Source organism: Elaeis guineensis, chromosome 2 (assembly GCF_000442705.2).
Source record: "Elaeis guineensis isolate ETL-2024a chromosome 2, EG11, whole genome shotgun sequence".
In the NCBI taxonomy this organism is placed as follows: Eukaryota; Viridiplantae; Streptophyta; class Magnoliopsida; order Arecales; family Arecaceae; genus Elaeis; species Elaeis guineensis.
In genome coordinates this window covers 112,674,871-112,818,180 of record NC_025994.2, presented here as the reverse complement: position 1 = coordinate 112,818,180, position 143,310 = coordinate 112,674,871, and the positions used below count along the sequence as shown (strand labels likewise).

Here is a 143,310-nt window from a genome sequence, read left to right as displayed (position 1 = left end):
AATGAAACTTCTTCTATCCAAATAAATGAAATGAGAATCACTTAATCCATATCCATCCCAAAGTTCAACCAGACATGCTCCTAACAGAAACAAAAGCTTCATTGCCATGCATCACGCAAGGATCGGTGCTATGAATCTGAGACTTGTGTTCCGCGACAACCCTGTGAATTGACCAACCAGCTCATTCCATGTCTCGTTCGGTACCATGGTTGGGCACCAAGGCACAGGGCCAGAGACAATGGGTGGAACTGGAAATTGATGCAAAGATTAATTGCCCGCCTTCCCTTCAACATAGACAATGGGATTTAGTAATAATTCTGTGCTCGTCACCAAGTCGACCCAACATGCACCGCACCACTCGCAATGTTACATGCCCATCATGGAGCCTACACATGATGCATGCCACCGTACCTTGACGTGAAAATGTATGCCTTGGTGGAACCAATCACATGGCATGCAAGGTCATGTCAATCTCTGCCCTTGTCTCAGAATTTCATGCTGGAGCAAACACGCCATGAGGCTTTTATAAAAGAGTTTCTACCAGGTCACCTATCTCGATCGGTGTTCGGTCCGCTGGGTTTATGTGCTAACAAAATTAAATAATATTAGTAAAGATTTGAAGTATTATTCGATCAAATTAAATAGTATTACTGCCTCCTTTACCAGACACTCTGCAGTCAAAATTCTCCGTAAAAAAAGGACTAATTCTAAGCGCATGAGGGTTCAAAAGTCTGACGTTATTATTCGGGAAAGAAAGAACTAACGCAGTCAAACACGTGGCTCAAGGCGCCGTTGCCACCAGAAGCTTTTCTTTTCGCTCCCCCGAACTCCCAGACCTCACGAATCAATGCTCTATGGGACCCATACGGGTAGGAAGGTGGGGCCCGTGTGGTAAAAGAAATCCTTTCCTTATTATCCATTCGGGTACCCGTTTTGGCCCCCGGTGTAAAACGGGCGGCTGTCTGATCATTGTAAAATTTAATTTATGAAAAGATATCTTAACTAATAAATTTTTATTTATTTATTTTAATTTTAATTTCAGCAAGTCAGGTGGAACACAACTTGTTTAAATCAAACTCAAATCAAAGTCCAGCCAACTATAAGTCATCCGTGAATATGTCATTCTTTTGACACCTTATTCATGTTAAAAAGAGATTGGAAAACACTAATTTCTTTCAATCTTCTCAAGTCAGGTCCAACGCTATTTATTTACACCAAACTCAAATCAAAATCTAACCAACTACCGGTCACTTTTGAATATACCGTTGACACCTTATTCACATTAAAAAAAGATCGGAAGACAATAATTTCTTCCACTTTTCCGAGCCAAGTCCGACACAACTAATTTAAATCAAACTCAAATCAAGATCTAACCAACTATAAGTCACTCGTGAACATGTCGTTCTTTTGACACCTTATTCATGTTAAAGAGGATTGGAAAACAATAATTTCTTTCCATCTTCCTGGATTAAAGTCTCACAAATCTAATTTAATCCAGCCAAATTAAAGATTTCAGCTGTTTCAAGATATTACTTTCGGTTGGCATCATATATTAACTATTAAAATAATATAAAACATTGGGCCAATAATATGTCAGTATCTTGGTGACGACATATCAGCCGAATCCCGAGATATCTGGGTCCTATTGGGTTTCTCCAAATCTTCATCTTTGCTGAGAGGAGCCAGTACCCTAGTTTATCCCCATAATAGCCACCCACCAAGGTGGTTAAGATATAAATACATCAGGTCATATTTAATAAGCTAAAGTCCATACATAAGATGAAGATCTAATTGGGCATCCTGCGCTGCATACAGTAATGAAAATTAAGTTTCTCTATTAATAACTTGAAGATAAGAGGTCACATAAAATTTATGGGGGCTGAGTTATGCCAATAACATATTTGTAATGTGTCAATGATCAGTTATGAAGACAAAAGGTTTGCTGCAGTAGATGCTGTCGGGCCCATCATGGGTTCCATGGTTTTATAGCGGGTTGGATTGGGGTAGTGTAGCCCATCACAGGTATCACGTCGAGAACTGGCATGACTCATGATGTGGCTCGTGCAATCATACCGAGCCGACATGCAAAAGGTGAACCAAGGCCAAATGAGTTGAACACCGTAAGAAATGGGTGGATGATGATCACCATAATGATGGCAATGAATCCATGTCTTTTTTGAAATGTTTATCGATGGTAGGTACGTCTGTCCGTACCCTGGCCATTGACTCCGGATTAGAAGAATTTAATGAGAGAATGAGTGCCTCCAACTCCCAAATAAAACATGGAAATGAGGCCAAGGTCCTGCCAGATCTTCACGTGAGGCACCGGGATAATAATTGCTAGGTTGGGATGTCTCTTTTCGAATCTGGCTTTGGGTGATGAACTCGAACAGGCTTGTCTTGGTCGCTACTTTTGACCAACTGCCACCCATGACTAGATTTTTGTCATTCACATTGCAGGTTGGTATGAAAACTATATGGGAGTTGTTCTTAACAACCGAGAGAACAGGTCAAATTACGATGCTGTTTTATTTCACATGCTTCGTTCTAATTTATTCGATTAGCTGTTGTCTGATGGCAGTATTTCTTGAAAAGGAAAAAAAATTGACAGAAGAAGCTTGTTTGGCCAAGGAATAATGACTTCCTCCCCATAGGTTCTTCAAAACAACCACTACCTTGGCCACGGATTACAGTTTATATAAATCCTTTACTTGATTTATGCGAGTACAGTTCAAGACTACATGATTAATAAATCACAACATTTAAAAATGAACACCTGTCATCTGACGTTTGCGGAAATTTTATTAAAACGATTAATTAGGTTGTGCACATAGTTTTAAAACTTTCAACACCATCTGCATCATCCTGCTGCAGCAATGACTAACATGGGCAACTATGGTGACAGATGATGCAATTTTGCAGCAACTTTCAGAGTTACACTACTCAAGTTTCTGGCGAGGATAAAGAAAAGTCTAGCATCACAATCGTTGGTCAATGGATCTTGGTAATAATCGAGTTAGCAAGGGGGAAATAATAATCCAGGACAACCTTGTCATATGAGGCTTATCTACCACCTAACTAAAATTTGTATCAAAAATTGATTGACCACTGATCAACTATAATAAATAATAAATATAAGATAATCGATAAGTTTTTGGTTGATTATTTATACTGATACTGGGAAGCCTCATATTTGGCTACCTGTTACTTGTGTAAGAGGTAATGTTTGTATGGCGGTTAACTGCTGAAATTAATGTTTTAAAGAAAGTTATGAAAATGTAGGGTGTAATTTGCAAAATTAAGCATCCAAAAGGGAGATATTTATATAAGAAACAGCTACTAACCACCAAAGAAAGAGTTATTAAGACAAGAAACTATCTTCTAGAGAAAGTTATTGCTGAAAATAACTTCCAGTATATTTGGTAAATAGAGAGAAACAACATTTACATTTATCAAACAACATTTCGTATGAGTCAATTGTCTTTTATCTTACAACACTACGAAGTTGTTGATTTAACTTTCCAAATATAAGTTTCTAGAATCTGAAGCCTTTTTGGGCAATGAATAAGTATGGTTCTAGTTTTGCTGAAGAAGCAAAGGTTCAATCCACTCTCACAGGACATTGAGTTGCCATAGCAAAGATTCTACATACTACATAGATGTCTGGAAATCCACAGAATAGAGGTTCAACCTATTCATATACAAAGATCGAGGATCCCATAAAATGAATAGTCAAGCTTCCCATACATATAATTAGAGTGACTTGCTGGAATCTCACTCACAAGCAAAGGAATTAATTTTGCACCACCTTTCATGTGAGATTCGAATGATAGAATGCATCAAGATTAAAGCAGCGGAGATGACTTCCTCCTCCCACTCATATCATGTGCAATTTTTTTATCACATTATGTCACAATCATTCTCAATCAAATCTATTTGCTATTTTCCTATTTCCTTTTTATTTTTTCCATATTAATCACTCAATTAATGTTTAAATCCTCTCACATCAGGCACAAAAAAGAACCCGGCACCTGTGATCGATCCAAACCAGGATAGATCAGAGAAGATATTTACAAATGTGAAAACTACTAATAAATACTTTAGGCAGTTAATTTTCCAATAGGATAACACAGCTTAAGATCACAGTTTAATTAGTCCATGGTTAATCATAAGGCTGCCAAGAGGCCAGCACTGAAAAGCTTCCATGTCTACAACAACATATCTCTCTCTCCTTTCTTAACAGTACAGCAAATATATTATGGCCAGCTTCACCGGAGGTCGAGCTCCAAAATTGTCAAAATTTGATGCTGATATAAACGTCACAGAGAGAGATCATTGGGATTGACTTGAGGATCTTGTGCCCACATGGATCTTCTAAACTAACAAAGCGCAGAAAGCCAGTTGGTGGAGAACTTCAGGATGCAGTAGCCATTTTACCACATTCCGGCACTGCTGGAGACCTGGGGGACTGAAAATTGGAGCAACTGCCTACTTTTGCAGTGGACTTGTGCTTCACAAGAGGGACCAGCGACTGGACAACGTCCGCCATCAGGGGCCGGTAATCAGCCTCCGGTTGCACGCACATGGCAGCAATAGCAGCTACCTGAATAACATCCTTCATAGAGTACTGTCCTTCCATTGCTGGATCTATAATCTGAACAACCTTGTCTCTGTCGGTGAGCCGAGGCAGAGCCTTTATAATTACCGGCAGAAGAATGAAATCCAACAATTAGAATACAAGGGAAAAATAGTTGAAAGTAATAGGAGGGGTTTTATATGAAATAGCAAAGAAGGTAATGATATCGTAGAACATGCAACCGATATAACCAAATATTAAGCACAGGTTTAAAGAAATAGATGGCTTCAGGAAATACCGCCTCAAAACAAGAGCTACAACACTCACATGTTGAGAAGATTTCATTGGTAATTATATTATTCAACTTAGATAAGTTCCCACTAGCATGCAGATAAGAGAGTCTTTTGTTGCTTAAAAGACATGCCTAGTTTGGCAAGCAGCAAGGAAAAAAGTGCTAACTACATTGTGACCACCAAACAGCATTGACTGTAGATTACCCACCCAAGACACAAGAACACCTTCCCCGGGGGGCCTGTTCATGTCAACCGGAACCCGGCCTGTAAGCAGCTCCAGAAGCACAACCCCATAGCTATACACATCTGATTTCGTTGTCAAATGCCCAGTTAAAGCATATCTGCATGCCAGAAAATAAGGAACACAAGTCAAAATACATGATGCTTTTCTTCATCACTTCACTTTTTGAAGCTGCAAAGTTAGAAATATTATTAAAACATCATTTACAATAAGAAAAAGATGGAAAGTGTCAGTATTTACTCTGGAGCAACATATCCTTGGGTGCCTAAAACTCGGGTGGAAACATGGCCTCCAGCTTTATCAGATCCCAGTTTGGCCAAGCCAAAATCTGAAACTTTGGCATGAAAGTTTTTGTCCAAGAGGATGTTGCTACTCTTAAAATCCCTGTGAATGACAGGTGGAGAGACATGCTCATGCAGGTACTCCAGGCCTTTTGCAGCTTCAAGAGCTATTTTCATTCTTGTTTCCCACTCTAGCTTTGAAACACCACCACAAGAACCTGAATATCTCAATCATGTCAGTAAATTCAAACAGAAAGAATATACCTACCATACCTCTAGTAACATTAGTTTAACATGCATAACACAAGCCATTGTTCCATGGACAGAGCAATTCTTTACAGAATGGTTGGCTACCAATCCATGGGCCAATATAGGAGCTTATATGCATATATTGCTCATAGAACAGACTCAAATAGGGTGTTCACGTTGATGTAGAGTCCCCTAGCTTTTTGATGAGTTGGTTACCAAAAACTAAGATCGATTGGTTAATGAAGGTTTCGAGGTCAACAATCATAGAAAGCGCATCCTGATCATTTCAGCAAACTCCTGGAATCCAAATTTAGTAAGGATAAATGCATCTCAGTGCTGGGCAGTTTTTCCATTTCAAATGCATCATAAGTCAAATATTTTAGCTCGTTTACCACAATAACAACTTTGTATACTGCATTCATATATTATATTACTGTTGACATCACGATTTTAAAAGAAACCTGCACGTTGGCTTTCTGTAGTGTGATCCTCCCTTAGTACCATCTTAACTCAATGGTTATCCTATATCATAAACATGACATGTTGACAAGGGGCAGCTTCTGTTCATGTCATATATGCTTCATGGTGCCCAAGGACATAGCATTTAAGCACATCATTTGGATCCCAGACCATAAACATCCCCTACCATATTTCCCTCATTCGTATTAATTACCCTCTGTTACCACAGTTCTTTCTCCTCTTCTTGGACAAGACAGCTCACATAGATGGAGTAAAAGGAAAAATTTGGAAAAAGATGGGTAATGGAGATGTTGTAACATATACAAGAGGGCCCCAATCTCTTTAAGAAAAATACTATAATAGCATATGGCCCTCATAAATAGCCCTGAAAAAGCTGGATTAGCCCACTTAAATATTCTGCCATCAGTGGGCCGCCATGTAACCTTTCCTCCTACTGCAATTGCTTGGGGCCTGTATGTGTTTTCAGCATTCTTTCAATCATATCCTTAAATGCCAGTGGAATGGTCAGCCATATGGATAAATGAGACGATGAAAGAATGAAACAGAAAAATAGCAAGGATTTAGATTTGCAAAGCTACAAAGTTCAAAGATGGTTGCTTTTTAGATCATACAGAATTCCTCAGGAATTTACATGGATCATTAGATATGATTATATCATTTATATATACAAATGAAAGACTCTGATAGCTTCTATGTTGAAAGGGCTGGAGAGGTTATAAACCATTCATCTCCTGGTCACATCTGATCAAATTTCAGCCACTATTCAAGGATCTTTCACTTCAGGGCTAAAAGGGGCATCATGTGGGTCCTTTTTATTATTTTTTTGCCTAAAGGTCACAAGCACTTGGTCCTGCCAATGAGATCATCAAACCTAAGATCTAAATTCCCCACAAAGACATTCAATTAAGGCACCAAGTAGTATTGAGTTATGACTCCCTTCCCTCCACCAATTTACGAAGAAAACAAACAAAGATCAGAACGCCAACATACCGCTGGTAGGGTACAGATGTTCCTGAAGTCCACCATTTGCCATGTACTCGTATACCAACAGCCGATGGCCGCCATCAGAACAATACCCGACCAACGCCAGCAGATACGGCGACCGAAGCCGTGTAAGCAACTCCACCTGCATCGCATTCATTTCAAAATAACAGAAATAATGACACAATAAATAGAATCCAAGATGATCATCGGATTTCAAAGAAGGAAAGAACCTCCATTTTGAACTCCTCCTCCCCCTGCTTCCCGGCCCGATCCATCAACTTCACGGCGATCTTTCTCCCGTCGGGAAGGACTCCCCTGTACACCGACCCGAAACTCCCGTGGCCGACCACATTCACCTTCCCGAACCCACCCGTCGCCGCGTGGAGCTGCTTGAAGCTGAACACCTGCACCCCTCTCTCCCCCACCACCACCTCTACCTCTCCGCCGCCAGCGCCGCCGGTCGCTTTCTTCTCCGCACTCCCTTCCTCTGAAACAAGAACGGATCAAGACGAATAGCAGAGGAGAGGAGAGAAAAAGGATGAGACTTACTCTTGAGGGCCTTGCGATGCTTGGAGACCTTGGCGCGGATGTAGCAGTAGTAGCTGAAGGCGGCGACAACGGAGGCAAGGGCAAGGACGGCGAAGACGACGATCACCACCAAGGCCACGCGCTCCTTCCTCGTCTCGTCGCCGTCCATCTCGTCTTGGCGCTCCCGGAGAATGGGGCAAAACCGCTAACCCTAACCCTAACCCTAGAAGACCTCACTGGGAGCTGGGTCTGTGAGTGATGGAGAGAAAGAGAGAGAGAGAGAGAGAGAGAGAAGGATGAGACTGTACGAACTACGGGGGCAGTGATCGATGGGACGGAACGTGTAAAGCCCGAGGGGCGAAGGGTCAAATTATTATATTTTTCTGTACTAATAAGTAAAACGAAAGGGACGGACGAGTGATGCTATCACCAGGCCAAATCGACATACCAAACTAGTTCTCTGTCCAGGTGGCATGATATATTTGGTAGAACATCTTGGTGTTTGTCATGACCAACCATTTTCTACATGGCACGTGGAATGGACCTTCTTGGTACCGAATTGGGGCAGAACCACTTCCAGTAAGAATGGAGCCAAAAAATTTGAACATGAAAAGGCTTTTGGGTTGTACCAAAAAGAAAAAAAAAAAAAAAAGCTTCTGGGATTGTACAAACAGGGGAATCTTCGGATCTCTGAAAGAAATCGAGTGTCTCTCTTAAATCACAAAACAGCAAATACTACCAATAAATATGCGACAGGTAAGCAAAAGAGCGTTCTACGCGAGGCAACCTTCTTTTTCTAAGTATCCTGTCTTTATGGATGGATAGAATGGGTGTGAGGTGTTTGGCATAGGACAGGATGATGCTGACCTCCGTGCCCAGGCTGGGAGCTTTGTGCGTGGACGGTTTGCTGATAATGATACGATATTCGCGGAATATTTCGTCGTCTCCGGAGAGGGGTAAATATTCCGGTAATTTCGCGTAGTCGTGTACCTTTTAAGTAAAAAAATTTGACTGATGTTTTAGAGAGTTAATAATCCCCTGACCTCTAAACTCTATATTCTCTGGTCTCTAATTTTATAATGCGATGCTGATGTCCTTCTCTGAATCATCATATGTTCCTTGCAAGCGTGGAGGTCGACACCAGTCTCTCTTTGTATATAATATAAATTATTAGAATCTATTCATGATTCAGCATTCTATGGGGTTGTACAAATGGTTGATATGACATGCTTAAACTCTTAAAAAAATACTTAAATTTAAGTACGATCATACCGGCACGGGCTAGAGCCCATCCGAAAGAATATTTACATTTTATTTTTTAATATTGAGATAATATTTATTGCTTAAAAAAATATATATGACACGTCAAAACCTGCTCGATAAAATCATCTTCCTAATTTTTGCCGAATTCCTGCAGATGGGATTCTTGCGCCTGTCTCCTCCGGTATAAATCATACGTGCCGGACATTAGCTAGGTTTGGTTGTGAAAACTAATGAAAAAAATTAAATCGAATAATCCATTGGTTAATGTACCAAAAAAAATTAATTTACAGACTAAAAAAGTTTTAAACCTATTTGGCTGCTACTTATAATTTTCTATAATCAAAAATACTCGTAGGCTAGGAATTGATAATCTCATCCTTTGTATATAGCGGTGATGGTATTGCTATATTTTTTCTCATGAACCATACGTAATAATTATGTTTATTTTTATCACCATCAAAATTTATCGTATTGATATTAGAACTCGAATTGATCGACTGATAGTATGATATGGTATGCTCTTGTATCATTTCATGTTAGGCCTAAATCAATATGATAGAGAGAGCATGAGAGGAAGAGGGAAGAAGGGAAATAGAGGATGATGAAGCCCAACAAAGATCAGTAAAACGTGGTCCGATAAGGCAACAAAGATGAAACAGCGAAAGAACATGATAGAAAACATGTAAGGAAGCGAGAGGGAAGGAAGTGCTACAGAATTATCATTGAAGGTTATCAGAGGATCATCGAAAATGTCGGAGAACTGCAGAACCCACCAGCAAGTCAGAGGAGAAAAGGCTCCGCCTTCTTTTAAACCTTCGATAATTTCCGTAGCCCTTCGGCAGCCTCAGTTTCTCCCTCTCTTTTCTTTTTTTTTTTTTTCTTTTCATTTCCAATATGGAAACTATCTCAGTTCACCTCCGACATGGCTCAATCTATCCCAAATCAAACGGTTCAGATTGGCTCCACAATCCTTAGCCACTGCTTTAGTGCTTATTCTCACGATAATTCATGCCGTTTTTGTATTTTTGATTTATGCCTACCTGAATTATTTCCAAACTGTTACAACGTTCTTACGGTATTTCCAACTAGCTACATCATCTCCAATGACCATGACAATAGTCCAATTTGTTGACAGATATCTCACAGTAGGTGTTCAAATTGAATCCTCCTAGTCCACTTGGATGAAGCTTCCAGCGAGACAGGACCGCCACCAGAAGTTTATCTCGATGCATCGATTTTATAGCTTTCCTCCCATGGAATTAAAACACACATAACAAAGGAAACCAATGTCAACTGATAAAAAAATAAGCAGTTTTATTGCTCAACCGAATTTAAAATATACATACAATGACTAGACACCCATGCAAATATACCACACTAGCACCTACCCACATTGTATGTATCCTCCCGCTCAACAATCCGAGTCACCCCTTCTCCTCTCCTTCTCTAACACCTCATTTAATTTCATCCCTTGCAAGGCATGGTCTAAGATGGAGGAAAGAAACGGTTAAGGTTGAAGGGGAGAGTATAGAACTCCTCATTCCTGCTATCTCCCTTGAAAGTTCGGAACCTGATCCACCATGGCATCCCTCGATCTTTAGCTGTGTCCTTGAAGTCGAGCGTGTTGTCGAGAAACACAGCCACGATCAATGCAACAGTTGGTGGAGATGAGAAGATTGTGTTGATATAGTCATTAAACTGCAATGCAAGGCACAATATTATTATATAAAAATCTAATCCTGCCAACCTACAGAAAATGTCAAGTTATCCCTAGGAGAAATGAGAGAGATGAATACGAACCCATACAGCCCTAGTGTGGGCAGGACCATGCTGAGCACTTGTGGTGTAGCGGAAGAAGTACTGGGGGATGGATAGGCCAAGGAAGACAGAGACGCCAGTGATGAAGAGGTTTCGCATGGAGTTCATGTTGGTGAACTGCAAGAAGGATAGCCCTATTGCCGCTGAGAACACATAACAATCGCATGAGATTACAGACATGTTACGTTATAGCAAAGAAGCGCAAGGAAAATTCTTAAACGTGTGATGAAGACAACAGGGAGGGAGGACATACCAACAAGACCAAAGAGAACACAGTATACAGCAGCAAAGATTGTGAAGGGAATAGAAGCAAACAATGCTCCAAATTTCCCTGCGACAAAACAATTGCCGAAATGGTTTAAACTGTATCATTTCATTTTGCATGAAGTTCTGTGGAAGCATTGCTCACCCAACATGGAGAAAAATATCATGAAACCAGCTGATATTTGAATGACCCTGCGGCTTCCAACTCTTGTCGACCCAAGAAGCCCAACATTCTCCCTGCGTTATTCTCGAATTACATTGTAATAGTTGGTACAATCCTACAAGCAGTCTCTCATAAGTGGTGAAGATGATGCCACTTACACAGAAACACTGGAGCCAGTGCCAGTGCCAAAAAGCCCATCTAGTAGGATACCGATACCCTGTTCGTCGAGATAGCATAGAGGCAACACCATCCATGTAAATAAATCCAAACTCTATCATCTCAACAATAAGACTTAGAGAACAATTGAACCTGGTCAATGATTACTCACCTGCCATCCAATGCCTCGGCTCAGGACATAAGCAGGAGGTGGTGTTGCACTTGCTAGCCGAGCTGCAGCTTTGTAAGCCCCAGTTGACTACACAAAACAGAAGCATATCAACTTAATAGTACTAAGCATGGGTCCAACAATTTAATCATGAAATGCCTGAATTGCTTCTGCTGTTTTACAAAGGTGAACTTCATAAGCTCTTCTTTTCCCTATGTTAGGCTCTGTGAAAGAAAACTAAAAAGTACTCTTTAGTGAGGAAGGGGAGAAAGAGGGTGAAATAAAACTAGGTAGTTATTACATGCTGATCCATTTTGGTTTAGTCTGGTAGAAACTAGATGTGATCTAAATAAATGGAACAAGAATTTAGGATTCCAACATCACTTACCTCAATCAAGGACACTAAAACAGCAGCAATCATCCCAAAACAATGACCAGCATCAAAGGTCGGCGGACCCCATTGCAATGGATATGGGATCTTTATCCTGTAATACAGTGATACTTGAATTTTTGTATATAGAAGAGATGAAGGATGATGGTCGGTAGAGATGAACGTATTGCGAGTGGATGACTTACCAAGGAGCGGAGGAGATGAGGTTGGCACGGTCGGTGCGGCAATTGATCTGGGTGAGCAAGGGGCGGTGCCTGTATGCACCACTCACTGTGAGGATGTGAGCATAGACCCATATGATGGTGATGGAGATCAGGAGTGCAAATCTTTCCAGTATTGGCACACGCCTTGCATGTAGATGCTTCAGGTACTAAAAAGCGAGGAGGAGAAGTGGGATGGATAAGTGCTAATGTGGTAATGCAAATGCAGAATGGAAGCAGAAAATGGCTTCAAGTTTCTTAACAAGGAGGTGGTGATGGACTGATAGTAACTGTAGTACCTGGGAGAATGCAATGAACAGGATAAGCATGGGAACACCAATCTCCACACATCTCCCAACCTGATGCCATCAAAAGAACGTACCAAGTTAAAGGAACTTTTGCAGAAACATGCAAAGAACTTATCTTTCAGAGGTTTATATCATTATTTTGGCTGTTTTAGTGGAACACAAGGTCTGAAAGTTACATTTCCACAGCAGGAAGAAATGGAAATGTTTTAATGCATTCAATAGAATCCTAGATGCGTTGAAACATGTATAGGAATAGATATCCATAATTTCTGATGGCAAAGATGGCCATCAAGTGTGCTCTTTAAAAAACAAAGTTATCAAATTACAACCAAAAAAAAAAAAAGAGTCAAAGATGCAGAGAATAATACATTAATTTATAAAGTGCAGTTTTAAGGAGTAATATTTTAAAATTTTTGTAGGATACGTTAAGCATTAATGAAATTCTTACTAGCAATGCACTTGAATGGAAAGCATTAAAAATGATGTGATCGACAAATCAGAAGCAATTGTCGCATGAGTAAGCAAATTCTGGGGATTTGTTTATCTTAGATATGACACTCATTTATCTTGAGCCCGCATGCCAACAAATATAATCTACCAAAATAAATAAAAAATACATTCTTATATGAAAATATTTTCATTAACTTAGACATGGTAAAATAACTGAATTATATTAATGTTACCAAAAGAATAACAAAGGGGGGAGAATTTTTAGCTCTGTTTCTTTATGATTTACGGTACAATAAACCTATCAAGCTGAAGGGTGATGCCATGGCTTCTCTTACAGCAGACGCAATTGTTTTACTTAGTAAGAACATGATATCTACATGCGTATGTGAGTGAAAACCATCTAAATATAATATTACCAGAGTAGAAACGTAGCAAACTAAATGCTAATACTGTGCCTTCTATGGCACTAGACATGGTTGTTTGATTTAGTAAGAACATAAGATCTAGATATGCCCTTTGCTCATCATCAATGCTCATAAGAGGCTGGTGTTTAGCCTATAGTGGTACCACAATGTCCCTCAAATTTCAGAACTTGCATGCCTAGATCTAACGTTTCTTTAGTTAATTAGTTTGCATTAATTGTTATTTTATAAATATATTTCAATTTACAGGGAGTACATGCAACCAAACAGGACAAGTCAATATAACTAAGGGCAATGGCAGTCATACCACGGGGAATCCTCTGTCAAAAAGCCCGAAGCCCACCAGCGAGACCACCGAAACCATTCCCAACGGGCTAAAAAACCTGAGCCACCCATAAACCCATCAATGGAACCACATCAAACTATATATAAATTAACTTAAAGTTTCAATCATGCATCATCAATCTTGGATTGCTACCACACCAAAAGATTCCAAACCATCCATTTGGTGGACCCTTTCAAATAGAATACTACCAAAGTTCTCATTCGGATGGCATGTAGGATTAGCTGGTCCAAGTAATGATTGACCTGACCATGACTCATATTAACATGGACCATGTTGTGGACCAGCACAAAAATAGAACCAAAACTACATCTAATAGCAAAGAAACAGAAAAAGTAGAAACTGCACCTGGAGAAAATACCCCACAACTGGCTGTAGCCAAGAATGATCTGAATGCTAGAAGAGACTATCAAGGCTCCTTGTATGGCCCTCATGGTCTGAAGAAACCTCTGCACACATGCAAACAAAGCAGCATTCAAAACCATCAGTTCAAACCAAATAGTTTCTTCTAGGACTGGAACAAGAGGAGGGCATATTGAGATTTAAAAGAGTACAATTTGGTACAGTTGAGAGCTAGGTAGCTAGTTCCCTGACCTCATGATCATCAGATATCCGCGTCAGGGATGAGTCATGAATTATGGAGATGATCGGGACCACGAATGCATAAGAACCACCAACCACAGTTGGAAGGCGAGTGCCGAATAGGGTTTGCAGCAATGTGTTTATGCCAGTCACAAATAGCAATGTCTGAACCACCCTAACCTTATCGCCCTGCATTACCAATGGACCTTGTGACAAATTAGAACTGATTGCATGTGGTACTTCTTGAGTCTTTTGGTAAAATGATATTGATCATGACAAAAAGATGTTGTCCAATACGATGAGCATAGAGGCTAACAAATTATTATTATGAAAATAATCATCACGACTTTCCTGGTTTATCTTCATGCTAAAAGTTCTGAAAACTCCATTGATACAGTGACAATCGTATGCTTCATGCGATTTTTCATTGTTTTGTGATCCAAAGAATGACTGAGGTTTTATACAGGTGATGAACATTTCTACCATGCATCATCACGTTTTGATCTTTAGATATCTGATCACAAAATGTTCAGTTCTTAGAAATGCAAACTCTATCATACTCTAGACAGCATCCATTACCATGCATTCATATAAATACCAATTGCTCAAACAATGGCACTCCTTTTCTCGGTATAAGAAATGACGACGTGAAACATATTGGTGTCATATTAAATGATAACAGAACAATCCTTCCAATGACAATTGGTTTTTGACACGATCAAACTCCCACATGTTCCGCAAACTTGCCAAGGAAACAACTTCTGGCTTAAAAGTATCCATAATCACATCCTTGTCTTTTAAGGATTCTCCAAGTTTTTCCTTCCGAAAGATCCTCGATTAAATAAAAACCAAATGGATCGATCCAAAAATTCTTATCTAATATAAAATGATCAATATCTTAGTGAATGGGTAACTACTGATAAAATTCAGTGCTAGTCCATCTCATATGAAAAAAGATAGGAAACATAGGAAAAGAAATCTCACATCGGTTCCACCCATCAAAGGAACCAACAGAGTGGGGATCATCACTGCCGTTCCCAAAGCCAGTATGTAGTGCTGAAAGCCCAAAGCAATCGCTTCTCCTACAGCCCAAAACACAACCAACAAATAATAATATACTCAAACTTGGTTTCATATCCAAGAGGGAGAAGAACTCAAATAGAAAAATCTAGACTTGGAGTTAATCTGACAGACCCCAAGATGGATTGGAATCGATGCAGTACTCGAAGCCCTGGAGTTGATCCATGGGCGGATGGGTGATCTCCTCCGGTTTGAAATCCGTCATCTTCTCCTAAACCACCAAAACCCCCAGAACCCAAGCCGGAAGAAATCAATGAAAACGAGAGAAAAATCGAAACTTTTTTGGTTCTCTCCGGATATCCACCCTGGAAGCCTCGTATCTCGAAACCAAGAAGGAATTCTGGCGAGGGATATGCGAAGAAGGAATCAATCGCCAAAAGAGAAAAGAGAGAACTGGGAGAAAAGCTGTGGAAGTATCGCGAAAAGCTGAAGGGATTGGGATGAGGAGGAGAAGAAAAGCGAGTGGGAGGAGGAAAGAGGTGTCGCTGGCTCGCTTAAAGGAGGGCTGGCTCGAGACAAAGAAAACTTGCGACCCACTCTCCTTGTTCTCCTTTTATGCTTTCTTTCTCGTCTCTAGCGTTCTCTTTCTCCTCTGTGCGGAGTCTGGGATTTGGCCCGTTGGTATTTTTCGGACGGAAATGCCCTTGGGGACCGAAGCATTTGAGAGGATATAGAGGGGAAAGGAAGGGATAGGAAAAGTTACCGTTGGGTGTTTCGTTTGTTTCGGGTGGTGAAACAATCTCTGCAATTGTGGCATTTATGTAATCTTATGTGTAGTGGATTTAGTGTTTATTCTTATTAAATTCAAAAATGTTGGAGGAGAGAGGGAATTAGTTTTTCATTCAAAAGGATTAGTTTTTGGCTGTACTTTGGTCCATTCACGTGGGACACACCTTCAAGGTGTGGATGTTATCATTCTAGGTCTGGTGATGATGGAAATTATTAGAAAAGGACATAAAAATAAAAGCAGTAGGATGATAGGGTTTGGGTTGTACCTTTGGTAAAAAAGAATGATTGATGTTTTTTTTGCCATATCGGATGGTGTTTTGCATAATATACAGAGCTTGGTCCCAGCTTCATAATCTATACTTTAAATGGAATAAATGAAAGAAAAGATTAGAGTGCTTGAAAACCATACATAATGTGATCCAGCAACTGCTATCATGAATGAAGATCAATTATCCTTTTGTGCGAAAGATACTATTAGAGTCCGATGATAGGAGTGATAAAAAATTTTGACCTATTTAATTAAAAATTTTTATTTGAAAATTCATACTTAAATTTATAGAAAAGATCCCTTGATCTAGCAAAAAATGAGGTTTAGTTGCAAAATTGGTGGCAATATGAGTTGCATCTAGATCTCTTCTATCAACTTATGTTGTTGGCATGTACATTTTAAAATGTAAAGATTGGATATTGGAGTGTCAGAGTTTACACATTGATAATCAGGCAAGCCAAAAAATATCTAGCTATGTTCATGGATGAGCAATAGTAATTTGCTACTATCCACTTTTTTGTAGAGTTATTTTTTATTATGAATCTACGTTCGAATATTTTTAGATTAAATGGAATTCACTCCACTTTGCATGTTAAGTATAACTTTATCCGATTCAAAAGTAGGCCAATTCCAAGATACATGAGGTAGGTCATTACGAGCTTTTTATTAATTTGAGATATTGCTTGCTAAAGTGTCACATATCAAGATAAGATAAAAAAAAGTTGCCCAGCAATTGGTTGCTGTTTTTATTGATTGTGCTTTAGAAGGTTCACACAACGTATGCTTACAAAAGATGTAAACCAATTTAAGTCAAATCATCTTCATTCATCTACTTATCTTGTATAGTTTGAATGCAAGAAATATAGCTCTATCTGTAGTCTGTTTCTTAAAAAAAAAAAAAAAAATCAATTGGAACAAATTTAGTACATCATTATGTCAAATATAGATCAGGCTAATGATATGCTTTTATTTCAAATATAACTTAATCATATAAAAGTACTAGCGGGTTAAGCAAAGAAGGGATAGGACTTAGGAAAAGCGGAAAAGAAGTTAAAGAAAGGAGATAAAAAGTGAAATCCACCACAAACTTCCGACAGAGATAACTCGAATAATCCAAGTCTTTTATTCTGTACTGCTCTCTATCATATGACCTCATGTAGATAACACATTGCTCTCCATGACCCCCACTTTACTAACACCGTAACTTTTTAAAACACATAAATAAATACTTCTACAGTCTCTAAACGGCACCACCTCTTAACTATATTTAATAAATCCTATAATAATAAATGACACATGGAAAATTAACAATGTATAATTGAAGCCAACAACACCAACAATTATAACCAATAAATAGTTGACTAGATTTGACCAAAACTAAGTATAGCTACTCCAAAATAGCTGAACCAAAAAATGGACTGACCCAACATAATCTATTCCTCCTGCATCATTTCAACCTATATTTGTTTCAACAAAACCGTGATCTAAATTACCACTTTCTAATAAATTTGAATAGGTAACGGCTATTAAAATTAGTAATGTATGGAATACATTTATATGGACTAGAAAATTTACTTATGCGAGAAACACATATGTTGAAGATGCTTGTTGAGTATGGCAATTACTCTTGTCTTTTTTTTTCTTTCTTTTAAACCATGACAGGTCCTCCATGTAATCCTGTATCCGAGACACTTAAATTTAGAGTTATTGCTGTCCATTAGATGATCATACTTTATCATATACATTTGATCTCATCTATTACTTCAGACAAGCATGATATGAAAACTACTTTTATGATACTTAATTATGTAACAACTAATGTGGCATCATCTTTTCACAATAATGCTGCAGGAAGGACCCATGTAAAATATCATTTAAAGACATGGAGGAGATTAAAATATTGCCCAATTCATGAGGCCCCATCAATTAGGGCCCTTGTCTTCATGCCAACACCTTACCAGAGTCAATAAGAGTCCCAAGGCCACTTTATGCTCTTCTGATTTTTAAAAGCAGCAGCTTTTTGTTGGCAGTTCTACGAAGAAATAAAAAGAAAATAGAAAGAGGTGAGTCAGCCTGGTAAATAAAACCGGACAGCGGTCGGTGGTTTGAGTCAGCGTCCACGTGCGAAGCAGCCGCGAATCTCCTAACGTCTACCTTCATCTTAGAAAAATGTTAAGCTCACCCAAGTACTCAAGAACCCAGTTCGCACCCTGCCATGGTCGAGGAGCCATAGTTTTGTGTGGGCCCCCATCTGAGAAAGGGACTTCGGGGGATTGTTGTCCGATTTCTCGAGTTGCGGACCTGTCGACTTCTCCTGAATTTTTCCTCTTTTCTCCCACTCTTTTTACTTGGTTTCTTTCTGTTTTCTCTTCGGTTTTGTATTTGAAATTAAAAATGATAAGAAACTTGCCTACGTTTTACTTCAGCACAAAGAAAGTCTCTGAGCTTCTTCCATGGAGACTTGACATGGCGATGGCACACATCCAAGTCATGTTGTCACGTTTCTTAGGCAGCTGTGCTTGCACCGAGAACGCGTACGAACCCTTTACAACCACTTTAGAAGATTGCTTCAGGCCATGAATCTCATTGCAGGCATATCAAAGTTCCACTATTAATTTTTGCTGACTAATTATAAGAAGTAGTTTAAAGAACAAAAAGAAAAAACTTTTAGATTTGAAGTTTTCAAATATATTTGTTTGTTGAAGTTTTCATCCACAAATCTGCCAAATCCTACTAAGCTTGATATAATCTAGCTGATCATAGTACCTCTTGATCGCATCTTGTGCATCGAGACAAATCACTTTTTAGTGTTTCCACCCGATAAAAATATAGAAAAGGTAGAAAAGATGTGCATGAAACAAACATTTCCTTTAGATGTGCCACTTTGATAAGGAGAAGTGATGCAGACTGATTCATAAGTAAGTTTCTTCTTCGGAGAGCTATCTTTCTCATATAGGAGAAATATACAAGAAATCTCAAGATTTGAGACAATAGGAGGAGCTAGATTCCCAGAAGACCTGAAACTCCTTTAACAGACGCCATGATAAGCATATCATAAATAGTAACAATTCTGGGTGTCTTGAATCACAATGTATACTAGGAAGGCAAAGTCGTGACTAATCATACCATTATGCTCGTGACTTGAGATAGCTTCCAAGGTGTTCACATAGATTTTACTTATACATGTGATTCATGCTTGGAAACTTCTCCTGTTGAAGATCAACCTCATTAAATTATTCTAGGCTGGTTTCTATAAAGATTAGTTCCATGAAGATCGAAAGATTATTTGATCTATTTGTTGGGAACTTCTCGCTTTTTTTAAAAAGACATTTTATTTTCCCCTTTAGTAAGTAACATATATAGGGTTTTTGGTTTGTTGTTTATAACTTGAACCTATCTTTAGTGTTAACCCATTCCCCAACAACTGAATCTTTTGAAATTAATTAATATTCAAATTGTTAGAGGCCATGATTTCAAGTTCCCTCTAGATACTTATTTGCAACTTGATTCTCATCCCGATCTGTTTTTGATTGTTGCTGACTTAGAGATTTGGAGTATAAACCTTTCGAGATCAGTTATTTATTTGATCCATTCAATTTTCATCATGAGTTCGTTTTAGGAGACATAATATGCCATCTACCAAATCTATTGTTTGAATCAAATAGCCCAAGCAAGAAAGTTGCAGCTCGAAGTATTACATTGTTATGTGAGCCAAGGCGTAATCCAATTGCTTGCATTCCTCCCTGCGAAGGAAATCAGCAGTCTAAGGCCTGGGAGGAACAAATATGCAACAAAGAAAGCTTCATCCAATTTGGAAGACAACTCAGGCTCTGCAGGGGCTGAGATGGCGTTGGTCTGAATTCATTGTACCAGACGAACTAGAGATAATAACAGTTAGCAAGTTACATAAGTAGCAAAGAACAACACCTTAAAAAAATAATAATAATAATAATAAAAGGTGTATAAGTGAGGCTTTCTCTCCCTTTACCTCAAACCCCTCAAAAGTCAGTCTAATGAAGGTAGGACCTGAAATGAAGTTTTAAACGCTAAGGACATGTTGGGGAAATTCCAACGAAGACAAACTCACAAACAGGCCCGCAAAAAAGAGAGGCTCATAATTTCTACCATGTTGTTACTTCTATTTAATCGTGAGAATCATTAGCATCATCACAAAGTAGGTAGATTAGCATCCTCTTAGACAAAAGCTGGAGAAGGCAAAAGCACTTGGACGGTTTTGCCTTTTGATTTAACTTTGACCTAATGATGTTTGTGATGAAGGAAAAGGTCTACTTGGGGGAATTAAAGCATTAGAAATGATAAGGCTATGATCCAGTGCCAACAAAAGCGGATTCTAGGAAGAGAAGCATGGAAGAAATTTCCGATCAAGATCAGGTTGGAGTGGGACCTCTTATTTTTTTAACTATTTGAAAGATTCCTCGACCGAAAGAGTTAAGCGTATCTTGATGCAGTTGAGCAAAGAAGATTTAGAAGCCTGAGCAATCTATATTTTACCTAACAACCACGAAGATCAATAGTTCCTGTGGTGCTGGGCTAGGCGTTTTGATCTGGGATCGCCTATTTGCCTTACAAAGACTGCATTAAGGCCTTACCTTATCAATGGTGGCACTGTCAATATCACCATCTTCAAAGGAGTCAGCCACCTGCACCCAAAAAAAGGAGTCAGCCACCAATTGCATGAATTCAGGCCAGGCTTGCACAAATGGCATAAAACTATAGCATCTTCTATCTTGAATCGACCAATCACAGTTCTGTCAAGGAGCAACAACTATCGGAAACAAAAGATAAGAATGAGGGAAAAAAAGAAGCTTCCCCAGGCTCCCTTCCTAGAGGCACAAAACATGATAAATTATTAAAGTAACATGTAATGGATTTCTGACGGTTTGCTCCTGTTCCTTATATTTTAAACAGCATTTGAACCTTTCTCCCACTGGTTCCCCTGCATTCTCACTCTCTGCCAATTAACCTGTAACGGGTTCCTGCTGGCCTTCTTTATTATTATTATTATTATTATTATTATTATTATTATTGCCGCCGCTCCCACTTCTCTTTCCCACTGGTTCCCCTTCATGGTCATGGGCTGCTGATTAACCTGTGTAATGCTTTCCTCCTGGACTGCAGACTTTTGAGCAGTGAGAACCCTTTTTCCCACCACCAACCTTGCACTGCCATCGTTCTTTCCAGCATGTTTCCCCATTGGTAAGTAACCACATTGAACTGGCCTTCACAATGCATTCCGGGGCTGCTGAACTATCATGCTTTCACTTTGTGCCAACCGGATGTCTTGACAAGCTGAGAGTGTTCATTTAGGATCAAGAAAATAAAGGAAAGAAAAGCTTCATAGCTTGTGCGGACATCATATGCTGCAACGGCCATAATTAGATGTGCAACTCAAACTAAATGTTAAAATTTATCAGCTTACAAGAATTATTATTATACTGGTTGACAGATATAGTTCGTGTAACTTGCCAACAGCTTAGTTCATATGCCTATATCCTCCCAGCCCAACTTTATCAACAATGTGCCTGGGACAGATGCAAAACAAGATGAAACATCTAAGCATGTAAAGAATTTCCGAGTACATTCCAAAGCCAACTACCATGATCCAGCCGAAGGTTCTCTACCGTAAAAGGGTTTTGGCACCGCCTCAATAGGCTTAAGTAATACTCTCATATCTTTTAGAAGTGAAGAATATTGAAACTGGAGAGAGCATCTGAGCTGTAAAAGATGACTTCATTAGCAAGGTATCAAAAAGACACACTTCTATAATGATACAGATCTATGGGAATTAACAAAACATGGCTGAAGATCTCCATGAAATTTAATCAGGTCATGATCTTTTGTCAAACTTTCTCTCACTCGATCTTTTCTCTTCAGCTTCTCTTCTCTTTTGTTGCCTGCAATTTATGATATGATAGCATTCTTTTAGAGAGAGAAAATGATCAGGAAAAGCAACATTCCCAATTGCAATATTAAAACAACATGATGATTATAATTGCTCACGGCAAATTACCCATGGTATTAGATCGTATGCAGAAAAAGGTCCTTCAGTCCTATCAGAACCTACAATCTTTTCTTTTTCAATATATATAATCTAATCCATTTTGGGGTTAACAGCCTGATATTACCTTTTATTAACAGGTGTAGATGGTTATTGTGATCAACGCACCAGAAGCCCATGACCCTAGTCAGAGCCTAAAGTATAACTACAATCTAAATGGTGAAACATTAGAAATGTTTCATCAACTCATTGAGTGCTTTACATTTGCTGAGTGCAACAAAGATCCAAGGAGGGATGCTAATGCACATTAAGTATATCAGGTATATGTAAAATGTAATAGCTGTAGTTACTGAGTACTGTTACTAATAAAGGTAAAGAAGTTCTCCATGGACACGTCTTCTAATTCCCACATTAAGCATTGAAAAATGTTCCATCCTACTAGATCACCCTTGCATGGCTGTGCATCCTATTTACAATCTAAAGCAACTAAATTAGTGTTGTTTTCTTCATTCATGTAGCAGTGTTGTTTGTCTCCACACCGCTTTTTCGACAGGAGCTCAAACTTACATTTTACTTTGCTAAATGTTGGTCCCATCCTCTTCCAATAGACATTTAGAGAAGCAAACTCCAGAACAATCCTCAGCCAGCCATACCACCTTTTGTGATCCTCATCAAGTTTAAATTCCCATAGAAGTCTCTGGCCACCAAATTCCCTCACATCATACTTGCCCCATCACTTATTATCCAAAAATTCTCCAATATGCCCTCATAAAGGAACCACATACCGTACATTTGAAAAGGCATATGTAAAAATCAAACCTCAAACAGGTAAGGAGAATCGCATATCTGCCATGGTTTAGAAGAGGTTTTTCCAACACCCTTGCAAAAGCTAATTACCACTAAATAATGTATAGTACATAGAAACAATAAATCAATCATAAATGCATCGGATCTTCATGGGTAATAGAACATACCATAACTAGCAAGAAGGAAGAAGCCCAGCAAATGCGTTCTAGAAAATCACTTAGCATACTCATCTCAATTACAAGACACAGTCTCCGCTCAAAAAAAAAGTAGAAAACCCCCTCAGATAAAACAATGATCATGTCACTTAATTTGCATGCTATTTAATTTCAAACATTATTCTTTCAGTATCAGTTGAAGGGGATAAGCGTAACATGGGAAAGAGCTTCATTCAGTCACCACATCAAAGTTCTTAGCATTCTTTGAGTGCCTCATCCCCCCTCCCCCAACCTCTTTGCCGGAACCTAAATGAAACCACAACAGCTAGCCTCTTGCTACAACACCATATCTGGTCTAACATGATCAATTATCACCTTCATCGCCAATATTCTTATCCCCCTCAAAAGCAAAAGTAGGAGGAGAAGATTAGCATCCAATGCGACCTGGGAAAGCATCCAAAAGTCCAGGACTTAGTATAACATCATAAATCATAACCATCAGATGCCAGTAGTGATCACATCACATTTTAAGTCCACTCTGCATCACCCAACCACAGATTTCTTCAGTTTTGCATTTTTTATCTCTTGGCTTGCTCATATCCTTCTTGGATTCCTAACTCCCTGTACAAATCCTAGGAGTGGCAACTGTCAAGTGGCTTTAGAGGCCTAGATATACCATGCACCTCCTCTCTTTTCAAAAACCAAAGCATTGTATATCCATGCAACTCCTCTCTTTGCACAAATAAAAGTATTATATATCAATGCATCTCCTCTCTTTTCTTAAGGGCTGCAATTCTCAAGCATCTTTTGTGTGACGCAACACCATAGAACTCCCTGGTGTGGCACTATGAATTTTCATAAACCTTGGTCTGACACCTCCAGTGACTCACTAGGAGCCTTGTAAAGCCCTTGATGTGATGCCATGCGGTGAATCAGGGTGAGGAAGTGCAACAAGTCCTTGGACTCCTCCCTTTTGAACATCAACCTTCACCTTTAGCCTTCCAATGTCTCTTCTTCATTTCCACTTTAATTTTCTCCTCTCTTTTGCTGATCACTTGCTCTAGAACCCTATTGGAATGTGTATAACCCAATTAACACATAAATCAATAGGTAGCACGAGGCTACCTATGGATTCTCATATAACCTCAAAGTTTCATTTTTTAGCCTCATTACCCCCTATCTCTTTTCTTCCACTTCATTCTTTGGACTCTTTCACTTATGACTGCTACTCTCAAACATAGTTAAGCATATGAACCTGACATATACCATCCCTTTTACCAGTGACCGCTTAGACATCTCTCCACCTAGAAACCACCTATTCCCTCCTTGCAACTGCTAACTCCACTTCCACCAAGCCAAAATTGATTTGGTAAATCTTGACCTAGTAAATAGTGATATTGGCTCCACAAAAGAAAAGGTGATTTTGGAAGGAAAAGCTGTCATGGTTCTCCAAAGAAAAACTAGAAACCATGCAATGAGAGAAATTATTAACCATAGTTTGCTTTCATCATTTCCCAAAAAATGTTGACTGGAATGCTAAAAACAAGTTCACTTCAAAACCCTGAGAGTAGTTAAAAGTACGATGATTTAATTCTTAAAGCACAAAAGGATGTCAAAAATCATTTTCCAATACTAATTGAGTTTGTATCACTTGGGTAATATCATGGGAATCATAAGGGGAATTGAAGCATAAAATAGCAAGAATATGAATACATATAATTGAGAGTAGAAAAGGTCAGCCTAGCGCACGAGGTTCCTGCTACTGCCAGGTATGTGGAGGGTCAGATGTACGCATGCTTACCCCTGCAAACAAAGAGGCTATTTCCATGTTTCAAACCTATGACCTGCAGGACACAATGGAGCAACCTTACCATTGCGCAAAGGCTCCCCTCTATATGATTGAGAGCAATACCTTGAAATTAACTGATTTGAGTATAAAAGTGAAATAGGAATACACAATTAAATCATGACATAAAAACCCAATAGACGTCAGCTCTGATCTATTTCAAGCTTTAGATAAAAAAACATACAGAATTTAATGTAAAGAAGTGCTCAGACACTTGATTTTCATTAGTAATTTAATGGAATGATTGTTGCCAGTTATGTGTAAAGCACGATTTAGACATTTGGTAGAAGGCTTGATGGTTACAATACGGAAGACATTAGGAATCTGTTTCTTGTATTAAGGTTTGAGAAGTGTAGGAGATAGAAAGGATAATACACACTCAAAATCCTAACTATCATGATTTCATCAATTCATTAATATTCTAGAAGTTAATCAAATGCTATGTCATGTTTAAATACATCCCTACTCAATTCACTGAATCCACATAATTTTTGAATACTGAAATATCAATGACACATTATATAAATTCAATGGTGGTAATCAATGGACCACAATAAACTACATGTGGGATAATACCCAGTTCATGACTCAACCACAAGTTACCCCACATGCAACAAACTAAAAAAATCACATATATTAGCGAATTAATTTCATAGTCAAACCATTTTATATCAGTTTATGAGCATAATTAAACTTTCTATAACATCATCCACAAAGAGGAGAGTTGCATCTGGCACTAGTAAAACTTACGCAAATGCAGTATATCCAGCACCAGCATTAGCAGTTGACAAATGTGCTGCATGCACACCAACTGTAGAAAGATTATCATGCCCTCCAGTATGCATTGGATTTTTTACATCGCCATCAATCTGAAAGCAATAAAAGAAAAAAAAGGTAAACTCAATGTGATATCCAAAATTTCATCTCCAAACCAGAATATATACATGGCATCATGAATGTGAGCCAAATAAAACCTTATCCCACTTTGTTTTCTTGTTTTGTCTAATATCTTTTGTTATGGCATCTACGGCTGTTGGAACTGGCTGCACAACCCCTGCCGCAGCACCTGAAACACCTGCAACTGACATTGAAGAGGAGATAAACAATAAAGGAATTGACAAATATGACTAGAATCAGCTTGATGTTAAAGCATGCTATGACATGCAGAGTCGCACCAATTCCCCAAGAAGCAAAATTTGTCCATCATTCATGCAAAAGAAAAACAAAAAGAAAGTTGGTACCTGGGATCTGCATGCTCATCTTCAATGCCGGAGCAACTGTTCCAGGTTGTGTGCCTCCTGCAACAAACTCAACTTTCTGACTTTTTTTCCTTTCCTGCTCCTTTCTTTCCATTTCGCGCTTCATATCAGCCTCTTCAAGCAATACAAGTTTGCTGTGAGAGATCATAATTTACAAGCAAGAGAACCAACATTTCTAGTAATTCATGCATGCACATCTCTTAACCATGATTACAAATAGAGCAAGAGACACAAACAGTGATGGAAAAGAAAAAGTAGCAAAATACCATGAAAAGCTATATTGTAGATTGCAGCAAAACACATTTTCCAGCATAAAGGAATTTTCCAGTAAACAAGAAGATATTTTCCACTTACTTGATATCCCAAAGAAGGAAAATGGTCCAGAGAAGTTTCCCAAAACTTATAAGCCTCTGGAAATTATTTTAAATTGTTTTGGTCAAAGTGGAGGAAGAAAAAAGCCTTCTAAACAGGTCTGCTATGTCCCCTCATAGATTAGACTCTAATCACCATTGTTCATTCCTCCAAATGAAGCACTAATGTATCATTTATTCCAATTTTTTTGCATAAAACTTCAACACCTATTTCTTAAACTGGCATTTTTCAAGAAAGTAGACCTTGCAAGAAGGCCTAGAGAGATGTTGCTGACATGCTTGAGAAACATTTAGGTGGTGCTTATCAGCTCATAGGTTCGCTCAGTGTCGGTTTTTAAACTGTGGGGATAACTCATGAAAAGTAATAAGAGTAGAATCAAGTCTCTGTTCAGGAGTGCTCTTAGTTTATCAAATGATAAGCTTCACTGGCTTATCAGATACAGCCAACAATAATTCACTTAATTTATCAAATGGTAAGCTCCATATTGTGTCTGAAAGAGGGGACAAAAGAGAGGCATGTCAAATTGAAGAGAAAGAAAATAGTTTCTCCCCAGACATTGATTAATGTCACATTCCCTCTTGCTAGGGGCTTCATGACACAATATGACTCAAGCTCAATGTAGTGAGTCAGTGGAGCAACTTCCATGGCCAAGCAAATCCTACTAGGCCTCTTTTATTTCTCCAAGCTTAACAAAAGAACAGTCAGGCTTGAATCCACTCTTTGGGTGGGTTTGGATATCCTTGACCTGAGGCATTGAAAACCTTTCCCCAATTCTTTTCTGTAACAATGACAGAACAGACAGAAATGAGTATGTCAATGTAGCAAGTCAGTGGAGCTACTTATATAGCCAACCAAATCCTCCTCGGCCTCTTTTCTTTATGCAAATTTGATCCAAGAAGGGTGAGGCCTGAATACTCTAGTCCGCTTTGGATAACCATTTTCCTGACCTAAGGAATAAAAAGCCACTTTGCAGATTGTCTCGTCCCTTCCCATTGTTGTCATCCCAGACTCTCCACCATGACTTAGGCCACTTCTTTCTCAGCCGTTTATGCCAACAGATTGATCTCACTGAATAATTCAATGGAAACAAAAGAAGACCTTTTTCTCTTGTTGAACATTTTGTCCTTATTGAGCTGATATTGCAGTTTGCACTTCAGCAAGCTATCACAAGTGATTAACATATGACAAATTTCTAAAGAATCACCCATCAACCAAGTGTTCCCATGTGTTTCCGTTGACTTTTATTACTTCTGAAATTTTATAATTCTTCCCAGTATGTTTCTACTCTCATTTTTCACATTTCCTTTGAAGACCATATCTATTCAAGTAGTTAAGTGCATATGTCCTAACTCCTAACCCTCTAGAATAAAGTCATCACCCAACGCCACATTCATAAAATAGATTAAAATCATCAAGGAGGATATTTTATATATATATATATATATATATATATATATATATATATATATATATATATATATATATATATATATATATATATATATAAGTAGGAAATATGCAAATCAGTAGCCTGCTTAAAAATAATCTCAAATCCTATATCTGACACCATAGTTATCTGTTCTAGTTATCAACGTTTCCAAATTATAACCAAGAAAAAATTTAAGAATGTAATGACTACATTTGACAGCCTAGGAATAGAAGTTTGTTTGGTCAGATACCAAATACTTGCAAATACTATATACACATCAAAAAACAATAAGAACAAGATAAAATACTCAATCACAGGTTTGAGAAAATGTGTAAGAACTTCATCTTAAATCAAAGGGATAGACAAAGGAATTGTCATTGACCTATTTCATCATGGTAGTCGCTTTTGTCGTACCCATGAGGGTCAAACACATCTTTACTGAAGCAAGTCCCTATCTGATCTATATCTTGATATCTCACAGCATGCTGCAAGAAGTCAGGATTTCGGTAATCCTTTCTATTACGCAAATCAGCATTGAAACTCTTCCCAGCCCTCTTATATGCAAGAAACTTGTTTATCTTTTCCTGAAATAAACACAGATAAAAAAAGAGCAACAATGAGAGATACAGGATGAAACTAAAAATGTTATCAGCAAAAGGTTACAGACAAGGAGAAAATTCTGTAATTAAATGCATAAAGTATGGTAGTATTGTGTTTACTTTATCCTTCAACCTTGATCCACAGAAAGGTTTTTTGTGAAAGATCCTTCCAAAACAAAGGGAATAAAATTGCAGTCATTTCAAGAACTTCCAAGAAAACATGAAAATTAGCACTATGTGGATGTCTACAACAGCATATACACAGACATTCATAAATGATAACATGAGAAGATTATCAATTTCAAAGATATGCTCCTGGCAATTGCCTTTTCCACCACTTCCATTTTACTACAATTTGTTTTTGGCATGTAGAGCTAGAATGAACAGCATATCATGTTCCTGTAAAGTGAAAAATTTGCCTAAGACCACCAAAAATTAAAGAGAAATTCTTGTAAATATTGCTACAAATCACATCATGTTATAAATTCCCTTTGCATTCAAAAAAATGACAAGCTACCAGCGAACAAAGAAGGGTGACTCAAAAGTAATTTCTTTCAAGTAGTTGGTGAGTCCAGGTTGAAAAATGATTAGTCCATGTTGTGAACAATAGGGAAAATGAAGATTTTGAAACATACGCTCACCAGGTCCCAAATATCCAATTTCTAATAACCACTCCTCCCCAAGTCTGCCAACTCTGCCCGATAGGCATGGCGATGAGAGTAACCAGTTATGAAGGGCCTTTGTGCAGATATGGTGTCAGGAAGGAGTGGTGGCAAGTTGGAGGGCGAGATGGCAACTTGACAGGCAGGAATGGATGGTGTCATAGTCTTTGGAAAGTATCATCACTTGCAAGTAGAAAATCATAATATTAAGATGTTAAGAATGCACATATGTGAAAAGATAGAATATTAAGCAACATGGGAAAAAAAAAATGGAGCACATCTTAGAAGCAGCTATACAAATGAAAAGTTGCATGATGTAATATTGATACAACAAGAAAGTATCACCTATTTGACAACTTTTTTATTATCGATTTTATAAGAGATCACCGAAAAAAGACATCACCACGATACATAACAAAATCAAAGAAACTGTAAAATACTACACCCATATAAAACAGGTCATAAAGTATAGAATGTTTTATGATATTAAACTATTTTAGAACATATAGTTTCAAAAATCAAACTGCCTTAGACTACTTGTCTTGTATATGTAACTGCACAATAAATGCTAAATAAAAGCAATCTGAAGAAATTAAGAGATTATTGCCAGAAAAAGAAAAGGACCTGCAACTCTTCAGGGCATTTTATTGTCACGGGTGGAGGAAGGAACTTATTCAACGGGTCATCTTTTTGCATTTCTATAGAATCTGCAGCAGCTTCCTCAACCGGAGCTACTTCAGGCTCTGTAACAGCAAAATCCATTGCAACACTGATTTCATTTTTGGATTGCTCGGGTAAATCAGAAGACTGAGGAGGTTCTTGTTGGGTGTTTGGTGTTAAAATATGAACAGTTCCTGGTGGGGTCCTCTCCTCAAGGTTCCCTACAAAAACCAATAAACCCGAGCACTAAAAATGAGGACTGAACAATGAGCATCCACTGTCAAGATCCACAAAAAGTACATCGAGATGACAACTACTGCAATGACATATTTCTCCAAAGCCTTTAAGGCAGGATCATGGTTATTAATGTAAAATACAAGAAAGATGTGACAGATTACAATGACAATTAGTAAACATTTTCTTCAAAAAATATAGATGATTGGAACACAAAAAAATGTTTATTTTAAAAGAATTGTATATAGTAGACAAATTGGACCTTTTGCTTCATAGTGATCCTCAGAGCTTAAGGTAGCATTTGGTTGTGGTATAAATTTTGAGGGAACAAGAAGTAGCTATCCGAATAACGTAGAAGGCATAGGACTTATTCTGCAGGATAAGAAATTTGTGGCATTTTGTTGGTGGAATAAGTGGAAGAGGATATCCTACCATTATGTTATTTGGTTGGCAGGACAGGTTGAGGAAATAAGGGGATTTTCATGTTATATGGACAAAATTAACCATCTGTCGGTTGTTGGAAAATGGCTTAGAGGCTCCACCTTGGGGAAATATGAAACCCTTCAAATCATGAACCCCCACATCCAATCCCCCTGACATGGTGGGTGTGTTTCTTTACACAAAATTGCCATTCACAAAACGTGAAAAAATTGCTATCTATGGAAAATGATTAATGTTTGGCTCATATTAAAATGTGCACCATCATCGGGTCTACTACACGACACACGCCATGCCATATGTCAACAAGGAAAGAATAGCAATGCTGGCTGCATGTCAAGCCTAGCAAAAACAGTCAAAGGCTGGTTTTTTGCCATATGGCTATCAAATTGCATCCTTATACAATAACCACGTCAGAATCGAAATTTGTTCATCGACACACAAGCATCCAAAACTTTTTTGCTTCCAAAATTCCACCATCAAACTCACAAGCATCCAAAATTTGGTGGTCGAACACCAAAAATGGCAAGAAATAAAACCAAGAGACAAAAATAAACCAGGAAACAAATCCGAGAACTACTTAGAAAAATCATGCGATCAAGCAACCACTTTTGGGGGAACATAACATCAAGATAGGTTGACAGAGAATGATTGTCCAGGCCTTATCAAAGACAAGCACCGTGATGGTAACATCATCGAGGGAGGTGCTGGATTATAAGGAAGCATGGGAAGTCGTGTAAGTGGAGGTCGAGAAGCGAGTGGAGACGGTGCTGAGGTGGGGCTAACAAAACATGGGAGGCCATTGCCAAGGTAATGAACAGCCAGAGGAAAGCCAATCAATCTCAAGGTCAACCCAAACACCACATTCGGGTACAGTAGAGTAGCTCACCGGCCATGATCAATGCCTCAGTATGGATATCAAGAGGGGAGGGGTAGATGGAGGAGAGATGGGAGGAGATGGGGAGGAGAAAAGGGGAAAGTGATGGAGGCTACCGGAGTTATTACTTGCCTGGGCGATTCCTAGTAAGGGCAAAATAAAATAACATAAAATAACATAAAACCCAATTCCATGAAACAATCCAACCACCCACCCGAATGGCATTATGACACAAATTGGAGGGAAATCTCCTCCCACAACAAATAACAATGAATAACTCTGTTCCCCCAACTAGAAAGGCCCTTTGGCAGAATAGAGAAGGGAGTAGTTGATCATCCCCACTATTCCCATCCAACACTGCCTAAGAGCCTCCACAAAAAAGTATTATGTCACACTAAAGTAGTGAAGAAAAATCATAAGATTGTGATTCAATTGAATGGTGTATCAGAAATCAATACCTCTTCCTATCCATTTACCACAATTACATTATTTGAAGACTAGTGTGATAAATTTTATGATGAGAAAATACATGTTGGAATATATGGAACATAAACAAAGAACTTACTGCGAGGGGAATCACAAGTAATCTGAAAAATCAAGCTTTCCAAAAGGCTCTCAGAAGAATTAAATGTCAAGGTTAAGCAGAAAGGTTTGTTAATTAAGTCTGATGGAGAATAAAGATGGGGTGATAAATCTAGGTAACAAAATCTTTTGGTTAAAGGAGTTAAATTTTCATAAAATGTTCTAAGCAAATCAAAAAGAAGAAAAAAAAAATTGAAATTACCATTACTGTGGATGCCTTTCCAGATACCATACAGTCAAATGGACCAAATTATAGGAACATTGGGAGGTATTATGAACCTTTGAAATATCAAATATTGGCACTAATAAAAAGACTTCCCATCAGTAAGGACCAAGCATGGAAGATTTCCAGCAATGGATTAAATCATCACCTGATCAAACAATTGCCAGAATCTAATGAGATGAACCTTAGTCATTAATGGAAAGATATTCAAGTCTAAAACTTCTTGTAGTTTTCTATGTTATCAAGTAAACATCTCAAGAAGGTACTTTTCAACTGTTCTTAACTTCTTCAAGTGGCCTCATATGATCCTGTGAGATGTGAATGAAATTAAATCAATTAGTATGATCGCACTCATAAACCCATTCTGCAAGATGCACCTTGAAAACAACCTTTCTTCCTTCTCTGATATGTTCTCCAAGCCCTTTGCTTGGACTTACTAGTTTCATTGGAAAAAAACTCCAAAAACCATAAGACTCCACCTTAAACCCTTCCAATCCTAGTAAATACCTTCTCTTTATTTCTTAACTTCAATGTCAACTTTTATTGGATTTCAGGTAGTTTCCTCGGTGATAATTTAGCCACCATTGCCAATGTCAAGGACTAACCGTAACATCCCGACAAACCCTCCTTCCTCCCCATCACACATCCACCATTGCCAAGCCCCTCCACCACTATCTGTCCCACTGACGACCCATCCCTGTTTCCACGATCCATCCTCTCGAGCAACCACTCACAGATCAAGAGCATCTCAAGTCCTAGTTATATCCACCTAGCATGGAAGCAGATGTCCTTGATCAAGCCCATTTGGGTTTTGGATCAAACTAGGTTCCGAGCTTAGGATAGAGCTTTCATAAAATTTTCAAGTTTGGGCCCAGCCTAGAGTTCAAAAAGAAAATTTCAGCCAAGTTTAGGCAAGAGGTGGTCGGGCTTGAGCCCAACCTATTTCCAACCATAAGTCTATCTTAGAGAAAGATAATATACAAATGCATGAAGTCATGAACCATGGCATGAGGCTCACCAAAAATTATGCCTTCCCCTTCCCCATGAGGTGCGACTAATGCAAGCACTTGTATTCATGTGATACTAGAAAGATATAGTACAGTACCTCTAGGACTTGACCTTGATGCTTTACATCCTATTGCAAAACATGAATCCTCCTTGCTTTACAAACCATTTTCCATTTTACCAGACTGCAACCCTCATAACCACCATTGAACCCATGGTATATCAGAATGATATGGCACAATAATTCCAACACTTTACCCCAAGTCTTACATCCCATTCCAAAATCCACATCTTCCTTCACTTCCTTGTTTTGATAGATAGTGACCTCCACAAGCCATAACCACCAAGATAACCTTCTCACTTTTTCATATCATTTCAACTCTAGCCTTCACACCCATTAGCAGGGCATAGAAAGGCAGAGTATGTGCAAAAATAGGAGAGCATCTCCTTAATGAGCAAATTCTTCCAAAAATATAAAATAATTCTTTCCTTGGACACATGCAACCCATACTTCCTTCCACTCTTGACAACTAGCTCTACCAACACAAAAGGAAGGACAAACATAACAACTCATTTGTGGCATCCAAAACTTTCATCACTGGAAAACCATAAACTTTTTCAATATTTTTCAATTGGATCAAATATCTTTGCAATAAGTTTTGGTAACTTGACATAAGAATCTTGTCCTCGTGGACATATATATTATCCATTAATTCATGCATGATGAAGATATTAGTAAAGATTTCTGAAACCTCGCCGATTACAGTTTCACTTAAGGTTTGCAATCAGTTCTGTGTTTTATAGTCCAAATTCAAACACTTGCATCAAATAACACTAAAGAAACCTTATATAAAACAGCATCATAATTCCTTGTAGTAAAATTCACTTGTTGATGATAACTTTTAACTTCTAGGAGAGCAATAAAGATAAATTTTGCAGTTCCACCAGAACAACAGATACAGACTCAATGATTTTATAGTACATTTATGATGTGATGATATTCAACTGAATGCTCGTATATCTAATTTCAGTTGTGCAAAACTCATCAAGTGCAGAAAATTTATCCAAATCATCTCTTTAAAAAATGGTTTTTAATAATTTATAAACAAAAAGGCACATTTATGTGGGGAAAAGATAAAGCAAGGGCTCACCATTGGAAACCTGGAGCTCTGCGCCCATCACAACACGGCCACTGCTCAGTATCTCTCCTTCCTGCCACATCCCACAAGTTTCAATGATCAGGAAGCTGCAATAGACAATATAATGAATCCACTCCAACTAAAAAATTCCAAAGAAGAAATCAAATCCATCAGAAGAAAGAAAAAACCAACCACTTCTGCCAAGTCCCTCAGGCGACCGCAAAAAAGATTGTCACAAGAACCTCAATCCCCCCAAAAAATTTCAAAATCTTGGCTTACAAACAAACAAATCAAGAACCAAACCAAGATTACCTCAGGTTCGGGAGACATGGCGTTTTCATCGTGGGCGTAATCCACTATGACCAACGACCCTCTCCTCATCCTCTGCGCACCCACAGGATCGGAAAAAGAAGTCGGCGGCAGCGCCGGCACCGGCGCCGGCGGAGGCGGAGAAGGAGAGGTCAAGGGAAAGGGCGAAGACTGCTGGTATAGACGAAACGGCGGCGGCGTAGGGCTCCGGGCGACGGGGCTTTTTAGGGTTTTGTAATCCGAGCCTTCGTCGGGAAAGAGAGGAGATCGAGCGCCTAGGAAGGGAGAAGAGCCCTCTAGGGCAGGATACGGCGGTGGGGCAACGCCGTTGTTCTTCGATCCGCCGTCGGCGTCGGCGCCGCCGCCGACTCCGGCGTCGGCCTCGATCTCTTGTTCGTCGTCGTCCTCCTCCTCGTCGTTGTACATGGAGAGAAGAGCGATGCCTCCGGCCTCCGCCTCCATGATCGCTGCTTCGAGATCGCCGGGTTTCGACGGGACCTTGTAGTGGGAGACGAAGGGCGGGCGGCGGATGGGCGAGAAGAGAAGAGCCGCGGCGAGTTCCGGAAAACAATATGGATGCGATCTGATCCAAAGGGTGCAAATCTCGCGAGGCAAGGGATTGAATTTGTCGTGCCCAGTGGTGCCTCCCGACGACGGAGCCCAACCAGGATTCCTGGGCCGGCCCTCTGTTGAAACTTCTGTGGATCCTGAGCTCGGCCCATTTGCATCCCTTTTCAAGATGGAGAAATTATTTGTGCACAGCGGCGGTGTAGAAAATCCGACGTGGAGCACATCATTTTATCTGATTGATTCATGTAGCTACTATTTTTTAACGCATATTTAATACCTGTAATTTTATTTTTTTGATTAAAAATTTTATATAGTGAAAATATCTCTGTCCTTTGAAAAAAATTATAACATCTTATGGCATATTATGACTTTCTATACTTTATAATATGATCCACAAAATTATGACATCTTATGGCATATTATGATATTTTATATTAAATTATGACTTTCTGCATGCAAGATGTCATAATATGGCCCAAGATGTCATAATATGGAAAGAGAATTTTACTCCAACCACTTTTCAACGCGTATTTAATGCCTACAATTCTGCTTTTTAGTTTTAAAATTTTGAATGACGAAAATGTTTCTATTCTTTGAAAAAATTTATAATATCTTATAGTATATTATGACATCTTACGTCACAATTATGATTTTTTATACGCAGAATATAATAATATGAACATAAAATATCATAATTTTTTCTAAAGAGCAGAAATATTTTCATCGTTCAAAATTTTTAAATGACAAAATAGAACTGGAGACATTAAATATATGTTGAAAAGCGATGGCTATATAGATCAATCATATAAAGCAATGCATTCCATATTGGATTTTCTATACCATCTGCAGTGCACAAAAAATTTTCCTTTTAAGAAAAGTGACTAATATTGAAAATTTTTGTTAAAAAAAAATAGATTGATGAGCTTCATGGAAAATAAAATTATAGTAAAATTATAATAGCATAAATTTTTTTATGATATATATTATAAATACAGAGCCAGTAAATATGTTGAATTTTTATTATTTCATTATGGTACGTTCGTATCCTCTTCGTTCGTCTCTTTTTTTTCTTTTTTCAGGACACTAATGAATATTTTTTTTAACCGACATTTCTTTGTTTTATTTTATGATAATCAATGTTTTAAAATTTAGCCAGAGAAATCGAACAAGTTGAATCATCATTGCCCTGATTCACCATCTAAATTATCCTAAAAGCTAGATCCTTCCAAAATATGTGCTGTTTTAGTAAAGCTGTCAGAGCCATCTAGTATTCGAGTCAATTTGCGACCTAAGACCAAGCTTCTTTTTTGGTTGGATCAATGATGAATGGACTTATAAAACATTGATTATGGTATCATAATGGCACTTCAATATAAAAATAAGAGATCTTGAGAAAGTAGTGAATGTGAAACCCGAGAAGTTACCATAGTGAGAAATTGCAAGAAATTTCTCGGTGGTGATGAATGGTTATTTTATTTACTCCATCATGACTTTTATAGCTAATTGATTGACATACGGAACTTTGGCTAGAGTTAAGATAAAGATGATTGAATTGATCATTGCAGCTATAGGGATACAAAACCAAAGTGCTCATCCATTTACTGCTATTCTTAGATATAGCATAAATGTGCAACCAAAGTTGGAAGTGCACAATAAATTTATTTAAGATTACCATCCTACTTCTATATTTTTTTAACTTTAATTAATTGTTAAAGCTCTTTCAACCTAAATTTGCTCAAGAGAGCGAGCCCAAAACAAATGTTACAAAATTTTCGTGCGCAACACATGTACACTTTATTGGTTAGGTTTAACTTAAATTATGCAACATACTAGGTTGGAAAACATGTCTATAGCATCGGATCTAAAAATCTGTCTAAGATCGATGAAGTTCAACAATCAAATATGACTTATGAATAAAAATAATTATCACGTTCACGTTATATGACACATCAATGATCTTAGTAGTTTCATTGGTCTGAAGAATATATATGTACATATACATACATATTTGTATGTATATATAAGAGAGAGATATCCAGAGAGAGAGAGAGAGACTGTGCTCTATTCAAATGGATCCAGAATTCAGTACGATTGTCTTTGGAATTGTCCAATCCCACACCATCTACGAAGTAACGAGAGTGCTAGTGAATAGGTTAAGGGGATTTGTTAGGAGGATAAAAATAAATGGGATGGGATGCCCTGCCAAAGATCGTGCGCCCATCCCTTGGTACATTGCCCGCGCGCTCTCCCCCTCTCTATCAATTATAGTAGCGCCACATTCAAAGAAAACTTCATTAATTGTTGGGATCCACATCTCTGATGTTTTTATAATATTTTTATTTATCATTACGGACTAAATATTTACTTTGAATTATTTATATTTATTGAGAAGAGGTTAGTATTTATTATTTGAATATTTTTATTTATTTCTAGATAAGAGTGCACGAAGGTGGTGAGCACTCTCGTAAGTTTCTAACTGTCCATAGCCAGTTTATATTTGCTCCTTAAGATTTATGGTTATCATACATTATTTTATATTTTTTGTATCCAAACTTTATATTTATTCTCTATCGTTGTTGTTTATCATGAGCCCTGACATGCCAATAGTTAGGTGTTGAGTTTTTGTTTATCGATACAAAATTGATGTTTTTATTCTAAAAAATCTATATTTATTTTAGAAGAATTAGTATTTATTATCTAAATATTTTTATTTATTTCCATAAAAAAAATATGGATTTCTATTTATTTATAATCAATTTATATTTATTTTTAGAAATTAATGATATAGATTCTAGTAATTGATGAAGTGGTCACTTTGCGATGGAAATTATTCGCGCATGGATGTGGGTGGTGCATCCCAACCCATTAATGATTTTTTTCCTTAACAAATCTTGTTCACCTGTTACCTATGCTCTTGTTATTTCTGAACCGGTGCTGGCTCCGGAGATGGTTGGATTTGCCCCCTGAATCCATTTGAATGGAACATAGCCTACGTATATGCACGTGCACGCTTATGTGTAAAGAGCGAGAGATCGAGGAGGATGTAATCTTTTAGGTAGTATTTGGATATCCTTATTTTAAATGGAATAAGGGCTTGTTCTATTATATTTCCCCAAACACTGGAAAAAAGGGTGGTGGACCTTATAGATTTAGCAATTATGATCAATCCTGCATTAATTGCATCTTATTCTCATCTATTCTGATTTAGCCATTCTATAATGGATCATAAAATTGCTTATTTTAGATCTTTAATGAACATTAATTGCATCTTATTCTAAATATATGAAGTAATACTATATTAATTATATTTTATTTCTAATAAAATAGCATATTTCTAACCAAACAAAAATATGAAATAAACATGATGAATAACTATTCTTTGAGAATAGAAATACGAAAAGAATAATCAAACACTTCTTGAGATGCATTGGTTTAATGTGTATAATAATATATGTATTCTTATTCCAAAAAAAATAAAAAAATAATTTTATAATCCAATATTTTAACGAAAATGAGTGTCAAACTGAATGCTTTGCCGGATCACTTGTAATAAAATGAGCATGTTGGAACACCTTTATTTCATATAAAGCATCGTCCTCTCCTATCTTCATAGCCATATTCATCTCTAATAATTATTTTATTACAATAAAAAAAAGTATATTCCATAATATGTATAACAACATCTAAAATGCTATTTTAATACATAACATAGCATATTATATATTTTGATATGATAAATATTTGTCCACTTGACCTTGGTGCAAACTAAAGTCCTCGTTCAAGGTAATTGCCGAAATACGGTTATGGCCTGATCAAACAATGGATAAATGCCATGAGTTTCTTTAATATTTGATTGAAGACTGTTAATGCCCATCACGCGCATGAGTTTCTTTATTATGTAGTTATTGTACGCCCCATCAATCTCGATGCGGAACAACATTCCCATCATTTGAATGGCGGGAATCGAAGGACATGTAAGTTATCCTCTCAACTCCACTTTATTAATAAACTTTTTTTTTTCTTTTTAAATTTGATTAATTTGAGCATTGAAAGTTCTATCATCAAAAAATTTTTGATAAAAAAAAATTAATTTCAAATTGATGGTGCATTTTTAGATGCTGTTTGGTATGTCATCGATGATGTAATCACTGAAATGACGTGATCACTAGAGTCATATGAATATTAGGATGATGTACGAATACTGGAATGATATATGATCATCATGTTTGGTATATCACTGAAATATTACTGGAAATAAAACTTCACTATATTTGGTATATCATCAAATAATGATTATGATAATGTATAAAATATCATAAATAGTCTTACTTATTAGTACATAATAATTACTTTACAATTTGATTAAATATTCCTCGTTCACAACTCATCATAAAAATATATAGTAGTAGTAATAATATTATTTATTTATTAATTATTATTATTATTATAATAAATATTTTATTTTAATAAAATTATTAAAATAATATTACAATAATATTATATGTAATCAGGCTTGACCAGGCTCAGCCAATTTTGACCATAAATATTAGGGCTGTCCATTAAGAATAATTTAGCCTATCAAAATAAAATAAAAAAAAAACATGAAGAATTTAGCATGATCCGTATATGCCAATTAACTATATCTATCTATAAAAATAAAATAGATATCTAATAAATAAATAAAAGATATCTATATCATTTAACTAAATCTGTTAATAAAAATAAAATTGACATCCAGTAGATAGGCATATATAGAAAAAATAATGAAGATTTTTATTTTCTTTCAAATTTATTAACTAGGGATATTTTTATCTCAAAATAATTTCAGCACGTCATCAATATCCGGTGATGTGCTATTATCTGGGATATGTGTGGTGATAGCATCATTACATTGTGCAGTGATGCTATCACTGAATTTATCACCGAATCCTTCGTCACTAGATGTAATTTTATAACACCAAACAAGATGATCACATTATCTAACTCACATCACTGAAATGATATAAAATATCATCTCCTATCAAATAGTCCCTTACTGTTCAATCATTCATTTTGCCGACTTCTTCATCATTTATCACGTTCTATATACAGTGATGCTATCACTGAATTTATCATCGAATCATTCATAAATGTAATTTTATAATACCAAATAAGATGATCACATTACCTAATTCATATTACTAAAATAATATAAAATATTATCTTCTATCAAATAATCTTTTAATATTCAATTACTCGTTTCGCCGACTTCCCCATTATTTATCAGCACAGGACGTTCCATTTTAAATTGCAGCTGATCCCACCATCATCTCGAGAGTCTATCGATCTCATCCAACATCGGATGCCAGCGGCGACGCACCCGTATCAAAATTGTCTACTTCTTGAGCGTAGTGCATTCTTCTTCTTTTTTTTTTTTTTTTCCCTCGACGCCAGCGCCAACGCATTCGTATTAAAATTGTCTAGAGTGCGGTGCACCACCATTTTTTTTTCCTCTTATGTATTCATTGGCGCAAAGGCAGGTGGCAATCTTTAGTATTAGCAAAAAGACAACCCAAATGCCTTCGATAAAGCAAGTACACTGAAAAAAACAATTTTAGCGGCAGTGGATCCATATGTCTGTCACATACGAGGAAAGTACAAGCGTATACTTAATCTATACTTCCGGAAATATTATTCTATAGATGTCAGAGGCGATCTAAAAATATAAATAAATTAAAGAAAAAGGAAAATTAAGAGATTGGCCCCGCAACGGTGTTACCTTTTTGAAGCGTACCGAGCTTTTCGGCACCGGAGTGGTGGGGACTCTCCCCGTCGTCGCAATACCTGCGCGGCAATTTTGGGACACGTGGCAGCCACTACGGTTGCCGCTTTTGTTGTTTCCGGCCAAGCAGCTGTTCTGTTCGCCCACGGGACTCCGGTTGGTCAGGGGAGTGCAACACTGACCGAATGCTGTCGATGATACCGACCGCGTATGATTCACAATTCTCCAGCTGCAGGACATACAGATATTAATATCCAACGGTCAGCGATCCCGACCCACGGATCATCCTTCGGGCGCTCGACACGTGGATACCAAAAAGTCGGGTCCGCACTGGTTGGTTGTCAGTTGGCCGTCGGCTCCGTCGAGTGTAATTGAGAGGCCCAGCAACTTCTCATCGGACATCTGTATCCGATGTGGCACGATGCTATTGATGCGTTTGGTGGGTCATTGGGTGGATTCCGCCGCTGGTGTTCCATTATGAGAAATTTCTTGGACCGGAAAACTTTCCTCAAAAACAAAATCTTTCCCCAGCTTTATTCAGAAATAAGAGACGGGTCACAATCACGAACGATATATAAGAATCCCTGGAGCCCTAGAACAGGTCCCATCGGGGAACAGGGAGAGCGAGAGCGAGAAGGGTGGAAGGCTTGGAGCTCGCGAGCTCCTCCATCCATGGCGGACACGGAGGCACCAAGGAACGGCAAGAAGGAGATCGCCCCGGGGGCCATCCTCCTCGGCCGGTACGAGGTGGGTAAGCGCCTTGGCCATGGCACGTTCGCCAAGGTGTACTACGCCCGCAACGTCAAAACCGGCGATTGCGTGGCCATCAAGGCCATCGACAAGGAAAAGATTCTCAAGGGCGGCCTCGTCGCCCACATCAAGCGCGAGATCGCCAGCCTCCGCCGCGTCCGCCATCCATACATCGTCCAGCTCTTCGAGGTCATGGCCACGAAGACCAAGATCTACCTCGTGATGGAGTACGTTAGCGGCGGCGAGCTTTTCTCCAAGGTCGGCAAGGGCCGCCTCAAGGAGGACATCGGCCGCCGCTACTTCCAGCAGCTCATATCCGCCGTCAGCTTCTGCCACGCCCGCGGCGTCTTCCACCGCGATCTCAAGCCCGAGAACCTCCTCGTCGACGAAAACGGCGACCTCAAGGTCTCCGACTTCGGCCTCTCCGCCCTCTCCAACCAGATCCACCAAGACGGCCTCTTCCACACCTTCTGCGGCACCCCGGCCTACGTCGCTCCCGAGATCCTCGTCCGCAAGGGCTACGACGGTGCCAAGGCCGACATCTGGTCGTGCGGCGTCATCCTCTTCCTCCTCATGGCCGGATATCTCCCCTTCCATGACCAGAACATCATGGCCATGTACAGGAAAATCTACAAAGGAGAGTTTCGGTGCCCGCGGTGGTTCTCGCTAGAACTCACCCGCCTCCTCACTCACCTGCTCGACACAAATCCCCAGACGAGATTCACCATCCCCCAGATCATGGAGAACCGGTGGTTCAAGAAGGGTTTCCGCCGCGTCCGATTCTATATCGAGGATGACCAATTGCATAGCCTGGAAGATTGGGATGGCGGCGATGGCAGCGCCCCGCTGCAGGACCAGCAGGAGAATCTGGAGGAAGCCGAGGCCTCCGAGTCCGGGTCGGAGTCCGACTCCTCCGTTGCATCCTGCCCTGCGACCCTTTCTGAAGAGCGCCAGAAGGCAGGGCTCCCGCGGCCGGCCAGCTTGAATGCGTTCGATATAATTTCGTTCTCGAGGGTTTTCAATCTATCCGGGCTGTTTGAGGACAGATGGGAGGAGGCCAGGTTTATCTCGGGGGAGCCCGTGTCGAAGATTATATCTAAATTGGAGGAGATTGCGAACGTGGTGAGCTTCACGGTGAGGAAGAAGGATTACCGGGTCAGCTTGGAAGGGACGAGGGAGGGAGAGAAGGGGCCGTTGACGATAGCTGCAGAGATTTTTGAACTCACCCCGTCGCTTGTGATGGTCGAGGTGAAGAAAAAGGCAGGGGATAGAGATGAGTACGAGGAGTTTTGTAACAAGGAGCTGAAGCCAGGGTTGCAGAATCTCATGTACAGGTCGCATTCCATGGCCAATATTGCTTATGACCCCGAGTAGAAAGATAACAAGAGTAACATTTTCCCATATCCCTCTCTCCCGATCCATATGACCTATGATTCTTTCAGTCATGATTCCATAAATTCTCCTTGCAGTTTCTATATCATTTTCTTATTTTTTGCTGGCGCCTGATCCTACTAGGAATTAGGGAAGAAGCTTGCTTTTCATGTGTTTGCAACAAATACTTCCAGCACTTGTTTTGGAAAGAAATTTTATAGAATAATGGATTTTTATTGTTCAGTGTGAAGCATCTAGAATCGAGTGGCAGTTTGGCTTCAAGAATTAAATAAATACAATTTTGTAATGTTAAATTAAATAACTGACTTGATCTCTGATGTCGGATATGCTTTCGGTGACTTCAGCCTCACATTTAAGTAGTTAATGTCGGGTCGTTTTCTTCTTGGATTTGCAGAGCACAAGTTGATGCACATTGAGCCTTCTCATTATGTGACGAGTTTCTTATTTTACAAAGGTATGGTTATTCTTCGTGAAAAATATCTTCAGAACAAAGGTGTCTGGTTTAAGGTAAACTCTGGCAACTTCCTTAACATGAACATGAAATCTTTTTGGACTTTTTAGCATTATGGGTGATAATCATTCCAACTTATCTTAATAACTTGAATTGAGAAAGAAGATCAGAATGATTGACTTGAGCTTTCAGATCCTACCCTCTGAGTATTAAACTTTGTTGGTTTTGCATTCTCTGCCTCTTGCTTTGGAACTGTTTTGGAACCTCTAAACAATGCGTCGGTTATTTTGTAATTTTTTAATACCAAATCAGTGAAATAGTACAAAAATCTTCTTTTTATATTAATAGATAGTTGGTCCATGTGCTTCTAATTTAGAGCATGAGTGTCAGTTTTGAAGTTGAACTTAGGATTAGCACTCAGGAATTAAATTTAGTGATGTTAAAGATCAGTTTCTAGTTGAGGGACCTAGTGGTCTGATATAAGTGTGTCTTGGATCTGTTAGCTTTCAGGGACTCCATGGTTGGTGATGCAAATAATATTGGGTTATATTTAAGTTTTTCAGAATTTGTCTACACTTTCTAAAATTTGCCAATAATTTTAGATGGAGATTAAGCGACACCCTATAGAAGGAAAGATCCCCATCTAAAATGAGTTAAAAATTTTAACTTATTTTTTGCCCTCCGAAGGAGAATCTTAGATATTTATAATAATCAACTCTGCCTTTTAAAGTAAATCGTAATGATTTAAGAAAGGAGAGAGGCTCTTGCTTCATGATTTCTTACTTCTGGAAACATCCTTCCACCCTGCTGACTATGATCATATAACAGGACTAATTACATCACCTTATTTATAGACATTTTTTCTGCCAGAGCGAGAAGAACACAGAAATTGGCTGGTGTTTGTTTCAAGTTATTTCTGACAAAGAATATGATATTTTAACACATTTTGCATCAAGCTCGGGAGAAGCCAAATGGATAGATATGGATGAGATTGTTTCGTGATTTTGTTGTTCGAGTTTGGAAGGAAAATAGGCACTGCTATCAGTAGTATTTGACCCCAGTTCTTGGTTTTGGTTTTAAGAGAAACATTACTGGCTATGTTTTGTGTCTGAACAAAGATGCAGCAATAGAAGTATATGGAAACATGTTAGTTTATTTATTGAAAAGAGATGAATCTTAAACTGAAAATTTGCAAGATACTCTCTTGAGTGCTCAAGCAGATGATTAATAGACTGCTTTAGTTGCACACTTAAGATTAGCCAAGGTATGTACTGAAACAGAAGAACCAGCCAAGGTGTTAGAGGTGTAAAGGATTAATGAATTCTCAGCTTTCTTTGCCAAGATACATTATTGGTTGGATCATACAAATAATATTTTCTCATTTTGGTATTGGCAAAGAAATTATATTCGACTTTATTAAGAAATACTGAACCTGCACCTGCTGATATTGTTTGTTGTCAACAGTTTCCGTATGCTTGGGTTCTTCCACACAAGGTTAAGTGGATCTGTGGATAAATAGTTCGTTTCATATCAGGCATGGATACACTTTGGTGTATGGGAAAGATGGTGATGATTAATATATTAAGTACTGCCACAGAAGTGACCGCTGGAGGCGGCTTCTTATGAGTTGGAGCTATATATATGCAGCTTGCTTTTTCTGAAAATTATTTGAAGCTGTGAGAACACATCTATCAAATAGGATTTGGTTCCTTAAGGTGCTTCTATCCTGGATTAATTGATATCAGTGGACCCTACAATATTTGTTTCTTGTGCATTTTCTACTGCTATGTGAAATCTCTTCTGATGTTTCTGCCCGGCTGCATCTCTATAGTTACACATGGAATTTTTCCTTATTTAATTTTAGGATCTGTAATTGTAATTCCTCTTCTGCCATCATTTATCTGATAAACAAGAAGGCAGAGTATTTCTTCAGAGTATTCCCTTTATATAATTTTATAGACGAACCAAATTCAACACATTTGAAAGTGTAAATTGTGTTAAAAAATGTGCTAGAAGGAGGTAAACTGAAGGTTGGAAATGATTGGACTTATGCACGAAGTCATCACTTAATAGTGAAAAAAATGCAGATAAAAATGGAAATTGACATAGCACAAGGAAATCTTCAGTTAATTTGATTCTTCTAAGATTGATGAATGATTGAATGAAGTATGTAATTCATGAGGAATTATCTATTGAGTTCAAGTTAATTTGTAATGTTCTTTTTTGTATGATGACAGTGCCATTTTGAGGGGTATATTGCCTATTACTTGAAGTTGGTTTCAGATAAATGATCTTTTACAGCTTTTGTGATAAAGAACCATTTTGGATTTGTAAAAAGTGACATAAGTTTCTGTAACAGATATAAATAGATTCAAATTCATTTGAGCTAAATCGTTAGGAAATCTATGAGAAATATCAGTGGTTGTGGCCGAACCATTTCAGATGTCTAGAAATTAGAAAATATAGAGTTGCAAATATTCTAATTCCTAATTTGATGTTCCGTACAAATATTCTGAACATATTATTTTAGAATAAGCCGAATCCAACTCTACCCATGCAGGTCATTGGAGCAGTATATTATTTTAGAATTAGTATGTTACAAAGTTAGAGGATTATTACAAGAGAGCAAATGATGGAGCAGGATGGTTGACAACTGATCAAAAGCCAGATTTAGGTTGGCAATCAGGTCAAGTCATATATGAGTTGGATTAGATGCAGATTGGATCATGAAGTCTCAAATCTGAACTTGACTTATTTATCAAATATATCAGGATTTAAAATTGGAACCTTACCAGTTTATTAAATAGAGATGATTTGACTTGATCAACTTAACCTGTTTGATAAACAGGTCTTATTGCGTCAACTGCAACGACAAACCTCTCTACCTATTGGATGCATATATAACATGTTTACCCACTATTTAAAGTGGTTAACTATTTAACCTATTTGTCACACATATTAAATTGATTATTGAAATTTAATGGATCCAAACACATGCAAATGTTTATATAGATTGTTGAAGCACATTGACGCATGGAAAGTTTGGTGGATTTACAATGAGCATCACCAAAAGTGTATGACAATAAATCTAAGCTTAGATCTTGGATTCACGAATCGCCGCTCCAACTAGGAGGGCATGGGTCAACACGGACAAATTTAAAAAGAAGAAGAAGAAGGAAACGAAGAAGAAGGAGAAGAAAGGAGGAGTTAGCTCCGATTGGTCGATTACTAGTGATGCTCAGTAAGAGTAGTGGTTGATTAGGTGCATTTGCCCCTGTATAATTTAAAATATGTTTGTAATTCACCAATAGTTTCTCATCCTATTCAGAAAGGTCAACGAAAACATGAAAGAAAATTTATCAATTTCTGATGGTATGGAAATGCAAAGTTAAAAGATTTTCTAGAAAATGAGTTCAAGGGGAAAAAAGAACCAAGAATTCATGGGGAAAATGATATATTATTATTTCTCGATCATGAGGAAACTTGATAAATATACACACATAGATGGATCGGTGGCTGGAAAGAAAGAAGGTAGGAAGAACTTTAAAAAAAAGAACCGTAATCTTTGATTCTCTTCGAGAAAGAAAAAAGGTTACATATCATGAAGATGATAGAGAAGGAGAGGTGGGAGGCGAGCTTGAGGATGCCGAAGCCACATGAGGTGGAGCCAACGCGCTTGTGGTGTTGGGTCTTTAGGGATAGGGGTGCGATCCACATATGTTATTTTGCATTTCTTCATGAATATATTCCTTGCCTCCACTTTTTTTCAAGCCTTAACCTTGTCTTTCTCAAAGAAGAGGGTAAGAGAAATGCAAGCAAGGGAGATGGGGAAATTGCTGTCCGTCTCTCGATCAGAATGAGATCCTTTGTGGTATTCAAAAAGTACCACAGGATGCTGTGCATATATTGAGACATCTATCAAAAAAAAGATGATTATGTGATATTTATCTAAACTGTTCAAATATCTTTTAATTTATCTATTTTTTTTTAATATTTTAATGCGTGTACGGCTATCTATCTTTTGATGGACGTCTCTGAAGCATGCACAGTACCCTACAGTATTTTTTAAATACTGCAGAGGATTCATTCCCCAATCAATAATACTTAAGAGCCAAGATTTTGGAAGGAATGGTAAGACGCCAGCCACTTGATCAATGATAGGAATGGCAAAGCACCAGGAGAGAAATGTAGGTAAATGGTTAAATAGATTAATTTGAACCAACCTAATTATTAACTTTTTTTTTTTGAATGAAAAGAGAGTCGAAATAGTCACCCAACTTAAATTGAAGATTAGAAAAAATTACAAAAGAGAAGAAAGGAAATTTAAAAAAGTTATAATATATAGTCGGTATATAGAATATCAAAATAAAAAGTGAAAAAAAAATATATTAGCCTTCGTGAAGATCTCTAGGGATATTTTTAACCTTCTTCCAAATTTTTGTGAAATTTGAAAGAATATCTTGGTCACATAATGTAAACAAGTCATTGAAAATGTGAAGTCTTTCTGATGCTACAGCCACTACAGATGAATGTTTATTCTGAAAAATTGTAAAATTTCATTCTTTCCAGCATATCCACGCAATAGCCACAAAAAGCATAAGAACAATTGGCTGAATTTTTTTTTTTGAAAATTTCTCTGAATCTAATCAAGACAAAGATAACTAGAAAAAATTTGAGAATGTAGCACCTTAAAAGCTAAGCACACCACCATTCAATCAATAGATTAAATAGATTAAACAGATTAAAGCTCTGAAATTCAAACTTATCTATTTAATACACAAATCAAAATATCGATCTGTTTGTAATCCAAACTTATTTAGTCTTTATCTAAACTTATTTATTGTAGATGGACATGAATTAGATCGATGGATCTATTATTTTTTTGCTATATCTAGCCTGATTGCAAGGAGTATTTGCCAGTGAAAAAAAAAAAAAAACTTAACTATCTTAATTTTTTTAAGATAATACTCGAACTGGTATGCGCAGGCACGGGCACCCACGTGCGCACATCCACGTATCCATGCATGCGCACGTCCATATTTTTCTAGGTCATACAAATGTTCTCAAAATTGAAAAATCATAGTTGTATGACAAATTAAAATTTCAGCCGGTGGAAAAATTGAATGGTATGCAAGGTCGTCCGGTTTATACTCAATTATTTTAGTATTTTTGATATGCGAGATTCGTAGTGTTCGGTTCGTCTTATCTCACTATCGTGGTCCTTTTTCGAGTTATGGCATCATGGACACACACGATACTAGCATTTTGAATAACCAAGAATTCAAAAATTAAAAGACTTGAACAACAGGAAACATGAAGTATAACCATGAATTCTTTATTCTTCACCACCCAGGTTTTTTTAAATAAATGGATATATTTGTTTATTTTAAAATTAAAGTAGGAGAGAGAGGAAACGAACCCCTTGACTACATTAATTCTTCCAAACAAGCAACGCCGAGGCATTTCTCCAAGGCTCTGAACCTTTGTAATCACTCTCAATAACATCGATCAGAATTCCAAACAAATTACTCTTGCTGAGTTAAGCACGACATACCAGCCAAATCCAAACCACATGCAATAAGGGAAAGAAATCAAACAATCCGCAGTCAACAGAGAGCTTCCAACCCATCCAAAGCATAAAACACCGCTCCAAGATTACTTGCACAAAGACAAAGATGATCAAAAAATGCATGCTGGATGACCTGCGGGCACCGGAAGTGGCCGGAGTGGTGACAAAGCCGGTGTCTGTGGCAGCGGCGACTGATCCCCTACCTGCCAAGTCCAGACAATATCCTTCAACGAAGGCCTCATTTCCTGGTGATAAAATTTCTGGTATTCCAATGTATCGCCGGACAGCTTCCTCATCTCCACCCAGAACAACGCCGGCGACAGCTCGAAGATCTCGGCCTCGATCTCCAGCTGGCCCTTCCTCCCCTTCTTGCTCCCTTCCAGTTTCACCACCCCATCTTTCTTCTTGATCATCTTAAATCTCTCCATCTGGGCTATCTCCTCTAGCTTCGACATGATCACCGCTGCCGGCTTCTGTGACATGAACCTCGCCTCCGCTTTCACCACCTTCTCCTCGAACAATCCTGATAAATCGAACCCCTGCGATCGCGATATGATATCAAATGCATTTAAACTGCATGGTCTTAGTGGCGACATTACCAACTTCTTCTTCTCCTCCGCTTCATCCTTTTCTTCGTCGTCTGACGTGAAGGCGGAGCCATGCATGCAGCCATGCACGTCGACGTCTGAGGTTGGATATGGTGATCCTCTTAATTGCAGCATTGGCCGCACCGGCTTGAATCCCTTCCGGAACCAAGAGTTCTCCATGAGCTTGGACATGGCGATCCTGGTGTTCGGGTTCGGATCGAGCAGCCGGGACAACAACTTGCGGACATCGGAGGGGAACCAGGTAGGGCACCTGAACTCCCCTCTACTGATCTTTCCATACATTATTATGAGATTTGGATCGTTGAAGGGAAGGTACCCGGCCATGAGAACAAATAAGATCACCCCACAGGACCAGATGTCGGCCTTGGCGCCGTCGTAGCCTTTTCGGTGGATGACCTCCGGCGCGACGTAGGCCGGCGTGCCGCATGTCGTGTGGAGCAGCCCGTCGTGCCGCCGGGACCCACGGATCGCACTTAGACCGAAGTCGGAGACCTTGAGATTGCCGTTATCGTCGAGGAGGAGGTTCTCCGGCTTGAGGTCCCGGTGGTAGACTCCTCGGCTGTGGCAGAAGTCGACGGCGCCGACGAGTTGGTGGAAATATTTCCTCGCCATGTCTTCGCCGAGGCGACCTTTGGCCACCTTGGCGAAGAGCTCGCCGCCGCGGACCAACTCCATGGCGAAGAAGATCTTGGATTTGGTGGCCATGACTTCGTGGAGGTGGACGATGTTGGGGTGGCGGACGAGGCGCATGACGGCGATCTCGCGCTTGATCTGGTCGATCATGCCGGTGCGGAGGACCTTCTCTTTGTCGATGATCTTGACGGCGACGGTCTCGCCGGTGAGGATGTTGCGGGCTTTGTAGACCTTGGCGAAGGTACCCTGGCCGAGGAGGCGGCCGATCTCGTAGCGGCGCATGAGAACGGTGCCCCTCTCCATCATCTGCGAATATATTAGAATGAGAAGACCTTCTTCTTCGCAGCTAATTAGGGTGGAGGCTCGGAATATATATGGGGCCCTGGTTTTGAGTTGGGGGATCGCTCCACGGAAGGAAAGGAAGGGTGGTGGGGAAGGGGAGAGAATTGGACAGGCTAGTTGCCAACTAGATGGAGGGATGATGCAACGGGCTAAAGATGGTGAGAGCTGGGAATAAGGTTCAGCTGGTGGTCGTTATGAATGAGGGGAGGGGTGCTAATTTTGGTGAATGGGGAGGAATTAAGGGAGGGAGATGCCAGGTCATGCATATATGTCATCTATTTATATTGGTTTCTTTCATGCATGGTTTCTTTCATCTATTTATATTTGTATTAGATGATGCAAATTTTATTTTCTGCACTTGATTGGTGGTACCTCCAGGAGACCGAGCCTTCTGTGTCATGAGATCCAGTTTGGGCTGCAAAGCCATAATGGCTGCCGGCATCTGAACATCATCTTCTTTGCACCATCCTGGGCTAACTTTGTGGCTCTGTTTTGACAACCTTTATGCGGTCGTCTGCTTTGCTGCTCAGTGTCCAGATGTCGGCCAACGTTAACCAGCAACCTTTTTCGGCCGTTCGTGATGAAGGGCATCACCATGGTCCATAAATAATTATTAATTTTATGAATTAATATGCAGTGCTGCAAAACCGCATGTTAGATATTCCACCAATTTTCAGGCTGAGATATGGTATGCATATATACTGATTTCTTATCAAATCTTGAGGAGACCTAAATTTCATACTCTGAAAATTATCACAGGGTATCTCCAATGGGAAAGGCACGCCGATTCACTTCCTTTTGTTGTCACCTTGGACATGTAAAGGATCATTCTGATATTACGCACTAATCAATGTCCTCCAGATCAAGAAACGCTTTCTTATATTGTTCAAGCACAAGTAAGAAAGAGAAATTAACAGGCATCTGTAACAAAATTTTCAAGTATCCCATCAGAGCTTTAATAGTGGCTGTAAGCGAGCTGCACTCCATCAAAACCTGATTTGGAGATGTACTGGCACCCGAGATGGGTTCCTTAATTTACTCACCAGATATATCAGTTATTTCTTTCCGAATCATCTCCCAAAAAGAAAAGGAAAACGTGAGATAAAGGAGAGCTATTTTGGATCTATTAATTAATTTGGTTAGCGCTTGGATGCGACTCGAAGTTTTGTTAAAGGTCGGATATAAGATCAAACTGCACGTCTCATGCATGCAAAAGCTGGCTTCGCTACCCGCCATAATCAGAGAAACTCCAACCAGAGTACACCAAAACCATTTCTTCTATTCCACACCTCCAAACGAGTTTCTCAGTCAAAGTCGTCCAGCTGGCAGTAGTACCACCATGCACGATGACACCTATCCCACAAGCGTCCAGATTGGCTCCCCCTACTTGGGCCCATGATAGCTTCTTTCCGTTACGCTGATCCAAGCCCCCCAAACCCTCAAATTGCATGCCCAAGTTATCTGAGTCCTGCTTCCCTTGAATCGCGTCCTATAACTCTCAACAACATGCCAAAACTGGAGAAATTATGTTCCCCATCCGGTGTGCCAGATCAGCGGCACACCGGGCCAATAATGTGCCGCCGCATGAACCTTCCGGCCACCGTACGTAGCGTAAGTTAAAACTAAAAGAAACAAAAGAAATTAACAAATCCTTCCTGTAAACCTTCACCCTGTTCTCCTCTGTCGCTGCAAGCTAGGCCGTGGCTCTGTTCTGGTACGGATTTTGGGATCAGGAGAGAGAGAGAGAGAGAGGAGGGCTTGGAGTATTTAAGGTTAAGTGATCGAAGCTTCTTACCAACGGCGTCTGGCTAGGTCGGAGACAAAGTTAGCATTTTGGATGGGCTCCGATTGGTCTTTTCTGCTGCTGCTTCTTCTATTTATACTTCTTTCGCTTGGTTCGCTCAAAAAAAGGGACGAAGTGGTTGGCTAAACAAAAAAATTTTGTTGCAAATATCATATCAAATTTATCATAATTTAATAAAAATATTAATATTTCATCAATTGTTATATATTTTATCGATTTTTATGATGATATTTTATGTTATCCTATCAATTTTAAATTTTTGATTAGCTTGATAGAAATTTGACATAATGTCATTGTTGCAACAAATATTTACTCGTCGGCTAGGATTTCGTTCTGTTGAAGGATCGAGGGAGCGGGGTGCTCAATTTATTATTATTATTTTTTTCTTTGTCTTATGTTAAGATGGCCGGAAAGTTGAGGTGATGGCATATTATTGTCCTGATTTTTCGATGAGTTAGTACATCGAAATTGGCACCACGGTCTCTGTATTATTAAAAAAACTTTTTTATCAATTTAAGCACCAATATTAACCTTCCCAACTGGTAAATGTTTTAAATCGTAATGACGGCCGGTAATTATTGTTTGTGGTCCGATGGAAACATGGTACGCGCTAATCCTCCTGCCTTGGATGCACCTCTGGCCAGTAAAGTCTAAATACAGTATTTACACCCTCCACTCCCCCCTCAAAAAGAAAGAAAAAAGAAAAAGGGTTCCATATGTCTAGATGAAGAAATATCGATTAAAACCGTTCTTTCATGTGCACATGGAATCGTTCAATAAAAAAATTAACACATCATTGATAAAAACTAAATTTTTTAATCAAAATAGTAAAAAATATCAGTTAGCTAATAATCATGGCTAATGATGAATTTTTATTTAAAATTTTCAATGAAATTTGGATAGTAAGGGATTATTTCTAGATGACGCATTGATATTTTATTAGATGACTCACAGTACATAATGAACGGTCCTAATCAATAATTTTTTGTCCGGATGGAATCAAAAAGGGGGGAGGAGAAAAGAACGCAGAGTACAAACTGACAAGATAGAGAAGAGAGAAAAGGTAAAGAGCTCGAAAGCCGAACCCCCGGTTGTCCTTCTCCCCTATCATCCAGTTCCGATCCGGCCTCTTTAACGTCATTTTCCGTCCTATCCCTCACTCGCTTTTCTTCACTCCCCATGCCAACCACCAACCCGGCCCCCACCTCCTCTCCCTATACATTCTCTCCATCTTCCCCTCCCATCAATTCCAAATTGGGACTCCGTAGTATATCCATCGCAGACACAGCTAGAGAAGTCTAGGGATGGACGGTCGGTTTCGTTCTTGCTTCGACGAGTGGGTCCGAGAGCAGGAGTCGGACCTGAACGAGCTGCTCGAGTCCATGCAAAGCGAGAGAAGGGAGAGCGACTCGCGGCTGAGGGAGTTGGTGGAGAAGAGCATGAGGCACTACAAGGAGTACTCCGAGAAGCGGCGGGCGCTGGCGAGGGAGGACGGGCCCACCTTCTTCTGCCCGCCGTGGTGCACCGCCTTCGAGAACTCCTTCCTCTGGCTCGGCGGCTGCCGCCCCACCCTCTCCATCCGCCTCCTCTACGCCCTCTCCGGCTACGAGCTCGAGGCCCACCTCGACGACATCCTCGCCCCCGGCGGCTTGGCCGCCGCCTTCCAGAGAGGGCTGGTGGGTCTCTCCGCAGCCCAGCTGGCCACGGTCAACGACCTCCACTGCCGGACGTTGAAGGAAGAGGACAGGCTGTCCGCCAAGATGGCCACGTTGCAGGAGGACGTGGCGGACAAGCCGCTGCTGCCCATCGCGGTGGACCGAGCAAGGAGGAGAGCGGAGGTGGCCGAAGGGAGTGGAGGACGCGAGGTGGTTGAGGCGACGATGAAGGAGCACGAAGAGAAGCTGGCGGGGATGGTGGAGGAGGCGGACCAGCTGAGGGTGGCGACGCTGAGGACCCTGGTGACGGAGATACTGACCCCACTGCAGGCGGTGGAGCTGCTGGTGGCGGCGAAGCAGCTCCAACTCTCCGTTCGCCAGTGGGGCCAGCGAAGGGACCTCCACCACCGCCAACGTGGCTGAATTGAGCCTCCTATAGTATTACTACCATACACCGTACGTCCGAGGGTTGGGGTTTATGTTTATATGTAGTGTGGGTGGGGTTTATATATGTTTATATATACTATGTACTTGTTGTGGTATGAAAAAAAATTCAGAATATGTTCCAGAAAAAGTGAGATAAGACGTTTTTCAGAAAACTACCTTAAAAATAGTTATTTTTTGCTATTGATATGCATGATAACTTAAAAATACTAATCGTATGATATGATACCTGATTAAAAAAAAATCAGACTGTATTTTAAAATTTCTCTCTCTCAAAAACCGTATCCAAAGAAGGGAGAAAATTATATAAATGGTTAGAGATAGAAACTTAAAAGAGAAAATTATATTGGACTAGTTTTCTCAAATTTATATAAATTTATTCTTAAGATTTTATAAAATATAGTAGTTTTAATCACTTAAAACTATTATTAATATTTTAGAAAATATATATACGACAGTACAAGATGTCATGCTAGATATAGTATGTATATCCAGAGAGTGAGAGAGAGAGAGATTTGGTACGATAACTGCGAATTTGTTGTGGATGTTTAGTGTTTCTGGTTCCGGTTTGTATGTTTCACCTGCATGAATGATTGATCTTGCTTCACGACATCGACCGTTGAATCGCTCACCGCACAGCTTTCAAAGCAATCCGAACTTTTCCATTCATCCGCTACACATTTCGGAGCAAGTAATTGCGCGATCGAATGGTGGATTTGCACGAGGGAAGCTGAAATCTTTCTTCCGCACGAAAGATACAATCGCTAATCAACCAATCTGAGGGAGATTACCAAAAAAAAAAAAAAAAAAAAGAAAGAAAAAACCATTCCGAGGTGACCACAAAAGACTTACAAAGTGGCTGGAATGCGATAGCGTGGTGTTTGGCGACGAGCAACAAACGCATGCATGCAGCTAGGTTTGACGACGACGGAGGCAGGAGCGCGTGTATTCCCACGTGTGGATTGGCCATAGGCTGGACCGGATGGACTACTGCTTGGGGTGGATGCAACAAAGGGCTCGAGGGGCACGTGGCGACTGATCGTTGGGTAGCTTCGTGCTTGGTGTGTACTTTTTAACTCCCATGCATGGCTACCGCCTGCCGCTTAAACCGGAGAGCGGTGAGCTCCGCCAGGCGGCAGCAAGGAGGACTTTGGCGTGGGCGTGGTGGAGAGAGCGGCGGACACGATGGTCTGCCAATACCACCGATACCCATGGTGGGCCGCCTGGGCTCCACCGAGTACCATGGCCACGTCGCACGTGAATGTTGGATTCATTTTGACATCGCCATCCGACACTACAGAAATTATTAGATAGTTAGAATTATTCTATATACCATATTTCCATACATCTTTCTTTTTAACCAAACAGATAGGTACCGAAAAATATAATAATATTTTATCAGACGGTCTAAAATCTACGTGATATCATAAATCTAACCAACCATTTGTTCTAAGTCCGTCAGTTTCACTAACATTTTTAGAAGGGATTTTTCTTCGTTGGTTAGCAATAGTGGTAAGTATCATGTCTATGGATTGCAAGCGTGCCAGGAGGGGTTTCTCCTCATTTTGCTTTATCCTTATGCTACCTAAATATTTACTTAGTTTATATCTTCTAACACTAAATGTTATACACATTTTACTATCATTCGCCGGTGTAATAAGATTTTTTTTTTGGGTGGTACATGGTGCTTCTAAGATCTCAAGACCACATTCATATTTTTCAACCAAATTGATAGAGTTTTGAAAATTATCAAATAATATCATAGTATTTTATTAGATGGTCCACAGTCTACGTGATAAAATAGTTCTCATGCTTATGACTGCAAGCGTGCCACATGGTGGAGGGGCTTCTCCTCATTTTGCTTCAACCTTATGCTATCTAAATATCTAATTAGCTTGTATCTCTTAACATCAAACCTTATACACATTTTACTATCTATTTGCAGGTGCTTATAAGATTTTTTTTGGGTACACAGTGCTTCTAAGATTTGAAGATCATACTCGTACTTCTCAACCAAATGGATAGAGTTTGAAAAATTACTAAATAATATGATAATGTTTTATTAGATGGTCCAAAATTCATATGGTAGAATAGTTCCGACCAATAATTTATTTTGAGACTGTCGGCTATATTGATACTTTCAAAAAGAGCTTTTTTCATAGGTTAGCAATAGCGGTAAGTGTCATCTTTATAGATTGCAAGCGTGCTACGTGGTAAAAGGACCTCTTCTCATTTTGCTACACCTTTATGCTATCTAAATACCTAAGTAGTTTATATCTCGCAACATCAAACCTTATACACATTTTACTGCAAATGCCTCTCATCATTTTGCTGCACCCTTATGCTACCTAAATATCTAATTAGCTTATATCTTCCAATATCAAACTTTATACACATTTTACTACTCATTTGCAGGTGCCTATAAGTTTTTTTTTTTTTTTTTTGGATACACAGTGCTTCTAAGATTTGAAGACTATATTCATACTTTTCAACCGAACGGATAAAATTTTAAAACTTATCAAATAATATAATAATAGTTTATTAAATGATCCAAAGCCCATGTTGTAGAATAATTTTGATCAATAATTAAATTTATTCGGAAACTATCAACTATAGTACCGCTTTCAAAAGAGATTTTTCCCCATTGGTTAGCAGCAGTGGTAAATGTCATACTTATAGGTTGCAAGCATGCCACATGATAGAGGGGCCACTCCTCATTTTGCTTCGTACTTATGTTATCTAAATATCTAATTAGTTTATTCCTCCTAACATCAAATATTATACACATTTTACTGCTCATTTGCGGGTGCTTATAAGATTTTTTTTTTTTTTTTGGTGGGGGGGGAGAGGGGGGTGCATAGTGCTTCTAAGATTTGACGACCATATTTACACTTTTCAACCAAATGAATAGAGTTTTGAAAATTATCAAATAATATGATGATATTTTATTAAATAGTCTAAAGTCTACATGATAGAATAATTCTAATAAGTAATTTGTTCTAAGACTATCAACTGCACTGCGGCTTTCAAAAAGAGATTTTCTTTATTGGTTGACAACAGTGGTAAGTGTCATGCTTATAAATCACAAACGTGCTATATAGTGGAGGGGTCTTTCCTCATTTTGCTTCATCCTTATATTACCTAAACACATAGTTAGCTTATATCTCTTGACATCAAATATTATGCAATTTTATTGTCCATTTGCGGATGTTTATAAGCTTTTTTTTTTTTTCTTTTTTTTTATGGGGGAGGAGGTACATGGTGCTTCTAAGATTTGAAGATCATATTCAGACTTTTTAATTAAATGGATAGAATTTTGAAAATCACCAAATAATATAGTAATATTTTATTAGATGGTTGAAAGTTCACGTAGTAGAATAGTTTTAACCAATAACTTATTCGAAAACCATCAGCATTGTTATTTTCAAAAAGGATTTTTCTTCGTTGGTTGGTGGTAGTGGCAAGTATCATACTTATAGATTATAAGCATGCCACATGGTGGAGTGGCCTCTCCTCATTTTGCTTCACTGTTATGCTATTTAAACACTTAGTTAGCTTATATCTCCTGACATAAAATGTTATACACATTTTACTGCCCATTTGCAAGTGCTTATAAGTTTTTTTTTTTTTTGGGTATATAGTGCTTACAAGATTTGAAGATCATATTCCATCTGCAAGACATGCGATAATTTGAAATTTTTTAAAGCAATTACCAACCAAACTAGAGGTCCCCCTAAGTTTTTTTTTTTTTTTTTTTTTGAAGAGTGGAAATGCCATCAATAAGGATATGATCCCAAACTCTCCTGCCCTAGACAGAGGAGACATCCAGTGGACCAAGTTTCGGTTGGCTGCGAGCCACTTCTTTCATGGATTGCACAAGTTGGCTCGACAACATGCGAGCTATGTTACACAAAAGGAAACAAATGAGACATCTATCCATGCAGTGACACCACCAAGAGAGATATCAACAAGACCTCCAATTAAAATCATAACATAAACGAGTTTCAACATTAGATGATCGCTTACATAAATGCTCATATACAGGATTAGAGACAGTATAAGTTGTTCCTGGTTTATCCGATGTTACATGTAGTGCAGAGCAAAGAAACCTATTTCATTGTTCACTGATCCTGTTGCTCATAGACCTGTTGAGGTCTATATCTGAAATGATTCTTATTGCCAATCAAATGTCACATATCTGTGGATGTTCTTTAATTTAACATGAAATCCTCATCATGCTAAAAATAGTAAGACACGAGACTGCCAACTTCTATTTAGCATGATAGCGACACCAATTGCAGAATAGAATATGATGGCCAAGCAATTTTAGATTTGATGCATCATGTCCAAGGGATGCATAATGATGGAGAGAAAAATGTTCATGCACAAAAACATAATAGTTGTCGATACATAACCGACTGAAACAGATGCATTTTAACAAATTTGAAGAACTGACAATGTACCCAATAACTGGGATTTATTGTATTACAGTGGTCAAGGGAGGGATAGGAACAACATTATATGCCTCTAACCACTGAGCATCCGCTCATATGGTATCCCCTCTTGCCACTTGATCAAGAGATTGGTGTTTGATTCAGATTGCGGCTGACATGGTTTTCCTCTTGTCCACTCACACGGCAACCAAACATGACTCTAAGAGGATGTTTAACCTTCTTCAAAACACCATAGCCTTGTACACCTTGCCTACCTTATATCAGACACAACTGTTTATAGGAACAATCCAAACTCAAAGCCTGAACCACAAAGATTCATGAAAACTTACGGTCCATATATAACTGCATCCTGTTAGTGCCATTCTGCACCAAGCTGCAGATTTGAAATATAGATCATTAAAATGTCATGAGATCTTTAAGTATCCTATTTTCTTGTACATTGGTCTCTCAGCAAAGTATATATTCTATAACAAGACACCCTGGATCACAAGTAACTGTGATGGCTCAGAAAGATGACAATGTGGTATCTGCTGAAGTAGATAGTGATGCTGAGGAAGGAGGGAGAGAGGGAGGGGTGGGTAAGTACTGAGAATCCATACGACATGAGGGGTAAGAAATATACAGGCATGTTGCATTAGATCTACAAAGAGATCCCAGGTTGGAGCAAGCAATGACCTTCCAATCAACTAGCTTCAACTGAAAGGATTTCAAGTTCAGCCCACCAAAGTGGGGAAAGTCTTGGATTTGCTGCTTCAGGTGAAATCCCCAGCACTTCCCTCAATCTAGACGTAACTTCCTTCATCGTTGGCCTCTTCTTTGGATCCTCATGGATGCAATCTTGGATGACATCGCAAATGATATCTAGCTCCTCTTCTTTATGGGACTTCAATGAAAGATCAATCATAGAGCGAATACTGCCGTTATTCAAGCACTCCACAGCCTGTTATTTCAGCAAAGTAGAAATATTATATTCATTAACACATCATAGTATCCTTTGGTGAGGAAACTGCAACAACATTGACACAGCTGAATAAGAAAAAGAATCGAGAAATATTTGCATATGAATTTCCAGTATTGGTGGAAGGATATCATATCAGGTTACCAAGTTTATGAGGGAGCCTTGTTCTTCAGAATATGGAACTTTTCCAGAGATTATTTCTAATAAAATAGTTCCAAAACTGTAAACATTGCTTGCAAGATCTGAAGATGGAGATTCAGAGAAATCAGCATCATCATCTCCAAGTATCTTTCCTTTAGCAACAACTTCTTTCCAAATACTGATATCCGCAACCTGCATGAAATTGCAAGAGCATCTAAGCAAATATGTGAAAGCACTGCAAGAAAAATATTTGTTTACCTTAGCAGAATAATCATCTGCTATGAAGATAGAAGTTGACTGCAGGTCAGGGTGCGCTATAGGTGGATTAAGCTCATGCATGTGCTGAAGACAGTATGCAATCCCCATCAGGATCCTCATTCTAGCACTCCAATCAAGATGATCAAATTGTTCATCTGCAAAACAGAAACTTCCAGCTGTATGTTCATTCTGTCCAGAATTGCCTTCAAATAAAAATATTCATCAATTTTACTCATTCATTTTTCTTACCATGAAGATGCTCATAAAGTGACCCATTGGGTGAATATTCAAACACCATCATCCTCATAAAAGGCTCATCTTCCTCACAGAAACCAAGAAGATTGACAAAATTTTTGTGGTTTATTCGTGATAATGTGTCTATCTGTAGACCCACCAAAAAAAGAAATGTTTGTCATTTGGCACGTCATACACAGGATATTAACAACATGCAGAGAAGGCAATATGCTTTACAAAGATACCAAGCATGAAAAACCTTTTTTCTGAAATGCATTTCTGAACGCTTTGACCACTCTTTGGCAGAGGGAACTGCAGTGGATGCAACTGCAATTTCGACTCCACTTGACAATGTTCCCTTAAACACAGTGTAATCTGGATAAGAGATGACAATGTTGCTAAAATCCTCACAAGCAGCATCTAGTTCTGCACGGTTTAGTTTTGGTACACCTGTAGATGTTCAAGAAAGCCAAACATTTGCATTTAATGTGAAATTGAAAGACAGAAAATAGTTGCACTAAAAAACTATACCATTCTATATCATTCGCAAAAATTCTGGAAACCATGCCATTAGGGCATTAAACAGCATAATTATACTTTGAATTTACTGTTCATTCTGCTAATTGATATTCTAATACCGCATCAGCAGAGGATTAAAGAGCGTGTGCGATCAATAAAACCTATGAGCATGTAATTGGACTTCATTCCACAAACCATCTTATTGTTCACTCCGCCTTCAAAAACTACATCTACTATGCAGAATGTGCGACTAATTGTAAGACAAACCACTTTGCTAGATTGAGGTTCGTTGGTTAAGGTTTAGATACCACAGTTGGAAACAGGATGGTGCTGAGCCTCGCCAGAATTTTTTAAGAAAGATCATCTCTGTATATATTGATGATTAGTGGTCACATTAAGTGTTCAACTCGGGCTAATGCCATCACTTATATAGACCACACTTGTTTGCCCCTTCTCTTCTTCTCAGCTGGCTCCCCTATTAAACTACATACATTATGCAAAATGAGATGACCCTTGACCTATTTCTAATAAAGCATGGACTATAACTACAATAGTAAATGGCCTTCTGACAAAGGGTTTCACCATTGCTCCTACAAATTTCAGTAAAAGAAAACATCACTTACATGATATTTCATAACATTAAACAGGAATGAAGAACGCACCTGTGACAAATGCCTTCTGTAACTGACCACTTAATCCAGTCCTCCAGGGACCTATTGTAGCCACCCCCTTGTTCCGGCACACCAAAAGCATGCATGCCATGATAATAAGAAGTAATGCAAGCAGTGGAAGTACAAGAATATACACCCAGTTCACTGATCCTTTACTTGATGCATGTTCATTCTCCACTGAATCTGTAGGCTTTGATGATGTAGATGGAATATTAGGTGGACTCGCAGGTGATGTTGATGCTGGAGATGGTTTCTTCTTAACATTTCCACTTGGTATGGCAGGAAATGAACCACTTCCCGTAGAGGGAACAGTGATGAATTCCTCAGGGGATGCACTGCTTACAGGAGCAGCAGCAAGGTTGCTGGTTTCTTCAAGCAGTCTACGACGAACAGTATTTACAAGTACACTTGATGCAAAATATGGCTCCCTAAAATCAGCTGCAGATAAGAAAGATTACGATTGTTGTTGTTGGTGGTGGTGGTAATGTTATTTGGCTGAAAATTTTTGTTGTTGTTATGGATGTATTTCTTCCTATTTGTACTTACCATGAAAATTGTCACCATGTCTTTCTTCATATCTCTGTATAGAGCCTCCTTTGAAGCCGAAGCTTGACAGTAAAAGGCTTCTGTAGTTCAAACTGTTTCTAGAGTTTGTATTCAGAATATGTATGATGGTAGAAGTCAATACTATGAGAGACAGAGAGGAAGGGGATCAAGAAGGATACTTACACAGGTAACATGTCAAAAACTTGTAGAATTTTTCCTTTAAGAACGGTCAAAAAAGAGTTAACCTTCTTCAGTTTTTGCAAGCCACTCTGCCAGATGCTGACATGTAGATGATATTGGTACATATTTGCAATTAGATAAATTATGTCTAGTTGCATACAATGTCAAAATGCACATTTGTGCTCATCAAAAAGAAAAGTAACCCGAATACAATGAACTAGAATCTTTTCTATTCTTTCTTTTTTCTCCAAGATTGTTTAGATGTGTTCGGATGAATTGAATAAAATTTTCTGAAAAGTGAGAAAAATTCTAAAATTCAAGGACTGCATCAAACTGAATGGTAGTGTCAGATCATAGATGTATGGATTATTGAATTGATTTCAGAAGGCAAAAAAATATGTCGCTTTACCAGAAGAAGATTAGCATGAACCTACTGTTAAATGTACCGTGCATATATAGATAAAATCAAGACAATTACTAGTAGATATTGGCATCTCTATATAATCACAAATGCCCTTCAAAAAAACAAAAAACAAATGGCTTCATCCATTTTAAACTAATTTCATAATATAAAAGTTGGATCAATTTTAAATTGCTAAATAACTCCAAACAAACTTGCACTAATTTAAATGGTCCATATCAAAAATGGATTGGATAATATTCGACCCAATAACTTTAACATTCAATTGATATCAGTATCGGTATTTATATCCATCAAGAAAAGTGGACATGGATATGGTCATAACCACAAATATCCAAATAGTATCTGAATCCATTTCAACCCTGTTTAATCTCAAACTCTCATTACCCTAAATTTTAGTAGGTGACAGCATTAAAATGTTTTCAAACTTTATTCCTATTCAGTGATATCTTTAACTAGTGGATGGCATTCTAGTGTTGCTAACAATCAGGATGTGGCTTAGAGGAGATATCTGAGCCATTAAAAGAGTCATTCCATTAAGTGGATGCCATTATTTTTTGCTATGCTTTGTACAATCATTTGCTTCTCTTATAAAAATAACAAAAGAATTTTGACAGATTGTATACTTAATCTGAGCTAGTGGTTCTTCACGACGAATTGTAGCATGCCTCCAGCGGGGACTGTGGGACAGCAAAAGTTGAAGCTTATAAATGAGATTTGACTTTCCACACCAAAAGCCTCTTCCTATCTTGTCCCAAGGCAGATCCAAAGCCAGTGGCTTACAAAAGAGTGTGACTGCTAAGCATCGTTGCTTTCTGCTCTCACGCAGATCTTGAATCTAAAACACTCTTCAATACTGTTTGGAAAGTAGTTGTGTATGGATCTTCATTTTCCTGGACAAACTAGAAGTAGCATAGGCCTCTGTGCTTACTGCTCATGCCAGGCTTGGCATTGTTGATGAGCCAGGACTTCCCTTGTTGTTGAACTGGAAGAAGTGACTGTAAAGTAACCTCTACCCATTAAGCCGAAGTAACCAGCTTTTTCCTGAGTAGATATAGGGTTATATTTTCCTTTTTTCAATTGACACTATAATATGAGCTTTTCAATGATTGCGCTTCATTGATAACAAACTGAGCTAATACAGCAGATATATTTGCATTAATATTCATTGGTTCAACCTCTATGACCTGATCACATGTGGGAACTCTAAGAGACACCTTTGTGTGCAAATTCTCTAGCTACATCGTAACAGGAATATTATACCATTTGACAGTGTCTTGTGGTATTGATTCAATACCACCCCACTTACTTTTCTAATTTGAACTCTATTCAGAAATGGTCAAAAGAAGAAACCTAAATTACCAAAAAAAGGAAAAGCTAAAAGATGAAATTAACTACAGATAGAAAATAATTTTAGATCATATGTAATGAATGGTAGAACAATTTACTTGGAAGAAAAAACCTTCACAACCTTGATATGTCAAGCAATGAATGATGCCTTACCAGTGCCCAACTTTTCTGTTTAAGCGGCCTACATCAGTAGCCTCATCACAAGAAAGGTTTCCACCATATATCAGATCTGAGTGCATGTTAGGCTTGTCGACCCCAGGTATGCTGCCTTGAAATTTGTTACTGCAAAGCAGACTGTAACACAAAACAAAAACTCTCTCTCATAAGTTTGTATTCTTGGCAAATGAAGCAAAGACATGTGTGATAATAGACATACAGGTGCTTAAGTGATAGCATTTCCCCTATCTCCATTGGAATCGTTCCATTCAAGTTATTATTCCTCAAATCCAAGAGCTCCAGCATATTTAGGTATCCAATCTCCTTAGGGATAATGCCAGAAAATTTGTTCTTGTAAAGCACTCTGCCAGTAGAATACACAATCAACAATACATTAAGAAAATTGGCATCTATAAAAAATGACAAAAAAAATATTTTAAGCAATCATGCATTTTAAGGACCCAGATTTTACCAAAAACTGTATATATATTCTTTTGGTAAGCAAACTGTATACATAGTATATGATAGCTGTTAGACAGGAATGTAGTTTATTGCATAGCTAGACTGGATGTTTCATGTTCAATTTTAATGTTCTCAGCTCTTATTATTAAGCAACTGGATGTTATTATGCTAAGTATTGGGCCATTATGTCAAAAGTATTGAATTTTGATTTATGAAACTGTTAAGTCGATATCCAGTTAGTTATGAGGTTATTGCTCGAGAACATGGAGCAAAACACAAAGTGCTCATCGAGCTTATTTATGTTTGCTGTGTAAGTGAAAGTAGATTACTCACTAGCCAGGAAAAGAGATGAAGATCAAAGAACAAATGCCTAGGAAAAGGCCATCAAGAGACTCCTATTAGATGTACATTGGAACACCTTTGAAGCCACATAAACAAGAAAACATGCGAAAATTCTACAAACATCAGAGGTTAGTAGATGATATTGGAGTAAGAGATGGACCAACAAGCCACATCAGAGGAGAAATAAGTCTCAACCAATAATTCATGCGAGACAGGATGCTTATATTACTTAAAAATACAATAATAATAAGACTGTTCTTGGCCCTCCCTCCTTCTAACACAGTTAAAAGAGTTGTTGTTTTATATCATCCTCCACCTTTCTACCAATTAATTTTCAGTGAAAATAAACAGAGAAAGCACTACTTACAGGGCTCTCAAGTGGCCGAGCTTTCCAATCTCAGGTGCCAAAACCCCTTCCAGAGATGACTCTTTTAGGTTCCTGCAATTTGCAGAGCAGACCTTAGAACAGCCAAATGATTCAGAATTTCAGATAATCTCTCATCATAAAAGTTCGAGGAAAGAAAGAAGAAAAAAACTGCAAACGAAAAAGCATTACAATGAAATGCCCATTTCATATGTTGAAAATTAATAGACTGAAAGAAAGAGCTGAGCAATCTGGCCACCAAAATAGAGGAAATACATCTTTATCTGTCAACAGTCAACTCTGATCGCACTTAATATAAAGATACACGTTAAAACTGAATTGTCAGATCACAAACCAAGTTCCAGTTAAATAAGGATAACCATAAGCAACAAGCATTGTCCCATATAACTGTTGTTCGCTTAACCAACTTTTCCATGTCCCCATCAATACAAGCTTTTTATAATCTGTTCTCCAAACTTTTATACAGTTTTTTTGTAACACCAAAATTTTTCTGGCCTCTGATTCCTCTGTCTTCACATTTCTGTTTAACATGCCTCTCCCTCCTTCCCATCCAAAGTAATCCACACCTCTCTGTTTACCAGGCCAAGTCCCAGTATCCAATTTCACTCAAGCAGGGTGAATAAGGTGAAGAATGAGGATGAGTTTAGGGGGTATTTGGTTGGGGAGAGTGGGAGTATAGAATTAGAATGGGAATAGATGACTTCCATTCCAACCATTTGGTTGGAAGGAGTCCCATTTCGATTCTGATTTCGGGATGAAATGGGAATGACCCAATCTACCATAAACTCAATCCTCCCTGTCCCCTAAGGATTCAAATTTCTATTCCAATTCTGATTCCGGTTACGAACCAAATGCTTCGAAGGATCTGGCCATCCCAATTCTCATTCCAATCCATTCCGATTTCCATTCTATTTCCAATTCGGGTCGCGAACCAGACATCCTCTTAGAGTATTCTCTAGTTGTTGCCACATTCTAAAGCAACTTAAGAGAAACCTTTTAAGACAGTGACTAGGCTGGCAACATGGTATTGATCAAAATTTAAAACTGAATGCAGGTAGTCACATTGAGCATAACAAATATGGAAAACCTAACAAAAGAGTGGGTATGAATTTATGAGAAACAATCAAGGAACAGGAAGATAAGACTTCAGACCACCCAGAAGAAAGTTGGAAGAAAAGATTCAAGAGAAGTGTGCATCAACAAAATGGTACTTCAAAAGTACATATGCCTGTTGAGAATCCGAAATAGATTGTGATGTATCTTGTTGGGCATTAAACAGCAATTCAACAATTACCTGAACTAATGATTCTTGGATAGTCTGAAAATTCAAGCTCAGACAATATTAAAATGCAGCAAACTGATGTGCTAAAATTAAAACATCAAAAGATATATAACAAGTTGCAGAAACAAAGAGGAAAAAAGCATAACAACAAGGGATGATGAACTTACAAAATCACTACATGACCATCGATGCAACGAATGCCAGTCCAATTGCAAGGGGTGCTATCATTTGGATCCCAATTGTAAAAGACTCCATAAGGATCGTCTTCCACTCTTGCACGGAACTCTAACAGCGCCAATCCTTCATTTCCCACCAATTTACAAGCATCAGAGGAATAACAATGACATCATTAGCAAAACCACACCTATCAATACTAGAAGCATCAACAACTTAGCTACCATATACCTTCAAGATTGAGCGACAAGCATTCATCACTTAGGAGATGGATCAACAACATGGCACACAAAACCCTGTGCAGCTGGAAACTGAACAGGTTCCATCTTCCACCCATCTCTGGTGCCCAAAAATTCAAATCTAATCACAAACTTGCTTGAAACCTCCAAAGACTCCCCTCTTCGATCTCTCGGACACGAAACCGACGAGGGAATAGCTTCATAATCCAACAATCCTCGTCAAAGTTATTATCTCTAACATACATAGCCTCCGAATCGGCGAAACTTCAACATTGGATGGCGAAAGCGGTTGCGAAACCCGAACCTCTCATCTCTTCTACTAATTCTCAAGAAACTCTGTTTACGATCAGAGTCTACCCACCTGGAGCAAGGGAAAAACAAATAAGAATCCAACAAAAAGAGTCATCAAGAAAGAATAATTTCTTTTCAGAGGATCTGAGGATGCTTTATCTGCAAGCGATTAGAATTGCAGAGAAAGAAAATACGAATTAATAAAGAATAATAATAATAATAGATGACAATATTTGTTTTTGACTCGGAAATCAAAGTAGCACGTAGAACTTACCCACTTTTTTCTGCTCTTTTCGTACTTTGTTTCTGTATTCTTTATGGAGAGGTCCTTCTCAATGGCAACCAATCCCAATCCTCATCATCTTTAGGCGACGGCTTCCATACGCCATCTCTCTCTTTTTCTCTCTCTAGATTTCTTTTTTCTCCTTCGGCCTATTCTTTTCTTGCCCAACGCTCACGAGCGTCCCGCTTTCTTGTTTTTTTTTTTTTTTTCTTAATTTTTTTTATCTCTTTTCTGTTTACCTATTCCGCGTTAGGTTTCTTTTTTTTTTTTTTGCTCCATTTTTTTTTTTCTTGTTACGAAGGAGGGAGGGTAGGCAGGCAGTTGGGGACGGCGGGTAGGAGTCGCCGGCGGCGGGGAATTGGGTGGGTGTGTGTGTTTTTCCCGCGCGATTTCGTGGCGGGGGAGGGATGGGCCCACCGCAACCGTCGGGCTCGGACGCGCGAACGCCAACCTCCCCTCGACAAATTTTCCAGCTTTGACCAGCTCTTCCCTCTCCGTCCACATCGTGCCTCCATCTCCTCGCCTGACCTCTCTCTCTCTCTCTTCTCTCTCTGGCTGGAAGAAAAGGACCCTGGTTTTTGTCCTAATAGAAGTCAAATTATTTGTCATTAAGATAAAATAATATATTATATTAAAATATGATGCATTTCATTCTGCGTGACCAAAAAAAAAAAAAAAAAAAAATCTCATTGTTTATCATATCAGGCATTTGTTAGGAGGAATACCAAACAAGGTTAGTTTTTGTTCTAGGTGGCTGCCTGCTAGGAATAGAGAAAAAAACTTGGTGCAACCCCCTCCAACAAACACCCAGCTGCAGATCTCTTAAGTAATGCATATAAAATTAAGAATGGCTATTTCTTTTATCCAGCAATTTGATGTCATAACAGTTGATAATTTAGAAAATATAAATTTGCATTGGCTAAAAATATAAAGGTTAATTCTTCTCAATAAAAATGTAAGGGTTAAGATTTTGTATATATCTCATATGTGAGGGTTGGTAACTAGCATACATTGATGTCTTAGCTGATATGAAAACCTTGGAACTATGTTAAATGGAGCCTTTATGTGTACCCTTCTAAGATGGTTATGATATGAGTGTTAAGAATTAAGAAGGAAGCACTTAATATTGCTTGCTAATTGACAACTTTGAACCGTCAACCTTGCGCCGCTCTTTTTGTCGTCTCCATTTGTTGTCGTCTCCTTCCAGATATTGTTTGTTGTGGTAATCTTGACTCACTTTGCTTTTGGCAGGACTTTGAAACGAAGTGAATGAGATCAATGTTGTGGAAGTTGGTGTCATTAGGAATTATCCCCTAAATCCCACGTAACTGCATTTGGTCCGCTTCTCTGTTTGGACGCTTCCAGCTCATTATAGGTCATTTAATATCGGCATGCTTGTTTGAAAAATAAAACTTTACTGCATGGATTTTAGGAGAGAGAGGAAGAATTAATCACCCTTGGAAGGGATATGATGTATATGGCAAAATCATAATTACATTGACCTCTGTGTTTAGGTCATGCTTGATTGGATGTTCAAAATTGCTTTCATGACATCAATCGGTGACATCTACTATGGACCATTTTAAGATTAAATACCTTCTGTATTATTACGAGGGAAAAGAATATATTGGTTGTGAATGCGTGGACTAAATTTATCAACGCATACTAAATATTGGTCATACATCCTAGTCGAGATATTCGAAAGGAATGACAAATAATACAGTCGGCCTACAAACTATGTAAGTAAAATGAGATGAATCTTGAATCGTTAAGTTGGGCACTCAATTGAATATTTGAAAATAAGAAGAGAACAAAGAATATGCTATTTTTTAAAAAAATATATATATCAATTACAAGTGTCGAGTCCATGATATGATAAAAAAATTGTATAGAGATTACGTTGTTATATTATGAAGCTTAAACTTATTCAACTTGATTCATACCTTGATTTAGTTCGAGAATACAAACTAATCCATCTAAACAGTATTCTAAATTATGGTGTTGACTCGGTCCAAACTAAATAACTAAAATTAGATGAATCTTCAATGATCAAGTTGGACACTCAATTGTAAACTTGAAAACAATAAGACAAGAAAGAATATATACTTTTTAAGAAAAATAAAATTGGATCACAAGTTTATCCTCAATGGTATATATGATAAAGAAAGAATTATATACAGATTACGTTTGCATATTGTGGAGCTTGAACTTGCTCAACTTGATTCATCACTTGATTTAGGTCAAGATTACAAACCAATCCATCTAAACGGTGTTCTAAATGGTGTTGACCTGGTCAAAAAACATATAATGCTCAAATAGTTTCTTCGATTGACCAAGAGTTGTGGACGTAGCTACTCTTACGTCTTGGTGATGTCTTATCGGTGGGTTTATCCTTGTTTGCTGCCCACAATTATCATTGTTTGCACTTTACAGCAAACAGAAAAGATAATTCTTCAGAATAAAATTGTTCTATTTGGATAAACTATGATTTTTATTATTTTATTCTCCCCGAGTTGGTGAGCGGTAGGCACCTTTAACAGCACGCCAACCAATCTTTTTTACGCATTTTTATTATTTTTTTTCTTTTGATATTTTCAGGTTATTTGCAGGTTAATATACTCGAATGAACTGGGATTTGCCCAGCGGCGATTTCATACCATTTTGCTGCTAACCAAATATTCTTGGTTCAAATCTGAGGTAGTAAATTTTCAAATATTAGAATGTAAATAATTATAATATAGATAGATCTATCTTTGTCCATAAAAATGATAATATATGTACTTGAGTTCGACCAGGGGCCCAGTAGGAAAAAGATACACAGCTCAAATTAATTATCAGAACAATTTCCAATCAACTTTTATGCTATGTAACGTGTAGCAAAACTCTTTCAAGGCTAAAAATAGAATCTGTAACATTTGTATTGAACAAGATCTCTCTTCGACAATGTTCTTAGAATTAGAGTAGTCGCTGATATCTGTAGACATAGGCATAATCTAGATCAAGTATGGATCCCCTAGAAAACTTACGTAACCTTATCCAATCCAATCCAATGTTATACCATGTCTAGTTGTGAGTTGATGCTTCGTATGTAGTATTTAGTTTTGTCCATATACCTCAAATTTCTCAAAAAACTTCCTAAATATGCCTTGAGACTAATATATTAGTGGATAATTTTAAACGAATGAATGGTATTGGCACTTTGTGAATAGCAGTAGATGCTTCAGAGTTCTGACCTAGAGTAGATCCCAATGAAACCCGACCTCGGAACCAAACATACTCGATCCAATATCTAACCGATATTTTCCTTATTCTTTTGATCCAGATCCAACCTGGTGCTTGGATTGATCATGTTTGACTTGAAATATGGATCCACACCCTCAATAGGTCCAAAACAAGATTAGGAGGTAACAGAATCTGACACAATCCAATAAAAGAGATGCCTGTTGGTAGACCTATGTCTCTTTGACCAGGGGGACCAACATAGTTGAGTGGCTCTATTGAAAGTCTCCAATCCAGCTCACACCATGCTTTCAATGCAAGTCTAAAAATTTCCAAAGCCTAGGTCCCTCACCATCCATATCAACCAACAATACACCCTGCCCACTTTCCTAAGGGGAGAGAAAATAACCAATAAAAAATTGGTTGCATCCTATGGTATTGGGCCTCCACTTAAAGGACAGGTGCCCCACGGCAAATTGTTGAAGCAATTCCCCACCAATGAACGCATCAGAAGTCCTGTACACGCCCATTTAACTCAGGGTGGTTGCTATCATAAGACCCAGATGGGCCTACCCTTGGGAGAGGCTACATAGTCCACTTTGAGATAAAACAGTGCACATAGAATTATTCCTAAATGTATAGGAAATGGGGTTGCAATAATGCTATACAAGAGCAAAGAGTAATGGTACATAAACTCTCAGGACACATCCATGTTAGGACATGACACATTCCCAGTGGCTAACATCAGATGTAACACACGAAGACCTATGAGTCATTGGCTAGAGAATGGAGACCATATGCTGTTGACTATATGACTCCAAGAGTTCAAAAAGCTAATACGTTTTGCTGGTGAGGAGGTAGGAGGTGAATGATTGAAGTACAGGGAGGATGGCCGAAGATATGATCTAACAAAATAAAGGGGAACGAAAATGTGCCATCACATCTATTAATGCAGCTAAGTTTCATGCTGTAATCTTGCTTATATGCAAGTGAATGAAAGCAAAATGAATAGAATCTTCGATGTCGTTGAAAATATTTTTAACAAGAAAGGCAAAGTTCACCGATATCAACGAGATCATAAAGTATGATGAAAGAAGGATCTAAATTCAAGTCAAAAATATTTAATTTCGAACAATTTCACCTACCAAATAAGTCATTACCCTCCGAACTAGTTAAAAAAATGATCACAAAATCTATACTTCTATAAAAGTTTTCATTTATTGTGTTGATATGAGGTTGGTGACGAATCAGACACGGTTGTGGGCATGACTCTAATACTATTGCACCTATCAACATGAGAGAAGATTTTATCTAGAATTTTAGAGGTATCGCTAAGCTTATACTAAACTTGAACAAAATTAGACTGCACTAAGATTGGCATGAGTTGGATCCACCTTATATTTGACTAGACGATGCTTGCCAAGGCTGAGTTGGGTCAACCCCAATCATCATCGAAACAATCCTCGTGAATGCAAACTACTTAGGACTTATTAGGGATAATCCTGTGCAATCCTATAGGATTCACAAGAATACAAATCAAGCAATGCCCATTTTATAGTATTCATAGAAATTTTTTAAAGTAAGCTAATCTGAATACCAAGGAGAGAAAAAAAATAATCTCACAAAGTCCTTTCTTTCACCCTACATAAATGGACTGAAAAAAATTCTAGTTGATACGAGATCGGCAATGAATCAAATATGGTTGTTGGGATGACTATAACACTATTGCACCTATCTACACAAGAGAAGGTTTTATCTAGAACTTTAGAGGTGTCATGTTTCTATGTTATACATGTTTGTTGAATAAAATTAGGCTGCACTAAGACTCACTTGAGTTAGATTCAACTTATATTTGACTATACGATGCTTGCCAAAGCTGAGCTGGGCCAACCCTAATCATCACCAAAATAACCTTTGTGAATGTAAACAACTTAGAGTTTGTTTGGAACAGTCCCGTACAATCCTATAAGATTCATGAGAATATAAGCCCGGCAATTCTCATTTTATAATATTTACAGAATTTTTATAGAATGGACTCACTCGAATTCTATAAAAAGAAAAAAAAAAATGATCTCACAAAGATTTTTTATTTCCATCCTACAAGAATGGATCGGAAGAAATCCAATTTATACGGATTAAGTCGGATCTCATATTCTATGATATTAAACACAATCAGTACTGATAGCTTAACATACGGGTGCTGGACAGGCTAAATCCTATACTTGTAGGACTTTTAACTCAATCTTATATAAATATCTTCCACCTTTCTTCTAACCGGCGACGACCAAATCTTGAATATTTTTTTTTTTAAAATTTTTGTTTTGTTTCTGTTGGATAAATCCAAATCCCGGACTTTGCTAGCTAGCCTAAATTTAACGACCAAGTCAACATAGGGACAGAGAATGTCACCATCACAATTAAATATCTATTTCATTAATAAAAAAAAAATCTCATGTTAAAATTTTGATGAAGTATTCATTACGCTATAAATAGGCTGCGCTATCTCAGCCTGCCCTCGTCTCTTTCCTCATCCTCCTCGCGACCAAAAAATGAAAATAAATAAATAAATAAATAAATAACATGAATGAATAAATGAATAAATAAATAAAAAGAAAGGCCCTCCTCCCACGAACGAACGGGAGAGGAAGAAACCCTTCTCTCGTCGACAGAGAGAGCGAGATGGCATCGCGGCGGAGGGCGATTCAGTGGAGGAGACGGTCGTCGGTCTCGTCGGTGTCGTCCAACGAGCTGTTCGTGGGGGCGCGGAGATCGCCGCCGCGGGAGGGGGAGGAGGAGGGGGAGGTGGCGGCGGGGGAGGAGGAGGGACGGTGGGCGAAAATGCTGCCGGAGCTGCTCGGGGAGATCGTGAAGAGGGTGGAGGATGACGGCGAGCGGTGGCCGCTCCGGAAGAACGTGGTGTCCTGCGCCTGCGTCTGCCGTCCGTGGAGAGAGATCACCAGGGAGATCGTCCAATCGCCGATGGAAAGCGGGCGGATCACCTTCCCTTCCTCCCTCAAACAGGTAAACCGGAAATTTTCGCCGATTTCATCTCCTTGCCTGCGTGGTTTTGCTCTTCCCCTTTAAATCTTCAAGGATTGGGCGTGGATCTGGTGGAAACTTGGGATCTTGGGTCTTCTTGGCGGGGATTTTTGTATTTTCAAAAAAATCTCATCTTGTGGGAGATTTCGTTGTGACTCGTGGATTAATGATTTTCATTTTCCATTTAAATTACGTGTTTCTTTTTCTTTTCCATAATTTTATTTAATCATAGAAGGTTTGAGATTAACTGGATGTGGAATGTGGGGTTAAATGCAGCCGGGGCCAAAGGACTTACCAATCCAATGCTTCATCAAAAGGAACAAGAAGAATTCAACATTTTATTTATATCTCGGCTTGACACAAAGTAAGTAGATATTTGAACATAATGTGTCTTCTCATGATGTGTTATTTCAATATTTTCATCATCTATGTAGCTGATGGTAAAAGAACATGCTCACTTGCAATGCCTAGTTGTGAACAGAGCTCTCATTTTTCTTATGTATTTGAATTTGTTTGGTAATGGGACAATGCCTCGTTCTGAACAGAATTCTTTCATTTTTCTTATGCATTTGAATTTAGTTGGTAATTGCACGTGTCCGTTTAGAAATTGGAATTTATCATGCAACATGATCCTTATTATGATGGTTGCAATGATTTAGGTCCAGCTTCCTGAGCATGTCCTTGGGAAATTTTAACTTCTAGGTGGTGGTTGGATGCTTGACTACATTAATATTATACCTTTTACATTTCTAGGAATTCTAACTTAAAGCCTTCATTTAGGTTGCTGATATATTTATAACTATGCGGTGGATCGTGGTTTCTGTAAAATGAATGTGAATGAAGATTTCAACTCAACTCAATTACAGTACACCCTCTCCACAAGTGCCATTCTAAGTGCCTCTCGTGTTCCGTGTTCATCACAAAATGCCACCCTGATATGATAGCCAGAATCCCACTACCTCTTTATGTTTTATATTGAAAAAAGGTTTAGGTTGGTACTGAAATCACATGTTTGTCTTGTGGGATTGTATGGAGTCCTTAATCTCGTGTTGTTGGTTATTGTGTTCTTGCTTATTTACTATCATTTATGACAACAATTTTAATACTTTGACATTTGACCTCATTGATTTCTCTCTATCTTCCATTCTTGGCTTGTGGTCCATGTTAAACCCGAGTCTCTCATGAACACTATTTAACAAATTCCGGACATTTATCCCTCTGCAAGTTTCTCCCTTTTCTCAAACAATACCTCCTCATTCTAGCTGTGCTCTTTCATATGCTTCAACCTTCATGCTGCTCATGGTGTACTAATCAATCTAGCTTCCATAAATATGCATTTGAGAGTTATTTATGCTATTCTTGACCCTTAAAAATGAATCTTCTCTCCTACCCTTTGGGGCATGCGGAAGGAATGGAGCACACACATATTTGAGTGTAGCCAAGGGAATTCTTGGCATACTTCTCAATCTCAAGCTTGAATACTGGGAGCTAAGATTCTTTGAAGGAAAGCAGATGGGTGTTTGTTCATTCTGACCTTCCAGCTGCTGATTTCATTTGCATCTGGTGGTTTCGATTCTGCTTTTATGGATGGTGATGCCATTAGCTACATTTGTAATATTTGCTGGGGATAATCGCAACTTCTTTCATGGATACGTTGCAACTTTTTTTTGCCTAGTTTTCTCACCTTTCGAGATAATAGTTTTCATGGTTCAATTTTTTTGTTCCCATTAGGTGACTTTTGGTAGTTGGATGTAGTATACTATATATACTGATGTTTGAATTGACCTTGTTTTTGCTCTAAATTTATTGTACTTCTTGTGCTTTATTACGGGAGCTCGATGCCCATCTGACTTAGTTTTCTTTACACCGCTTCTCTATCTATTACTTGTGGTAAGTCACTTCCCTTCTTTTGCCTTGCCTCTTTTCTGTTCCTTTCCTGCCATGCCTATTAATTTAGGTCTACTCAGAGCGTGTCTAGACCTGTGTTCATGGTTTTAGAGAAGTTGCCAATTGATTTAAATTCAACTAGCCTGGTATAGCACACTGTAAGGTTTTTCAGCTTGGTTTCAGTGGCTGCTCAAGATCTACATGTCCAAACCCATATGTAGGGCTTGTTGACCATGCTGTTATGGCTAGTGATTTAGCTAATACCAGCTTAAAATAAGTTAACCGAAACACAACCATGTATCTAGGTTGTGTGCATGTCTACACAAAAACAATTGAAGTATGTTATGTTAGATTGGATACATATATGCGAGGATGGGGGGGATGCAAAATAAATTGTCCTTGATGGAGGATTTGGACTATTAGTACCTACAATGACTATACGGAAGATTTTGCTGTCGATAATTGGCAGTGAGAATATGCTTCTTATTAAAGGGTGGCATGACACAGTCTGTTGCTGGGGCTGTGAAACCATGTGGTTGGCTAACTCTTGTTCATGGAGTTGTGGAATGGAGGACCCTGTTACCCACAATCTATGTTTCTTGGAGACCAACTTGAAGTGATAAATAATCTTAGTACAACATGGATGAAGGTAGAATAATGCTAACATGATGATGTGAGAATTTCATGGTGGGGCAATCTTTCACTTGGTTTCTGAATTTGCTGTATTCTTTCATATTCTATGGTCTAAATTTTTTGAGGCTGAATTTATGCACTCGTGCATGCAGTAAAAGATTGTTTGATATTTTATTGATGTGTAGTGTGTTGTTTCATTGTACTTTTTGTTAACCTTGAATAATGGGGAAAAAATCTGTTGTTTTTCTACCTATGTGATTGACTTTTCTGACTTTGTTTCTATAACTCAGATGAATTCTGATCCTGATAGGAGGATTTTACATTGTCGCATGTTCTAGGTTGGATGAGATTCACCATCTGATCAAGGATTTCCTTTTTCTTTATATCTAGTTTGCTGTTGCTCATCTTTTATGGTTCTTGAATTTGTGGCTTATTCAGTTCCTTCTTGCAGCATTTACGGATAAAGGGAAATTCCTATTGGCAGCTCGAAGATTTAGGCGTGGTGCCCACACTGAGTATATAATCTCTCTTGATGCTGATGACTTGTCCCAAGGAAGCAATGCATACATGGGGAAGTTAAGGTGAGCCTCCAGCATTCTAGCTTCTGTTTACTTCAAGCACTATATGGAATCTGTAATCTCATCAAGCAACGTTCTGGTTTTGCTTCAAGAAGTTCTATTCTAGTTGTTTTTTGGTGAAACTCCAAGTGGAACTATGCCTGCTTATGCTATCTATTGTACCATATTAAAAACTGCATTTCTTTTGAGGTTTCCCTAAGTAACAATTCCACTTAACTTCTTGGAACATGAATCTGATTTTCTTTTTTGTTCAAGCAGTGTGGAATGTTTGCCTACATAACTAGATTGAAATCTTTGTACAGATGACATGTACATAAATACAAAAATGTGTACATTTTTCTGTCATGTAGATATGCGTACATAAACATAGCTAGTTGGCATTCATTTACATGTGCATACATTGATACATCTGGTGGTATATCTTCTGTTGCTTTGCTGATCCCTGAGAGATGGATTAGATAACATCTGTTCATAACACCTGCAGCTTTTATCTATTAGATGCTACAAGTTCATCTTTTATTGCTTTTTATGCATTGACATTGAAGTCGCTTCTTGTGTGGTGTCAAGTCTATTAAGCCTACCTTAACCGCTCCTGCCATTTCTTGAAAACCTCAAAGTGCCTTGGAATCTTCTAGAATACTTGGTTTCTTAATAATTTTAGTTTCCTATTTGGCACTTGAATCATTATTCGCAGTTCCTTGCTCATAGGCAAAACTTTTCCACCCTGTGCTCAAGTAGCTCATGCACAAGTCATGTTTTGGTTCGAGTAAGGTCTGCTCCTCTTGGTGCAAACACATGCAGGTCAATAAATTGACACACGTAAAGTTGCTTAGATGTTAACTGGGACTGACAAATCTTTGATTTCTATATCTACGTAATCCAAATGCTCAGGGTTGTGACTTCACCTCAAGCATTTGACTCTACATTTTAAAAATACATCTGTTATGTTTCTGGCAGAGCCACCCTTCCTTTGCCCCAAGCGTTCTGTTCTCCCATGGACATTGGAGCCCTGATGACTACATATTTTCTTAAAAAAGAAGTGGACATCTGGACCTTAATTTTAAAAATCATGGCCACTGATTTTATTTCTCACATGTGATTGTATGTGCCCGGTACTGGCGTACTAAAATATAAACACATGCATCTGTTATGCGGTATGCTGCAAGTTGTATAAAATTCCAAGTAGTCATCTTTAAAATAAGAGACAAGGTAGAGTATTGACCTATTTGTATGCATGTACTTTGTATTTCAAAGCTTATCTCAAAATTTCTTTTATTTACCCGTTTTAGTTGCAAATTTTGTTGCAGCCTAGTTTTTGAATGCATGCTGAGTGGTATGCTTTTTTGTGCCCCTTGTACAGATTCTTAAAGCATGTTTAAATCAGTTTGAATGGTATGCTCTTTTGTGTCCCTTGCAGATCTGACTTCTTGGGGACAAAGTTTACCATCTATGACAGCCGGCCACCATACAATGGTGCAAAGGCAGCAAGCAGCCGAGCAAGCCGGCGTTTTGCCAGCAAGCAAATCAGTCCTGAGGTCTCATCCAGTAATTTCAAAGTGGGACAGGTATGTTACAAATTCAGCCTACTAAAATCAAGAGGACCGAGAAGGATGCACTGTACCCTGCAATGCCCTACAGCCCAAGAAACTGCAGAGGAGGACCCTCTGAAGTCGAAGGCGCACAACTCTGGGGGTTTGACAGTTCTGAGGAACAAAGCTCCTAGGTGGCACGAGCATCTGCAGTGCTGGTGCTTGAATTTTCATGGCCGGGTCACAGTTGCTTCAGTGAAAAATTTTCAGCTGGTGGCAATGGCAGATCCCAGCCAGCCATGGGGGATTGGAGATGAGGAAACAGTGCTGCTTCAGTTTGGGAAGGTTGGTGACGACATGTTTACCATGGACTACCGGCAGCCACTATCAGCCTTCGTGGCATTTGCCATCTGCCTTACCAGCTTTGGTACAAAATTTGCCTGTGAATGAAAACATCCCTGAGTATGTTATCCTGCAGTGTACGTGGTTGTGTTGTAACTGTAGAGACTGGGACTTTTTGTTCCTTTCTTGCTGGGATGGGGAGGTCTTGTTTGAGCTATATCCTGTCGTGCACTGGATCACATTGATAGCTGCGCAGGATTTAATCTGTGAAGCATGTCATATAGTGTACACTTTATGGCGTTTCAATGAGACCAATCCGATCTCGGCATCTTTTCTTCTTGTTTTTAGTTGTGATATGTAATGATGTCTTGTGCCACCAACCATGGAAACTTGTCTAGATTTCTGATGAACTCAGAAAAAAAAATGGAAAAATAAAAAAAGTCTCCAGCGGATGGTTTGAACTGTGGGGGATTGGTGAATTGGGTGGCCTATATGGATGGCTTGAAAACTGTGCGGGGGATTGGTGAACCGGGTGAGGGACGATTTGGTGGCTGGTTTTATGTTGTTTGAGGGGTTATGTGTTTGGAGGTGGTCTCCTTGGAGGCCAGCTACGATTAGTTTCCCTGGTAAACAAGTTCTCTTTCCTATTTGAGCCATTTGTTTTCAGAGGTGGTTTCCTTGGAGGCCGGTTACGATTCTGTTCACTGAAAAACAAGTTTTCGTTCCCAAGAAAAGCCTTTTAGTTTGTGTTCTTGTTTGTTACGCAAGAGAAAAAATTAATGTTTGTAACAACAAGAAAAAATAATGTGGAAAGTTCTTTTCTTCTTTTTTCTGGAAAATTTGACTTTATTATCAAGGTTGGTTTGGTTACAAGTAAACAACAGAAAATCTAGGTCCAGTTCGGTATTGCCTTTTTTTTCCTAAAATAGAAATGAACTAGATTGAATAACTTGTATGATGAAAACTTTTAATTTTTTTCGAATTATTTATAAAATCTTTATAGTTTTTGGTAGTCAAGATTTGTTGCTTTTAGAAAAGAATGGAAATAAATACAAACAACAGCAGAAGCTTTATGCAAATAATGCTTTTAATATTAATCTCCTTGTGGTATTTCACTATTTTGTAGGGAAACGAGGATGCCAAACAGACTCCTAGTTTTCTCTTTGTTTACAGATAATTGTAAAGTAAGAAAATATTTCTAAATCTCTGAAAAAAATATTGTCATAAAAAAGAAAATTCTTTTGTATCTTCATTTATGTAGTTCAAAGAGACGTTTTTGGAAAATAAAAATTTCAGCTTTTCATATTGTGGAAGCTTTCATCCAAACATCAATATTTTAAAGCAAATGAGCGACAAAAAGGATTTGTTTTTTTGCCCTCTTCATGGATCTTCTTGCAAACAAAATAATAGGTTTCCTTATGTTTTTCCTCCACCGGAATCTCCATTCACAGAACCACGCTGTTGCCATTTGCTTGTCACGATCTTTTTGCAGGAGCAAAACCCAAGTTGCTCTCTCTCCAAACAGACCGAGCACTACCTTCGTCCGCTGAATCCATGCTGGCCTTGCAGTGGGGGTGAATTCGAACCTTGCTTCGGTTATGCTAAAGCTCTTCACCAGATATGGGAAGCATGTTTATATCTTAAAGATTCGGCAACCATTTTTCCACACAGCTCTCGTTCATTTGCAGTTTCACCAGCAGGTGATCAACTGTTTCATCAAGCGGGCATCATTTGTTTAGGTTCCATCCTTTCCTGCGTAGCATTTCAAGGGTCTGGATCTTCTTTTAAAATGGAAGGTGCGATGGGACATTGCAACCAAGGGTTATCCGAGTAAATATGGTCAGTGATCCATCCCCCCATCTCAAGCTGTCGCTATTTTGAGCCATGAGTTTCTCGATTAATCCCACGTCTGTTATGCTGCCTCTTCTTGTCACCCTCCGCTCCCGGCTAACATCTAGACGTTTGTTTCCACCATGTCTCTTCTTTGGGTAGTATCTCTGAACTCTATTCTTAGATTATTGCTTACTTCCAGTTCATCAGGAGTCGATGCTCTCCTTTTTCTCAAGATCACCTCATTCGAACTCCTTCCTCGCTTTTATATTGCCTTTTATTCGATTCAGCTGGCAACTTGCTGAACTTGGAGACCCAAGTCACAGCAAAATTTGGGAATTCACGTTTCCAAGATCCAGCTGAAAGACTAGACGACAAATAGCTTGTGACCTTGGGCCAGGGACTTCTTCCTTTCCCACAGTGTCTACTTCTAGATACGCGAACTCGCACGCGCTTTGCCTGAGGCGGTGGCACAAGGGAGATTTAGACTAAGCTGGTTAAAGGAAACTGCACTCTGAATTGCTGATAGAACTGTTGAGAGATACTCATGACTAGCTAATCATCAATTGGATCGAGAAGATAGAAATAGAAGAATTGCCTCAGAACTGATCTATATCATCCTTTGAACTGAAGGTTCCGAGTCCATATCCATCACTGAAGGCCACAGAGAATTCAACACCGACTTTTTTTTTTTGCCATTTTTAAGAGCTGACCATGTAACCTAGTTTCTCCAAGAACCATCGCATGAAGGCAAGGGCAGCAGAGCCAATTCCTGGTGCTCCAGGGATCCCAGAGATGCGGTGAGAAGGGGTCAAACATCCCATGCTCCTACATGGATAATCTCCCTTAGAGAGACCACATGGTTCAACGCTACTTGCTAGTAACAAACTATAAACCCAAACTGGTAACAAACTATAAACCCAAAAAGGCTAGATACTAGGCTCTCTCCCAGGCACAGGACCTGATGGAGCAATCAACCACTTATATCGTGAAAGCAGTTGAAATTACGATCTCAATCGGCATAACGAATCAGAAATAATTATTCAATTACTAAGCACATCCAAAATGAATTAAATTTAAATTCTACGATAATTGTGGACCCACATCACAAATAAACATCATGAGGATCCAAAAATATATCTTCACCCAGTCTCGAACTACTCAATCTTAGAGTTTACCTTTATTAAGCTATCTTTCAAACATCCATTCATGAAAGTGAGGTGGAAATGACAAACAGCAACGGCACCGATGGCTGCATGATTAACTCTACAAATGCATGGTGATTTATATAGGAAATTCTTTCTAGACACAAGATAAGTTGGCTGGCAAAGGCCAAGGATCTTGTAAAAATCCTACTTATACTGGGGTGTCTGCCTTGTATATGATCAAATGAGTAATCCAGCTCAGGACCTTGTCAATTCAAGTCAATATAGGATATATAGAATCCAATCATAAAACCAAATCCATATATGTGAGTGCCACTGATGGGATGGTTGGAGTCTACCCTAGTAATTAACTGTTCTGGTTGACCAAAAACATATACACAAACAGATTGCAAACCAGGAGAACTACTTAAAGGTACTGGATAAATTGCGCACTGATCTCCAGTTACAGATTAAACATACAAATTAAAAGAGCCAAAACATTACTTAGCAACAGAGTTTTCACAAGGTGCACCAAATCAAACCGCACATACTCAAAACAGATACAAATGCTGCACATGAGATTCCTTTATAAAGACTTGGCCGTTGATGGGACATGCTGGCTTGCCATCATTTTTTACCTCGCAATTTCACCCCAAGAACTCTTTCAAGTTTCGTAATTATTTGTTGATTTGGAATGGCCTTCCCAGACTCATATTCTTGAATCACTTGGGGTTTCTCATTGATCAGCTGTTAACATTAAACATTGTTAGAGAATGTGAAAGAAATCGAAACAACTCCAATTTTAGAGACAAAGGGAATAAAAGATACTTGAGCAAGTTGTGCCTGAGTCAACTTTTTATTTATTCGAGCCTGCATGATATTCTTCTTGAGCTCCGTTGACACCCGTTCATCTGATTCAGGTGAAAAGCATAGATACTGTTGCCATCAAGATATGCTCCTTTTTCACAGCATTAGAAATCAAAGAACAGCTATTATTTAACTGTTAAATTGAAACACTTGACACAGTGATGAAGCACCACATAAAACTGATCAGCTCAACTATGAAGATGATTTGACTAAAACTCCTCAAACTTAACTCTCAAATTTCTCACAATCACAGGGTAACCTATACAGATTGACCATGTTATCTACCCGTTGTATCCTTTCAGTGAGAGTTTTTAAGCTTGTGAACTGCTGCTTCTCTCATTACAAGTAAGACAAGGCAGTTTTATAATTTCAATAGAAAAAAAGTTTAGGTGCAAATACTAAGCCTCTTTAATCAATGCATGGTTAAAATTTTATAAAATATCAATGGATGGTTACGATGACGATGATTTTGTAAATATATAATTGTGGAGCATATAAATTTTCAAAAAAATCATTTAAATATTATCTTTATAAATATTAATATAATATTAATATTATCCTAATATTTATATGAATATAACATAATGTTTATATTAATATTACAATATTTATTGTATTTTAATATTATTTTAATATTTATACTAATATAATATTTTTTATTAATATTAATATAGTATTAATATTAATATATTAATATTTATATTAATACAATAAATTATTATGATCTAATGTTATTATATTATAATATATTAATATTATATTCTATTAATATAAATATAATATCATTATTTATAAAATTTAGGAGCAAAACGATATGGTCTTATATCTATGAAGGATATAATAGATATTCTATATAATTTTTTTAAAAAAATGGGTGCTCAACCAAACACAAGCCACTTTGCAATAAATCGCTTTCCCATGATCAACCAAATATGCCAAAAATCTATTCTCCAAAAATAACTTCTCTGAAAGTTACTTTTTGTGAAGAAAATTTTTTTCCGTAAACTAAACAAGTCCTATGTGAAACATAGAAATATCATAATACTTAACCATCAAAAACAATGATTTTGGTTATGGAACTGACATGTCATGGGTCTTCTATTGTGCTTGCATATATGGTCCATGTTGTTTTACGGCCAACCATCATAGAGCATGTATGTTGGGATGGTAATGGGTCTGCTGTGTATATAACGTACTCCTTATGGCCAGCCCCATCAAACAATAGTATAGATTATGATGTAGGTAAAACATTAAATCATCCACATATCATATAATATTCTTTTTTGATTTTAATTGATCAAGAATATCATATTTGTTAGTACAGCAAACACACGATGTTTTAAAACTGGTCCCAAGGAAAGTGGTTGGCTGAAAATGTAAGGAAGAAGGTATGATTGCGTAACAACCACAGTGCAACATGACATTGGGTTATTTTGTCGTATCATAAGCTTCCATTGGTCATGTAGAACTCCATTGTCATGAAAACTGAGAAGACAGTAGAAACATAGAGAAGAATATGAAAAATAAAAGGTAGGCTTCTTCATAGCCAAATAGCTCAAGAGGCTATAGCAACATGCAACATAGTTCTACTCACTGATTTAGCCTAATGTGTTGTTATGATGCAAGAGCATCTTGGGCATCTTAGGTAGGAATAACATAATCCCCTGGGTCATGGAGCTGGAGAAATGGGAACTTTCATCAGAATTTAAGTTTAGTAGCCGTACAGTTCTTTTCACTTCCATACACTGTTCAACTGGTAGAACCAATTGCTTTATAATGAACAGGTAACACAGGTTGTATAGGTAATGAACAGTGTATCATACATCATAGGCTTTATAAACCAGATGAACCCACCAAAATGGATGAGCTCAACAAGAACAATATGAAAAATAAATGTGACATCACTCACTATTGCTTAACAGTAAATTTAAGCAAACGGGAGTTATCATCAGCTTTCACTACTTGAAGCTAAAAATGGTTGCTGAAAATCATGTGACCAAGGCTAGAAAATGATAAGGGACGCAATTGCCCAGAGGAAGTAAAAGCAATTTAAGAATTCGAGATGTTTGATTGCTATGGCCTGTTTGGCCAAGCTTTTGGGGAAGAAGAAGCTTTTGAAAAAACAGGATGTTTGGCCAAGCTTATTTTAAAAAATAATCTGCTTCTGAGTGGTAGCAGAAGCGGTTTTTCTGCTGCGGTGAAAAAGCAGAAAATTGAAACTTCTCCTTGGAAGCAAAAGCAGAAATTCAATGTTTTCAAGATAAAAATATCCTTACTCAAAATCATTATTTACCATAACTATCTTTATTTATTTTGACGTAACCCTCCCATTATTCTCACGCTGCCTGACTGCCTCATCGCCCTTTCTTATATTGATTAAAATTTTTAATATATTTTTTGTTATTTTATTTTTTATATTTAATTAAATAAAAATAAAAAACTTAATTAAAATTAACCATAATAAATATTTAAAATCATCTATCTATTTAAATAATATTAATTGTAAAGTAAATCTATACATGCCCTTTTTTGTAATTTGACGGTCAAAAGTATTTTTTTTTGAAAAATTTGCCAAACACAAACTACTTCTCAAATACTGATAAAAGTGCTTATCAAATGATTTTGCTAAACACAAACTGCTTCGCTCTTACAGCATTTTTTTTGAAACTTCATTTGAAAAGAAATCATTTCAAAATAAGCTGATTTTCACAGCTTGGCCAAACAGGCCCTTAATTTAGTGCTAATTTTTCGGTAGGTGAAATATGCATTAAAGGGCTTCATATATGTTTGATATCTGTCTTTATGCATGTTTCAATACTGGATAATAGCACCAGGATTTCTATATGCCACATATTCATAGATAAAAGACTGAGATTTCTATTCTTGTTCTTGTCATCTGGTTTTCTAATTAATTAGACAATTTGTAGCTGGGGTTTTATGTGGGCTGAATGAGGTTCAGGTCCAGCTTCACCAGGATCTGCAAAATCCATACCCACCCCACAATTTTGACCACGTGTCTAGCCAAAATTGGGTCCAATATAGATTGATTTAGGATCTGCTATACCTTTACCCATACTTACAGCCAAGGTCTACCATCTCAGTAACAGACCCCATACAGGTACCATCCTATTATAGTATTCGTATGTGGTTTAGTATAGTACGAGACAACATATCGGTGAGAGAATGGTATGGTACAATATATGCCCCGTACCATGCAGGTATGGTATAGTGCGGCAGACTATGCTTATAGCATATGTGAACTTGTAACCGAATAACATAAAAAGCATATTTCTTCAACAAAATGACATGATGAGAACTAGATGTATCATCACAAAAAAAACTTGTGTATGTTTTAGCCGGGCAAAGTTATTCTTCATCCCATGTCCACCAGCAAAGGCTCTAAAATGGAACCCTAAGACGTGGCAGTCTATTCTAAGACATTTGAAAGCAACATTCCATTTTTCATGCTTGAAATGCCCACTGAAAGTTGGAAACCATATTGGTTGGAAGCCATGAATTTTCCTGACTAATGGGATGTATTTAATGGAATTAGAATTGCTTTGCCCATTCATTAGCAATAAAGATAACCATAAGAGCATGTAACTTATTGAAATATAGAATATTCTTTCCTAGAACATGCCTATGTGTTGCAGAAGGTTCCCACTGTACACTCCTCACACAAGTGCGCACTAAGACTAGGATTTTATCCTCTTCCAGGAGATGCTCTTCCATTAAGATATTCCTCTCGGATGTTTAAAGTTGAATTCACCATTAGCGAGCTAACTTGAAACTTTCTGTTGGTGCCCGATTAAATTAAGTAACCACTTTTAAAAACATCACACATAATCTAGTACTTGGGACTTTCCAGCCTGTCAACTTGCACAATTATCAGTCCAATATTTTCCCACAAATTAAGGATTAGATTTCCTTCAACAAGTGAAAATTTCATACTCATTTGAATAGCGAAAAGCAAAAAACAGAAGTTGCAATTTCTGCTGATTTGATGGATTGATGATAAAAAAATCCTCACTATTGACCTCATACATTACATATAGAGAATGATATAGAATTGCTGGATAGGTGGGACCACATACTGATGGACCACCCGAACCTATCTGGTTCGAGGTGTACCATACTGTACTAAATCAGAACTAGTACAAAACTAATATTCGAGTTGGTACAGGCTCTGTACCACCCCATACCAAGGTGAACTGTTCTATACTGAGGCGGACCAAAGTGCAAGCTGACCTGTACTAAAGTGTACCAACTTGTATCAAGGCATACTGAAATAAAAAATGAACAACAGGTTCCAGAGCTGTTCCAGTACGGGATGGATATGTATCGACTTGTATCACACCGAACTGGTAATTAACCAATATGCTTCTCGGCATCGAGATTGTGGACTTTGGGTGGGACTCTAAAACCATGTTTCACCTTATTAGCAAGCAATATCATGTGACTTCTATGAAATGATGTTCGATATGAAGAATCCCCATGATCTAAGGGTATGCTTTGAAAGAAAAATTAGTAGGATTTCTTTTAGAAACTTTTGTTTTTTATTTGTTTCTTTAATTAAAAATTAACAAATTAGGAAAGTTTTCAATAATTTTCCAAAAAACTTTTCCCTTTGCATGGAAAAATTCTACTTTTTCTTCACCATGCATTTCCTTGCAACCAAACACACCCTAAGGTCATTTTTCACAAGAATTCTATTAATGTACATATGAACGATAAAAAAAAGTTAATCAATCATTAGTAACTCCAAGAAATGCAATTAAAAAAATAACTAGCAATATCCCATGCTGAATATCTTGAGATATGAGCAAATTTTCAGCAAATTTGATGGTGAGACGAAAACCATGGTCTCAATTTTTGAATGATTAATGGCCTTGGCAGTCTCAAACGACAAAGATGCTAAATTTAGGGAATAATTTCAATAAATTACTTCTTAATAATTCAGCAATTGTAGTCCTTGTCATAAGATCCATAAAAAGAATGAAAACAGTAATCCAAGTATCCATTAGTTTGCTTGAAAGTAAAGATTATGGGGACAAGAATCCTACTCTTAAGGAAATCTGAGTATTACCAACCACAACTAGAAACTAAATAAGGTAGGATACGACATTGGAGTTTCTAAATGAGAACTAAAAGCAAGAAACAAGCATTTCATGCAAGAAACAATGCGACACCATGCACTTATATTACAGGCCTAATTGACGGCCTGTTTTTTGATGGAGAGAAACCAGCTACAAGTGAATCTGGATGAGCATACTAAAACATTCTATAGCTCATCCTCCCTTCAATAAGGATAACCTAGTCTGTATTCGTATAAAGATCAATGCATTGCCTTTCTAGGACTAATTACCAAGGCTTGCCACTATGATCAAGACTAGCTTGAACTAGAGCTCAAAAGGAACTTGCAATTAGATGTCTTTGTTTAAGGCCTTTTCTACCACTACTTAGAAATTTATAATGGCCCGCTTTTGATCTAATCAGGGATAAGGAATAATTCCCTCAACCTACTCAACTCGAATCTTTCAAAAAAATTTAAGAAAAATATAAAAAAATTAGCAAAAATAGGGTTTACATCCTCTTTTCTTTCACTGATCAATCGATCATTGATCATTGGTGATCACAAAACTGAGATACATAATCTCTATTTATAATGACGAGGTCTGTTCTTGTACAATTCGAATCGAATTTCTCTTATAATTCGAATAGGACTAGCTTTCCAAAAATAGACATATCTAGTAGAAACAAACATGAAAAAGCTAAATCTTATAGAAAGTAGATCTTAACTCCTACAACAATCTTGCCTTCGGCCACTCAACCTAATGCTTCTCGAATTGGAAGATATCTTGAAAAAAAATTGATTTGAGCGTCCCATTTCAAAGCCCAAATGATAGAATTTAGGTCTGATTGCTAGAGATCCGGCTCCTTTCAAGAGTTAGCACTACATCATAGTTCTCAGAAGTTACTCGATTTCCAAAAAAAAAAAAAAAGGATCATCTCAATCAAGGGTCATATGGCCAAGTTATGATCTTCGGAAGTCTGGCGCACGATTCAGCTTCTCTATATGATAGATCTCGCTCTTGGACTCTGTCCAGTCCTACAAGTAGTGGCCAAAATGGTCCACATCAAGTCTAGTGATCCTCTTGGATCAAGTTTAGTGTAACCCTTACGTTTGTTTCTTTTTGTACATGCCCAGTTTGTAGAGGCGCTATTACAAATGCACATTCCAAACTCTATATAGGTGTATTTCACTAGATTGAACTCAAACTCCAAGACATTCCTTAGGGTCTTCACAAAACAAATAAACAGGTGTGTTCTCATGCATCCATTAAAAAAAGTACCACCAAGTCAAGTTTCAGAAAGTTGAGAACCTCTGTTTGCAATAGTTATTATGATCACTAGAATGTCCAGTATGTTCCTATATATAGGTACTATTTAAGATTTTAACTATTGCACTCAAGGAGGTTATTTGTTTGTACAAAATAAAGATATGGAGGGCTACAAAATAATTAAACAACAAAAGGGTGAAGAAGAATGCTGTATGGTAAAGGATATGGAAATAATACAAATGACTACTTGATTAGGAGCATAATTTTGTCCCACATTGTCATTCAGACTCTTTATAAAGTAATACTTCAAATTATAATCATAACTCCCTGCAGGACTTAAAAAATACGAAGAGATAATTGATGTTTGCAAGAAAGCATAATACAGAATCCCTATATAATGGAATATGGATCGAATGAAGGAAACATACTAAATTCTAGCAACAAGAGACAAGATTCTAGCATGGCAAAGAAAAGTTAATTGACATGATTCTGTGGTCTCCTTCCCTCTCCCTTTTAGAAAAACATTAAGCATTATGATTGGCAGAGAAGGAAAAAAAAAAAACACATGTTAACTAGGATGGAAAACTCTGACATGGGAAAGTTAAAATCAAAAGATTAATCTACAAATTAAAATGATAAAAGAAGGTGATAAAGAATCAAATTCAATGTTTGCTACTAAGCTAAGAGCACTTACGAGAGAGATTCTCTGATTCCTCATCCAGTTTCCTTGTATTTAAAGATGTGCTGCTAGAAGCAGCCTTGTTTGTTCCAGCATTAGCTACAGAAAAAAAGAAGAGTAAAATTAAACGTATAAGTCTGGCAACCTCTTATAACTTAGCTCATTACTCTGGATATCAAGGAATACATTATTTGAAAATGGACAATACACATCAGCAAAAAAGAGAATCATTTCACAACTATCATAAGCATACAGCTACTATCTTTCATTGCGCAGAATTTGAAAGTTTCGAAATAACATGGAGAAATATCATCTAAACAATATTATTGCCAAAAAATAAAATCTTAAGCAATGGTACATAAGCAAATATACTCAATCAAATAAACAAAATTCTTGAATTGATTGCCAAACAAAACACTTCCACATGAACTCTCAACAAGCTAAAAGTATAAATCTTCTTACTTGTATCAACAATGAGGGCATAATGATCCTGCGGGCATATGGTGTTATTCAGAAAAATAATAGTATTTTTAAAAGACAAAGACATGCGAGATTTCATGAGGATGTAAAGTTAAGACTTCAACAGTAGGATGAGAAAAAGCTGATAACAAAATTGAAGAGCTAACAGTAAACATGACATTCCCACGAATGAAGTTGAAAAGATTTTGGGGCTAAAGATGGAAAAAAAACAGGAGAAATGTTGTGAACTCTCCTCAATCAAATGTTTACAATACAGAACAACAATTTTCCATTATATCCAATACAAACTTCATTTTCTTAAATGGATTGGAAGACAAGAGTAACCCAAGTCAGAAGTACCTAGAAAAATGAATCGACATATAAAAATTGAATCGAGCTCCTCCTTTGGAAGAACAACCAACTTCAATGCAGAAAATTTATAACAACCAGAACAAAAAAAAAATTTTATAAATTTCAGCAGCGTGAAAGAGAGGGCCAGCTGGGAAAGAGAGAGAACCGGGCCGACTGCAAGACAAGATAGTTTGTGGATGGAAATCCAAGGAGGCGGCTTACTTATGAGCAAAGAGGGAAGTCCCCTCACCTATCAACAAGAGAAAAGTGTCTGCCCACAGGGTTTTTACGAAATCTTGTTTCGATATGAGACTCATTCCTTTTCGGCAATAATCAAAAACTACCTTCAAATTCTTAACTAGTTCTGGGTTAATCAGCTTCCCCTTTATTTTAGAGGAGAGAAAGCCTGTGCCTTTGCATTTGGGTAGCCCTTATCCTTCATGATTAAACATAACACTTTGAATGAATTTGAATGTTCTCAAGCAGTTGAATCTCAAAATTGTCTACTTTTGATTGGGTAGGGAAGAATTTACTCCTGAAATTCAATCTCATTGTGCTGCTCTTGGTCAAATCTTTTGCCCCACTCAATGCCCATAAACTGAAGAAAATGTTAAGAGAAGTAAACCATATTAATATGCTGACCTTAACCTAGGAATTATCAATTTTATCTTCTTCCTAGGTGCCAGTTTACTTTATACAGAACCATTGCCAACAGTTAGGCTCTATTTGGTGTTGGGAAAGTGAAATAAAAGAAACTATATTGGGAAGTCCATGAAGAGAAATCAAGGAAATCCATGAAGAAAAAATCAGCAATTTTATCCTTTTTTCAGTTGTTTATTACTGAAAAGAAAATCCACAGAGAAAATCAAAGGAAAACTATAAGACCAAACTTTTCTCCTGAAATTTTTCTTCTCCAGAAGGTAGGTAGTGATTTTAATAGAAAATAAAGATAAACTTGGTTCAAGATAATTTGTAATAACCTGAACCTCACCTAAAATGGCTAGCTAGAAGGTGTCATGTTATTTGAGCTTGTTAGCGTGTATACATATACCCAAGATCTCTCCAATGCATAATTAACGTGGGGACTAAGCACATGCTCTCACTGGTTCTCACATGCTCCCATTTAAACTTTGACATCCTCATCAGGCTAAGGATCCAAATCCAATCAAATCCTATCATAATTGATCCATGGTAAGCTCCAAATGGGACCAGTCCCTTCTGATACAATTTGCAATAACCCACACTTCACCCAAAAAAGCTAGCCAAAAAGTGTCATTTTAATTCATCACCCTGTATGCAAACCTCCTGGTGCACAACCGATGGACAAAACACATGCCCGGACAGATCCTCACACTGACATAACCACTTTTTTCTTTCATCACAATTTTCCTTCAATAAAATACTTATTTTTCTTTCCCTATCGTTCTTGTTAATTTTCCTTTTTTTCTTCCGGTGATGTATCTTTGTTTTTTTTCATTTTTCCTTTTTTTTGGCAACCAGCCTGAGCATTAACCAAAAAAAGGAAAAAAAAAAACCTTAATCACACCATATGTATGCAAATAATCAGACCAAAAAAAAAAAATCTGATATCAAGAAAAGAAGAATCTCTTTTCGTGTACAAGTGGATCTCAGAAATCATCCAAAACCTAGGAAAACTCATTGCATCAACTAGAAACTTGGAATCAAAATACGAATGATATTTCATTAATTTCAACGGAGAAAGAGAGAGGCATGCAAAACAAATAGATAAAAGATACAAAACCTAGCATCCATGGCAATCGAATAGGGAAAAAAAAGGAAAGATTGTAATCGCATACACTTCTTTAGGGTGTCGATCTCAGCTCCACTGCGTCGCGCGGCGTTGACAGCCTTCTCGTCCTTCTTTGCGGCGGCGTTGGGGCCCTTTTTGCGGATCACGACGGGCTCCCAATCCTGGGTGATCGGACCAATCCCAGACATTACAACCCTCGCCGATAGATCGCTAAATCACTCGATTCGATCGATGGCTCGCACCCTAGGGTTTAGAGAGAAGGGGAGAAGGCGATCGGAACTCGAGAGAGAAGAGAAACGGGGAAACGGAAATGAGAAGCTCCAAAGCTGACCTTTAGGTATTTAATTATTTCGAGCCGATATGCGATCACCGCCCCGTTAACGCATTCCACCGTCCGCTCGCCATCCACCAATAGCGCAACCGCTCACGATACAATACGGAACTCCGAGCGGATGGCTGCGCAGGATTTTATCGGATCTTCCACGTGCCGGTAAAGACATACGCTAATGCTACCCATCCATCATCTCGGATCCATTTTTTTCACTAAAATAAATCAGTTTTTTTCTATAAAACAAACTACATATATCCACACTTCACGCCGGTATATTTCAACAGAAAATTATTATATAATATAAAAAAGATCCATCAGGCATGCCACCGATATGTACCACAAAACAAAATATGATCAGCTAATTTATTTAGAAAAAAAAATCAATTACTAAAATCCTCTAAGAGTAAGGATGAATTACACTTACATTTAATAATTTAAAAATATATATTTATCCTCTGACGTTTATTTTCGTCCCGTACTTTTAACTTATAAGGCAAACCATTAACCTTAAATAAAATTCAAATACTATATCAAAAAAAAATTAAAAAATAATAAAAATAACTTTAAGTAATATAACATCCATCAAATGATACAAAAAGAAAAGAAAAAGAAAACTTGTATGTATCATTCTCTTCGCTTAAGGATAATTTTAATTTTTTATAAAAAGTAAATGATTTATTAGTGTCATTCATTTAACTAAATGTGAGTGTGGGTTTTATGAATGATTTGATGCAAATGTAATAAATGAAAACATTGGGTGGGTTTTTTGTAATTTAATCAAAAAAATAAAAAATAGTGCCCATGAGATGATTATTTATCTTAAAAGGCATTTTTCTTGGATAAGTTTATTTTTTTTATTCTATGATTTTACTTTCTCTAATTTCATCATTTACGAACTTCTCTTCTCCAAGATTGGATATTAGATGTTCTTCGTTAGTTCTCATGTCCTCATCTACTACCTTAAGTTGCTTCTCTTTTTTTTGTTTATGATTGTTTTCTTTCTCATTCTTTTCATGAATGAAATAGTCTGGACATGATAGTGGCCATACTATAGTTAATAAATCAATCCCCACTTCAAACTAAAGGTCTAGGTAAGTCAAAAAAAAAAAATGTCAAGCATCTCAAAGAAATGAAGAAATCAAAAGGTTTTATCCCTATTATATAGAACATGAGGAGAAAAAATGGATAAAATATACCGTCATAAAGCTTATATGGGCCATTTTAGAAATTTTTAATGTAGAATCTAAAGACCATAAAGCAAATGATCATTATTTAGGAGCTAAAGAGAACAATCTGAAGACAGATAAATAAATGCAAGAGTGTTTGCTGAATATAAATGATATGCTTATTAATGTTTTTAGATAAGTTATTGGAAAATGAATCAAGCTATGACTAAAGATTCTAATATTCAAAAGCATGGAAATGAATCAAAATCATTCAAAATTGAATTACAAAAAAATATAGATGTATCTTTATGAATTGTTCATCCAAAATAATTTTTTGTTGACATCAAACTATACCAATAATGCTGAACATACCATGATATGCTTCTTAATTTACTTTGGCAAGTAACCAATAGCTAAGTTAAAGATTTGAAAGTCGGAGAAAAAATTAATGAATTCATTAAAAGCATACAGCTTCAATAGGATGAAAATATCTTAAATAATTTATAGCTAAATTTTGAATTATTTAAAATCTGCCAATGGGAGTTGGGCCCTTTGACTAGCATTGCTCTCTTTAGCATCTGCATTGGGGGAGGTGCTAGATCCAACCTCTAGGATGTCAAAGTGTTAACTAGTAGCAACAGTAGATACTACCGTAGAAACATAATTTTTTTTCATTTTCTTTTTTCTATTTATGAGTGTTCCTTTGGATATTGCCTCAGGAATGCATGATATCAAACTAAAGAAAAATATGCGGAGGCACATGCAAAAGGCTTTCAAAGATGACTTTTACAGGAGAACGAGCTTAGGTTGATAACATATTAACAAATATGACTTCAAGTGCTATTGTTTGTGGTCTTTTATTTTGATTATCTATTTTTCATTTCTGCTATTATATTCCATTAGTGTGTATCCCTCCATTTTTGCTAAATTGTAATTATCCTGCCCCAACCAAAATAAAGACATGGCTTGGTTTGTAAATGCTAATGGTGGTACTTACTTATGGTATGCAATTTCACAAGACTAACTTATCTTATCTCGAGCCATTGGATTGCAAATGAATGATTGATCATCTTTAATAATGATAATTATTGGATCATATGCTTTACGTATTCGAATCTATTTTTTTCATAATTCTATGCAGGTTTTGAAGTGACTATTATGTAATTCAATAATGCTGTGAAAAAAAAATGAATGATCCTTTCGTACGAAAAATGCAATCTGAATCCAACACATCATATCTTGACATAAATCATTGATTTTACTGTTAATCATTATAAATATTATCATACTTAGTAGTAGTTTCAAAGGAGCCTACCCCATGGTAACAATAAAAATTTAAATAATAATAGACATCATGCCATTATAACAAAATTACAGCATTATTATCTGGTTCCAAATGTGATTCACGGTTACCCTTGACCAATCGTGAAATTTCTATGCATCATTCTTGATCCTATTCATTGTCAAATCACAATCATCAACTTTGCGAGTTACTAACAAGGGGTGCAGTTTTTTTTTTTTTTTTGGGTACATAACAATGAGCGGTTTCAGCACCCAAGGGTACAGCTAATCCAGGTGGACACACAGAAAACACCCTGATGCTCCAACCTCACAACGAACAATAAAGTACATGACAGCTGTGATTTTGTTGGATGGATTTACAGTTGTCAGGAGAGGAAACAACAATTAACCCATGTTCCTTTCAGGGAGTCACATGCGCTACGTGAGGCCTCAAAAGCTCCCACGTGGCGTATGTCATCGTCCTTGGTCCGCTGATGGGCGCAACAAAATCCAATAGCGCCGTATCCGGGAAATGGTATTCTAGCAGGCAAGTAAAGCCCAGCGGATCGACTTGGGCGCTGGCCTCACCCTCGTCTCTACGACGATTTTGCCGGTACTCCTTGTCCTAATACTGGTCCAAAAAGAAACCCTAAGCCGAGGTACTTCGGATTCTTCTACTCTTTTCTGTATCTACTTTGTATGAATTCGTTGCAATTTTCATGTATATGATCTCTTCTGCCTATCGATTTTGATGGTGCTCTTCTCTGTTTTCCGACTGGAGATTGAGAGGTGATTGTGGTTTTTGATGGGAGGACGGATGGAGGAGGGTTGGCGTTGTTTTGATATTGGTTTTAGTTTTTCTGCGTGTTCTTGTGGTACTGGGGCTGTTGATTTGTTGAGAGATGTTTTGTGATTGATTGGAGCCGGGACGAAGGGGAATTTGGAACTCGATTTTATTGGTCAGTTCAGATTCTTTAATTGCAAGCGCTCACGCTTTATTTTTTCGTGTTCTTTTTCTTGTTCTTCACGAGTTACAGATTTTGGAGGGGAAAAAAAGAGGGTTTCTTTGATTCGAAAACAGGTTGTTTGACATCCCGTGTTATAGTTTTAATTTTTTATCTCAAAACAGGTGATTCGACATTCGGTGTTATTGTTTTGATTCTTTATCTGGACAATTAGTACGATTGCTCCAAATTATGGTAGTGATTCTTTTTGGTCGCAGAGTCTTTTTTCTGTTTTTTTTAGGGGCGACAAAATCAAGAAACAAGCAAGTCAAATTATTTGATAACGCAAATTAAGAGAGGGAGAAGCAAAGAGGGTCATCAATTTATTATTTGGTGTGGGCATTTATCCTCACATGATTCGAATTCTGTGGCACTTCTATTACTGGCCAATGCAAGAAGGGGTTGATTTTTTAGGAGGTGGTTAGAAATATGTGTTGAGCTAAAAATTTTGATGCATGTGATGAAGATCAACATTTTATGGGAAAGGAATGAGAAGAAGTTCTCCTGGCAATAGGGATTATTGAAAGTAATTAGTGGGCATATGTTTTTTTCCATCAAGAATCTTATTGTACCTGGCAGCAGTTCAAGAGACCAAATTCAACAACATAGCTATAATTTTAACCCTTCATTTTGTGTTACAACAATGTTTCTACTCTTAATTGGGGCTATCATATGAGGAAGCTCTTCATGAGAAGCTTGTGTTTGGTTAGATTTGCGGTCACTTGACTAATAGATGAACTGAGCTTGAACTTTGTCTAGCTTGTTCAAGATTGCTTTAGTTAAACATAAAATCTACTTTAATATATATGTATATATATGCATATACTGTAATATATATGTATATATATGTATATGTGTATATATATATATATGTGTATATGTATATGTATGTATATGTATATGTATATGTATATATATGTATAAGTGTATGTATGTATATGTATATGTATGTAATGTCTGTATGTCTGTCTATCTGCGTGCATGCGTGTGTATTATCATATAAGTTACTATTTTGTAGATAAAATGTTTTATATGTAAAAGTTTTTTCTAGTTACATAATTTGGGAAAAATAAGAAGAACATGCTTCAATTATTATGCTGAAATCTGGTCATGGAAACTAGTTGAGAGAGAGTGTGTGTGTTTATGTGTAGGGGGAAGTGTGTGGGGCCTCAAGCTCTTAGCAAATCTCACAAGCGAGCTATTTGCGAACAACTTGAGGGCGGTTTGGAGTTAGACGAGGCATCGAGCTTAGGTTAGGCCTAGCTAGCTTGAGCTCATCTCAATTATACATCTTCTCTTAATATGCTCTCATTAATGGGCTATTTTTTGATGATGATTTTGGACATTTCTATACAATAACATATTGTCCATCAATTGAAGGGAAGGAAGGAGCGGCCTTTTTGCTTGATCTCTTAGCTTGAGCAGGACCAAGGCCTACAAATGCCTTAACAAACTTGAGAGTCAAGTGAAAGACGTTGTTGCTCAAATATGAAATATGGACTCTTTCAATGTTTTAAATGCTGGCAGGATGGTGTCTCATTTTGTTACCGTGGGGTGGGAATCTGAAACTCATCCACATGGGGAAAGAAGAAAAAAGATGAAGGAAAGAAAGAAAGGAGAGAAGAAGAAAAAGCAAAAAGAAAGGAAGGAAACAAGAAGAAAAGTTACAAAGAAATCAAGGGAAAATGAAGAATAGAAAGGAAGGAAAGAAGAAGAAAAAGGGAAGAAAGGAAGGAAGGGAAAAATAAAAAAGGGAAAGAAGAAAGGAAAGAAAGAAAGAAGGAAAGAAGAAATGAAAGAAAGAAGAAAAAAAGTAAGGTAGGGAGAATAAGAAAGAGGAATGAAATAAGGAAGAAGGGAAAGAAAGAAGAAGAAAAAGGAAAGAAAGGAAGGAAGGAAGTTTAAAAAAAAAAAAGAAAAGGAAGGAAAGAAGAAAAAGAGGCAAATAGAGGAAGAAAGAAATAAAGGAAAGAAGAAGGGGACAGGCACCAGGGTACATACAGGGATGGCGGCTGGAACAGGGGGACAGTGTGGCGTCTTGCTTTGTGGACAAACTGGGACACCTCTATCCCAGGGGATTTAAAATATTGGTCTCATTTGTCAGGTGGAATAGAGTGATTATGCTATATTGCCTCCCTTGATTTTTTGGAGTGAAAATTTTTTTTGGCAAGTCATGGCATTCTTGCCACAAAAATATCGAACATAAATTGTGGGGTTCAAGCTGAACTTAGAATCACGCTATGGTACTACTAAACCAACTGCCAAATAGGATGTGCATATACTACGCACATATCATTAGTTGCAATGATGTAAGATAATCATATTATTGCTTAGGCTTTGTTTGTTGAAATTTTCCTTGTGTTATAATTCTTCATCAGTCAATAATATATTCTTCTTACCATAAAATTTTTTCCAAATGGTTAAGCATAATTTGAAGTTTTTCTTCCCTTCTATCCTACCAATGAGATTATATAGCTATAACCATGGTTCACATCACGAGCAACTCCCTCTTGCTAGTCTTTATGTGAAATTTATTGTCGCACCTTTTCAGACATTCGTCAGCCACTTTCTCTGTTTTATTGTTTTTAATAGTTCCCCTGACAATCTGTTGATCTTTGTCGCAACTTTCCATTTCTCATTATATTTTTCATTTTATGATATCACAATGTGTTCTTTATTGCTTTCCCATTAAGAAAAACAAGGGGTCAAAACTAGAAAGAGAAATCTGCCCGTGACTATTACTGACAGCCTGATTTTGTAGTTGCTGGTGCCAACTTTCATTCCATCTATTGACATGCACAGGAAACCACTGCCTCTGGTTTTATACTTCAACCATTGACTAGGATAATTGTTATAACAATCTGTGATTCTGTCTTTATTGCATTCTGCGGGCACATGTTGTGGGAAAGCCTAATCAAAATCAATATATTAACAACCATGAAGATATCTTCACTCCATCTTAGTTCATATTGCAAGATAAACTCTTTCTTTAACTGTTTTGATATCAAATGAGACAGGGCAGTAAAGTTTTGAACTTTTTATACCAGGTCATCTTGAAATCCTTGATTAAAACACTGTTGTACTTGTTAAGAGATACATTTGGTGAAGGCTTTCTAACTTCCTGTTCCAGTCTGCTTGAATCTACTGGTTACTTCATCCTATCCTGCAGTATGCCTGCAATCCAAAGGCTATATGATACATGTAAAGTCTCGTTCTCTCCTAATGGACCTATATCTCCAGAAGCTCTGGAGCATGTTCGCTCGATTTTAGGTGAGGGAAAAATTTGTTGTTATATCTATACATTTCCTGCATGTCTTGGAAGCCAAGTTTATATGATTGTTACAAGGGCTAAATTTTCATATTTATATATATACTATACATGTATGGATGGATGGATGCATGCATGCATATGCATGTGTATATGTATATATTTGTATATGTGTGGATTTGACCTTCTAATTACTCTTATAACTTTAAAATACAAATGGTAAACAAGGACATCGCTTGTTGATCATGCTGATGACTTATATACATATATAAGAGTTTTGTTTTTGTGGTAACATTACCATCTTCATGTTTTATTTATAATATTTAGCAGCTTGTAAGCTAATAACATAATAATCTGTATATGTCGTGCTATCTTCATACTTTATATTAGTATTTAGCTCAAATTGTTTCAAAGGCTTGCTGTATATGTTATAAGTTATTGGCCTTTTTTTTTTTTTGTTTAACTGAGTATGATGGTATGGTCGTATGAAATGGGTAATGAAGATTCAAAAATTCTGATAAGAAATAATGAAGATTCAAAACTGTTATATATAAAAAAATGAAGCTTCTAATACTAGAAGGGATGATTCTATTAGCTTCTATCTTTTGCCTAGGGGACCATGCTAATTGTGAACTCTGGCTTCTGCATTTTGATCTGGCACCTTATTCTTGAAAGATCTCTACTGCAGCTTGATCGATGATCTTTTATTTAATTAAAGATAACCTTATCATATCAATCTTACATTGTTTAGATGGAATTTATTTAGTTCTTTTTTTTAAAAAAAATCTTTTTTATAATCTTTTTCATTAATTCTGCTAATGTGCAATCGTTATATCATCTGTATGAGTGATAATATGACAGCAAAATTATGGGGTTTGACTATTTAGTAGTCTACCCATACATTTCCTAGGAGTTTTCTCTTTTGGAGTTAATAATTCGCTGCACCACCCATATGTGCTCCTGTACCCACTGCCAATTCAAGCAGTTATGTTTTAACTGATTGAATGACAAAGAGGGACTAATAAACTTTGAGATATATTTTTGAATTAAAATGTTAAAATATTGAATTACATGTTATATCCATAATTGACAGTTGTATCAAACATGATATATCTATAATTGACTTGTGTCATCTGTTGGAGTGAACTTTCTTTTAATTCTTTTTGCTCTTTCTTTGTGTCTAGGATGATTTAGAAGGTTATAATATGCTTGAGGAAAAGGCTGATGCCCAATAAGACCATCATTTCTTATTTAAACTATTTAGGTCTTCATTAGCAGCTTCATGAAAATATTCACTATTATCAAAATTTATTGGTTGATGGTGCCGAGGGGTATGAATAATCTTTTGATTATCTCAACAACTCCTGAGGTTAGAGTGGTGAAAGCAATCTTTAAGGGATGTGAACACAAATATTTGATTATTCTGTTAATCCTACTGTTAGGGTGAGGAGAAAATCTTTTGTAGTGATTGGAGTCTATGAAGGAGATTCTTTTGACCCTAAAAGTTCATAAGAGATTTAGTTTGTTTGGAGATTCTCTAAACTATATAACCAGCCACTTGGACGATCAAGGGAGCTATTCATATTCAGCTCAAATATGGTCATCCAGTGCACTTTTTAGGTGCTTAAAATTAAGTTGATGAACCCGGTTTTATATGGTGTGCTGTACTGCTAGTCATCCCAGGATGGCTATAGATCAAATGAAAACATCAAGATTGTGCTCGTTCCTTGTCCTTCTTGATGTATGTGTTAAAGATGAAAAGTAGCCTTGAGATGCTCATGTGATGTTAAAATGGCCATTATTTTGTTATGTAGGCATGCGTGGTTTCGGATTGTTGGGTGATTGGGTATATTATGCCTTTTCAGACTTAATCACCTTATGTGGGCCACAAGAAATATATATTGTGCTTATAATGTTGAATTGAATGTTTTTCTTAGTCTAATATTATGTATGAGATTTTATGGCTTACATTTATGCTTGTTTCATTTATATTATATTTGGAAATATTATATCAATTATCTGTCTCTAGCAGCATGACATGACATTAAGTTTTTGAACATGATGTAAGCATATCGATATTTGCATTTAACATATCATGCATGCTCATATAAGTTGCTATTATAGGATAATTTTTTCTTGGATGTCTTATATTTGTCTGACACAATCTTTCAGATGAGATCAGGCCATCTGATGTGGGTCTTGAACAAGAGGCCCAGGCGGTACGAACATTAAAAGGCTCTGCACATGGTTTAAATGGGAGAAAAGGGCGTAATGGGAGCAACCAATTTTTGCCTCCCATCAAATATTTGCATATGCATGAATGTGAAAGCTTCTCTGTAAGCCTCCTAATAGCTTTGCATGACTAAATCTTTTTTCAGTTGTTTTGTATTGCCTTAATATTTGAACTTATTACTAACCTCTATCTTTTTATGCCGTACTCAATGGATTGAAATGATTTTCCATTTGGAATATGAGTTATGACCTGTTGAGTGTAATTAATGTATTCGAGGATTCTCTAAACATAATATGCAGATTGGTATATTTTGCATGCCACCTTCGTCCATTATTCCACTGCATAATCATCCTGGAATGACCGTTTTGAGCAAGCTTCTGTACGGTTCGTTGCACGTTAGATCATATGATTGGATAGAGATAGCCGATGGCATTGATCCAACAAGAGGTGTGTTTGGTCTTTTTCATTAATCAGGCCTTTTTATGTCATATATATATATGTGTGTGTGTGCGCGCGCGCGCGCGCGCGCGTGCGTGTATGTATATCTATTCTAATATTTGGTAATCCATAAATGTTAGTTATGCACAAATATGAAAACTATTTTGAATTTTCTTGCTCATAATTTAAGGTGTAGTAATTATCTACCTGGAAAGCCTATTCATTTATGGAGTAAGCTAATCTGGTTTTAGGTGTTGCTTTTTTCACTGAACAGAACTTAGAAAATTGATGTGGATGTCTTAAAATACAAGAAACATTTGATTTTGCATGTAAAAACATACTTTGTTTGCTATTATTTACAATATAAAAATAAATATGTAAGTCAGACAAAAAAAGGAAGTGTTATTGGCTTTAAATATTAGCATAAGAAGTGCTCATACATATACTCAAGTAGTTAGTTATCCAGGGGAGTGGATGTTTGTGGCATCTGCATTTGACAGGGGAAATAGGACACAGGGTGGAGATGGTAGAGCACTACAAGAAGGGTCAAATAGTGGCTAGTTGCTCTTTCATAGTGGAGGGAGAAACTTGCTAGAGTTGAATGCATATACCAAATATGAAGGCTTGCTGGTGAAGCAAAGATATTTTCATGTTCATGAACTTGAGCAAACTACTTCCAGGGAAAGTGAAGACCATCATGGGAAGTTTTATAAGAATAATCTTCTCTAAATTATTGATAAAGATGGAGAAAGGGGGTAAATTGGGTGAAATAAAGATTGATTAGAGCTTTAAACTCTGTTCCATAATACACTGAGAACTTGAATATGTTTGGATATGTAGTATAAAAGATTTCATGCTACCAACAGAAAATATTTACCATTTTTGGCCTATTTTAGGCAGGAAAAAAAGGATAAGAATGAAGAGGGAGGGTTCACACCTGATTTTGGCTTGGATTGGGGCTCAAAATTATAAAATTTCCCTTCTCCCCGGACTTTCCTCACCTTCCCTCTCTTCCCTTCATACTTGCAGCAGAAAAGAGAGGAGAAAGGCATTGGGATGCTTTCTCCTCCCTTTTTAATCACAGGAGGGCTCAGAACTGACTTGAACCAAATTGTAACGAGCAGAAGCAGGCGATTCTGCTTGGTTTGGACTAGTTCCCACTAAGTCCCGAACTAAATCTGCAAATCATCTTGGTTCTGCACCGATTTGTGATGGTAACCCCTGAACCTGGTGGCTTAGGGTTGTTTTGCAAACCTTGGAATAAACTCTAAGAGATGTTAACATGATGGCAATTTTGTGGTTCATATGCATAATTAACTCTTCTTACCATGAGAAAATGAAAAAGAAAGATTATCATCATGATTGCTGCCATGCAAGTATCTTCTGTGCTAGGGTGAATTATTGTGGTAGTATACGTGATCTTTGATGTTGATAGCATCACAGAGATTGTATTGCAATATATGTCCACTAAATGTAGTAATGTGGCCGTCTAAACCAATAGCATGCGAGGCAATGGTACTTAAACACCCATAAATTCTTGATGCCCAATAATTTGTTCCTTGAAAAGATTGAAACAAATTAGGGTGCTGCAGTACTCTTCTGTTTCTGTTAGACATATTTATATCCTTTTTTTTGGGTGGTGAGTCATTTACTTTTTCTTTTGGGGAAAGGCAATTTCATGCTGATATGCCTTAAAGGTGCTTCATTGCAAGTTTATTATAAGTGCTTGAAAATATAAATTTGTCATACCTTGACGCTTGAAGAAAATGAAGCATCAAGGTGAGGATGCATATAGAGCAAATTGAAGATATTAAGAAGGGAAAATGGGAAGGCAAAACTTAAAAGAAATCTGGAAAACCACGTGTCCACATTGATTAAAATTTGGCCAGTTAATGGTTTTGAGTGATGCATTATGCTCAGATCGCTTTCTTGTGTCTACCTCTTTTTTATCTTTTTGGTGGGGACAAGTACATTGTGTGGATTTGAAAAATATGCACACGAAGCAAAGATTATGTGCATCATGTATTTGCATTTAAGTAGTTTTGTTGAACTGGTTTGCCCTCGGCATCTCATTCAGTTCTTTGTTCGATTTTGGTTTAAAAAAAGCTCGAGTTACGCAAATGATGACATTTTCATCTTCTTGTTTCTGTATTGTTTCATTTTTTCTTGATACTGGAATGCTTCATGGAGATTACTTATATTGAGCAATATGATGTAGCAAAAGAAAAATGTTTTTAACTTTATATATTGTTTTGTCTGCATTTTCAGCTAGACCAGCGAGGCTTATTCGAGATTGTGAAATGTCTGCACCCTGTGGGACGACAATTCTATACCCGACAACCGGTGGCAATATCCACTGTTTCAAAGCGATAACTCATTGTGCTCTCTTTGACATACTATCTCCGCCATATTCATCGGAAGATGGACGACATTGCTCTTATTTCCAGAAGTCTTCAAGAAGGGACCTGTCAGGTGAAATAGCGTTGTTTAAGCCGATATCTTCTCCTTTAAGTTGCTAGTTGCTTTGAGGCACAAAAATCTTATTACCCTTGCTTCATTTGACCTTGCTGTAGGTTCATTGCCAAGTGGAATGAGGGCCTCTGAAGTGGCTTGGTTGGAAGGGTATCAGCTTCCTGACAGCTTTGTTATCAGAAGAGGGCTGTATAAGGGCCCTGAGATTACTGCTTGAGGGTTTTAGTTTGGTGTAACATACCGGTTGATCAGATTGGCCTTTGTTAACAGCACACATGAGCCCAGGATCTTGCTGTTAGCTGTCATATGATTTTTTAAAAGTAATTGGAATAATTAAGGTTACTGATATATGGTTTAGAGTTGGTATGTACATGTTAATATGTATTTCTGTTATTATTGTCCTCGCCTTAGACTAATGGATGAATGAAATTCCCTCAGAGAGAACTGTAAGTAAGTGCAGCTTTCGCAGCTCTTTCTATCATTTTATCGTGGTGGGTGCCATTGTTATCTGCTGTTTTATACAATCCTCAGTTTCAAGTGACATGATCTTTTGCTTTATCTAGGTTCCTTATTGCTATTCCATGCAAGCAAATGCTGTTCCAGGGTTTATAAGGGTGCAAACTGGAGTCGTAGGTAAAGTTGCTTCGTGGTATTGGTGTCATTTAAACTATTTTTTTTTAAAAAAAGGGATAAACCCGTTATTTTAGTAAATGGATTTTCCTCTCTATATTATCATGTTGGTATCTGGAAGAGTTTTTTTAAAAGAAAAAACTTTGGTTGAAAATAAACTAGAACCTAGGCTGTATGTCATTTGCACCATTTCGGTCTTGCTTTCGACCCATTTAAAATGTAAGTGGACTGGACTTGTCGCTCCCGTTTTATTTTTCTTTTCGAAATGATGTAATGGTTGCAAATTCTCATGAAAATTTTCCTTTTCAGCTTCCATGGCTTGGATGCCCCAATTGGACCACTTATCGGTCGTCCACAAAAATCAGGAATTGGTACAAAAGTGTAGGTATTACTGAGTTTTGACTGTCGAGTTTCGTATTGGTTTGGTACGTCATTGAGGAGCTTTACCATTGCCCTGACTGGTACGCTTCACAGCTTCACCTCCCTGCTTCATATGATGCAACTTAGATGAGTTGAAACCATAACTAAGAAGGGGAGGGGAAACAATGGATACGATCTTTTATAATAATAAAAGTGATTGTGACTGCTGTAGAAACAATTATGTGATGGCCTAGGTATGCAGGAATAAGATACAGGTAATATGGCTCTAATAATGCTGTATTGGTCATCATTTCTTCGTTTACCTGTAAAATGGACGGTAGTAGCACATGAACAACTTTTGTTTGACCCTTTCGCTTATTACGAAATACCGATAAATATATTTTTGATCAACGAGTACAATTTGAATTAAGAATTGTAACATTAAGGCCCCCATTTAGCATCACTGTCACTTTTATAAAAAAAATAGAAACAGAAAATCTGATTTTATTATTTTCCAGATTTCTGACAACATAAATATATTTGGTAGTCACAATTTTTTTCTTGACAATAGAAAATCAAAAAGAAAAAAAAAAAAGCTTCACGGCCTCTCCAGCTCCCTGAATTTCTTTCCTTGGTTTGACTTAACCGAGAGCACTAGCAATTCACAGAATAACTGATCATTGAAATAAGCCATCGGCAAAAGATAGTTGGCCTCTACAACGATCCAATGGCAATCCTTGATATACCACCTGAAGATGGAGGCCATATTGGGGAGGAAGAGTGCCTCCCTGGAGTGAAGTCAGTGCGTGCAAAAATGGATTGATGCTAAACATCTCCAAAGCGTAGATGGTTGACGAGGATGCAAGCCTAGAGCATTTACTTAGCATGGCCGAGGTGGATGACCTTGGCCTCCGGGTTGATGGTGGTGATGCTCCTCAAGAGCGTTGATGCCCAAATCGAGGTTTTTAATTATAGTTTGGTTAGATTGGTAAGAGAGGTGGGAAAGGTGCGGCCTTCCAAGTCAAAGGAGAGGGAGGTGTAACCCTTGGGGCGGAGTGGAGGCGGCAAATAGAATAAATTTTTTATTTAAAAAATAAAAAGATGGTTACCAAATGTATTTTCTACTTTAATTTTTGTATTTCTATTTAAATATAGAGAGAAAAATCATGCTGTCTAAAAGAACATTTATGTGGTCGCACAGCAGAAAGTAAAAATAAAAATATGTTTATTTTTTTGATGAATATATATATATATAAAATCAAAATGATTTCAGGAATAAACAATTTCTCACGTGCATCGCACGTTCCCGGCAGTCGTGGGTTTGCTTCCGCCTTTCGTCGGCGGAGTTGATGAATGGTGAGATCCCGTCGGCTTCCGTAGCAAGAAGTCTCCTTTTTATTTTTATTTTTCACGTTGCCCGAAGCTCTGAGCCACGTTCCCGCTGCTCTTCTCTCCCTCGCCGATGGCGCGGCGACTGCATCGAATGGAGGTGGGGTGAATCTTCAGCGACGAGCTGGATGAGCTGGGCGCCGGCGAGCGGGAGGGGTGGCGCGACGACCCCTCGCTCCTCGCCACCCTCCACCCCCACCCACTCGCCCTCGCCCACGCTGCCCGCTCCCTCGTTCTTGTCCTCGGCTGGGACCCTGACCCCTCCTTCCCCCGCCACCCCCTCAAGATCCACCTCTCCCCCGCCGCCGACGATGGCCACATCTCCGCCCTCGAGTGGCTCACCTTCGGCAACCTTCTCGCCCTCGCCCTCGGCACATCCGCTGGCCTCCTCTTCGTCTACTCCTTGACCCACGATCTCGTCGACAAGCAGGTCAGCTCTTTTTGATGCCCTTCCCTTCCGCTTTCTCTACCTCCTCTGATAAATTCTTGAACTTCGAATCTTTGATCCCTTCCTGCATGTAAACTCTGTGAAATCTTGAACGCGAGCTTTCTTGTTTGTAGGTTATACACCCCGGACGTGTGCTGAGGATGAGATTTGGCGAAACTAAGGCGGTTCTTCTCAAAATTCGGCAGCTTCCGAGGAGCTTTGTGTGGTCTTGCCTGGGGTAGTTGCCCAATTCGATGGCTCAGACATCCAGGTTCCTTCTTTTGCTTCTTTCTTTTCGTCACTGTTGGAAAACATGCGATCTTGATAATGTTGACTCTGTTAATTTTCGTAGAACATCGTCACGTTACATTCTTTTTCTGGTCGGAAGAGTTGATGAAGAGTTTTGATAAGTTGAGGGTTTACGTTTCATCTTTTGATGCGTAGAGTTCTCTTCAGAAGATGGTTTCAAGAAGAAGGATTGCGAGTCCGGGAAAATAGGTTTCAGAACAGAGGCAGATGATGAGAATTCCTGTGGGAGGATACCATTTCAGCTATAGAATATCCACAAGTTTGGGTCTTGTGCTGATGCCGCTATCACAGGGTTTATGCCCCCTCCACTTTTGGAGGTCCAGGTGAATTACTCTTATCTTGGATATAGTTTGTTGCTTCTAGTGTGTTATAGATATCAAAGACTTTAAGGCCCGTGGAAGTCCATTTGTTTGCGTTGCCACTTTTCTATTTTTCTGCTGTTTTGGTATTTTCATAATCCTATTTCTGTTGTTTTGAGTTGACTGAAATGGAAGCTCTCTGAGGCTGTTCTGGAATTGAATTCAGCTGCTTTTATTCTGGGCAGTCAAGTCAGTATTTCTACTGTGCAGTTACGATTGGAGAGCATGCTGTGATATCAGCATAGGTGAGGTGAACTCTACCTTGAAGTCTCCAGTGTACATTTTGTTGTCAAGAATTATTATGCCATATGTCTTCTTTTAGAACTGAAATAGGAATAACATCAGAGATGGCCTCGGATAGGAATTCTTTGTGAATGAGGATCTATAAAACGACCCTAAATAGTTGGGAAAAAGATAGATGATTATGATTAAGTCCGCTTTTAGAACTGAGAAAGAAATAGAAATGGAAATGGAAATGTTGGTGGTGTGTCCTCAATTAGTCAACTTTCACAAATAGTTTTATTGTGTCAATTTTCTTTCCCCACTTTCTAGTAAGCAAATGTAGCAGTTGGAGAGGAGTTTTCTGCGCACTGAACTTTGAATATTGTAACTTGTGGTCATTTGGTTGGTAACTTGCCATACAGGCTTTCAGAGGATAGGAGCAGGTCCTTAGTTGGAGCTATCCTGTCAAAGGTTGTGCCTGCAACAATTTCGACCCTAGCATCATTTTCCAAAATGATTTGGTGGAGTGAGCAAACCTCAACAAAGAAGCCCCACACGAATCCCCATCCATTTGCTATAGGTCAAAATAATCTTCTTTTTCTCTTTTCTCCTTTGGCTGTATGTTGTAAAAGCACATTGTTGCACACATCTCTGTGATCAATATCTGGGAAAAGAGGTAATATTGGATATAGTTTAAGTAACTATTATGAAGCACTTAAAATGGGAGCAAATGGGGAAAAGAGGAGTTCTTTCCTGTCCTATCTGAACTTGAATTTGGGATCAATCTGATTTACATGGATATTGGCATTTACCAATTTCAGAACCTAGTATCCTATTATGTAATTTCATATTTCTTATTTTATTTATGCTATATTTGGTATTTATAGCTTGATGATTTGCATTAAACCCTAATCAACAGATCTTATTGCAACTGTTGTTGTTACCTTTGAGGTGGGCCCGCAAAGCTTCTGATCCTCCTGTGGTAGAGACTACGTTAATATTCCTTCATTTTTGCTTGTCTTCTTTCTATTAATTTCTTCTTTCCTCACGTTCTCCTACCTTGTCTTGCATGATTTTTTTTTTAAAAAAAAGAAAATTAACTTTATCTTATGAGACACAAGGGAATTGGATTTTCATTTTTTTAAGTTCTTCTATAGTTCTTTATTTAATTTTATGAAAGAGATGAGGTACCACAGATTTCCTTCATTTCGATGCATGATACATGGCAAAAATTATAAATTTGGGTGTCCGCTAACATTTTTCTATGAAAATTTCAGAGAGATAATTATAATGCAACAGGCTGCTACAACCTATTCTGCTCTGGACTTATTCAAGTCAACAATGAGATAGCACTGGGTGCTGCCATTAACTCCATTTCTCACGATGGTGGTTCCCAATATGCTAACACTCTACTCGTCTGGAAGGTAAAATCAAAATTCAAGTGATTTTTATATGAAAATATTTATAGAAAGCAACAAAGAATGTCTACCACTTCTTTGTTAGTTCTCATATAAACTCACAAACTCCTGGTGTGGAAATACTACAATAGTCATATTTAATTACATTTTCACATTTCATCTGTAAATAATATTAATAATTGTTTAAATTCTTTTCAGTTTCTGAGCAGGATCTGAAAACAAGAAATTGGTGGTTGCAATATGTGTATGCCTACCACATTTAGCATACTTAATATTTTCTTTCTCAGATAAGTGTACAAATCCTCATATGATAAGGGTAGAAATCGTCATATTAAGCCTTATTCCATTGTGCCTAAACTTTTCACCAGTCAGGAGAGACCATGGAGTGTTATTCCGCTGCAGCATGAATTTAAACTATGGAATTAAAAGATAATTTTCCCTTCACTCTAATTGTCCTTCCAGGTTTTGCTTTCTTTGGGTATCATACATACTATTGTCACGTGCCTATATGATAATATACTGTTGCAGACATCCAGACTACAATATAGCGTACTGACTCCGTAAATATGAAGATAGAATTTATTCCATGTCAAAGATCATCATTATGTTGGGATGTCTCTGGATTCAATAAATCCTTATTAGTTTAGTGTTGTTGTAAAGGATTGCCCATGCTGTCGATTCCACTCAGTGTCCATTGCTTGATAGTCATGATGGCCTTGCATCACTTGGTTGCTTTGTTGTTTGTTCCCGACTCTCTTTTTTCCCCTTTGTGTGTGTGCGTGCATGCGTATGTGCGTGTTTGTGTGGGTGTGTTTTGAGAAACTTGGTCCAGAGCACCACCAATTTTATGAAGATAATGAAATTGATACAAAAGAAGGAAGCGAAGAGAGGAGAAAGATGGGAGGGAAGAGAAAGTGAGAAAAGGAAGAGAAAAGAAAAGAAAAAGGACAGGCCTAGTGAGCCTAAGAAGAAAGAACAGTTGCCATTATACTTATATTGCATGTAAGCTGTGGCTAGATAAGACATCTTCTCATTAAACTCTGCTGACATTTGATGACTAATGTCACTCCAACTATGCACCTTTGAATCTTCCTGTTCTTCTGTTTTTTAAGAGCCCTCCGATGGAATATGATGACTTAGAGGTACCTTTTACCTGTTGATTTTGACTGAAGCCCCATGTCCATCAATATTTCATTAAATTTAATTTCATGCCCAACATTTTGAGTTGGTCATCTGTCCATTAATTATGATTATCTGTCATTGCAATTTTATTTTAGTCCACTAATATTGTGTTGTCCAAGAACAACCGTCGATGTGCATATCAATGATTAACTAATTGGAGAGTAAGATATAGTGGCGTACTTGTGGATGCAGATGATTAGGGTGGTTTGCTGGTGCCAACATGACCAAGCATTCTTGACACTTTAGCACATCTTTTAGACCTCGTTATTTGTATGAATCTTAACATACATGTGCATGTGTCAATATGCAGTGACTATCTCGGATAAGCATTTGTTAATTTGCTCAAATTGTATGTATAAGAACAATTTCACATGGTTGTACAATAATGATAAAATGAGTTGTACAATAGTGTTAAACCAAAGTGAGAGGATCAAAATGATTATGCTATATTCTTAATCCCTAGATTTCTTTCATTTAGTCAAAAAGATTCCTTCTACACAAACCATTGGCTATAAATATTGGATGAAGTTGCATCTTACCTATCAAAACTTCAGTTCTTTCCATCATTCAACCCTGTCAAGAACTAAATCGACTTGATTGACTGTGTCAGTTCCTTCCCTTCGACTCTTTTTTGATTATTCCCTCTATCAATCTTCCTCAATGTAATCCTTGCATTAGATCTCTACCACGTGAGCTTGTTCCTACATGAAATTAAAATTCATGTTTAGTACTCACTAGAGGAAGCATAGATGCTTATTGCTTATCTGAATTACAGCAGTGAGGGCTGCTGGCTGGCCGTGCAAGGGGACTGACTATTAAATAAAGTTAAATAATGTTCTGCAGGAGTTATTTGAACTAATCACATGATTTTTGGGAAATATAGATGCTTATGCTATGAAATTAATTCCATCCTTGTTGGTAGAATGAATACTTTATTATTTTATGCACCTTGAATTTATGTAATAGTGTGGAACACTATTAATATACTTTACTAGCATGCTCAGTCAAAGTCTCTTTTGTCATCATTGAGAAAAAAGAGATGAAAAAAGCATCTCAAAATGAACAATTTTTTTTTTTTAAATATGGAATGAGGCTTACCCAACATTGTAAACAATGTATATATATATATATATATATATATATATATATATATATATATATATATATATATATATATATATATATATATATATATATTAAAATGGAGGCTTCCCAATGGAGAAGCCTCCGTTTGACACATGGAGACTGCACTGCTCTGGAAAAATGCCGTGTAGGAGCACTTTCGGGCATCCCGTGCGCAACCCTAGCCATCGCCTAAGCTTCCCTGTTCGGGCGCTTCCTCCCACTTGATTAAGACTCTTGAGAATTAAGGTTCCCTTTTGCTACCTATTTGCCTCCTATGGCGACACATCAAAAATATGGAAGAAGAAGAAGAAGAGGGAGGGAAGGAGAGACTAATGGGGAGGCTGAGGGCTTGGTTTCAACTCCGGCACCTAATGGCGACACCAAGGTCTCCCTCATCTCCACAGTACCAATCCCTTCTCCCATCTCCTTATCTATCTCCACCTCTCCCTAAGAACAGTAGCCCTCTCTCATCTCTGGTGTGTATGAGAGTGGTTTTGTTGGTGGGCATCAAGATTATAGCCATAGGAGTGCGGTGGAGTTTGGGGAAGAGGAGGACGTGGTCACGTATATACCTGTTAAGGCCTACTTCCTCTATACTAGGTATCCTTTCTCTATATTTTTATTTTCTTCTAATTTAATTTATTCAAGTTTTTCTTCTAATTTAATTCATTCAAGTTCATTGAGTTGGATGTTTTCTTGTATTTTATCATCTGATTAGTTGATTATGATTTTTCTTCTTCTTAAAAATCTAAATAGACAGGACTTGGATTTATTATTTAGATTCTGTTCTTTTCACTGTTGCAGTTGTTTTTTGGATTATTTTTGATTTAGTTGTAGTTGTTGCTTATAACATTGAATAGAATTTTTCAAGTTTAGATTTCTATTGATCGATGCAGGATGGCTTCATCTTTTGTTGGACTTGCTTTTTGAAATCTAAGCTTTCTTGTTCGGCCGCTTCCTCCCACCCGATGGAGACTCCTGAGGATTCAAAAACATCGGAAAACCTAGGGAAAATATAGGAAAATCAACAGAAACAAGGGAAAGATGGAAAAAATTGAAAGGTAAGACCTTTTCCCTCATGGATTGATCATTCTTTTGTGTGTAGTTTCATTACAAATAATTAAGGATAGTGAACACGTAGGATATCGTAATTAAGATATCCAATTTCATCATCGATAACAAAAATCGCATCCCATGCATCGCATGGGGTTACAAGCTAGTAAGTATTAACTTTGGAGATGTTGGGGCTGGCTGTTTTTCCTGCAACTCCATCTGCAAGTACCATATTACTGCACATGACATGTAATAATACATTGGAAGATAAATATCTTTTAACCTTATGTCTTTATCAGTTATCTGTTCTTCATAATGAATTGGATATGCTGTGCTTGGCAGATCTGGAAGATGGAAACTGGGCCACGTGTCCTTACAATCCAGTGTCCTAAAGCAAGTAAAATTTTGCAGCCATCAACTAGGTTTTTCATCATCAACCTCATCATGCCTCCCTCTGGAGGTTTTCCTGTTGAATGGAGATTCTGGACAATTATCTGTTTTGGATTGATCAGTTGGTTGAAAATAGATCAATTGTACACTATCGTTTAACTAAGTTGGTTTTTCCAGTCACGATGTTTATAGTTGAATGTTGTGTATCTCATTTACAATTATCCGATCTTATTCAAATTGTCAATTAAATTTCATCATATTGTAAGAACTTTGCTCGTAAGGGGACACTTGGTCTGAGATAATCTATGATCAAGATTGATATGGGTGGAGATGATGAGATTATCGTATTTGATTATATCACAGTGTTCTTACGTAGTAGTGATTTTGAAATACTTGCCAATCCAGTGATGAGGTATCCATTCTCAAGGTCGAGAATCTAAGATCATCTTCAGACAATGATTTTAGGCTACAATATAAGGATAAAAATATCTCTTAGTTTAGTAAAAAAATTGATATATTAATATATCATTAATATATTATATTAATATTATATATATGATATGATATTATATTCGATATCTAATATATATATATATAAAACTAGAGGCCTCTTAATGGAGAAGTTTTCATCCATCACGTGGCAGCAGAAATGGAGATCTTTCAATGGAGAAGCCTCCATTTGACACGTGGAATTTTAAGAAAAGAAGAGGGAGCTGTGTGGAACTAATAGCGATTGCCTAAGTTTCCCGTTCGATGGTTTCTTCGCTCAGGAATCTTTCTCTCGTAGAAGTCATCGTTGAAAGTGCCGGCGGTGAGGTTGTTGTTGGAGAAGCGGAGCAGCAGACAGAGAATTCGAACGGAAAGGAGCGAAAGGTGGAGAGGGTTGTCCTAGAGCTTCATCTCTATAAGCGAGTAGAAGAAGCCACTAGCATGGAGTTGTCGGAGAGAGTCCATGGAAGGGGCGCTAGTCGCTTTCATGGAGTCATGATTTACAAGCTTCCCTGTTCAGCCGCTCCAAGCCTCCCACCCGATTAAGGATGGGGAAAATAGAGGAAAAACAGGAGAAAACATAGGAAAAGTCAATGAAAACAGAGAAAAGATGAAAGAAAACAAAAGGAAATGTGTTACCCTTAATTTTTTTTTGTCTTTCCTTCGTTTTCACTGATTTTTCTCATGTTTTTTCATTTTTTCCTCTGTTTTCCCATTCATGGGAGTCCAATCGGGTGGGAGCCTTGGAGCGGCTGACCAGAGAAGCTTATGGCTTTCTTTTCCACTTCTTTCACAGAGCCTTCACGGAGGATGGTGGTGGGAGAGCAGGTGAGGGGCGGCATCATGGCTATCGATCGACGAGGGTGGTGGCAGCTTTGGGGAAGCCATGGCGATGGCCAGGGTCGATTTGAGAGAACGTGAGAGAGAGAGAGAGAATTAGTTAGGAAAGACATTTTGAAATTGGATCGGTGCGACGGAAATAGGCTCCATGGAGAGTTGGGAGCGCATGCAAGCCGCAACTAACCGGCTGCTTTTTTTTGGGGGGGTCCGGATCGGGGTGGACGAAGTGTTCATGGAGGTCGAGGATGTCGTCGGCGAGGGGGGAGAATTCATGGAGGAGGTCCGGGAAGGGGCCGAGGACGTGGATGCGATTGCCGTCGATGACGAGGGCACCGTCCATGGTGACGATCACAGTGTTGTGGAGGAGGATGCCGGATTTCTAAGTCTTCTCTCTGCCGCCGCCATCCATTTTCTTCGGCCTCGATCCTTGCTGGGTTTTGAGGAGCTTGCAGCCGATTCCACTGGCCCCCACCATCAGTGCCTTCTCCCTCTACAACCACTCAATTTGCAGAGGAGGTCCGAGGAGAGGCCGAGGATGCGAATGCAATCGCCGTCGACGATGAGGGCGCCGTCCATGGTGACGATCACAGCATTGTGGAGGAGAAAGATACCAGATTTTTGGGTCTTCTCTTCACCGTCGTCGTCCATTTTCTTCGACCTCGATCCTCATCGGGCTTTGAGGAGCTCACAACCGATTCCACCAGCCCCCACCATCAGCAAGAAAACAAAATTGGGATTTGTGGAGAGAGAGATGAGGGGGAAGGAAGAAGAGAGAGGGGGGAGAGAGAGAGAGATGGGAAGAAGAAATAAGTGTGGGAGCACTTATGCATGCGCGAACGGAGCCGTAGGAGGGGGTCCATGGAGGGATAGAGGTCGATGATGGGGATGCCACTATGATCCAGTGGGAGGGAGTCCATGGAGTGGTCGACGTTGACGTAGATGCCGCCATGATCCACTATCCACGGTGGTGATGGAGAGTGCTGACAGCGGGGAGAATAGGGTGATTGAATTGAGGAAGAAGCGGACGAAGTCCTCCTGTGTCAGCCAGTAGAAGTCCGCTGCTCCGCCACTATCGAGGAGCTTCTTTCATTTAGCACACCTTATAATATTTAAGAATTTTTAAATTTTTAATATTCAAGTTAATTATTAATAGTGATTGTTCCTCAACGAAGGCATTCCATGTGGATGAAAAAATTTTAAGCACATACTTACATGGCCTGTTCCATGCCTTATCTTTCTGCTGAAGATGGGTGTACTTTGATGAAAGTTACGGTAGATGACTTAGGAAATATAACCTTTTTATATCTCAAAATTGGCATGAATTTAAAATATATATAAAATAAATAGAATAAAATAATAAAATAAAATAAAATATTTTTTGAATATTATATTTTTTAAATATTTTTAAATAATTTTATTTTCATTTAGAACATTTGATATCATCCATGATATCTTTTATATTATATTAAAATTTTAATTTATAAAAATATTATTTAAAAAATAAATACATACCATGCATCGCATGGGATTCTAAGCTAGTTATATATTATATTTATGATATATATTATATTATAATATATTATTAATTATATTATTATCATATTATGATTCAATAATAATTTTAAATTAGAAAAAAATATCTTATTATATTTATATTTATATAATAAAAATATTTAATATATTATTTCTATTTGTCTTATTTTTCTAATCAAAATAAGTTTTTATATTAATAAATAATATATTATAAGTATAAATAAAAATATTAGTTCTATAATAACAATTAATATACTTGTATAGAATGAATAATTTATAGGACTAATAAATATATTTTATAAAATTTATTAATTATTAATATATTGATAAATATAGTAATATTTTATTTATAATATATTAGATATAATTAATAAATATATTTTTATAGAATATATTATGGATAGTTTTGATATTATATGATCAGTGATCTTGAATTTTCATTTAATATCAAACAGATTACTCATTGATATCTGAGGATTTTTAATCATTGGATTATGATTTATCAAACATCGTAATCTTAGATTATTGATGATCAAATCATCATTAGATTCGGATCATCAATAATCTTAGATCATCACGATGATCTCATTTAGATTGCTAAATGCTACCTAAAGGGTTCTATTGTGGTCATCCCTTGTCTCGTTCCCACGCATGGATATTATCCTGAGTTGACTTCCTAATTTATAGATTAAAACCAGTGCTTTGCGATCAAAGAGATGGTTTGGGGTCAGAAACGGATTAGTGCCCGGTCATCTCGGTCTATCAAGCATATCAACTGAAGCAATAAAGTCCATGTGGTTATGCTTGGTGCTCATTTGGATTATTAATGAAGATATATTGGGATACGGTGATAATTTTTGCTTTTTGTTTCTACACTTGAATTTTCTTAAAAAAAAAAAAGCTCTGAAGTATTGCATGCTATTTGAATCCTCATGCTCTAAAGTTTATCTTTTCGAGCAGACTCAAACACAACCGTTTTGATAGATCCCGAAAGCTATGGTTCCTTTGGAAAATTCTTTATGCGATGGTGTAGAAAATCTGACATAAAGCATATCGTTTTATCTGATTGATTCATATAGTCATTATTTTTCAAAATATATTTAATATTTATAATTTTATTTTTTATTTAAAATTTTGAATGACAAAAATGTCTCTATTTTTTGAAAAAATTATGACATCCTACATACAGAAAATTATTATTTGCATCCAAATGATATTATAATTTTTTTTCAAAGTATAAAAATATTTTCATCATTCAAAATTTTCAAACGAAAAAGTAAAGCTGCAAGTATTAAATGCACGTTGGAAAGTGGTTGGACAAAAATACCTTTTCCATATTATAATATTTTGGATCATATTATGACATTTTGGGTCATATTATGATATCCTACACGTAGAAAGTCATAATTTGATGCAGGATGTTATAATATGCACAAGATATCATAATTTGTTAGATCATATTATGATATCCTGCATATAGAAAGTCATAATATGCCACAGGATGTCATAATTTTTTTCAAAAAACAGAAATATTTTGGTCATACAAAATTTTTAAACGAAAAAATAGGACAGCAAACAATAAATATGCATTGAAAAATAATGGCTACGTGGACCCATCACATAAAGCGATGTGCTCTACATTGAATTTTTTACACCATCCGCGGTGCATAAAGAATTTCCATGGTTTCTTTGCACAGATGGCTAACGGACGCATGGCAAGGAAGGTGGCTTTCTTCCTCTTAGCCCACGATGAAATTTGGATTACAAGAATTTCAGAAATTCTGTGATATGATTATTTAAGAGGAGCACTTTTTGTAGCCTAGCAACGAAGAGGATCGAGACACATGGGCGGATAAACAATTTCTCATATGTTCTATTCACTGTTGGCTTTGGGAGGCATAGATAGCGCCAAGGGATAAACAATGTAAGCTGTAGAATTTGCAACTTGGGCATGTGAGACACTGGCATCATCGCATCAACTGCCTGGCTTTGCGGCATTGTTTTTATGTTTCAGCAAATACCTGAAGAAGAGCTTTAGTCCTTGATCTACGGGCTGTCCATATTTGCACGTTATATGTAGCAGCGTCTCCAATAACGACAGCAAACCAGGTGTACTGCTAAGAAGTCCCAGAGTGAAATATCTGGAGAAGATGTTGGGATTTGTCTCTTCGCCTGTATTCATGCGACATCATCTATTACAGTTATTAAACATCATGATCTGCACTCATCTTTTGTTACTCAACAACATCTAACCGGTTACTCTGATCATGCTAGGGTAACTAAGCAGTATTCATTATTGAAAGGAACGATCCAACTCTTTCAAGTTGTTCTCAGCTTTTCTCGGACCTCTTCTCCGAAAGACCGCGCGTTGGTGAGAGAATCTTCCTCACAGTTGTGCATCAAGGTGTTAAAAGATCTCGGAAAAGCCTCAATCTATTTTAGCGTTGGAGCTAGATGTTGAATTATGAAAGCTAGTCCTGAATCAAATCTATACGCCAATTCTACATGACGGGTGTGGCTTGGATTATCGGCAGACAATATATATATATATATATATATATTCAAATTTGTTTTAATTGTTGGTCTCAAGATTCTTCAAATTCTTCTCGGAGACAAATCATGCCAACTATTTATGAATGTAATGATTTAGTCATGAATCATTCATGATTTGATAAATGCTTAGGGATCACCAGTTTAAAATTCTTGTATTAGCATGTTCAAGGACCAATAACAACAATAATAATAATAATATGATTTCTGTGAAGTATTTATTTTCTATTTTTATTTCTGTACGAAAACTATAGTCATGTGGAGTCCCGTCCCCCGCCACTCCCTACTATTTGATTCCGGTTTCACCGATCCTTATTCACCGTTCTTGTTCAACCTGCGTTATTGTTTTCGAGGAATAGAACATGCAAAAACTAGGGCAAGGCCGTCATCGGTGCCCATGGGACTAAAAATTTAGTACTTTCCTTTTTTTGATATTATAGGTAATATTCAGAATTGCAAATGAGTTGGTTAGATTATGGCATGTTTGAAGCTAACCTAAGTCGGATCATGTTGCAATTGAGTATGATCTGGACTCAATCCCAAATATGTGGATCCAAGTCGGGACAGAGTTGAGTCTCAGATCTATAGTTTTGATGAAGCAATTAGGTTTATTTTATAAACTAAAGTTATAATAACTAATAATTAAATATAGATTATTAACTATACTGACAACTTAAACATTAGTTTTTATTCATTTTTTTAAAAACTCGAGCAAATAAATTGATCATTCTAGGTGCAAGTTACCAACTATAATTTCAAAATACTTAAATACTTGGAAATATTATAAATAAAAATCTTCCAAAATAAATGATAAAATTTTGAATATAATTAAGTGAGAGTAGGTGATAGGAATAGAATGGTTAAAATGAACAGAGATGGATTAATTTAAGTAAAGCTTATTCTATGAATTGAAAAGACATTCAGGATAATAAAGAGTGGGTTTTATATTATTTGTGTTTCCCAATTGGGTTGGATTATGTTGGATTTAATATTTTTTGATCCACACTAGACTTATATATTGTGCACGTCAGATCGGAAATAACAAAATTCAGATCTGATCTGATTTTTCAAATGGGGTCTAAATTTTGACCCTGACTAAACTCACGGGTCTTTGAAAATGGATTACGTTGAGTCTTAATCATGCTGGGACCGGATCGGGTTATGGATTAACCCAACTTTTTGCAGCCTTATTAATATTTTGATGTTCTTGTGCATTAACTTTCTTCTGACCTGGTCTTGATGGCCTGTTGGTAGTTGGTGCATCGTTACATAAAAATTAAATATTCTTTTTTTTATAAAAAAAAACTATGACCCATTTCAATCCTCATTTCTCGTGCAAATACCATTTCAATGATTTTTTTTTTCTGTTTTTTTTTTTAACTACGATCCATTTAAATCCTTACTTCCCGAATTCTCTACCACGTTATTGCTATTTTTAGCAACTCTGACAGTTTCCTGTCCAATTTCAATCCCCGCAGAATAATTCAAGTAAAAAATTCGGGACACCTTTGTTTTTTTTTTAAAAAAAATCCTGCGGGAATATTGATTATTTTCAGGTAACGCGTTCTGCTTTAATATTAGGGATCTTTTGATAAGGTGAATGAATGGTGGTTTTGAGTTCATATAAATGGATAGAACGCGTTTGCTTTTATGAATTTTAATTGGCGTGTATTTTTTTTTTTGGTGAACAATTGGCGTGTATTCATTGAACTGGTTTAATGAAATTGCAAAAAAAAAAGAAAAAACTGGTTCAAATTTGGAATATTCAGATACTGTGAGCATATATGCACCATATCTTTTTTTTGAATGCAATATATACAATATATCTTGATGTTTATGTGCCTATATGCTGGTGAAAAAAAATGGATTTGCACTGATATGGTCTTTTAAGAGATTTCCGTTATTGCCTAATATTTTTAATTTTAAGACTTACACCACTAATCCTTAATTAATCACATACGAAATATTTTGGTATGCCCCGTCGTCGTAGGCTTAACCTCCTACTAGACTAATCTCGTACAGCTAACGATGGGAGCAGGAGCTGCAACCACGGTAAAAGAAATGAAAAGTTAGAGAAAAATGAAGCAACATATCTGAATGTGGAACTGTAGAGATGATGCTTTCATTGACGAAGAGTAAGGTTACAAGCCAAAGCAACCGAAACACTATACAATTACAAAAGGATTTCATGAAGCAACGAAGGCAACAATGGACATTAATGTAACAATCCCCATAGAAATTGATCCAATTGATTGTTCCCATTAATTTTCTCAATACTACACACTACAGGAAGAAGGGGGTTTAACAACTATATTTTACCGACGCTTTTGAAAAGTGTCGGCAGGTTGCGCTGACTTGCCGACGCTTTTAAAAAGCGTCGTAGTTTAACGACGCTTAAAAGTGTCATAAAATTTGAGCATTGTTAACACTGACGCTTTTAGCAAAAGCGTTGTTAAATAAAGAAAATGCCGACGTTTTTTTACGTCATTATTTAACGATGCTAAAAAGCGTCGTTAGGTTCGTTTAATATCCCCATTCTCCCATGTCCTAATCTATCTACCGCCGTCCCTTTCCATCCATTCCTCCGCCGACCCCCATCTCCGCCGCCGGCACCGCACCCGTCGTCCATGCCGCACCCGCCGTCCACGCCGCACCGTCGTCCGCCGCTCCCCTCTGCTACCCGTCCGTCGACGCCGCACCCGCGCGGTCCAAGCCGTACGCCGTCCGCCCTCCTGGAAGCAGCCACCCCACCGGGCCTCCTCCCCTCCCTCCTTCCGACGGCCATTTTCGCAGGCCCAAAAGACCCCTCCGGCCCCCTCCCCAACCCGGCCGCATCCTAGCATATCCTACACCATACCTTTCGGATCTGCATCGGAAAGGCTTGCGGAATCGCCTTTTGGCTTCGTCAGGCTGAGGTATTTTCTGAACTTGATTATTGGTTTATCTAGGGCATCAGTTAGTTGAGATTATCATATCAGCTGTTGACTTGTCATGAACCTTGTTCTGTGACTTGAATTCATATTGTGTAAAATATGCCTTCATCCTGTATAAGCTATGCGCTCCACCATCTTGTGATGTGGTCCAATTGACATTGCCGTGTCGGGATGTTTCGCCTGAGCATGCATAGATCCGATACTACATGTTGCCAATCTACTTTCAAATTTTTCTTCTCATTTTATTTCCTTGGTTCTGGCAAAAAATGTGCATCTGTAAGAGTGAGTGAGTGAGTGAGAGAGAGAGTAATTTGAACCAAGCCAGGATGTGATGATGATCCATAGGAAGTTGAATACAGTGATAACAATAAAAGATTGTTGATGAGTTATTCCCAATTTTTCTGTTAGATAAATAATCCAGAAACATTCAACTATTCTTGGTTATTAATGAATTTTATAATTTGTTCATGAATTGTCCCTCAAGTAAAATAATTATAGATAATATTTATGTGTTGCAAACTAATGATATCATATTGCTAGTAGGGTCTCTTGATATTGTTTGCTATTCTTACATCTCCTATACTTATTTTTGGATAAATAAATATACAAATATCGCAGGCAGCTTAAATTTTTAGTTTTATTATCTTTTTTGAATTTTTCGTTATTCAAATTATTTTTAAACTTGCGATGAATTTTTAGATTTTTTTTATAAATTCAGAATTTTTACCTCTATCAAAATTATTCGGAATGCCATACCTGTGACCATGGTTGAGTACGGTACTGCAACCAATCCATTGCCAAGATCATTGGATCATCTTGAAATGACGGACTCTGCTTGCATTTTCCTATATTCATGCTTACAACTATTACTAGAATAGAGTCAACGTTTTGGATTCAGATGTATCAAAGGTGCTATGATTGTCCGGGCCACCGAGTGAAGTGGGGATGGGATGATGATGGCCAATTCTGGGAAAGAGGTGTGAATTTAGAGTCCGCAAGTTAAAACAAAAGAGTACCATGCATACCAAAGCCTTCGTTCTTAGTCCGCTCCCAGTTCGTTCATTCCACCAACCTTTAGAAAAAGAGCATGCATCAAGTAAAATAAAATACAGCTAATGTTTGAGATCACCTTTCCCATGATCCTGCCTTTGGAGTAGTAGAATTGGTTGAGGTGATTGATGCGGGGAAGACATTAAAAAAGGCCAGTACAGATCATCCACAGCCATAGTTGTAGAACAATTCCTAGAGCTGGGCTCACAACTCACATGGGAATTAAGAGCTTTATCGCATATGCGACCTTGTGGTTTGGCCGGCCTTATCCAATTCACCAGGGGCAATTCCTTTTTAATGCAAAAAAGAACTCAGATTTTTTTTCTTTTTTTGGATCCATCAAAATCTAGCATGTACTCGAGCTGTCGATGCTTTGTATGAATAGTTGAGCTCTTCTTTTTGATGTAGATGGGGACTAGTTTAGCTGCCCACTAGTTTGCAACAATCCAAACTAAAGGAAAAGCAACTATCAAAGAAAGACCCATAAATCACGTTGAGTGGTTCTTACCGAGCAAATGTTATGACATTTTTTGATTGTAGAAGTACAAATTCCACCTAGTGTGCATACCCATCATGAAGAAAATAAGAAGGGGAAAAAGGCAAGCATAAGTCATCCAAAGCTTGAAAAGCACCAAGAAAAGCAACATATTTATATCAAACCATATGAATCATATATAAAATCATATAAACTATAATTTCATAGTAACCATTTCATATATAATCACAAGGCTTAACCAAAAATTATGAAGATAACTTATACTGCAATCATCGTAGATGTACTTCTCAATATCCCTAATGTCTACCCCTTCTTTGTATTTTAATCCGCCGACAGGACCACACTGAACCTCTTCTCTCTGGGAAGTCATTCATGATAGCCACACGGGGGCAAACATGAGTACAACGGACAGTTGGAATTAGACCTTTTCCAAACTAGCAAAAATGATTGGTTTAGAAGCTAGAAAAGGGAGTTGTATAATACTTGAAATCTCCTCTCTACGCTGTCTTACTAGACTAATACTTGATATCTTTTTCATGATTTTTATGGTTAAGCTTTCAAACAAACACCGCTATTATTATAGTACTTTCTTTTAAGAGTGATATGTGCGTGTGAGAGAGAGAGAGAGAGAGATGCACCAACCAATGATTGAATCCAGACACTCTGCTTGCTCATTAGAGGGATGTGATGAAAGATGCCAGGCAATGTTAATTATGAATTAATTTTAAAAAAAATTGCATTGCATAGAATCATAGACCCATCTTTTGATTAATGTACATATTCTATTGTATCCGTACATTTATTTATTTTTGTACGGATAAAAAAATTATGTACATTGATCAATTGATTGTCCAGTATGGACAGTTTGAAAAATATGAGTAATTCTATAGGTCATTACCATAATCAAATGGTATGCTGAGGGTTCGAAAAAAATTTCGGATGGTATTTTTCTTTTGTTCTCCCTATACGGGAGAACTAAGAGAAAATACTGTCGAAATTTTTTTCGGCTCTTGTTGCATATCATTTGATTTCTGTAATTGACCTATAGAATTAATGCATTTTCTGAATGGGATAGGACCTTCTTTACCTATTAGTTGATGATAGCAAGCATTTACTATATAAACTTTATCTAGCTGTTATTTTTTTGAATTTTATGAAATGACTGATATTTTTTACTCATTGCATTAATATAGATTGTATAATTTTTTTTATTTTTAGATAAATTACAAGTTCGATCATTTTTATCCTACAATAGACAAAAGTTGGATAAATAAACTAAGAAATAATAAAGAATATTTAGATGGAGTTCATGACTTCATTAAATTTGGTATGGAGAAAAGTAGTTTGAATGGAAAGATTTTATGTCCATGTCGGAAAAGTGTAAATAGTTCTTCTTTAGATCCACAAATTGTTGAAGAACATTTGGTATGGAATGATTTTTTAAAAGGTTATACCAACTGAATTTTTCATGGAGAATCTATGTTGCCATCATCATGTAACCAACTCCTGACTCATTTTGGATCCACTAGCCTACAAGACAATTCTGCAAGAGATGATGATATAAGGGGTTTGATCACAGATGCTTTTGGACTTGGTGTTCAAAATTTAGGAGAATCCAGTAGTATACAAGAAACAGTTGGGATGTTTGATGGATGTACGCATACGGAACGTATGCATGTTGAGGAGCCTATACATATATCTAATGATGAGATAGCTCGTTATCACACCATAATGAAAGATACAGATGAAGAATTATATCCGGATTGTACGAAATTTTTTAAATTTTTTTTTTATATATTTATTTTATTTAAAATATTTGAATGGATGGTCTGGAAAGAGTTTTACCATACTGCTCAAGTTATTAAAGGATGCATTTCTAGAAAGCACTCATTTATCACCATCATATTATGAAGCCAAGAAAGTAGTAAAAGAATTGGATCTTGGATACGAAAAGATTCATAGTTGTCCGAAAGATTGTATGTTATATCGAGATAAAAATGCTAATCAAGAGTCATGCAATGTATGTGGATCTTCAAGATGGATAACACAAAAAGAAGATCGAGATGATGTACTGAATGAATTGGATGCAACGCGGAGTAAAAAGAAATCAGCCAAGGTATGCGTTACTTTCCTCTTATACCTAGATTGAAAAAGATTTATGCATCATCAAAAATAGCTTCATCAATGAGATGGCATGATGAAGGACGTACAAAGAATGGAATGTTGAGACATCCAGCAGATAGTCTTCAATGAAAAGTATTTGATGATAGACATCCTGATTTTGCCTCTGATGTTCGCAGTGTTAGGTTTGGCTTAGCTTCTGATGGTTTCAATCCATTTCGGACCCTGAGTTCTACCTACATCACTTGGTCAGTCATTTTGATACCTTACAATTTGCCACCGTGGATATGCATGAAACAATCATCACTTATCTTGTCAATGGTTATTCCAGGAGATAAGGGTCCAGGCAATGATATTGATATTTTCCTACAGCCTTTAATAGAGGAATTGAAATAGTTGTGGGAGGGTGTTGATGCATTTGATGCTTCGAACGGCCAAACATTTAAATTACAGGCAGCTTTGTTATGGACTATTAATGATTTTCCAGCATATGCCAATTTATCTGGCTGGAGTACAAAGGGACGGGTCGCATGTCCTTGTTGTGGAGATTCAACATATTCAATTTGATTAAAACATGGAGGTAAATTTTGTTACATGGGACATCGTCGATGGTTGGAAGCAAATCATCCGTTTCGATTTCAGAAAGATTTGTTTGATGGTACTATGAAATTGGGATGTGCCCCTATTCCACCTTCTGAAACTGATGTTCATAGACAAATGGATGGCATCAATTACAGCTATGGTAAGCACTCAATGTCCTCTCAAAAAAGAGGAAGGGATGATGTTGAAAGCTCAATGCACGAAGGGTTACCAGAAGAAGTTAGTATCAGTACTATAGATGCAGAGGTGTTTCAAGATCCAGACAATTATTTTGAAGATGAAAATGATGAAGACACACAGATAACATCTACACAACAGCCCAGTAAATATTTATGGAAAAAATAAAGTATCTTTTTTGACTTATCTTATTAGAAACATAATCTTATTCGGCACAATCTTGATGTCATGCATATAGAGAAGAATGTTTGTGATAATTTACTTGGAACATTTTTAAACCTTGATGGAAAGAGAAAAGATAACATGAAGGCACATCTTGATTTAAAAGAAATGGGTATCCGACAGGAATTTCATCCTAAAATGCTTGCTAATGATAGAATGTATGTGCCTCCTGCATGTTACACAATGTCTGCTCGAGAAAAAGATAATTTTTTAAGAGTTTTGAAAAGTATCAAAGTACCTGATGGATATGCATCAAATATTTCACGATGTGTGCATCTAAAAGATCGAAAACTTTCAAATCTTAAAAGTCATGATGGTCACATATTGATGCAAGATATTTTTCAATAGCTTTAAGATCGTCATTGCCGAAACAAGTTGTTGCAATTGTACTTCGATTATCGTCATTCTTTAAGGCATTATGTTCAAAAGTTATTGATCCTCGGAAACTTGATCAGTTAGAATCCGATATTGCAATTACACTTTGCCAGATGGAAAAGATTTTTCCTCCTGAATTTTTTCACTATTATGGTACATCTGCTCATTCACCTAGCTTCAGAAGTTAAAGTTGGTGGACCGGTACATTATAGATGGATGTATCCTATTGAGAGGTATTATTGCAAACCTTAAATCTTTTGATAATTTTATTAGAAACAACAGCATACTGATATTTTAATAAATATTTAATTCTTGAAGGTATCTTGTGCGTCTTAAAGATTATATGCGAAATAGAGCCTATCCCGAAGGCTCGATTGCTGAAGCATATATTGCGGATGAATGTTTGATATTTTGTTCAAGATATCTTCAAGGTGTAGAGACTATTTTTAGTCGATCTCAACGGTATAATGACTTTGTGGAGAATGCAGAACTGTATAAGTTCTTAACTACTGGAAAATTCTTGGGAAGAGCTGAAAGTATTGTACTTGATCAAAAATCCTTAGCACAAGCACATCGTTATGTGTTACTTCATAGTGACATAATATCTGACCATCGCAGGTTAGTATATTTAAGGCATGACATCAAAATTTAAATTTTATATTAGATATAATGTTCTAAATGATATATTTATATTTTATGCAGTGAATTTTTAATTTATCAGAGACGAATCAATCATAATATTCGTCCTAATGCAAGGATTGAACAACGATGGTGGGTCGAGTTATTCCTTATGTGGCTTTCAAATCAGGTGTGATTTATATTTAATTATGTGATACATTAATTTTTGATACATATTTAATATCAGATAACTCAACAGTACTTCGTCATATCATTTTTTTTTAGGTATCAAAGATGATGGAGACAAATAATTCAGATGAACTAATAGCTCTTGCTCGAGGATCTAACAAGATTGTGAATAGATATAACGATTTCATAATTAATGGCTTTAAATTTCATACTAGAGAACGGAAGAAATTTAGAAAAACACAAAATAGCGGTGTTATGATGGAAGCGGATGGAAAATCCTATTATGGTGTACTTAAAGATATCTATGAGTTGGATTATTATGAAAAATTTAAAGTAGTATTGTTTAGATGTGATTGGATATATATAAACTCACCAAGGGATTTGAAACAAGATGCAAATGGATTTACACTTGTAAATTTTTCAAGGTTGATACACACTGGTGTGTTATTGAAGGATGAGCCATTCATTTTTTCATCTCAAGCTCGTCAAATATTTTATGTACAAGATACAAAAGATAAAGATTGGTTTACTGTCATCAAAACAAAACCTAGAGACTTATATGATATGGGAAACCAAGTGGAGGATGATGACGATGACACTTATACACAATGTATGCCCTACAATTTTATGCCAGCTGATGATTTAAATGCTACGACGACGTTGGTTAGGACAGAATTTGAAGGAAATACTACTGCTTGATTGTTACTGGTAATAATTATTTATGATGTATATATTTTGTATTAATTATTATGTTATTTTACTCTATATATTAACTGATTCTACCTTTTATTTATATAAATGCTAGGTGACATCATGCGTCGCAGGGGATGATATGCTGGTGTGCAGTTTCAGTTTTCACAGACAGAGGCCGGTACGTCTTCTTCAACACAGCAGCCTGAGGTCAGTTCAGCTGCACAGCATTCTGAGCCCTGTCCTTCATCATCAGCACAGCACGATCCTCCTGTTCATCAGCCAGATGATGAGATACACGTGCAGGATATATATTGTCTTTCATATAATTTTATTTTTATTTTATTTTATGTATATTTATGATATAGTTACTTTTATGTATTTTTTACAGACAGATCTGAGAGAGTACGCCCCAGACGCGGACCCACAGTAATACGAGATGTGTGGCAGATGCGTGAGGGCGAGAGAATTATTGTGGAGTGCAATCAGCTAGATCAGCCAATTAAGAAAGCTGCCTGCTTATTGACTTCATTTTTGGAGACTGTTGCTCGGAGGCCTCAGCTATGTCCGTTGGGCTATGCAAAATGGAATGACATGCTTCCAACGTACAAAGTTAAGCTCCTCCGAGTTATAGAGGTAATGAATTGATGTTCATACTGTATATTAATTGTTAATCACTTATATAATTTATTTCATTTAACTTTTTTTTTTATAGAACAAGTTTGTTCTCCCTCCATCCACTCATGATTTTGTAATGAAGTCTCTCAACCACAAATGGAAAGAATATAGAGCACAATTGAAGAGGGACTATATGAGACAGGGTATGACAGAGGAGGAGGTTGTTAGGAATTGTCCTCCTGATGTACCCCCTCATCAGTGGATGGAGTTGGTTCATTATTGATTCTCCGAGAGGGCACAGGTATATTATCTGCTCATTATCTTTTTTTTAAATATTTTATAAAAATATTGATTTATATTATATATTATATATTATACATATAACAAGTTCTTTACTTTATTTTACAGACTTATTCTGCTATTGGTAGAGCTGCACGAGCAGCTCAGTCTGTTCCTCATACATCAGGGTCGAAGAGTTATGCACGACTCCGACAGGAGTTTGTATGTTCCTTAAACTTTCATAATTAACTTTTAATTTTTATGTTGAAATATTTATATAACTAATATCATTATGTATCGTGGACCATGTCTGTATCATGATACTCATATATTTTTTTAAATTATTATAACTGTTTGCTTAAAATTAAAATTATTTGTGTAGGTGGATGAGCATGGGAGGGAACCCAGTAAAGTGGAGTTTTATCGGATGACTCATACTCATCAGGATGGTACTTTTGTTCGAGATGAGTCGAAAAATTTATATGTACGGCATTCTTAATATTCTATTTTTTGCAATGATTTTAATTTAATTTTATTTGCTATTAATGTATAACTCTTGTTTTCAAAATAAATATAGGAGATGGCTACATCTTTCATTACGGAGCGTGACGACGAGTCCGCAGCATCTACGCAGCAGAGCCGTATCGAGGTCGAGGTGTTCAGAGAGTTGATGGGACCAGAGTGCTACGGCCGAGTGAGGGGTTATGGAGTAGGAGTCACCCCCACTCAGTTATCTGAGGTTAGTAGATATACGCAGCATGCTGCAGCAGATGCTCAGAATTCACGCGTCCACAGACTTGAGGCGGAGATACAGGAGATTAAACAGAGTCGTGCCGCTGAGATGGAGGAGATGCGATAGAGCCGTGCCGAGATGCAGGCCATGAGGGGACAGATTGATCGACTTACATCTTTATTAGAGATGTATGGTCCATCTCAGGTAAACACATATTATTAAATATATATTTTTATATTAATTTAATGATCTATATATTTTTATTTATAGATATGCAAATCATGCTTTTGATATGTTTCTTGTAGGTTCCTGGCACATCAGGCACCCGTCGAGATAGCGACACTTCACGTGGAGACAGCGACGACCATCCGCCTGCAGATTGATATTATTTTATTTTTATTGTATTCTTATATTTATTTATATTACTCTTGATTGTAATGGACGATTAGTACTTTATTTTTATTTATATAAAACAATGTCTTTTGGTTTGGTTAAATTTGCTATTGAAGTTTACTTTTGGTGTGAATGGTGGTGATTGTACAGGTTTATGTTTGAATAATTGATATAATTTTGTACAAAAATGTATGTATTTTTTTTTTGTATATAAAATCTGTATATTTTTTTTTTCTGTTGCAAAACTTAACGATGCTTATAAGCATCGTTAATACACTGTTTAACGACGCTTATAAGCGTCGCTAATGACTTAACTGCCGACGCTTCGAAAAGCGTCTTGGTAGAGTGGAGGATGCGTTGTTTTTAACGATGCTAAAAAGCACCGTTGGAAGATAATTTTACGACGCTTTAAAGTGTCGTGAAAAATTATTGCGACGCTTTTAAAAAGCGTCGGCGCTTTTTGTCTCCACTCTTACATAGACGACGCTTTCGCGATGCTTTTTGAAGCGTCGTAAAGCTTATTAACAACGCTTATTAGCATCGTAAAATGCCTTTTATAGCATCGTCTTTCATCATTTTCACTGTAGTGATACCACCATGCATCCACCATATATATTTCCACCTTAAAATTCCAAACATCGAGGAGCATTGCATTTTACAACCTCATCAAAGAGACCCACACACATAAAAACTTCCCAAAATCCCATTAAAACAAGGGGGACAATGTCCTTATAGTAGTTTCTTGAATATTCTATTTAGAACATATGTATAAATTGTTGGAGGTAATAACCATGCAAAAATTCTAAAAAAAATGGCCCAGACAGACTCCCCCACTTAATCAAGTCAATGTCCTCATTGATATTTTTTTACCTCTATCAACTCAATCCTCCTCATGTCGGTGGTGAGTCTTCTTGCTCCTAGCTTGCTTAATTTGGACTAGAGAAAGGCTTCTTCTACTTTACAAAGTACCATGTCTCTTCTGTGCTTGGACTTGATCTGCTATAATGCTATCAACTCTCTCCAAAAAGGTTGCTATAGGGGTTGGACGGCTTTGACATGTTCCCAGGAGGATCCATCTGGCATTGTATGGCTTAATACAACTTTCATGGGACATCAGATGGACTTTGAGCCATGCTAGGAGTTGCATGCGATCCCTACTCTTTCAAGAATGGCGAAGGAACATTGTCAATTGCTAACAAGTTCTTTGAACACCTTGCAAAAGATTCAATTAATGTGGAGTTAGTTAGAGCTAGACCAACACCATGCATGTTGCCCTTCTTGAAATACATAGATCTCCTCCCCTTGCCTATGGACTTCTTCATTTCCTTGTTAGGTCTAGGTTTGCTTGTGCAATCTCAGCATTGTGATGCCATTAATTCCATGGAAAAATATGCAAACGAGCTGTTCCCAGTGTGGCCCATAACTATTATAAGGGAGCGAATGTTAATTTATTGCCCAGTAATAATTTTGAAGGAGCTTTGCTGGATGAAAACTTCACTGCTGGTTGTAAGATAATTGAGTTTTTTTTACATAATGCCCTAGAAGAGCATTATTCTTTCAGTCTAGTCAGAGATCAAGACCAGTAGAGAAGTATAGTTTCAAATCCAAACAAAAGCTTGAAGAGCTCGGTTCCAAGACACTCCACGAACATAAAATCCCCATCATTGTCAATGTCATGATGAGGGATATCTCGATACTTCGCCACATACTTCAATAGCCTTCTCTCATTAGAATGATGTAGGGATGCTTGGATAAAGATATCATATTTGGATAATTTATCCACAACCATTAAAATTGATCCATACTCCTCCACTTTTGGCCAATTAGAGATTAAAAAAAAAAAATCCATAGAGATGCTTGATCGTTTTGGCGCAGACAATGATTCAAAGAGTTCTGGCCTAATCAATTTAATCTTCTCCTGCTAGCAAATGAGACATATATAGATATACTCTTCTGTATCCTCCCCTATCTTATGCTAGTAATGGGCTCTCTTAAACGTTATGTCTACAATGTTTTTTATTTCTTTTAAACAAAGAGGAGGTGCACGAATGTGATGCAACGGGCAGAGAAGTAGGTGGAGGGTGTTTTTTTTTTTTTTTTTGGTTCCTTGGTGCTTAGAGTTTGTTTTTCTTTAACCAGACAGGAAGGAGGCTGTGTTAGAGATTTTTGCAAATTTTAAGACACATTAAACGATCACATGAAACTTTATTAATGTCTAATTAACGGAGAGGGATGACAAGATCATATCGGGTTAATTTGCTAAATTAAACAGCTCGATTAAAATTTCTTAAACCTGAAAGGGTAGGAGTGCACCTCGATTAAAATCGCGGTGCTTAAAGTGTAATTTTTCTGAAAAAATATCTGTAATAGCTCAGTAGTCCCGTCTTATTTGTTTATATATTTTTCCGACAACATCCAATGCGACCGTCTTATTTGTTTATATAATTTTCCGACAACGTCCAATGCAAATTAACTATTACCGAGCGAATGACGTCGCCATGAACGGACCTATATTCCCTCCCGAGATTCTCGGACAACAATTAAAGAAATCATAATGTCAACTTCCATGCAGATCTACCGTCACGCTAGCTGGATTCCCCACTGGATACGGACACTTCCACCCCTCCTTCTTCTCTCCCTCGCGCGCGCGCTCTTTCAGTTCTTTACATTGGTGTATCTCTATCTTCCCAGCTGGAATATATACACGAGTAACGTATAAGCCTTCTCATGAACATGATACAAAATGTTCTCTTATAGGTTTGTGTAGTTGTACAGGACCTAGCTACAACCTGAAAAGGAAGGCGAGGGCCCAATGTCGTGGTAGTTGTTTTGGGATAGCATCCCTCTGAATTGGTTAATCAGATGGCACAGGTTACCACAACAACAGTACTCTGGCTAGAGCTGATGCAGTTTAATAGAAGTCACAAATGATTTGGCACTGTTCTTCACAATCTGAGTGCCGTTTGGCAGTATTTGGACTTCATATATGACCAAATGATTCAGCTTCGTGTTATCTGGCATTAAACTTCTGTAAAGAAGAAGACATTTACACATACAAAATAAGTAGCGGACCAAATCTCTCTCTGTACTTTTATAAAATTTGAAATCGTAAGCCCATTTCTGTCTTCCATAATAATCTTCAATGCACATAATCATTTCTTAAAAGAAATAATCTGTATACCATCATTTTTCGAGAATAGAGTGATTATCCTCTATCATTCATGTTCGAACCTAAGACCTCTCTCTTGAAGAGATAAGTGCCAATCAGCTGAGAAACCAGATATCGGCAGAATTTGTATACCATTGTTAGTCATCAAAAAGAAAAGATAGTACTATTAGATCTTATTCTTTGAAAAACTAGGTAGTCTAAAATGTATAGGGAATATACCAGTACAATATATAAATCAGAACCTATAATTTATTTTTTGACTAATTCTATTTGCAATTATTATTTGTGCAAGATGTCATTATACGTATTGATTGATATTCTACAATTTGCACATCAAATTCTGCAACGAAATTATATAAACCTCATTCATATCCCTGCTGATCTTCTGTCAAGTTGACCTTGACATGGCATAGCATGATTCAAGATCACCCTCAAGTGAATCATGCCAATCAATTCATGCCTTGTTGGCATGACGAACCAAGGGGGAATACGAGTGGGGCAACCTGTATATAGTATCACTAGCAGCTAAAGGCGAAGTCACCAACTAACCTCCAAGATATAAATGAGTTGTTGGAAATCTCCTAGAAAACAAATGAACTGTGATTATAATTTGGTCTCCATGATTTTTCTTCTCACCAGCTGTGATGGATGATGCCACCAAATTCATTAATTAGAATAAGTGAGTACATGAAGGACATTCCACTCGATCCTGCATGCATTACTTTACCAATCGTGGGAAAACAAAGCAAAAGATACCATCAAAATGACAATTAGAAACTTAAAAGAATTACTCAAACGAACATCAACCTTGAAATTTAAAAAACCAAGCAGTCAGACACAGTACACCAAACCAGACACTCATCGCCATAGAGACATAGAGTATCATCAGATCCTGCCTTGCGTCAATCCCGATGGGCAAAGTTTTTACAATCTCAATGTGTTTAGTTGTCGACCTCTTAAGTCCTAAATAGATAAAAGCACCACACCAAGCAAGGAAACCCAGTGTAGAGATTCCTCCCGTCACCTAATCCTTTAAAACGATTCCTTCCTCTCTCGCTGACCTTTTCTTCTCCCGAGGTCAGTTCTCTAATAAGATGACAAACTAAGTTTATTACAATACTTGATCGAGAAGAAGACATCCGTCTATCACATGCAAGTACGCACAGACATATGATACAAATTGTCTGAAGTTTGTCTTTTACCATCTGAAGACCATATAAAGTAGATTGTTGGACAATTAGGAAAAGGATGGGGAAAGAGACGAGAGAAATAATCGGCTTATGCAAGAGAAAAACCTCGCACACTTTAATATATAATTCCAACAATTTGGTAGTTTTCTTTTTTAACTCCCATCTACTCCTGCTAAGTATTGTCCTTTTGGATTTGTACATTGGAGTGAGTATACTAATCTGTTAACCTGTTCTCTTGCTGGCCAGGAAGCACATGGGAGCTATAACCTGAAGTCTTGAGGTGCAACACGTTAGATGGCGTTGATCATTTGAGACTATCTACTGGCCTTTATCTAAGCCAAAAGGGGAAGACACATGAATGGGGTTTGATCAGACACGTTTGGTCTGGAATCAAAATGGATTATAATGAAAATTGAAATAGTCATATATCTCGATATATGTTATTTGTGATCACAATCAAAATTAAAATCGAAATAAAATTTGAATACTTAAAAAAAATAGGAGCAATGAGAATTGAAGTGGAGCTCCTCCCAATCAAACAATCAGAATAGAAGTAAGGATAAAAGTGTATAGGATAATATCCGTTCTGATCCATTTTCATATTCAAATTAATCTATCCGAATATGGATAAAAATTTTATCATGCAACTAATATTCCTATCCGTATCTGTATCTGTATTCATCAAAAAACATGGTTTGGATATAAATAGACAACTATCTGATCTGTATCCGAATATTTAATTTTATATGTAATTATATTTAATTTTATATAGCACTCATGAATTTTTAAGAAAAAATAATTATATTGATATGCTATTAACTTAATTTATCATCCATCTAACAATATCTTTAATTTTGTGATCAAAAAATTTAATTATCCAACATATATATATATATATATATATATATATATATATATATATATATATATATATATATATATATATATATATTGATACTTCTAGTATCCTGATACTTCTAGTATCCAATTTATATTTGTATCCATTTAAAATAAATTAATATCGATATAAATTTTTACATCTATTTAATATCTATATCCATATTTGTATTCACCAAACCAAACAAATATGGATATAAATATATTAATATCCAATACATATTTAATTCAATTTCAATCTTAAATGAAAGTTGTTCATCCCCATTTCCATTTATAGTCCAACTCTCTTTAACTAAATATGCCCCTAGCGTATGTGTGGATGTCTTTAAAGAAGTTTTGTTGAGATTGTAGATTAATCATGTATTGCATGTTATTATGGTCTGGTCAGCTAGGCTCATAAAAAAGAATTGGCTCTTGAGACGCACCCATAGCCCCTGTCAGGCATAAGGTGGCCCCATCTGCCTATGAGGTATTGTCCGTGTTGGGCGTCCCCGTAGGATCCCTGTATGGCTTTGTCCCCATGGACTGTGTTGGTGCAAAAATCTGCTTGCGCCGGAGAAGCTGGAGTCGGGGAAGCCGCGGTCGCCGCCGGGACCTGCAAGGGAAGTCTAAACCGGAGGTGGGGTTGCTCCGGCAAGACCTTCCGACGCTCAAGTCAGTTCTCTGCCTCAACAAGAATGGAGTGCTCGAACGGAGAATTTAGCAGAGTTTTGGGATAAGAAAATGAGCTTAGAGAATAACGTATCTGGGTCCCCCTTTTATAGGCGGAGGAGACAACGGATTGATGGCGACGTTTGTAACCGTCTGGTAGTGGGCCGCCCATGGTCAGAGGAATTGATTGCGAAGGATAGTGGAGTAGACACGTGGCCATCACCGTGGCTTGCCACGCGGAATCTGTTACGTGGGGTGGAGTAGCGTCCGTTGTCGTGACTCGCCAGTGGATGGGGGAATCGCCTGGTATCCGCCGCAGGAGGTGGAGCAGGTTCGTGGCTGTTATTGTGGCCTGCCAGGGGGTAGTGGAGCTGTGCGGAATCCACCATAGGAAGTGGAGCAGGGTGGCGATGGTTACTGCGGCCTGTCAAGGAATGATGGAACTGCGCGGAGTCCGCCACAGGAAGTGGAGCAGGATCATGGTTGTTATTGTGATCTGCCAGGGGGCGCGGATCTGTTGATCGAGGCTCGGCAGTGGTCGGAGTTCGGCCTCTGTAGGAGTCCGGGAGGGATCCTCCTTTCGGTTGAGGTCGTGGGTGGAGTCCGGCTCCTGTAAGAGTCAGAACCCTCTGCAATCAAAGTTAAAGATGAAGTCCGGCTCCCGTAGGAGTCCGGACGAAGCTTACCAGCAGCTGATACTGAGGTCGGAGCCCGGCTCCCGTAGGAGTCCGGGTGGAGCTGTACTGCTGTCGATGGCGGAGCCCGGCTCCCGTAGGAGTCCGGGCGGAGCTGTACTGTTGTCGACGGCGGAGCCCGGCTCCCGTAGGAGTCCGGGCGGAGCTGTGCTGATGTCGGCGGTGGAGCCCGGCTCCCGTAGGAGTCCGGGCGGAGCTGTCCTGCTGTTGATGGCGGAGCCCGGCTCCCGTAGGAGTCCGGGCGGAGCTGTGCTGATGTCGGCGGTGGAGCCCGGCTCCCGTAGGAGTCCGGACGGAGCTGTGCTGATGTCGGCGGTGGAGCCCGGCTCCCGTAGGAGTCCGGGCGGAGCTGTCCTGCTGTTGATGGCGGAGCCCGGCTCCCGTAGGAGTCCGGGCGGAGCTGTGCTGATGTTGGCGGTGGAGCCCGGCTCCCGTAGGAGTCCGGGCGGAGCTGTGCTGATGTCGACGGTGGAGCCCGGCTCTCGTAGGAGTCCGGGCGGAGCTGTGCTGATGTCGGCGGTGGGGTCCGGCTCCCGTAGGAGCCCGGGCGGAGCTGTCCTGCTGTTGATGGCGGAGCCTGGCTCCCGTAGGAGTCCGGGCGGAGCTGAGCTGCTCGAAGTCGATTCCGTCGAGGATCTCGGCTGTGGGTATTTTATACCCAACAGACTGCTTTGCGGGTCAAAAGGCACCTCACAAGGGCTGGAAGATATCGCAAGCCTTGTAAAGTGAGGTGGTCTGACTAAACAGCCGATGTGGGACTAAAGTCCATACTCCCTCCACAACAGTGACCCCTTCAGTCAGAGGACCGAGTCTATTGGGAGGAGACCTGCATGGGCTACCAATGTTACGGTCCGATCAGCTAAGTTCATAAAGAAAGATCGATTTTAGAGACGCGCCCATAGCCCGTGTCGGGCGTAAGGCGGCCTCATCAGCCTGTGAGGTATTATCCGTTTTAGGCTCCACACGGCTTTGTCCCTGTGGACTGCTTTGTGGGCCAAAAGGCACCTCACAAGAGACTGGAGGGTATCGCAAGTCTTATAAGGCGAGATGATATGACTGAACAGTCGATGTTGGACTAAAGTCCACACTCCTTTTGCAATAGTGGCTCCCCCAGTCAGGGGATCGAGCTTGTTGGGGGAAGACCTGCATGGGCACCAGTGTTACGGTCCGATCAACTAGGCTCATACGAAAGGATCGATTTTCGAAATGCACCCATAGCCCATATCGGATGTAAAGTAGCTCCATCCGTCTGTGAGGTATTGTCCATTTTGGGTGTCTCCATAAAATCTCTATATAGCTTTGTCTCTGTGGACCACTTTGTGGATCAAAAAATACCTCGTAAAAAGCTGGAGGATATCGCAAGTCTTATAAGACAAGGTGACCTGACTGAATAATTGACGGAGGATTAAAATCCACACTCTCTCTCTGCAACACATGCAGTTGTACGTTCATATGATTTTGTTTGTATTTTATTATTATTTAATAAAATAGATGAGTAAATCATCAAAAATATTAAAAAATTTAGTTAGTAAGAAAATGAAAAAGATCGGAAAGCACGTACACCTTAGAGCCTTCCCTCCATGCACATTTATCTAGGGACAAATCTTACCATCCTCGGCTCCACGACCGTCACAATGACAGAATATCATTCGGTCCTGTACGTACGGGGATGCCTCCACATTAGTAGAAGCCATATATCATCCTTCTCTAATGTGAATATTTAAATGTTACTACTGGTTGGCGTCACTCCATGCCAGATGGCAGTATATTCTCTCTCTCTCTCTCTCTCTCTCTCTATATATATATATATATATATATATATATATATATATAGATATACCTGTCTCTATCTCTCTATCTATCTCACAACGGGTGCATATGCCCCCTCGGCCACCAAAGTCCACGATTGGAAGAGGTCGACGGACTAACTTATCATCCCAACATGTAACATATGTAGTAGACTACTCCGACTCGGTCCAGAAGGAACCAAGGTATATAAACCCATTGATGAGCCATGGTTAACCTCTCTCTCTTAACCTTACTTGCTTCTGAAATAAATTAGCTATGAATGCATGCATGATCCGACCAATGCTGGTGTCTTTTATAACTTCGTCTTGCATGGCTGATCCTTGTCAGATCCTAGTGGACTTTATAGTTTCCACTTGCGTCTGCGCTCTGCTAACTTCTATTTCTTTATTCCGAGATAGCTAGAATTCTATCAGAAAAAAATGGTGCTGATGTCAAACATTTCCACTTCCTGCTACGTTATTGGGATCATGAGCAGTTTTTTTTTGACAAAAGGATCATGAGCAGTTTAAAATTAGACCATGCTCCATCCAACAACCCCTGGCCATCCTTTTCTGCTCTTTACACTAAGAAGGACCATGATGTCTATTTTGATGGATTACCATGGGTTTACGACTAGCGGCAACAATATAACAACCGCAAATGTAGCAAGTTGGTCTACTGTTGTTTCCATAACACCCAGACCCCACTGTATAAATTACATCTAGGTTCGGTTTCAAAGTAATGCTAGTTGCGTGAGCTGATATATATGCTCCTTCAATTGATGCGTTACATTGATGTGGTGAAAAAAAGATGCAAATTGAATTAAGAATGCGAAATTAAAATGAACGAACCATTGGTTGTTGATGATCGGGACACGTTGGAATGAAGACGGAATAAGTTCGCCATGCAGCAAAAGGCTTCAAAACCGCCATGGTTGACCTGTTGCTTTCTGATTCTTTCCCAATATTTGGATTTCTAAACAGTAGGTCATATTCCATATGGTTCTTTTGGAGTCATCCTTTGTTTAGATGGTCTATCGATCAGGTAGTGCCTGGTTTTCTTTCCGTTGGTTGGCTTGTAATTGGCAGGGGTCCGGCAAACCGGCCGCCCACACCAACTGATGGTTCTCTCTAAATAAATAAATGAATGAACCAATAAATAAATAATTAATCTCATGACAAAATTTAATACTTTATTTTGAAAAAAAAAAAAGGTTTAAAACTGATTTTGAGAACTAGTTTAATCTTAACATCTGAAAGTAGTGGAGCTAATACATGAAAGTTTTTAAGGGACTTGAATCACGCATGCCACACAAACTTTCATCCTTTTTCTTTTCCTCTTTTTTCCCCTTTTCAGTTTGCGAATGAATAAGGTGATTAAATTAGACTAGACTATCGAAGTGAATGTGGGAAAAAAGCTACAAAGAATTGGTGCAGCTGTTTTCCCCTTGGTTATGTAACAGCTATATATACCAACCGAGGTCAGCTAATAAAGCCAATCACGGAGGAGCACGGGAGGGAGAGAGGTCACATGAAGTTCTAAAGTCATGGACATATCGGTCTCAATTTTTAAAAAAGATGAGTGGAAATTCTTGGCAAAGTCCGGACTATTGTTTATTCCTTTCCTCTAACCTTGACCCGTGACTGTTTTATTCCCGATAACCTCCGGTTGTTCGGAGGTGAACCTTCTTTCTTATGTTGGGCAAGAAGTAGATCACAACTACTAACTATGGTACCCCTTGTGCTTCGCAGCTGAATACCAAAATTCTTTTTGAAAACGAATGCTATGATATACCTCATTCTTATCAGCACTTGGTTCTCGGAGGCACTGCATGCAATGGCGCACATATGGCACTTAGTTCTACCTGACCAATCCCCTTTTGCCATATTGGCAAGGAACATTAGTAGGAATACAACCAAGTGTGCCGTAGTGTCTCAAAGAATCAGATGGTACCATATAACCACCTTCTACACATCAAATATTGGCTTATCTTCATTAGAATGTGCCAAATTACTACATGCAATGAATATATACACCTTTCTAATTAAGATATGTCAAATGGATTGTTCTAAAAAGAAGTAGAAGAAGATATATGTCTACAAATTCCTATATTAAGTTCAACTTTCTTGATATGTGAATGGTGACAACAGTGGTCAATGTGATCATCCACTTTGTTCTTAAACTCATATATATTATTCCAAAACTTAATAATTGATCGACGTACACAAAATAAGTGAATGACCATATATATCGCTATACTTATGTAAAATAATAAGACTGTCAATGCAACAATGTTGCACTGCTCAAAACCTTAATTTTGATTGCAAAAAAAGTGAGGCAAAGATAATTTAATTTGTTTATTTATCTCAACTAAATACCATGCATAATTTAGCGCTTACCATTTGCCATATGGTGCTCTCATTTTCACACTTTGTATAATCAGTTATTGCGCATTCTATTGGCAGTTAAACTAGAAGAAAAGGAAGAAAATTAAGGAGATGTGAGGAACTGGCAAAATCCATTCTTCTTACTCGAATACTGATGTTTTGTGGGATAGCAAAATTCATCTAATTAAAGATGATACCCGATATCACAAAATCTTGTGATTACAAAATCTAGACTCCCCAATCCTTTAATATTTTTATTATTACATCTCGTCAATAGCCATCATACCACTCTGATGATAAATATCGTAATAATAAGTTGCTTAAATGTCCAAAGCCCAAACAAGCCTTTATTTGAGGAAAAAAGGAAAGTCTTGTGTTACAGTATAGGGAAATATATACACATAATTAATAACTGTATAATGATTTGATCCACTAGAACCTGTGGTAACTTCAATAGACATATACCAGCTATCAAACATTAATTATGGAACTTATCTCCATATTTTTTTATATTAAGTGAATATATTTCTGAAGCATATACAGGAGGACATGGAAATCCACAGATTTGCTGGAATCTTAAATGCAGGAATTTCATACAGTGCACTTTTCCATAAACTAATATTGTACATCTTCTAGAAGATATCAGGTACTGTAGCTTTATCCTCTTATTAATTATAAATTCATTGAAAAACTAATTTTCTATCAACATATTATGATGCTAAAATTCGATTTCCCCACAATCTTATGTACGTACAAGAAAATGGCTTTACACTACCAATGTTGTATTCTCCTACTCAAGCAATAGGATGCAAACTGCACATATTTTATATATATGCGGTAGTCCATGGTACAAATTGAGCTTCACAAAATGTGCAACAGGGAATAGGATATCCTTGGCTTATTGTGGAATCAAACCCTCAGGTTTACATTATGTACTTTTTTAACAAATAATACAACAGTTACATTAGAAGTTATCTAATCGTACAACAGTTACATAACAGCTGTAAGTAAGCCTAAATCAGCTTAAGCTGAGCTAATGGAATCACCCGTAGATATGCTGGAGCTTCCAGTATTTACTGTGAATCAGAATGCACACGTAGCCATTCTCCTCCCTGCAACTATTTAATCCCCTCCCTCTCCCTTCTCATTACACACGGTTCTTTTCTCCCGAGAAAGAGATTGAGAGAGCGAGAGAGAGAGAGAGAGATCCTAACAAAAGGAGTCAAAGTAAGGAATACTTGTAGTCTTCCCACCATAATTTTATCATTCCCTGCTGCGTTCTCTCTTTTATTATTTTTGTTGTGGCCGGTATTAGCATTGTTTATAGTTGCACCAATGCTTGCACCCTTTGTAATTATAATAATAATGATTCTTTGTTCTGTCTGTCTCTTCACAGTCTTCTCTCGCAACTTCCTCTCTTCCTTCCACAGTCATCTGGCCGAAAGATCGTAAAGTTAGAAGGTGAGAGAGATGGAGATCGGAGGGAAGGTGGTGATAGAGATCCATGACGATGATGAAAGGAGCACGGGGATGAGTAATCAGCTGGTGGAGAATAAGAGGCCACGACCAGCACTTGACCTCACCGAAGAAGTGGCAGAAAATGGGATAGAAGAGAGGGAAGATAAAGGTTACGAAAATGGGGAGAGAACCGCAGAGACCGAGGGTGAGAGGAGTTCTACTGACAGCAGAAGCACGGACAACAACATCGACACGATCGAGGGG

At 37.7% G+C, this 143,310-nt stretch overlaps 11 protein-coding genes across 29 annotated transcripts in view; 5 read left to right on the top strand and 6 right to left on the bottom strand.

Moving 5' to 3' along the window:
- Nucleotides 1–4,125: 4,125 nt before the first annotated feature.
- Nucleotides 4,126–7,942, bottom strand: LOC105044206 (probable serine/threonine-protein kinase PBL7). Its single transcript, XM_010922027.4, has 6 exons — nt 7,654–7,942; nt 7,335–7,591; nt 7,111–7,246; nt 5,351–5,609; nt 5,078–5,210; nt 4,126–4,693 (listed from the first exon to the last, which is right to left on the bottom strand). The coding sequence occupies exons 1-6, from the start codon at nt 7,799–7,801 to the stop codon at nt 4,415–4,417; spliced, it is 1,212 nt and encodes a 403-aa protein (XP_010920329.1). The 5' UTR covers nt 7,802–7,942; the 3' UTR covers nt 4,126–4,414.
- A 2,242-nt stretch (nt 7,943–10,184) lies between these two features.
- On the bottom strand, nt 10,185–15,776 carry LOC105044191 (nucleobase-ascorbate transporter 2). Its single transcript, XM_010922008.3, has 14 exons — nt 15,356–15,776; nt 15,146–15,243; nt 14,174–14,350; nt 13,928–14,028; nt 13,544–13,619; nt 12,356–12,415; nt 12,042–12,226; nt 11,854–11,950; nt 11,469–11,555; nt 11,299–11,357; nt 11,123–11,214; nt 10,967–11,044; nt 10,696–10,856; nt 10,185–10,593 (listed from the first exon to the last, which is right to left on the bottom strand). The coding sequence occupies exons 1-14, from the start codon at nt 15,444–15,446 to the stop codon at nt 10,381–10,383; spliced, it is 1,575 nt and encodes a 524-aa protein (XP_010920310.1). The 5' UTR covers nt 15,447–15,776; the 3' UTR covers nt 10,185–10,380.
- A 6,194-nt stretch (nt 15,777–21,970) lies between these two features.
- Nucleotides 21,971–35,454, bottom strand: LOC105044164 (uncharacterized). Of its 8 annotated transcripts, none has more exons than XR_831851.4 (9): nt 34,857–35,454; nt 34,557–34,617; nt 30,011–30,267; nt 28,508–28,709; nt 26,307–26,438; nt 26,050–26,146; nt 25,816–25,934; nt 25,021–25,063; nt 21,971–22,153 (listed from the first exon to the last, which is right to left on the bottom strand). XR_831851.4 is itself a non-coding variant. In XM_010921991.4 (9 exons), exons 1-8 carry the CDS (start codon nt 35,313–35,315, stop codon nt 25,057–25,059), a joined length of 1,344 nt encoding a protein of 447 aa, XP_010920293.1. In that variant the 5' UTR covers nt 35,316–35,454; the 3' UTR covers nt 21,971–22,153; nt 25,021–25,056. The 8 variants fall into 8 exon arrangements, 4 of the variants coding, with proteins under 4 accessions (XP_010920293.1, XP_010920278.1, XP_010920286.1 ...); XM_010921991.4 differs by having other exon boundaries at nt 26,040–26,146; XR_831850.4 differs by lacking the exon at nt 25,021–25,063.
- Nucleotides 35,455–41,777: 6,323 nt separating this feature from the next.
- Nucleotides 41,778–45,788, top strand: LOC105044156 (CBL-interacting serine/threonine-protein kinase 12). Of its 3 annotated transcripts, none has more exons than XR_012139136.1 (3): nt 41,778–43,268; nt 43,721–43,833; nt 45,242–45,748. XR_012139136.1 is itself a non-coding variant. In XM_010921966.4 (3 exons), the coding sequence occupies exons 1-2, from the start codon at nt 41,857–41,859 to the stop codon at nt 43,740–43,742; spliced, it is 1,434 nt and encodes a 477-aa protein (XP_010920268.2). In that variant the 5' UTR covers nt 41,778–41,856; the 3' UTR covers nt 43,743–43,780; nt 45,242–45,746. The 3 variants fall into 3 exon arrangements, 2 of the variants coding, with proteins under 2 accessions (XP_010920268.2, XP_073108852.1); XM_010921966.4 differs by having other exon boundaries at nt 43,721–43,780; nt 45,242–45,746; XM_073252751.1 differs by having other exon boundaries at nt 43,721–45,788.
- A 3,344-nt stretch (nt 45,789–49,132) lies between these two features.
- Nucleotides 49,133–51,062, bottom strand: LOC105044143 (CBL-interacting protein kinase 5). The gene has a single exon (XM_010921944.3). The coding sequence runs from the start codon at nt 50,891–50,893 to the stop codon at nt 49,457–49,459; it is 1,437 nt and encodes a 478-aa protein (XP_010920246.1). The 5' UTR covers nt 50,894–51,062; the 3' UTR covers nt 49,133–49,456.
- A 2,626-nt stretch (nt 51,063–53,688) lies between these two features.
- Nucleotides 53,689–54,903, top strand: LOC140855815 (protein DOG1-like 3). The gene has a single exon (XM_073252753.1). The coding sequence runs from the start codon at nt 54,038–54,040 to the stop codon at nt 54,809–54,811; it is 774 nt and encodes a 257-aa protein (XP_073108854.1). The 5' UTR covers nt 53,689–54,037; the 3' UTR covers nt 54,812–54,903.
- Nucleotides 54,904–59,828: 4,925 nt separating this feature from the next.
- On the bottom strand, nt 59,829–68,646 carry LOC105044134 (protein MALE DISCOVERER 2). Of its 2 annotated transcripts, none has more exons than XM_029264951.2 (14): nt 68,170–68,646; nt 67,597–67,965; nt 67,359–67,491; nt 65,892–65,963; nt 64,941–65,084; nt 64,718–64,858; nt 62,797–62,892; nt 62,614–62,711; nt 62,059–62,505; nt 61,137–61,327; nt 60,893–61,025; nt 60,644–60,798; nt 60,389–60,577; nt 59,829–60,226 (listed from the first exon to the last, which is right to left on the bottom strand). In XM_029264951.2, the coding sequence occupies exons 2-14, from the start codon at nt 67,700–67,702 to the stop codon at nt 59,969–59,971; spliced, it is 2,163 nt and encodes a 720-aa protein (XP_029120784.1). In that variant the 5' UTR covers nt 67,703–67,965; nt 68,170–68,646; the 3' UTR covers nt 59,829–59,968. The 2 variants fall into 2 exon arrangements, with proteins under 2 accessions (XP_029120784.1, XP_029120785.1); XM_029264952.2 differs by having other exon boundaries at nt 62,614–62,705; nt 68,170–68,644.
- A 5,327-nt stretch (nt 68,647–73,973) lies between these two features.
- Nucleotides 73,974–79,744, top strand: LOC105044126 (tubby-like F-box protein 1). The gene is made up of 4 exons (XM_010921923.3): nt 73,974–74,418; nt 74,713–74,800; nt 77,408–77,537; nt 78,952–79,744. Exons 1-4 carry the CDS (start codon nt 74,077–74,079, stop codon nt 79,511–79,513), a joined length of 1,122 nt encoding a protein of 373 aa, XP_010920225.1. The 5' UTR covers nt 73,974–74,076; the 3' UTR covers nt 79,514–79,744.
- A 3,060-nt stretch (nt 79,745–82,804) lies between these two features.
- Nucleotides 82,805–93,332, bottom strand: LOC105044112 (multiprotein-bridging factor 1b). Its single transcript, XM_010921912.4, has 5 exons — nt 93,180–93,332; nt 92,895–93,091; nt 90,283–90,366; nt 83,209–83,291; nt 82,805–83,127 (listed from the first exon to the last, which is right to left on the bottom strand). Exons 2-5 carry the CDS (start codon nt 93,034–93,036, stop codon nt 83,008–83,010), a joined length of 429 nt encoding a protein of 142 aa, XP_010920214.1. The 5' UTR covers nt 93,037–93,091; nt 93,180–93,332; the 3' UTR covers nt 82,805–83,007.
- A 2,743-nt stretch (nt 93,333–96,075) lies between these two features.
- Nucleotides 96,076–114,173, top strand: LOC105044101 (plant cysteine oxidase 4-like). 8 transcript variants are annotated; one of them, XM_073252746.1, is made up of 14 exons: nt 96,076–96,285; nt 99,678–99,900; nt 102,071–102,234; nt 102,431–102,578; nt 104,838–105,041; nt 105,143–106,132; nt 107,305–107,850; nt 107,982–108,118; nt 108,292–108,479; nt 108,701–108,760; nt 109,160–109,317; nt 110,015–110,161; nt 113,359–113,523; nt 113,858–114,173. In XM_073252746.1, exons 2-6 carry the CDS (start codon nt 99,801–99,803, stop codon nt 105,256–105,258), a joined length of 732 nt encoding a protein of 243 aa, XP_073108847.1. In that variant the 5' UTR covers nt 96,076–96,285; nt 99,678–99,800; the 3' UTR covers nt 105,259–106,132; nt 107,305–107,850; nt 107,982–108,118; nt 108,292–108,479; nt 108,701–108,760; nt 109,160–109,317; nt 110,015–110,161; nt 113,359–113,523; nt 113,858–114,173. The 8 variants fall into 8 exon arrangements, with proteins under 8 accessions (XP_073108847.1, XP_073108845.1, XP_073108849.1 ...); XM_073252744.1 differs by having other exon boundaries at nt 108,682–108,760; XM_073252745.1 differs by adding an exon at nt 96,408–96,585 and having other exon boundaries at nt 96,142–96,285; nt 108,292–108,760.
- Nucleotides 114,174–142,996: 28,823 nt separating this feature from the next.
- LOC105044662 (uncharacterized) overlaps nt 142,997–143,310 on the top strand; it is a 2,904-nt gene continuing 2,590 nt past the window's right edge. For both annotated transcript variants that reach the window (XM_073251382.1, XM_073251383.1), the window contains exon 1: nt 142,997–143,310. This exon is cut by the window's right edge and continues 121 nt beyond it. In XM_073251382.1, the coding sequence (XP_073107483.1) occupies nt 143,059–143,310 (252 nt within the window). In that variant the 5' untranslated portion in view covers nt 142,997–143,058.

What these genes read in the sequence shown, in the direction of transcription:
- LOC105044206 (XM_010922027.4), bottom strand. Translation starts at nt 7,801, where the DNA reads ATGGACGGCGACGAGACGAGGAAGGAGCGCGTGGCCTTGGTGGTGATC. An exon ending in AGGAGGAGTTCAAAATGGAG is followed by an intron (nt 7,247 to 7,334) that starts GTTCTTTCCTTC and finishes AATGCGATGCAG; the next exon opens with GTGGAGTTGCTTACACGGCT. An exon ending in CAAGGATATGTTGCTCCAGA is followed by an intron (nt 5,211 to 5,350) that starts GTAAATACTGAC and finishes TCTGGCATGCAG; the next exon opens with ATATGCTTTAACTGGGCATT.
- LOC105044191 (XM_010922008.3), bottom strand. Translation starts at nt 15,446, where the DNA reads ATGACGGATTTCAAACCGGAGGAGATCACCCATCCGCCCATGGATCAA. An exon ending in CGATTCCAATCCATCTTGGG is followed by an intron (nt 15,244 to 15,355) that starts GTCTGTCAGATT and finishes TTTGGGCTGTAG; the next exon opens with GAGAAGCGATTGCTTTGGGC. An exon ending in GATATTTTTCTCCATGTTGG is followed by an intron (nt 11,045 to 11,122) that starts GTGAGCAATGCT and finishes GTTTTGTCGCAG; the next exon opens with GGAAATTTGGAGCATTGTTT.
- LOC105044164 (XM_010921976.4), bottom strand. Translation starts at nt 35,315, where the DNA reads ATGGAGGCGGAGGCCGGAGGCATCGCTCTTCTCTCCATGTACAACGAC. An exon ending in AATGCCCTGAAGAGTTGCAG is followed by an intron (nt 28,710 to 30,010) that starts GTCCTTTTCTTT and finishes TGTTTATTTCAG; the next exon opens with GAAAAGATAAACAAGTTTCT. An exon ending in GCTGGATATACTGCATTTGC is followed by an intron (nt 22,154 to 25,815) that starts GTAAGTTTTACT and finishes CATAAATTGCAG; the next exon opens with GCAACAAAAGAGAAGAGAAG.
- LOC105044156 (XM_073252751.1), top strand. Translation starts at nt 41,857, where the DNA reads ATGGCGGACACGGAGGCACCAAGGAACGGCAAGAAGGAGATCGCCCCG. An exon ending in TTGCAGAATCTCATGTACAG is followed by an intron (nt 43,269 to 43,720) that starts GTCGCATTCCAT and finishes TTGGATTTGCAG; the next exon opens with AGCACAAGTTGATGCACATT.
- LOC105044143 (XM_010921944.3), bottom strand. Translation starts at nt 50,893, where the DNA reads ATGATGGAGAGGGGCACCGTTCTCATGCGCCGCTACGAGATCGGCCGC.
- LOC140855815 (XM_073252753.1), top strand. Translation starts at nt 54,038, where the DNA reads ATGGACGGTCGGTTTCGTTCTTGCTTCGACGAGTGGGTCCGAGAGCAG.
- LOC105044134 (XM_029264951.2), bottom strand. Translation starts at nt 67,702, where the DNA reads ATGGGTGGAAGATGGAACCTGTTCAGTTTCCAGCTGCACAGGGTTTTG. An exon ending in AACAGAAAAGTTGGGCACTG is followed by an intron (nt 62,893 to 64,717) that starts GTAAGGCATCAT and finishes TCTACATGTCAG; the next exon opens with CATCTGGCAGAGTGGCTTGC. An exon ending in AAATGCATTTCAGAAAAAAG is followed by an intron (nt 61,026 to 61,136) that starts GTTTTTCATGCT and finishes GTGGGTCTACAG; the next exon opens with ATAGACACATTATCACGAAT.
- LOC105044126 (XM_010921923.3), top strand. Translation starts at nt 74,077, where the DNA reads ATGGCATCGCGGCGGAGGGCGATTCAGTGGAGGAGACGGTCGTCGGTC. An exon ending in TCCCTTCCTCCCTCAAACAG is followed by an intron (nt 74,419 to 74,712) that starts GTAAACCGGAAA and finishes GGTTAAATGCAG; the next exon opens with CCGGGGCCAAAGGACTTACC. An exon ending in GCATACATGGGGAAGTTAAG is followed by an intron (nt 77,538 to 78,951) that starts GTGAGCCTCCAG and finishes TGTCCCTTGCAG; the next exon opens with ATCTGACTTCTTGGGGACAA.
- LOC105044112 (XM_010921912.4), bottom strand. Translation starts at nt 93,036, where the DNA reads ATGTCTGGGATTGGTCCGATCACCCAGGATTGGGAGCCCGTCGTGATC. An exon ending in GGAATCAGAGAATCTCTCTC is followed by an intron (nt 83,292 to 90,282) that starts GTAAGTGCTCTT and finishes CACCTGAATCAG; the next exon opens with ATGAACGGGTGTCAACGGAG. An exon ending in CTCAGGCACAACTTGCTCAA is followed by an intron (nt 83,128 to 83,208) that starts GTATCTTTTATT and finishes TAATGTTAACAG; the next exon opens with CTGATCAATGAGAAACCCCA.
- LOC105044101 (XM_073252750.1), top strand. Translation starts at nt 99,801, where the DNA reads ATGCCTGCAATCCAAAGGCTATATGATACATGTAAAGTCTCGTTCTCT. An exon ending in GCATGTTCGCTCGATTTTAG is followed by an intron (nt 99,901 to 102,070) that starts GTGAGGGAAAAA and finishes ACAATCTTTCAG; the next exon opens with ATGAGATCAGGCCATCTGAT. An exon ending in TTCAAGAAGGGACCTGTCAG is followed by an intron (nt 105,042 to 105,142) that starts GTGAAATAGCGT and finishes ACCTTGCTGTAG; the next exon opens with GTTCATTGCCAAGTGGAATG.